Source organism: Delphinapterus leucas, unplaced genomic scaffold, assembly GCF_059928025.1.
Source record: "Delphinapterus leucas isolate spDelLeu-1000000601 "Yukka" unplaced genomic scaffold, BTC_Dleu_Yukka2 spDelLeu_asBTCV2_sq25, whole genome shotgun sequence".
Taxonomy (NCBI): domain Eukaryota; kingdom Metazoa; phylum Chordata; class Mammalia; order Artiodactyla; family Monodontidae; genus Delphinapterus; species Delphinapterus leucas.
Window position 1 is genome coordinate 9,503,354 of NW_028322234.1, and position 111,368 is coordinate 9,614,721.

Genomic DNA, 111,368 nt, shown 5'->3' on the forward strand with positions numbered 1-111,368 from the left:
GCTCAGGAGTCCTATAGGGGGCCCTCTGCTGGCCTCTGGGGGTCGGGAGAGGAATCACCCTGGTACCCTTTTCCCCTAGGAGCCCAGCCCTCACCTCATGGCCAAGGGCGCAGGTGACCATGCTGATGAAGGACCTGTCCCATCCCACCTCTACCCCTCCAGTGGGCTGACAGGGCTTTTGGGCAGTGGCTGCTGGTCCCCGCTGACCTCTATCCTTTTGCTCCTTTGCCTTCCAGAAAGATTTGCCCCTGCCCCGGAAAAGCAGCAGGTGAGCCCTGGGGAGAAACGCGCGGGGCTGGCCGCCCCTTCTCCGGCCCGGGTGGGGGCGCCAGGCGGGCGCGCGGGCGGGGCCAGGCGCGCTGGTGCACTGCAGCGCCCCCTCCTGGCTAGCGGCAGCCGCAGGCCTTCCCCTCCCCCGCCCTACCCTGCCCGCTGCGGCTCCAGCCTCCGCCCCGCGCGTTTGCTCCCCGCGCCGCCGCCGCTGCCGCACCTGCCACCATGTCGCCGCCGCCGGGTCATGTCTGACTCTCTCTGGACCGCGCTTTCCAATTTCTCGATGCCCTCCTTCCCTGGCGGCAGTATGTTCCGTCGCACCAAGAGGTAGACCCCCGATCCCTCAGACCCTGACCTGGCCCTTCCCCCAAAGCCGCCCTCCGGCTGCTGCTGCAGGGCGGGGCCCGGGATGCTGCACCCGGTCCAGCTGCGCCAGAGGTGCTCGCTCGCGCCTTCCTGCCAGGGATGGGGCTGAATGGGGGGCAGTGTGGGCTGAGGCTGGGGGGACTGCACGCTAGAAAGGACCGCCGCGGGGGGAGGGGGCTGCGCCTGGTGGGGGATTGAGGCGCCTTTGTCTGATGGCGCTGCGGGCTCCGGCAGCCCGGTGAGGGTAGGGGAAGAAGGGGAGGGTGGGGGGCTTAGCACCCTCAGAACAATAGCCGCAGCCTGGCCTCCCCCCACCCCCATGCCGCGTGCTCTGGCCGCGCGAATATGCTCAGTCACTGAGCCGGGGAGGGGGGTGTGTGCGAAGAGAATGGAGGGGCTGGAGGGTCCCTCTTTGGAAGCTGGGATCCTGAGGGGCAGAATGAAAGGGGGGGCTTTTATAATAGCACAACCGCCACCCAAAGAACACAGCCTCATACGAAAAATAGTGACACACAGCGTCACTCAGGACATGATGTCACACACACATACACACACAACAGCCCTAGTGTCCCAGATACACCCGGGAGCCGCCACGCGTACCCAGCCATATGGTGGCCATAGGTCAGAGGCACGCACAGACACACAAGGACACTCGCAGCAGCATCACACAGTCAAGTAAGCCCACAGGCACAGTGTAGTGTACACTCTGTAAGATGTCACATGCCTGGTGATCCACACCATCTGAAATGCACACAGACACATGTGTGGCAATGACATCCGTGCAATGGCACAATATACGATATCACCTAGGCATGTCATATGTTGTGCCACACGGATGATAGAATAACAGACACAGAATCTTGCAGAGTCGGAGACACACACAACATCACAGGTTTTCACTCATTTTCATCCATGTCACACACAGTGGTATGCTCAGACGTGCCCAGTGTCACAGGGTGTTAAACTCACACACAGTAGATGCCACACGGGAACACACATGGTGAATGTCACACTCAGACACAAGGACAGTATCTCATACAGACTCAGATTGCTACACAAAGACAGACACGTAGCAGAAATCATGCATCACGCACACTTTACAGCACACAGTGGCACATCTAGTCATGGACAAGTGGCGTTACACTGTGTCATATAGACACACAAAGCCACAGGTCATGTCACACAAGATAAACCCAAGGACTGTCACACATGATATCACACTAGGATGCTCCCAGTGCTGAATTCACACACGGGTGCCACACCTGGATACACACAGCGAATGTCACGCAAGGACCCAAAGACACACAGACACTCAGTATCTCCATTAGTATCACGTGGACATGACTATCACCCCCTGGCTGATACACTGTGCCATGCATGGTCACACATGATCCACACCAGGAGTCTTGCACATACACAACACATACGCATCACCTCCCATACACAGTCCTACCGAGGCCTCCACTGCCTCCTCCTCTGAGCAGTCCTTTGGGAGCACGTCCAAGCACACACAGTTGGGAGACAGGTGGGGATCTGAGATGGGAGGGCTGCGGGTTGGGTCCACAAACTCACTGGGCTACGGCCGGGTCCGGTCCCTTGCCTCGCCTTCCCCGCAGCTGCCGCACCAGTAACCGGAAAAGTCTCATCCTGACCAGCACTTCGCCCACGCTGCCGCGACCCCACTCCCCACTGCCTGGACACCTGGGTGAGACAGGTGGTGGGTTTGTGGGCCAGACTAGAGGAGGCGTGGTCACAGGCGAGGGGTGTGTCCATGCCACAGGAGTGGTGGTCCAGAGTCTAGACGGAGAGGACCGGGATTGGACAAGGGGCGGAGCCATCCTTGTGTTGGCTTGGCCGGTCCGCAGGGGGACGGGCATTTGTGGGCGGAGGCCCAGGAGGAGCTTGATTGGAAAGGGGATGGAGCAGAAAGGAGGAGCCATACCTAAGGGGCGGGGCCACCCCGAAAAAGACGGAATCGGCCTGGAGAGGGGCTGGGCTGACTCGGTAGCCAAAACATTTTGAGAGGCAGGGCCACAGCTAAGGGGAGCGGTCCACCCATACGTGGGTGGGATTAGACTAAAGAGGGGGACAAGCTGCTGTTTGGAACCCGCTTTGAGGATCAGGAGGTTTGATGGGATTGCCTTCTATCCCAAGCCTGAAGATCCCTCTCTTTCCGCCACAGGTAGCAGTCCCCTGGACAGTCCCCGTAACTTCTCCCCCAACACCCCCGCCCATTTCTCCTTCGCCTCCTCCCGAAGGTGAGTCCCTCTCCCCAGGGCCCCAGAACCCTGGCCATACCCTCCCTACCCACCGTCTGGGCCACCATCTGTTCCCCTTCTAATTGCACCTGAGTCAGGCCTGAGGGACCCGCAGAGTGCCCCAACGTCCTGGCGGGAACAGGCACCCAGTCTTAGGGGCGGGACCTATAAGAAGGCGGGGCCAACCACCAGTTCAGAACCACGGAAGGGGCGGGGCTTCCTTTGCCGCGGAGTGAAAGCGCTTGCGCTATGGGGCCTGGGTCTTAGTCTCCCAAGCCTCGCTCTCCAGGCCAGGCGTTTCCATAGCAACAGGACAGGGAAGCAGGGAGGAAGTGCGCAAGCGCAGACTGCTTGATGCCCATCGAAGGACTTGGTCCTTGACGTGGGGGAGGGCCCCTAGGGCTATTTCTCGAGGGCCCAAGAGGAGAAATCTCAGGTTTCCATCGGGGGTCTCTGTGGGTTTCTGGAGTGTCCCTAAGATGAATTTTCTGGGGGGCTTTGTCGAGATTGGGGGAGAAAGAGAGATTCTTTGAATTTTGAGGGGGAATCTTTGAGGAGTCACCAGGGTGTTTGGGTGGGTCTCTTTTTTTTTTGAACTTTATTCATTCTAAAAGCGTCTGAACAACTGCTGTGTTCTGGGACCTGGGATATGGGGTGAACCACATCCCTGCTCTCTCCTTGGAGTTGAGTTGGGGAGGCAACGCAGGTCACCGCAAAGGCTGGTGAAAGCTGTGGGGTGCGAGTCACAGGAGACTCTGGGGACACAGGACGGCTCCCTTGGAAGAGTGGGGATTCCCTTCGACCGTGGAATTCAGCTGAGGGCAATAGGGAGCCAGAAAAGGGCTCCAAGATTGGGCCGGATGTGGTTACCTACATGGAGGGTGAGCTGGGAAGCAGGTGAGCTGAGCAAGGTCACTGCCTGGAGAGAGGATTCCAGTGCATGGGAGTGTGTGTACACGTGAGTGTGCAATCTGTGTGCTGATGCGGATGTGTGTGTTTGTGAGGCTGTGAATATGGGAGGCAGCCCATGCCTGTCTTTGTATCCATGGGTGTGTATCAGCGTGTGAGAGTGAACGTGTGTGACTGTGTGCTTCTAGGGTTGTAAATGTGTGTGTGAAGAGCTGAGGAAACATGCACCTCCATGTGTGTCTCCATGTGAATACGTAATTTGTGTGGGAGTGTGAATGAGTGTGTGGCTCTCTGAGAGTCTGAATGTGTGACTGACTGCGTGAGGGTGTCTTCAATGTGTGTCACGTGAATGTGAAAGTCTAGAGTGTGTGGGGGAGTGTGTGTGTATGTCAGAGTGTATGAGTACCAGGTCTCTGGAAGTATATATGTCTATATGTGAGTGTACGTCTCTTTTTTCATGTATGATTGTGTGTTAGCCTGGAAACATGTGATATTTGGGTCCATGTATGGAACAGTGAATGCATGTGAGTGTCTGTGTTGAAGAGTCACGTGGTGTGAATGTGTGTGACTTTCAGTGTGTGAACTCAACCGTACTAGTAACAGTAATACTAATGGATGTAGCCGTGAGAGTGATTGTGTCTATGGGAGCATGCGTGTGTGTGTGTATGAGGAAGGAATATTTCTCTGAAAAGACCCAAGTGATCTTCCTCTGAGAATTTTCTCATGGGGGTCCTCTAGCGGTCATCTTTTGGGGTCCCTCTGGGATGACTTCCTTGAGTGGACTTTTCACTTTGGGGGCTTGTTTGGCATGAGGTTGACAGGAGAGGAGTATAAATGGGAAGGAGCAGAGAAGACTGATCTTTGCTCCAGGTCCCGGGTACTTGGCTGGAAGACTTCCTTTTTACCTCCTTGACTCTGAGGGACTTCAGGAATCTCAGAGTGCAGATATATTCCCCCACCTCCTGCTCTGGCCATGGCCAGTGGTTTCTCTCACACTCTGAGGAATGGGGCTGTCTGGTGGGGCCTGGCGGCCTCTGAGCATGTCGGCTGGGTTCCAGGGCGGACGGACGCCGTTGGTCTCTGGCTTCACTCCCTTCGTCTGGCTATGGCACCAACACGCCCAGCTCCACCGTCTCGGTGAGTGTGGCAGGCGGGGCCGGTGGGTGGGAGCCGCGGGGGGCCGGCTGGACTGGCCTAAATGAGAGCTTTGGGTTTCTCTTGTTCTCCAAGGGTGTCATCTGTCCATCTCTTAGTGAGTTCCAAGTCCCCTCCAAGGTCCTGTTCTCCATCTTCAACATATCTTCTTGGGGATCCTACTTACCTCGGACTTATTTTAATTATTTTACTTATTTACTTATTTTACTTACTTATTTTACTTACCTCGGATAATGACATTAAGGCTCATGTGTTAAGCCAACTGCCCAAGTGTCTGCAGCTGGCCAGGGCACACCCCTTTCACCCAGAGCCCATTTGCTCCCCCACTGCAGTACCCAAATTCTCTCTCTCCATCTGCCCTCTTTTCTACATGTCTCTCTGGTTCGCTCATCCATACATTGGTATGGTGTTCAGCAGACTTTTATCACATGACTGTCATGTGTGTGGGGCTCTACAAGCTGGGTCTGGGCCCAAGGATTCACAAAGCCCTCATGGGAGGAGACAGATCAGTAAGAAGGCATTTATAACTTGGGGTGCTGGGGTGGTCAGAGCTGTGATGGGGGTAGCATAAGGCAAGGGGATGATAGCAGAGGGGAGGCACCTGACTGAGCTGGAGGGAGGGTCAAAGAAGGTTTCCTGGAAGAGGTGGCATTGAAGCCAAGACAAAGGATCAGCAGGGGGTTGGCAGGTGGAAGAAGGCAGGGAAGGGTGTTTCAGCAAAGGGGAGCAGCATGTGCAAACTCCCAGAGGCAACAGAGAACTTTTCACATTTAGAAAGGTGAAAATAGCCTTGTGTGGCTGGAACTTTGGGTTGGAAGTGGAGGGATGGAGGTGAGGCAGGCAGCAACCCTCCTCATGCTGGGACTTCTTGGCCAGGATCGTGAGGTGGATTTTATTCTAAATGCAGTGGGAAGCCATAGAAAGGCTGTTTTGCTTTATATTAAATTAAATTAAAAATTCAGTCTGACCTACTGATTCTGTAGGTCATAGATTGTGTGCACTGAAAAGATTAATAGATAATGATGGGTTGGGGAGTTTTAAGCAAGAAAGTGAGTGATATCATGTTGAAAAAGATCATCCTGCCTGCAGAATCTGGTGGCTGTCCCTGTGTTTCTCCACTGATGTCTGTGGGTCTGTGTTTGCCCCAACTGCATGCCAGGCCCTGACTGGGGCCAAACAGAACCAAATCCCTGCCCTGGAGGAGCAGACAGCAGTAACAAATAAGTCATAAAGATGTACAGTAGTAAGTAATGAGATAAGAAGTCAGCAAGAAGAAACAAGTTGGGGCAAGGAGAGGGAATGATGCGTGTGGTCAGAGGAGGCCTCCCGAAGGGTGACTTTAAAGCAAAGACTTGAAGGAGAAGTGATCCATAGTAGATGTGTCACAGACAGAGGGAACAGTCAGTGCAAAGGCCCTGAGGCACTAGTGTGCCTGGTTTGTTCAAGGACCATCAAGGAGGCCTGTGCAGCTGAAGCAGAGCAGGTGAGGGGGAGAGTGGGAGGAGGTGATGGCAAGGAGACAGGATCAGATCTTGCAAGACCTTGTGGGCTGTGGGGAGGACTTAGGCATTCACCATGAGTACGGTGGGAGCCATGGAGAGTTCTGAACAGAGGAGGCATGAGACTTGACTCAGGTTTTCACAGGCTCCCTCGGGCCACATTCATGTCTGTGTCACTGTTCTCACCTGTGTCTGTCCCTGCCCCCCCGCCCCCCCTCTGTTGCCAGGAATCCCAAGCTGAGCCTTGGGATCCAAGGATCATAAGCCAGGTCCAGATTCTGGCCTTGCTCAGTGGCCCGCCAGCCGCGGTGGTCCCAGACCAGGGTCCCGAGCTGTGGGGGAACGTGGTGGCTCTGACCCCGGCCCCGCCCCTCCCCCCAGTCTTCCTGCTCCTCCCAGGAGCGCCTGCACCAGCTGCCCTACCAGCCCACCGTGGACGAGCTCCACTTCCTCTCCAAACACTTCGGCAGCACCGAGAGCATCACGGATGAGGATGGTGGCCGCCGCTCCCCTGCGGTGCGGCCTCGCTCGCGGAGCCTCAGGTGGGCCTGCATCCCCCTCCCCGTCCAAGCTGGTGGGTCTGGGGGCTCATGCCCTGCGAGACGCCTGTCTGCAGTTTTGGAGGAAGGTGGCTGGACGCGATGGGCTTCTCTCTCCGCAGCCCCGGGCGCTCCCCCTCCTCCTACGACAACGAGATCGTGATGATGAACCACGTCTACAAGGAGAGGTTCCCGAAGGTGAGGCGGGGCAGGGGGCGGCTGCAGGGAAGCGGGGCGGCCGGAGCCCTCGCTCGCTTTAGCTCCGCGCGCCCCCTGGCGGCCGGCGCCGCGCCGTGCAGGCTTTGGCAACCACTGCCTCTGGGCTGAGCCCCGCGCCGGCATCCCGGCCCCGCCTCCGTCCCTCCCGCAGGCCACCGCGCAGATGGAAGAGAAGCTGCGCGATTTCGCCCGCGCCTACGAACCTGACAGCGTGCTGCCGCTGGCCGACGGCGTGCTCAGCTTCATTCACCACCAGATCATCGAGCTGGCCCGGGACTGCCTGACCAAGTCCCGCGACGGCCTCATCACCACCGTATACTTCTACGAATTGCAGGAAAACCTGGAGAAGCTGCTGCAGGACGTGAGTGCACCAGGAGGCCTGCCACACCTCAGGCTCTGAACCCCCAAATCAGGCTCAATGGCCCCATACTTTCCTTCATCCCACATCCACTCAGGGGGCGCCTGCCACATGCCAAGGGGCTAGTGTGGATTGAAGGGTGGAGGAGAAAGACTAAAGCCCCGCTCTAGGTCTGATGGAGGAAGCAGGAATTTATATGTATACGTATATATTTCACAAAATGCACCTTTTGCCTTTATTTCATCAAAATCACTATATTGTTATAACCAAGATTTTCACATAATTTGGTGATATTGACAGTAATAATTTAAAAGTTTCTTTTATTTTTTTCACTGTTTTAATTAATTTTATTGGAGTATAGTTGATGTTCAACGTTGTGCTAGTTTCTGCTGTGCAGCACACCGGATCAGTTATACATATACGTATATCCACTCCGTTTTTAGATTCTATTCCCATATACGTCATTACAGAGTATTGAGTAGAGTTCCCTGTGCTATACAGTAGGTTCTTATTAGTTATCTATTTTATACATACAATAGTGTGTATATGTCAATCCCAATCTCCCAATTTATCCCTCCCAACCCCCCAAACAGGAAGCAGGAATTTAACGTCCTTCACCTCCTTCAGGTCTTTACTCAAATGCTACCTCCTCAGATGGCATCAGGACTGAGACTAGGATGAGGCAGGTGATTTTTTTCCCCCTTCAGAACATTAATTATTGAAAAAGTTGGGAAAAAAATTATGTTAAAACTTAACATTAAGTTTAAATATTTTATTTATAATTAAACCAAAATTTGTTATAATTTAACTTTCCTGGTTTTAATGGAAACGAACTAATCAGTAATACTGTTTTCATTAAAATCATTAATCATTTGAAAAACATAAAAACATGTAGAGATGGTCCCACACGTTTCCTTTTGATTCAAGCTCCAGTATGGTTTGGCCCAGCCCTCTGGGATCCTGTCCTTATTTAAATTTTTCTGGGAATTCCCTGGCGGTCCAGTGGTTAGGACTCGGTGCTTTCACTTCCAGGGCCCAGGTTCAATCCCTGGTCAATCCCTGGTCAGAGAACTAAGATCCCACAAGCCTCACGGCCAAAAAGTAAATAAATTTTGCTTATCATTTTTTTCTGCATTAATTTTGATTTTTCAAATAGTGCATTAAAATATTAGTTATCTTGAAGACTGAGGGTTTTTGTGTCCAAGGTGACTGCCTCATTTGCCTCACCATAGTCCTGACTTTGATAGGCATGATAGATAAATTAATATGTGGCCTGTTTGATAGAAAACAGGAATGGAGAGTAGAGTAATGGTGATTGAGAGTCCTACCAGGTAGTGGGGTGTGATTTTGGATTGGAGGGGTCAAGGCAGGCCTCCATGAGGAGTTGACAACTGAGCAAAGACCTAAAGGAGGAGAAGTAGGAAGCCATGCAAGGATCTGAGGAGAGAGCATGCCAGGCAGAGGGATTTTTAACTCTGCCTGGATTATAGAGCTGTTTTGAAGATGAATTGAGTGAGTGAAGGTTTTAGGACCATGTTTGCTATAACAATAATGATTATTTTTACCATGTGGCCTGGGCCTCAGTTTACTCATCTGTAAAATGGGAACACAGCAGCAGTATTGTCAGTTCCTGTGGGGATGGGAGAGAAGCCTGGCTCAGGAAAGGCACTTGTGAACCACACCCCCACTATGCCCCACACCCCAGGCCTATGAACGTTCCGAGAGCTTGGAGGTGGCCTTTGTCACTCAGCTGGTGAAGAAGCTGCTCATTATCATTTCACGCCCAGCGAGGCTGCTGGAGTGCCTGGTAAGGGGGCTGGGCATGGGCGGGGGACAGTTGGTGGGGGACTGGGGAGGGGTTGGCTGGGACACCTTGGAGTTCACCCTGAGCGCACCCTGCCTTGCCTCAGGAATTCAACCCCGAGGAGTTCTACCACTTGCTGGAGGCAGCCGAGGGCCATGCGAAGGAGGGCCACCTGGTCAAGACGGACATCCCCCGCTACATCATCCGCCAGCTGGGCCTCACCCGTGACCCCTTTCCAGGTGCTGGCTGCTGGGTGCAGGGGACTGTGGGTGAACCAGCTGGGACCCCAGTCTCCACTCACTCTCATTCCCTTCCTAGATGTGGTACACCTGGAGGAACAGGACAGTGGCGGCTCTAACACACCTGAGCAGGACGACCTCTCTGAGGTAAGGCCAGGTGGCCCAGCAGGCAACACTCTGGTCTGGCCCGACTGGTCGGGGCTCACCTCCTGGCTCTTTGTCCTCAGGCTGGGTGGGCCTCTTGGTCCCCACTCTGAGCCTCAGTTTCCCCAACTCTAAAATGGGTTAATAATAGCTCTTCCTCCGTAGGCTTTTTTCTTTTCATGGTAAAATACACATAACATTGTTATTGACTACATTCGCAATGTTGTGTCTGTCTAGTTCCTGAACATTTTCATCATCCCAAAAGGACACCTTGTGCCCATTACGCAGTTCCTCCCCGTCCTCCCTCCCCCACAGCCCCTGGCAACCACTGATCTGCTTTCTAGATCTTTCTGTCTCTATGGATTTGCTGAATCTGGATATTTCATATAAATGGAATCATTCACTCTGTGGCCTTTGGTGTCTGGCATAATGTTTTCAAGGCTTATCCCTGCTGTAGCATAAATCAGTACTTCATTCCTTTTCATGGCTGAATAAAATAGGCTACATTTGGTTTATCCATCATTCATCAATGGACATTTAGGTTGTTTCCATCTTTTAGCTATTGTGTGAATAGTGCTGCTATGAACATTTGTGTACAAGTATTTGTTGGAACAGCTGTTTCAGTTCTTTTAGGTACATACCTAGGAGTGGAATTGCTGGGTCACATGGTAATTCTATTTTTAATTTCTTGAGGAACACTGCATGGAGTTTTGAGTGGGTTGAGTGTCTCTGTGTGTTAACAGCTCAGCATAGTAAAAATTACTATAATTCCACCCCCCAGGCCAACCACACTTGGTAGATGTTCCACATATCTGGTGGAGATTGCCCACCATAATGGTCATGCATGTGTTTTCTCTGAGCTGCCTAGTGTTTTCAAAAATGTGAAACAAAATATAGAAATCAGAAGATTAAAATTAGAATCTGGGTTTGTGCCTTTTTGAAAAATTAGAAGTTCTGACAATACTGTGATGGAACCAGCTGACACTGAGTGGGGGCTGGCCTATGATATGGGGTATCCACACCCCAGCCACCCATGGCTCTCACCTGGTATGCCTGGCCCATGAAGGCATTTGGATTTGTGACTTTTGTTTCAAATTGTGTCTATGAATTCACACATACATACACACACATCTGTCATATATATATATATATGTATATATATATATGTATATATTTTTTGAATCTCATTATACATGCCATTTGTTTAATTTTTTGAATAGGTAATGGAATGACATCACTCAAAAGTCTAAAACTCTAAAAAGGTATTTATCTTTAATTGTTGTTTGTAGGATCCTATGTAATTCCATTCAATCAAACTTGTGAATTGAGTGATTCAAATCTTCCATCTTCCTATTCATCTTTTTTTTTGCCGGATTGATCTGATAGTTTCTGAGAGCCATGTGTTAAATTCTTGTTTTGAGTAATTTCTCTTCGTAATTCTGTCAATGTTTGTGCCAGACTCTTTTGGGCTACATTTTTAGGAGTGTAGAGTCCAATATTTTTATATCTCATAGATCTTTTTGTGAAATATTTATGTAATAAATCTCTTGTCCCTAAGAAAAATAAATATTATTTTTTAAAAAGACATACAGTGAAAAATCTTATACCCACTCTTGTCCCCCATATCCCTATTACCTCAAATATGATTATATTTTGTCCCCTTTTTTACACAAAAGCATACAGTAATATTGTTCCTTATCCCCCTCCCCATTTAACAAAATACTTTGGAGAACTTTCTAATAAGTGTACAGAGATAGTCCTCATTTTAAAAATGTACAAGACTTCCCTGGCAGTCCAGTGGTTAAGACTCCATGCTTCTACTGCAGGGGGCACGGGTTCGATCCCTGGTCGGGGAACTAAGATCCTGCATGCGGCGCAATGCAGCCAAAAACAAAACAAAACAGAACAAAACAATGGTACAATATTCCTTTAGATTATATCCCCTCATGTGTTTATTTAACCAATTTCCTGTGTATGGATTGTTTCCAGTCTTGCAATGAGCAGGATAGTACATAGGTCATTTTTCACATGTGCAAGCATATTTGTAGCATGAATTCAAAAGTGAAATTGCTGGATTAAAGGGAACATGCATTTGTAATTCTGATATACACCCAAGTACCTTTCATGGGGGCTGTACCAATTTATACTCCCAACAGCAAGGTATAAAAGTATCTGTTTCCCCACAGCTTTGCCTACAGAGTGTCAGCTTTTTGGATTTTTTTTTCTTTTTTTTGGCCAATCTTCTGAGTGCAAAATGGTGTCTTGGTGTAGTTTTAGTTTGCCTTTTTGTCGTTATATGTGAGGTTTAACATTTTTTCACATGGTTAAGAGCTCTAACTCTAATTCACATATCTTGCCTATTTTTTCTCTTCAATTGTTAGTTTATTTGTTGATGTCTGAGAGCTCTTTATATATTAGAGTGATTAGCCATTTTGTAGGTTTCTTTCCTAATGGAGAGAAGTTAGTTATCAATATATGGCTTCAGGGTCAGCCAGTCTTGGGTTCACGTCTTGACTTTGTTACTCCCTCACTGTGGCACTTGGATGAAGGACACACCCACCCCCTCTGTGCCTCAGTTTCCCCATGTGTTAGGTGGAATAACAAGAGTGCCAGTCTCATGATGATGATGGGGTGGTCTCCATCTTTCCCCTGCAGGGCCGAAGCAGCAAGGCTAAGAAACCACCTGGAGAGAATGACTTTGAGACCATCAAGCTCATAAGCAATGGTGCCTACGGGTGAGCCACCCGGGGCTCTGGCGGGGGGAGGGTGGCGGAGGCCGGGTGTCTCGGAGGTGATGGCCGGTCCTCGCTCTCTCCCCCTGCAGCGCCGTCTACCTGGTGCGGCACCGGGAAACGAGGCAGCGCTTCGCGATGAAGAAGATCAACAAGCAGAACCTGATCCTGCGCAACCAGATCCAGCAGGCCTTCGTGGAGCGCGACATCCTCACCTTCGCTGAGAACCCCTTTGTGGTCGGCATGTTCTGCTCCTTTGAGACCCGGCGCCACCTCTGCATGGTCATGGAATATGTGGAAGGTGTGGCTGCCTGCAGGGCTGCAGGGAAGATGAGGGGATGCTCGCTAGTCAGGGCTGCTGGGGGTGACCTGCCTGAGTCCCAGTCACCAAATTAACTACCCACCTGTATGTTTATCCAACCATTTATCCATCCAGTCACTGATCATCCATTCCATCTGTTTATTTATATCCAGCCATCTATTGACTTATCTTCATTTCTCTCAATATAGATACATCCATCCAATTATCCACCCTTCCTTCATTTCATCTATTCATTTGCTAATCCATCTGTTTTTCTATCCATATATCTATGTGCCATCTCTCCATCCATCCATCCATTTGATTATCCGTCTGTTTGTCCATCCATATTTCTGTTTATCCATTACATCGTTATTTATTTTATTCAAGTATAGTTGATTTACAATATTATATTACATCTTTTTTTTTTTTGCGGTACGTGGGCCTCTCACTGTTGTGGCCTCTCCCCTTGCGGAGCACAGGCCCCGGACGCGCAGGTCCAGCAGCCATGGCTCACGGGCCTAGCCGCTCCGCGGCATGTGGGATCCTCCCAGACCGGGGCACGAACCCGTGTCCCCTGCATCGGCAGGCGGACTGTCAACCACTGCTCCACCAGCGAAGCCCTACATCTATTTTTTAAAATTAATAGACTTCACTTTTTAGAGCAGTTTTAGGTTTATAGAAAAATTGATTGGAAAGTACTGAGAGTTCCCACATACTCGCTTCCCCCTCCCCCCAGTTTCCCGTGTTATTTACATCTTGTATTAGTATGATACATTGGTTACAATTGATGAACAAATATTGATACATAATTATTAACTAAAGTCCGTAATTTATATTAGGGTTCATTGCTTGTATTTTACATCTGTTTTCCATCAATCCATCTTTTTCTATATCTAGACATTCATTCATCTATCTATTTCTTCACCTAACTACTTACCATCCATCTCTCCACCAATACCTATTTACCTATTTATTAATCCATCGGCTATCCATCCCTCTTTCCATCCATCCATTTACTGTTCTTAGTTTTATTCATTCATCCAAACCTCCATTCTAGCAGCTATCTCATTTTATCTAGCAAGCTATTTAAATCCATCTATTCATCCACAATTCATCCATCAATTTATCTGTCCATTTACCATCCATCCAATCATCCAACCACCAATGTATAGGTTTTTCATCCAATATTAACCCATCTATCATCCAAACAGACATGTATTATGGTTATTAGGACACACACATGATCTCACAGGGATACAACTGTGCCACTTCCGAGCCTTAATTGAGCATTCAGTCACTCAACAGGTGTCCCCTCATCATCTCCCTCATTCCACATGCTGTGCTGGGTGCTGGTGGATACCCAGACAGACACACTTTTCCCTCATGTAGGTAACATTCAAGTCTGTATAAACATACAATAAACAAGAAAAATAAGCCAAAAAAGACAAGGTTGTTTCATATAGTGAGGTTGGCAACAAGGGATATAAGGCTCAAGAAGACCATGGCCACATGGGCACTTTATTCTCTGCATAAGTGTGTGTCAGGATTATCTGGTGCCCAAATTCAGATTCCCTGGCAGTCCAGTGGTTAGGACTCTGTGCTTCCACTGCAGAGGGCATGGCTTCAAGTCTGATTCATCAGTTTCTGACATAGATAAATCTGGCTCAAGAGAAAAAAAAGGAAAGAAAGAAATTTATTGACTTGTGATAGAAAAAATCCATGTCACCTTCAGGAATGGCTGTATCTAGGTGCTCAAATCATGTCATTAGTAATCGCTCCATATTTTGGCTCTGTGGACTTCCCTTTAAACAGGCCCTGATATAGTAAGGTTACTATCCAACAGATTCCGGTTTACATTCTATGGGCTTAGTAATCTTTGTGAAAAAATAGGGAAAAGTCATTGGCGCAACTTGGGTTACATGCTGACCCAGCTGTTAAACCTGGAAGGAAATCTGGCCCTTGTAAGAAAAACGGGAAATGGACACCGAAGGAGACTAAAATATGAATGCTGCTTGCAGTAAATCTGGTGGGGGCAAGTAATTTATATATTAAGGCCCCGGACCCTCAAGTTTCAGACTCCAGATCAAGGGCCTAAACTCAGTAGATAAGCAGGCAGCCTTGGCCCAAACCAAACCTTACCTCCACCATCAACTCCCTGCATGACCCAACATCTCTCTGAGTCTCAGTCCCCTCCTGGGTAAAATCAGCAGATTATACTGACATTGGAGGATGGCTAAGAGGACAAGAGAAGCCTGGTAGAGGGCAGTCCCTGTGCAAGCTGGGGAGAGGGAGACCCCTATCGAAGCCTCAGTTTTCCTTAGCTATAAAATTGGGGCAATGTGAGATGGGGACTCGGTACTACGGTGCATGTTGAGTGCTCAGCTCTGAGCCAGGGGTACCTCCCTCTTCACATGGGCCTATTCCTTCACCCCCAGGGGGAGACTGCGCCACCCTGCTGAAGAACATTGGGGCGCTACCTGTGGAGATGGCCCGCATGTACTTCGCTGAGACAGTGCTGGCGCTCGAGTACTTGCACAACTATGGCATCGTGCACCGCGACCTTAAGCCTGACAAGTGAGCCTTGACCTTTCCCATCACTCCTTCCCTGTCCCTCGGGAGGCCCTGGCATGGAAGGGCCAGGAGGGAAGTGGATGGTCCTCGCCTCTAAGACCTCAGTTTGTTTCTGCAGCCTCCTTATCACCTCCATGGGGCACATCAAGCTTACGGATTTTGGCCTCTCCAAGATGGGGCTTATGAGCCTAACCACCAACCTATATGAGGGCCACATTGAGAAGGACGCCCGGGAGTTCCTGGACAAACAGGTGTGTGTGCGGGAGTGGGGGTCACTTCGGGTGGAGTGACCCGGCAGGACTGTGGGGCCCAGGGCCTGGCGGGGGGCACTGCTCCCCCGGGAGGCCCCTCCTGTGGCCAGGGCGTGGGCTGACGTCCTGCCCCCAGGTGTGTGGGACCCCAGAGTACATCGCACCCGAGGTCATCCTGCGCCAGGGCTATGGCAAACCGGTGGACTGGTGGGCCATGGGCATCATTCTCTACGAGTTCCTGGTGGGCTGCGTGCCCTTCTTTGGAGACACACCTGAAGAGCTCTTTGGACAGGTCATCAGTGGTGCGTGCCTCCGCGGTGGGCAGGCAGGGGGCACGGAAACATGGGCTGGCCCAGGGCCTCATGGACTCCAAAAGCGAACCCCAGCCCTACACCTTGCTCTGCAGATGACATCCTGTGGCCCGAGGGGGACGAGGCCCTGCCCACGGATGCCCAGCACCTGATATCCAGCCTCCTGCAGACCAACCCCTTGGGCCGGCTAGGGGCAGGTAAGGGGTCACAGAGAATCTGAGCTGGGGGGTCTGTTGTCCGGGAGCAGGGCTCCCAGTGCTGTGTCCCTGGGCCAGAAAATGGGTGGGGAGCTGGGCTGCTTGGCTGGCCATAGCTGTCACAAGAATTCCCTCCCCTACACCCTACACCCCTTCCTCCCCAGGCGGTGCCTTTGAGGTGAAGCAGCACAGTTTCTTTCGAGACCTGGATTGGACAGGGCTGCTGAGGCAAAAGGCCGAGTTCATCCCCCACCTGGAGTCCGAGGATGACACCAGCTACTTTGACAGTGAGCGGGGACAGGGTGTGGGATCCCTTGAGGGGGCGCTTGCATATGGCCTGGGCTGGGACGCAGCTGGGTAGGAGACTAGCCCCTTAGACGAGAGGAGAGGGCTGAAGTTGTGTCGGGAGCGGGGCTTGGCATAGGGGCGGGGCTCAGTCTGAGAAGAAGGCAAGAAAGGAAGCTGGGGTAGGGGCGGGGCTTGGACAGGAGTAAGTTCTAAAACTGGGACTGGACCTAGGTTACGAGGCGGTGCTAGGGCGCGGCACGAGGCAAGAGCCTGGGCTGGCATAGGCGGAGCCAGGGTGGAGAGCGCCTTCGGTGCAATCTGGGGATGTGGCCTCTGTGGAGGCGGGGCTAGACGAAGCCTCAGAGAGTGGGACGGGGACCCAGCGAGGGGGAAGGACCTAAATCTGATCCGAGAAAGGGGCAGGGGCGTGGCCGCGCCTGCAGGACCCGAACCTGGCTCCGGTGGGGGTGTGATTTGAGGAGTGGACCCATGCCCGTGGTCACGACCCACACCTCCACTCCAGCCCGCTCAGACAGGTATCACCATGTGAACTCCTATGACGAGGATGACACGACGGAGGAGGAGCCCGTGGAGATCCGCCAGTTCTCCTCCTGCTCCCCGCGCTTCAGCAAGGTGAGGCCAGGTGGGGATAGGGGTGGGGTGAGACCGTCGGGAGGTGGGACCTGTGTTTAAGTACAGGATGGAGGTGGGCCTGAAGTGGCCAGGGGCTGAGGAGGCTATGGGGAGCAGGGTCCAGGCCCAAGGTCTCAGACTAGAGAAGTTACTGAGGCGGTGAGGATCGGGGAATGATGAGGCTTGGGCGGGGGCGGCGGGGGGACATCCTTGCTGGATGTCTTGGAACCGACCTCTGGCATCGAGTGGAATCTAACGGGAGCCTGGACAGTTGTGGAAATGAGGACCCACAGTGGGGCGGGGCTAGATCTGGAAGGGGCGGGGTCAGGGCCTGGGGATGGAGGGGACTGGGCCAGGCCTTGGCGAGGCTGGGCAACCTCTCGCTTTTAGGAACATCACGTGGGGGGGGGTGCAGGACCTGCCTTGGGCGAAGGCACACATAACTGGGCGGGGCCTGGAGAGGCGGGGCAGGAAGGAGAGCAGATTCTTTAGGGCTAGCAGGGTCTAGAATAGGTCGGAGCCTAATTTTGTGGGGTGGGGCCAGAACTGAAGAACTGTAGGTGGTCGGGATCGGCCCAGAATTGGGGGGCTGGGCCCCCGGCTTTACTGGGGCGGAGCGTAGTTTGGCCGGGTCCAGTAGCGGGAATTCGATTGGTTCGGGAGGGAAGGCGGGACCTGGGGGCTGGACTTGCCTCCATCACCACTCATCCGTCCTCGAAGGTGTATAGCAGTATGGAGCAGCTGGCGCAGCACGAGCCCAAGACCCCCGTGGCAGCAGCGGGGACCAACAAGCGGGAGCCGAGCGCCAAGGGCCCAGAGGAGAAGGTGGCCGGCAAGCGGGAAGGCCTAGGTGGCCTGACCCTGCGCGAGAAGACCTGGAGAGGGGGCTCCCCGGAGATGTGAGCAGGGGCAGGGTTGGGGGTTTGGGTCCTTTTGGACCCGAAGGGGAGTAACTCCTCTGACCACGCCCCCTTTGCGCAGCAAGCGCTTCTCGGCGTCCGAGGCCAGCTTCCTGGAGGGGGAGGCCAGTCCTCCGTTGGGCGCGCGCCGCCGTTTCTCGGCGCTGCTGGAGCCCAGCCGCTTCAGCGCCCCCCAAGAGGACGAGGATGAGGCCCGGCTGCGCAGGTCTGCTCGGCCCAGCTCCGACCCCCCAGGCTCGCTGGATGCGCGGGCCCCCAAGGAGGCAGCTCAAGGGGATGGCACCCCCAGCGCCGGGGACCCGGAGGCCAGTGAGTGCCCCTTCCTGCCGCCGTCCCCAATTCCTCAGGGGTCATATATGAGCGTTCAATGAGCCTGTACTGTTTATGCAAGTTCTCGTGTACTCTTCACACTCCAATCTGGGATTCTCATCAATATGAGGAAGACCCGTTTTCCATGGTCAGTCAACAAAAGTATTTGAGCACTCCTCTGAGTCAGGAGCTGTTCGTGACGCATGTTACCTGCTCCCATGAAATTCACAAATCCAGCAAGGGAGAGAAGTGGGAAGCGCATTCCAGGCAGAGGGAAGAGCGTGCAAGAAGTTTATAACCTTGGAGTGACCCCTAACCCATCTGCTCTGTTACAGCCGACCGCCCACGCCCAGGCGACCTCTGCCCATCCTCGAAGGATGGGGACCCATCAGGCCTGAGAGCCACCAATGACCTGGTTCTGCGCCGGGCGCGGCACCAGCAGCTGTCAGGAGACCCGGTGGTAGAGAAGCGGCCTTCTCGAACCGGGGGCAAAGTCATCAAGTCAGCCTCGGCCACTGCCTTGTCTGTCATGATCCCTGCAGGTGACACTGGGCCCCGCCTGGCAGGGGAGGGGCTGCCCCCATTTGTGCCGGGTGCATTTTCCTTGTCCACAGTGACTGGCTCTGGGATGGGCCAGTGAGAGCTCTGGGACTTTGACTTGGGAGGAGGGAGGAGCGGACACAGGGAGACCTGTGTCTGTTGGCTTTGACCTCTGACCATGGGTCTGTCTGCAGTGGACCCCCATGGAAGCTCACCCTTGGCCAGCCCCATGTCCCCACGATCTCTCTCCTCCAACCCGTCCTCACGGGACTCCTCACCGAGTCGGGACTACTCGCCAGCTGTCAGTGGGCTTCGCTCCCCCATCACCATCCAACGCTCGGGCAAGAAGTATGGCTTCACACTGCGTGCTATCCGCGTCTACATGGGTGACTCAGATGTCTACAGTGTACACCACATTGTCTGGGTGAGCACTAATGGGTGGAGCCTGTGTTCTACGGTGGGGGTGGGGAGAGAGACACCCCCCACCCTCCCCAGGGGTGAGGGACAGCTCAAACTCTGGAACCAGGCAACCTGGATGAGACTCCTCTGTGACCCTCCTCTGTAACTTTTCCTTTCTGACTCTCAGTTTCTTCATTTGTAAACTGGGGAGAATAACTGTTATTTCATAAACTGTTATGAAGATTACCGTGCCTGCAGAGCTAGGTGTCTGGCACATAAGCTTAGGGAGCTTTCCTTGTTACCAAGCCTGTTAATTCTGCTCCTGTGGGGCTCCCTATCCCCAGCACGTGGAGGAGGGGGGCCCAGCCCAGGAGGCAGGGCTCTGTGCCGGGGACCTCATCACCCACGTGAATGGGGAGCCTGTGCATGGCATGGTGCATCCTGAGGTCGTCGAGCTGATCCTTAAGGTGAGTCCATGGGAGAGCGCCAACTGTCTTGGGGCGAGGGTGGGGCGAAGGGTGGGGGAGATCCCGGGGAGTTGGAGTTGCCAGAGCAGCTTCCAGCAGAGAATTTTCCCCCTTTCTTCCCCCAGAGTGGCAACAAAGTAGCCGTGACCACCACGCCCTTCGAAAATACCTCCATCCGCATCGGCCCTGCGCGGCGCAGCAGCTACAAGGCCAAAATGGCTCGGAGGAACAAGCGGCCCTCTGCCAAGGAGGGCCAGGAGAGGTGGGTGGGGCCAAGTGCAGTGGGAGGGGCTATAAACAGCAGGTCCCTGGAACACTCCAGTTTAGGAGCGATGGCCAGGGCTTACGTGGGAGAGGCATAGGTGAGGACAGGAGAAGGGACATTCACAGGAAAGGTGGCCGGGGCCACCAAGTGAAGAGCAAAACCAAGACAACAGAGAAGGAGGGGCTGGGAAAGCGGGAGGAGTCAGGAAAGGAGGATGTACCAAGCTCCTAGGCTGAAGGAAAGGCACTGTGGGAGCAGAGCTGAGCCAGCAGATGTGGACTAAGAGGGTGCCGTCCAGGAGATGATTCTGCCTTGCCGGATGTATTATATTTAGGCGACTGAGAGGGGCCGGGAGAAGAGATTTCTATCTGGGATGAGTATGCCAGGCCAGTAGAAATAATTTCTTCCCTTATATGTAGGAGGAACTAGAAGAGGTGGGTGGAACCAGGAGAGTTTTCTGTTTTGATCAGTGGGTTTGACCTGGACAAGGAGTGAGTGGGGATTTGAGATAAGCCTGGCTGAGCCCAGTGAATTTCTTCCCACTCTGACAGGTGAGTTTAGTTGGAGAGGGAGGGGCTAGACAGGTGGGCGGGGCCAGAAAAGTTTGGTTCTGTTTTGATGGGTGTTTCCAGCTTGGACTGTGAGTGGTCAGAAAGGACTGGGTAGACCTGAGGTGGGAGGAGCCAAGTGGGACGGAGCTAAAGGAAGTTCTTTGGTCTGGAACTGTGTGGTAGCTGAAGAGGGAGGGGTCAGAAAGGGTGGGTGGTTCCAGGAGGTACCTTGAAGTCCTGAAGTGGGAGGAGCCGGGAGCTCTGGAGTCTGGTCTAGGGAAGGTGGTCCCCTCCTTGTCCTCCAGCAAGAAGCGTAGCTCCCTCTTCCGCAAGATAACGAAGCAGTCGAACCTGCTGCACACTAGCCGCTCTCTGTCGTCGTTGAACCGTTCGCTGTCGTCCAGTGACAGCCTCCCGGGCTCGCCCACGCACGGACTGCCGGCGCGCTCGCCCACCCACAGCTACCGCTCCACGCCTGACTCCGCCTACCTAGGTAGGCCCTGAGCCTGGGCGGGGGCCGAGCTGCGCGCTGTGGCGGGCCGGTGCCCTGGCGGCGCCCGCGGCGCTCATCGTCCTCTCTCGCCCGTCCACAGGCGCCTCGTCCCAGAGCAGCTCGCCGGCCTCGAGCACGCCCAACTCGCCAGCGTCGTCGGCCTCGCACCACATCCGGCCCAGCACGCTGCACGGCCTGTCGCCGAAGCTGCACCGCCAGTACCGCTCTGCGCGCTGCAAGTCGGCCGGCAACATCCCGCTGTCGCCGCTAGCTCACACGCCGTCCCCGACACAGGCGTCGCCGCCGCCGCTGCCGGGCCACACGGTGGGCAGCTCTCACACGACGCAGAGCTTTCCGGCCAAGCTGCACTCGTCGCCGCCAGTGGTGCGCCCGCGCCCTAAGAGTGCCGAGCCCCCGCGCTCGCCACTCCTCAAACGCGTGCAATCGGCGGAGAAGCTGGGAGCCTCGCTGGGCGCCGACAAGAAGGGCGCGCTGCGCAAACACAGCCTCGAGGTGGGTCACCCGGATTTCCGCAAGGACTTCCACGGCGAGCTAGCGCTGCATAGCCTCGCCGAGTCGGACGGCGAGACGCCCCCTGTCGAGGGTCCCGGCGCGACCCGGCAGGTCGCCGTCCGCCGCCTGGGCCGCCAGGAGTCGCCCCTGAGCCTGGGCGCGGACCCGCTGCTGCTGGTTTCGAGTAAGGAGAAAGAGTCCCCGGGTGGCGCCGAGGCCTGCACTCCGCCCCGCGCGACGACCCCCGGGGGCCGGACCCTGGAGCGGGACGCCAGCGGCACACGACACCAGAGCGTGCAGACAGAGGACGGCGCGGGCGGGGCGGCCAGGGCCGTGGCCAAGGCGGCGCTCAGCCCGGTGCAGGAACACGAGACGGGCCGGCGCAGCAGCTCCGGCGAAGCAGGCACGCCCCCGGTGCCCATTGTCGTAGAGCCTGTGCGGTCTGGGGCCAAGGCTGAGGTGCCACAATTCCCAAGTGTGGACTCCAAGGGGTTGCAGGAATCTGCACCCCTGGCACCTCCCGCACCTGAGGCCCCGCGGGGCCGGGAGCGCTGGGTGCTGGAGGTGGTGGAGGAGCGGACCACGCTGAGCGGGCCTCGTTCCAAATCTGCCTCTCCCAAGCTCTCCCCAGAGCCCCAGACCCCCTCCCAAGCCCTAACAAAGAATGTACCCAGCAGTGCAGGGCCCCCAGCCCCACCTGCTTCCCTCCTGGTCCCCACCACCAAGCCTGAGGTGGCGCTGACTTCCCGGTGCCCTGCTGAAGCTGTGCCCCCAGCAGCCCCGACCAAAAAAGGGGCGCCCTGCCCCATGCCTCCGGGGCCATAGCAAAGGGAGCCACTGGCCCCGCGCTGTACAGCCGCCTGTATACATATGTACACATATAAATAAAGTGCGTCCGTGCTGCGTGAGCTTTCTAGAGCTCGCCCCTCCTCCCCTAGCAAGGCAGGACATCATGTTTCCTCCCCCTTGCCTGTGTGCTTGTTGAGGGGTGGAACTCCAGTCCTGGTTACCATAAAGAGGGGAGGTGAGTCTTGGTTGGCCCTTCCTTGTGGTCCCACTTTGTGTCTCACCTATGTGCCAGCTGCCCCCAGACCCTCAGCAAACTGCAGTGCTGTTCTGAGTCCCACCTGAAGAAAAGACGAACAGCCTCATTTCCCAATTTCTTTTTATTCCTCAACAATCCTGAGTAAGGTGTTATGATTCCCATTTTGCAGATGAGTAGATTGAGTCACAGAGAGGTTAAGGCACATGATTAAGGCCAAACAGATAGGAAGAGACTAAATAGATTCAAACTGAAGTCCAAACTGGCCCCTGAGCCTTAGCCCTTATATGCTCTGCTGGGCTTCCTAGAGAGAAGGCCCTGCTCTACTTTCCACAGGGCTCCCATGCCTTCACCAGAGGCTGGAAGGCCTTCCAGAGGGCGGGCAGCTGGGCACACAGTGTGCCCCCACCCCGGTGCTCCTCTCTTTTGTTCCGATTCATGTCACCCACACAGGCCCAGGGCCTTTCTGGGGCTACACACCACTTGGAATGGTCTTCTGTGGCATTGAAGGTTGGCCCAGCTAGCCCAGGGAAGGCTGTCTGGGTCACATCCAGTACGTGCTGGACCCCAGAGCAGTTGGAGGGCAGGATGCCAGAAGATCTTTGCCAGAACTGGACCTGTAGGTCACTGCCAAGGGCTTCCACCAACCAGCCAGAGTACAGGTCTGCAGAAGATGGAAAGAGGACATGGACAGGGTCAGGATCACTGCTAGGGATTCCCTAGGCCACTTCCCATCTCTGAGCTGTTTCCTCAGTTATCAATTCCTGGCAATCTGGGGAATTACAACATTAAGACTAATAGCCCTTACTAAATGCTTTATATACATCAAGCCACTCAACAGCCCTTTAAAGTTGATACCATTATTCCCACTTTTCAAAAAGGTAAGTTGAGGCCCTGGTTAAATCGTGTATCACACAGCCAGAAACCAATATTTGAACACAGGTATATTGGTTGTTTACCTCTCATGTGATTATGACTCCAAGGTGTTCTAGTCCCTAACCATGACCTGCCCTCAGCCATGGACACACCAGACACCCCCTCTGCAGAAGAAGTTCTCCAACTGTCAACCTCAAGGCTCACCATCTCCAAACTTTCCAAATTTGGCAAAGCTCTGGAACACGTGTCCTTTGTTTGATGTGAGTGTTACACTGCTGTTCCATGGTCCCTGGCGAACGTGATGGCCCTTGATTACCTCCTCCAGGTGGGGGAATTTCTGGGCGAAGTCCCCTTCCAGCCTATGGTCATACACGAGGGGATAGGTGTAGGTCAGCTGTCTGCCTGGAGGGCAAGGGGAGAAGAAAACGAGGGACTGTTCCAAGATTCTAGCCTGGGAATTAGGGACTCACCCTGCCTCCCCGTCTCCACTCACTGATATCCAGGAACTGGGTGAGAGGAAAAGATACACAGATCAGGGTCTGCCCATAGTTCTGGGCACTAGGAGGCCAGCTGTACGCAGCAGAGGAGGCAGGTGGAGGGAAGTTCGGAACGCTGTGGATCAACCAGAAGCCCCCTTCTTGGTCCAGGAGCAGCACACCTGAACCAGAAATTGGAGATCAGGGGGACTGCTTGAGGCATCCCAGCAAGCACATGTGCAACCCAGGAACACTCAGTCTGTAGGGGGCCTGGACCACAGGACCAGTGGGCAGTGTCAGAACCACCGCTGAGCTCAGTTTCCACAGCCATCGATTCTCATAGTCCAGAGGAAGGACAGTGTTGATTTAAAATAAGGAAACAGATGGCTAGGGCCTGACAGAGCAGCCCACCCTCACCGCCCTGGCAACTCATGGGTTAGCTGGGGGAAATGCACAGGGAAACCAGAACTCTTCCCCAGTCCCCAGTCTGGCCTCACCCTTCGTGTGCCCACGGCTGGAAGAGTCCTGAGACCCGCTGGATTGAGGCGGTTGGTCATTGTAGAGTAGAAAGGCGAGCTGGGGATGATGGACAGGGGCAACTTGAAGGTTCCCCCAAGTCGGGCCCACCCTAGAGTCCCACCCCTGGTTCCGCCGGAGGCGCCTTCACCTGGCTGGTGGTGTTTCGGTACAGCGGCAGCAGGCTGCGGCCCACGGCCCCCGTGGAGCTGCTGATGAACCCCGCACCGTCGCGCCAGCCCCCTGAGTCTTCGTCTAAGTACTTGTACCGCAGCCCCCTCTGCGCCGCATCTCCGGGCCCGCTGTGGGCCGGCAGCTTGTAGACGACGAACCTGGAGGTTAGGAAATGGACAGAATAGCGGGAGAAGAGAAGGAACCCCAGTCTTCACCTAGGAACGCAGCAATCCCCAATGCGGCCCTGGAGGGATGGTCGGCTCCCGCGCACTCACCAGTCCACAGGCTGCCCCGAGTCCCCGTAGCAGGTCAGGGTCCCTACAGGGACCCAGAGCAGCGCGGCCAATAGCAGCAAACTCAGGGCGTCCATGAGCTCAGAGCTCTAGCTGGGCTCTAGAGCTCTAGCTGGGCTCTAGAAATCTGTGTCGGGACCGCAAGGCGCAGGGTCACGAGCTGGGCCAGACCCGGCCTCTGGTGAATTTCACTTCCCCAAACCCGCCTGGGAACCCAGGCCCAGGCATCACGAGGATGGAGACTCCGCCCGCGAGGTGAGAAGCAGAGGTTTGAATAGGTAGTCAAGGATCCTCTAGAGGGCTCGGCTTTCTTCCGGGCAGTCACTCCCTGCAGGCTCCGCCCCCGACCCGGCCAGCCTGGGGCCTCCTCCTGCTTCCGGCAGACTAGTCCCTGATAGGCTCCACGCTCTGGCTGGGCCCAGACACGGCCTCTCATGGCCAGGTGGTTTCCAGTGTCCGGCCTCCGGCTCTACTCCTGGCCAATCACAGCCCACGCCCTTCCAGCAGGCCCCGCCTCCGTCTCTTTCAATTCTGGCTAATCCCAGTCTACACTCTTCCGCTGAACCTCGCTCCTCCCCTGGCTTCTCCGTCAGAGGTAAATTTGGATTTTTTTTTTCCTTTCCTGCCTTACAGCCTGAGGTCCAACTCTTGTGATTTTTGCTCCCTTAAAGGGCGCTTGCCCTCCTGGTCCTCCCCCTTTTCATTCCGCACGTTCCCCCCACCCCCCGCCACCGTCGCTGAGCTAGCCAAGGGGTCACTTTGGATGATGACAGGGTGAAGGATGACGGGGCTCTGGGACCCGGCTGAGGATTTTTTTTTTTTTTTTGCCTGCGTTGGGTTTTCGTTGCTGCGCGTGGGCTTTACTCTAGTTGCGGTGAGCGGGGGCTACTCTTCGTTGCCGAGCGCGGGCTTCTCTTTGCGATGGCTTTTCGTTGCGGGGCACCTGCTCTAGGCGTGCGGGCTTCAATAGTGCAGCACGCAGGCTCGGTAGTTGTGGCTCGCGGGCTCTAAAGCGCAGGCTCAGTAGTTGTGGCCCTTGGGCTTAGTTGCTACGCGGCATGTGGGATCTTCCCCCACCAGGGCTCGAACCCGTGTCCCCTGCATTGGCAGGTGGATTCTTAATCACTGTGCCACTAGGGAAGCCCCCGGGCTGAGGATTGTTAAGTGGAGGAAGGTGGTCCCTGTGAATGTCCCTGGGTTTCGAGGCAGGAGGCAGGGACAATGTAGCCTGACCTTGGGGTGGGGGAAGGACCGGCTGCAAGTACCTGAGGAGGGTTGCCCAGTTTTAGGAGAGGAGGATGTAGTGTGTGTATGGCTCCCCAATATCACCTCTGGGGTTAAGCTTCTTCCCAACTTCCACACCCAAAACCCACAAATTCAGACCAACACTGAAGCTTTATCTGGGAGGAGCATTTTTACGAGACCCGTAACCATTCACAGCAATGCCAGCCGCTATGTGGAGCTTCAGGAGTCACAGTGTGAAGCCTTCTTCTAGAACAAGGGTCTCTGGGAAGCCTCACCGCACAATGCCTCCGTTGTCTAGGGCCACCTGTGAGCTGGTCTGATGGTCCAGCTCTCTGAGGGTCTGTCTCTTTGTCAGAAGTATCTAAGTATCCACCTGAGTTCGTTTATTTGGAGGTCTATCTCGCTCGGTCTACATGACCGTGTGTGACTGTGGCTCCCTTTAGCCAAGGACATGTGGGAACTTCTGCTGGAGGCTCCCCCAGGTCTGTCTATGGGCCAGTCCTTGGTGGATCTGTGGGCCCAAGAGTCCAGACGAGGGTTCATCCGAGGGAAAACCACCGTGCCTGGATCTGTTCTTGTTCTAACCCCTGTCCCCAGAAAAGGTCCAAGTGCCGGGGCGGGGCTCAGAGATGACGTTTCATGTGCAAGGCCAGATGATCCGAGCGCGAAAAAGCACGCGAACAGAGCTGGCAGCGGAAGGGACGCTGACCGGTGTGCTTTCGGTAGTGACGGGTCAGCTCGTCGGAGCGCGCGAACCTCCAGCCACAGCCATCCCACGTGCAGGCGTATGGCTTCTCCCCTGGGGGCACGAGGAAGCCTTGAAAGCCACTGTCCCCCACACCTGGTCCCAGAGTTCTCCCTCCTAGCCTTGGCCGAGACTAGGGTGAGGCAAGTGAGGCGCCTAGGTCGTGACATTTAAGGAGGCACTCACTCTCGGGGAGGGTCTGAATCTGTACCCAGGACCAGCCTCTGCTACCCCGACCCTTCTTCTTCTGTGCCTGCTGGCGCCAGGCCCCTTTTCACTTCCTGGTCACAAGTCGCGCCCTCTACACTACTAGCCTTACTTCCTGTGCCCGGTACCCTGCCCCTGCGTCCTAATGCCGCCACAATCTTCGTCCTTTGGCACAGCCTCTATGTCCCAGCCCCTCCTTTGCACCAGGGGACCCTCAAGCTGCTGCCCAATCCTGTCCCTGGCCTTGGCCCTTGAGCCCCGAAATCCACCTGGTGTTCTAGGCCCTGTCCCTAGTGATTATGCTCTCCCCCCTGCTAGACGTGGCCCCTCCTCCCTGCGTTCCTGGACGGGTCTGTACACGTGGCCCCATCCTCTGAGCGGACCCCTATGCATAGGCCTCATTCCTCCTCCTCCCCGCCTCTGTTCCACGTCCCCTCCCCTGTCTTTGGCTCCTCGGGACCCGGCTTCTCCTCCTATGCCTACCCTCCTGTATTTCCCAGCCATTTCCCTTTGCTCTCCAGGATCTGCCTCTGCGTCCGGGCCCCTGAAACTAACTCTCCTGAGCTCCAGCACGCCCCCTACAGTCTAACCAAGCAACCCACTCTGTAAAGTCCTGGCTACCACCCCAGAACACCTAACTCCGCTCCCGCTTGCCCCAAAACTGAACCCTGGGTCTTTGGCTCCGCCCCTGGTATTTCGAGCTGTCCTCTCCCCACAGTCCCTCCTCTAGCCCCGGCCCCTACACAGCTTGCCTGGCTTTCTGCTCTTCGGCCCGTCCCTGGCCCAGGTCTTAGCCCTCGGTTCCTTGAAATGCTTCCCAGGTCCTCCATGTCCTCTCTCCGTCCCCACATGCCTCCCGCACTACTTCCCATCCGGCTCCTGATGTTCCAGACTCGTCCCCAGCTCCTTCTGCCCAGCCTCTTGCTCCGAGATTTTGCTTTAGCCCCGCCCCTTGCTCCCGGTTTCCAGCTCCTCTGCAGCTCTAGGCTCCCAAGGTCCCACCCAGCCCCGCCCCTGCACCGGGCCCTGCCCCCTCACCTGTGTGCGTGCGTAGATGCGCCTTCAGGTGAGAGCTCTTGGTGTAGCTCTTGCCGCAGCCCGGGTGCGTGCACGTGTGCGCAGCCTGCCTCTTGCGCGCCCACGATCGTCTGCTGCGCTTGGATGGCGCGGCCTCCGCGGTCCCTCCTGGGTCTCCTGTGGTCCCCCCGAGTCCTGCACCCGTCGTCCCGGGCCCTAGACAACTCAGGAAGGAGTGGGGCGTGGCGGGACCGGGCGCCGGAGCCTGGAGCCCGCGGAAGAGCTGGAAGTGCCCTTGGTACTGCGGCATCGGGTACAGCGCAGGGTACCCGGACAGCAGCCCGTAGGGGGCTCCCGGCGCTGCAGGCACTGAAAGCCCCGTCCGGGGGAAATAGCTGCTGGAGGAACCCGCACCCGGTCCCGGGTACATCGGCTGCAGCGACAGCGCCTTGGACTCGGGGGCTGGAATCAGGGCTGGGCCCACGAAGGCATCGGGAGCCGGGGTTCGTGGGGTCGGGCGCGCCCAGCCCGGGTGCTCCTCGGGACCCAAGAGCCCAGCCACCAGCCCCGGGCCGCCCGCGTACGCGCCCAGAGTCTCGGGCGGCAGTGGGAATTGCACCCCGGAACCTTCGCCAGGCGCCAGAGCGCAAGTCTGGGGGACGCAGGTCTGGGGCGCGCTGCCCGGCTCTGGGCACGGAAAGTTGGTGAGGAGGAGATCCAGGTCCCAAGGAGTAGCCGCGTCCCTCTCATCGTCTTCGTCCTCCCCGGGCGTGTCCTCCAACTCAGGCCTTATGTGAAGGGGTGGCCCTGTGGGGTCGGGGGGGCCTGGGCCCAAGTCCTGCACCTCTTCAGAGCGCCACCACTGTGGGAGGGATACGGTAGCACGAAGCTTCAGTGGACACCAGGGTATCCTGCCCGGAGACGGTGGGGGCCGGATGCCCTGATGGGGGCAGACTGGCTAGAGGCTCAGTAAAGGGGTCTTGTTTGCTTGTCTGTCATGTCAGTCTGTCCCTCACATTGTCCTTCCCCCCCTCCCCCCACCACCTCAGCTCCAGAGACAGAGGTCTATCGGTCAGGCTGGAGACAGGAGATAAGGCTTACATTATCTGGAGCCACACTCAGGCAAGGGGGAAGGGGTGGCAGAGTCAAGAATGGAAGGCTGGGGGAGGCTCAGCCTCGCCTCAGTTTCCCCCAAGAATCTTCCTCTTCTTCCCTGTCCCCCAGCAAGATTAATTCCAAGATTAATTCCTGGATGTCCCCTAGACACATTTGCCATTTCCCTCTGATATCTGGGGGTGTCTCACTGAGCCTAGATCCCTGAGTTGTTCAGTTCCCAGCCTCAGTTTTCTATGACAGAAATAGGCCCTTAGACCAAGTTCAGAGCCCTGGCCTGCACTGAGGACACCCAGTGCTGACCAGGTCTCTGAATTCCAAGGCAAGATTCAGACCTGATCCCCCAGCTCTGTGGCCTGGGCCCGGAACCCCTGGCAGCCCATCTAGACCCCGCTGGCCCCACCTTGAGGAAGTCTTCCTGTGTGTCCAAGAAGGGGCCCAGGGTGGTCAGCGTGCTGATGGAGGGCAAGGCGGTCCCCGCTGCAGCCATGGCTGGCTGGTGCCCACCCTGGGGCTCAGGCCTCCTCTCCTTTGGCGGCCTCGTGGGCTCTGAGGCTCTGATGGCCCCTTGGAGGGCTCCTCTCTGCCCTCAGCTGATTGGCTGCAGCCCCTGATAAGGGGCAGGCAAAGGCGGGGGTCACCGTTTCTGGGGGAACAGACTTCGCCTAGGCCTGTTTGGGGCTGAGCCTTAAAGACTGATCCTGTATCCAAAGCCAATCAGATGTTCAGGGGCTGGGGGTTCAGGGGCTGGGGGTTCAGGGGCTGGGGGTTCAGGGGTTGGGCAAAGTGAGGCACTGGGTTCCCAAAGAAGGAGAAACTTGGAGCCTGTTCTCAGTTACCTTCCTGGAGAAGGGGTGACAGGCAGAATGGGGATTCTGGGAAGGAGCTTCAAGACCCCCTTGCCCCTGACCAGGACCTTGCAGCTCTCCCCTTCCCCGTAAACAGCAGCAACCGTGCTGATGGCGGGACTTGGCATGAACTCCCTGCCAAGCCAAGCATTATCAGACTCCCCAGATGTTGGAGGCTGCTATCAGGTGGGGACCCAGAACAGCCAAGGCTCTGTCCCTGGTGAGTGGGAGGGCTGGGGGCTGGGGATTAACTTGGTTTTAAATTTCCTGGGTAGTGAGCTCCCAGGTCTGAGCCCAGTGGCAGGAGAGGCCCCTGCCAATCAGCCGTCACTGTCTACCATGGACACCCCCCAACCCAGGCGGCATTGCAGGGAGTGTAGCTGCATGGAGGCTGAGGCTGGTGCAACTAGAGCTGCTCCCGCGTGATGGGGGCTGGGAAGGAGGAGGTGACTCCCTCTCCTGCGTGGCATGGGAAGGTTGGATCGGGCCATAGGAAATACCTGACCTGCAGGAGACCTGGCTGCTTCTTGATTTCTACCCCACATGGGGGAGGGAATCTGAGGTTCTGCACCAGAGACCGTGGTACCAAGGGAGTCCAGGTGGGTGACACAGACACACATCACAGACACATAGTTCATAGTCACACACACACACACACACACACACTCACTATGCAATTACATAATGACACAAATCCCCTGGTCCCTAAGTCACACACCCCATATAGTCCCTGCACAAATACTTGTGTGTCTGTGTGTCACATAGACCATGCACAGACATACAATTCTCAGGCACAAAAACAACCATCCACTACGTTGGTTACATGATGTTACAGCCACACAATCCCTCAGACATAGAATTCATAATCAGGCACTGACAGTCATACACAGTTACCCAAATCACACACAGTCACACACACGATTTAGTCACAACCAAACAGGCACATGGAGAGTCCTGGATATATCGTCACAGAACTATAGAAGATGCAGTCACACAATCCCAGCAAACACAGACGAAGCCTGAGACACAAAAGTGTAAAACACATCCACACAACCATTCACAAACACACTTTTGATGTAGTCAGGCACACAGTTATACATCAGACACAGACATGATCACACGCTACAACCTTACATAGTCACAGCCGCCTGTCTCTGATACTGTGTATAATTATTTAGTCACACAACTGAACTACTAATGCACAACCACAGGGGGCGCACCCAAACACAACCACACTAACATGAAATCAGACACCCTGGTAGTGAAAGGCATACAACCTCACCCAGATGGAGGCACATCACCAGAGTTGGTGCACCATAAATGCATCACACAAAAAGACAAAAAATTATCATGTGCAACAAGGGCGGGGGGAGCAAAAAAGTCATGTAAAAATCAGCTCGACAGGGCTTCCCTGGTGGCGCAGTGGTTGAGAGTCCGCCTGCCGATGCAGGGGACACGGGTTCGTGCCCTGGTCCGGGAAGACCCCACATGCCGTGGAGCGGCTGGGCCCGTGAGCCATGGCCGCTGAGCCTGCGCGTCCGGAGCCTGTGCTCCGCAACGGGAAGGGCCACAACAGTGAGAGGCCCGCGTACCGCAAGGAAAAAAAAAAAAATCAGCTCGACAAACTTACTAGGATGGCTATTAACAACAACAAAAAAAGAAAATAACAAGTGTTGGTGAGGATGCAGAGAAATTGGAACCATCGTACGCTGCTGGTGGGAATGCAAAGTGGTGCGGCTACTGTGGAAAACAGTTTGATGATTCTTCAATTAGTTAAACATAGAGTTACCATATGACCCAGCAATTTCACTCCTAGGTATATACCTAAGGGAACTGAAAACATGTACTGGATCAAGTATGTGTACACTAATGTTCACGGTAGCATTAGTTTCAGTCGCCAAAAGGTGGAAACAACCCAAATGTCCATTAACGGATGGATAAACAAAATGTGGTCCATCTATAGAAAGGAATATTATTCAGCTATAAAAAGTAATGAAGTTCTAATACATGTTACAACATGGATGAACCTCAAAAACATGCTATGTAAAAGAATCCAGTTACAAAATGTCACATATTATATGATTCCACTTATATGAAATATCCAGGATAGGCAAATCCACAGAGACAGAAAGATTAGTGGTTGCCAGGGGCTGGGGGGGGGAGGCGGAAATGGGGAGTGACTGCTTAATGGGTGTAAGGTCTCCTTTCAGGGGTGATGGAAGTGTTCTGGAACTAGATAGAGGTGGTGGTTGCAAAACATTGTGAATATAATAAAAGCCACTGAACTGTACACTTTAAATGGTTCATTTTAGGGAGTTTCCTGGCTGTCCAGTGGTTAGGACTCAGCACTTTCACTGCTGTGGCTGGGGTTCAGTCCCTGGTCGGGGAGCCAAGATCCTGCAAGCCACACGGCACAGCCAAAAAAATAAAAGTTCATTTTATGTTATGTGAATTTCACTTCAATCAAACAAAAATGTTTGAAATTAGAGTGGTTTCCTGGAGAAGAAAGCAGAGTGTCTCTTGGGGAGACATCTCCTTGATTTAGGATAAAGCACTAACAGGCATGTTTGGCTCTGAAAGGTGAGGCAAGAGGTTGAGGGTCAGGGGGGAGGGGTGGGCATCTGGCTGGGAGATAAGGCCTCTGGGAGCAGGTAGCCAGTACGGATGACAGACTTCCCTGGGTGGCAAGGCCTGAGCCTTAATTTGGGTTTCCTAATGCGTATGCTGTCAGCACCCTGTACACCCCCCTACAGAGAACTCCAATATCCACAACAACTCCAGGGCAGGGAGCTTTGGTGAAAGGAAGGGATGGAAGGAGGGAGGCCATTGGTTCCTGGTGGAGGGAGGTGTCCAGAAGAATAAGAGTTATGTAGAATCCCAGACAATTCAGGGTGGTGATGGACTCCCTACTGAGTGAAGAGAGTTCAAATCATTTTATTTGGATATTAAGGGCAGGAGGGGCCCAGAAAGTGGAAGAGTCTGGACACACCCAGGCCCCAGGCACTTGGGGATATGCAGGCTAGTGATCACCTTCAGACACAATCTCACAGTTACTCCCATCATACTCAGTCAACAGACAATGTGTGAGACAGAGCATTCTACACACACAACTCCCCAGACTGTCTATGTGGGAAGAGGTGTTCCTGGGTGAGCAGGGAGGGGTCTGTCCTGGGAAGCAGGAGGCCTGGTCCATTGTGACCTTGAGCAAGACCACTCTGCTTTCTGAGCCTTCCTTTCCCCAACTGGGAAATGGACACGGTCATGGTAGATGAGTGACTTTCAGATACAGAGATGGTCAAGCATGATGCATCCAGATTCGAAAGCACACCACACAAGTGCTCACAAAAGTGATCTAGGTGAGCATAGCCACTCACTCAGCTATGTACTCAAGCTCACAACCACACACAACACATAGACCAAATCACACTGACACATATAGTTATATACAATCGCCCAGACATACACAAAAATATCTAGTCATCTTCTCACAAAGATAACAGCCGCATCTACAGAGAAAGCCATCAAAACAGAGTCATGGGGCTTCTCTGGTGGCGCAGTGGTTAAGAATCTGCCTGCCAATGCAGGGGACACGGCTTCGAGCCCTGGTCCGGGAAGATCCCACACGCGGAGCAACTAAGCCCGTGCACCACAACTACTGAGCCTGTGCTCTAGAGCCCGTGAGCCACAACTACTGAGCCTGCGTGCCACAACTACCGAAGCCCACGCGCCTAGAGCCTGCGCTCTGCGACAAGAGAAGCCACCGCAATGAGAGAACCGCGCACCACAAGGAAGAGTAGCCCCCTCTCGCCGCAACCAGAGAAAAGCCCTCACACAGCAATGAAGACCCAACACAGCCAAAAATAAATAAATAAATATAAAATAAAATAAAATAAAACAAAAAATTAAAAAAAAATCAGTAGCCCTGAAAAAATTATTTAAAAAAGAGTCATGCACACAGTACCACAAAAACACACGATCACACAGAATACCATTACACGAGCTTACAATTAGACAAGAAACCACAAAGACATTCAGCCACACAGACAGTCACAGTTACACAGGCACACAACCACCCATGATCAACAGCCCCACAACGTCACAGAAATAGTCAGCCCCATTCACATATAGATACAGTCACTCAATCAACCGCACAGAATCAGAAAGCATAGGGAATCACACCAAGTCACAGTCACATGTGGCTAGCAAGCTTCCTGTTCCTGGGACAGACTGGCAGACAGCTTGGGCTGAGATCGCCCACCAGAGCCCACCTCCTCCTCCCACACAGAGTACCCCATTAAAGGAGACCTTGAGGTCTGGTCTCCTGGGTACTAGGACTCATATTTCTCGTGCCTCAGTTGCCTACTTTAACTCCAGACTCTGCCCTCGCCCCCTACCACCAGGAGTGGGCCGAGCTCCCTCCCAGGGCCAATCAGGGCAGGGATATAGCTGGCCAATCGAGTTGGCGCACTCGCCTTCCGCCCCTTTCCTCTTCCGCCCCTTAAAGGGATTAAGGTGCCTCGGCTTGGGCGCGCCTGCTTACGCCTGCAAGGCTGCCGTGGCCCCTTTAAAAGGCAGAACCTTGAAAGAGCGGAGTCCTAGGACGAACCAATGACAAGCCCCATTTGGCCTCTTCCCAGCCCGCCCCCTCCGGAGGTCAAAAGCCTTGGTCAGTAGCCCTGTGGCCTGTGCGGTGAGCCCGGGGTCTCCAGGTAAGGACTGGCTATAGGGGCGAAGGGCGCAAAGGGCCAGGAGAGCCAGTCCGCTCAGACGCCTCCATTCCTCCAGGTCGGCCTTGGTTGTTCCGCTCGCCAGCTCGCTGCCCACATGGCCCTGAGAGGCGTCTATGGGTGGCTACTGAGCCGCGGACCCAGCCTGCGAGTCCTTCGTTCATGGAGCTCGGCGGCGACGCAGACCGGTCAGTGCCGGACCTGGGGTGGGATGGGGAGGGAGAAACTTGAGGCTTGGGGACTTTCCCGGGGTGATTTTCCCGTCCTGTGTTTGCAGAAAAAGGCGGGAAGACCCAGAGCCGATCTGCCAAGTGTAAGGACCCCTTGTCGCGCCGTGCGTCTGCGGCCCTTGTCCAACTGTCTGTCTGTCCCGGATGGGCTCTGCCCCGGAATCCGAGGGCTGCCCAGGCGGGGAGGCAGGGCCGCTGAGGCAGTGAGTTTCCCCGAGAAAGGCCACTTTGTCAGTCCTGTTTGCAACCCACATTTGTTGGGAGCGAAATGGGGGTTGAGGGATGGGGCTGATGATTCTGGGGGAGGGAGGGTGTAGTGATCGGGTGGACAGGGATGAGCCCCACCTCCTCCAACTCTGCCCAGCTTCGCGGCCCGAGTTTGACTGGAGGGACCCACTATTGCTGGAGGAGCAGCTGACAGCAGATGAGGTCCTCATCAGGGACACCTTCCGCACCTACTGCCAGGAGCGCCTCATGCCCCGCATCCTGCTGGCCAATCGCAACGAAGGTGCCCAGGCAGGCGGGTGGGCACCCTGGAGCTCCCGCTGCCACCTGAACCACACTCTCCACCATTCACACCAGCTCTGCCTGCTCTAGCTGGGCCTTAGGGCACCTCTGGCCCTGGGTTGGGGCTCCAGTGGGCCAAGGCTGAAGTTGGGCATCTGTCCCTTTGCAGTTTTTCACCGGGAGATCATCTCAGAGATGGGGGAGCTGGGTGTGCTGGGCCCCACCATCAAAGGTAGGGACAAATTTCTGTCCACACTTTGCAGCCCCCACTGTGTCCTGAAAAGCCCCTTCCTTTCCTTGAGCCTAGTTTCCCAGTCTGTACAGAGACGCTGTTAATCCCTCTGTCTGAAGTGGCTGTGGGGATGAAACCCTCAAGTAAGGGCCAGCTTGGTACCCTCTCCTTGGGTGCCCCTATGTAGCTCTGTCTCTTGGGCCCCAGGAGTCACTGATCTCATCTGGGCAGGGCTTTGTCCCCCATTGCCCTATTTCTCCCCTCCCCCTCCCCACCCACCAGGGTATGGCTGTGCTGGAGTCTCATCTGTGGCCTATGGGCTCCTGGCCCGAGAGCTGGAGCGAGTGGACAGCGGCTACAGGTCAGCGATGAGTGTCCAGTCCTCCCTTGTCATGCACCCCATCTACGCGTACGGCAGCGAGGAGCAGCAACAGAAGTACCTGCCCCGGCTGGGTGAGCAGCTGCCTGTGGAGCTTGGTGGAAGGAGGGCAGTCCCAATGGTCTGAAGCTCAGGGGCAGGGCTATCCCCAGGCCTGCCTTCTGTCCTCACCCCAAGGATATTACCAGTGGCCACTCAGGCCCCCTGCCAGACCCTGGGCTTCACCCCCACATCTGATTCTCCTAAGTCTTTTTTTTTTTTCCCTAGGTCTCTCTTAACTCTGCCCCTTCCTCACCACCATCATAGCCCCCGTGATTTGCTTTCTGTACTCCCCATTCCAGTCCAAAGTTTAAAGTCTTAACTTCCTAACCGGGTCCACAAAACCCCACGTGAGCAGGCCTCTGCTGATCTTTCCACCTTGTCTCTGGCCACTCCCTTGATTGCTCCTTCCCAGCCACACTCAACTACTTGGAATTCTCAGTTGTACCACTAGGCCTTTGCACATCCTGGTCCCTCTACCAGGACTGCTCTTCACACCTTTTCCTGCTTAACTCCTTTTCACTGCCCTTCAAGACAGTTTAGCCCACCCTTTCCTGACTCGTATTGGGCCTCACCCCATCATGGCATTGTGACTATGGCCTGGGTGAGACCTGTCCCCCCATCACCTGGGAGTGCTGTGAGGGCAGGGCTGGATCTGCCTTGGCCTGGCTCAGCGGAGAGGCTGACAATTTTCAGTAGAGGAAATGAATGGGGGAGAGGCAGCCTCGTGACCTGTCTCATGCCTGCAGCCAAGGGGGAGCTTCTGGGCTGCTTTGGGCTCACAGAGCCTAACCATGGGAGTGACCCCGGCAGCATGGAGACCAGAGCCCGCCAGAACCCGTCCGGCAGGAGCTACACCCTCAATGGGGCCAAGACCTGGTGAGGGGCCTGGGCGCCTCAGGCAGGTGGGCAAGGGCAGTGGGTGACGGCCAGACGCCTCACTGCCTGTCCTGCCTCCAGGATCACCAACTCACCTGTGGCCGACCTGTTCGTAGTGTGGGCTCGGTGCGAAGATAGTTGCATTCGGGGCTTCCTGTTGGAGAAGGGGATGCGGGGCCTCTCGGCCCCCAAGATTGAGGGAAAGTTCTCTCTGCGGGCCTCGGCCACGGGTATGATTATCATGGACGATGTGGAAGTGCCAGAGGAGAATGTGCTGCCCAAGGCGTCTGGTCTGGCGGTAAGCAGCAGCCACCTTGGGAACTGGCATCAGGTCACCTGCTGGTTCTCTTTTCTTGGGCAGGTACCATGCTAGAGACCCAGCTGGGGAACAGACACACATGGAGTTCACACAGTAGTGATTTGGAGAGGCTCTGCCTGGCTCACTGATGTGCAGAAGCTGCCCCATTTTGGTGACCATCTCACTCATGCTGGCTCTGCCCAGTACTTATAGGCCTGAACGAGCTTAATCCTTCGATGCATGTGCATCTTCCTGTCTCCTTACATCAACCCCAGGTCTGAGTATCCAATCCAGACCCTGGGCTGGGTAGGACTGTATGCAAACCAAGAATGAGCCGGCAGTGAGCAAGACCTTATGTGCATGAGCTTTGGTGTCAGGGCCACGTGTGACTTAAACAGTTGCCCTGAGTCCCCCTTGTTTACACTGACTGCATGTCTTGGGTATCTGGGGAGGGGGCCTCCCCCCAACTACTTAAAATTTAGTTCTGCGCAGGCCTCTCATCTCCTCTTGGTGGGGCTGAGGCCCCCTCTGAACCCTGCAGGGTCCCTTTGGCTGCCTAAACAATGCCCGCTATGGCATCACCTGGGGTGTGCTTGGAGCTGCTGAGTTCTGTTTGCACACGGCCCGGCAGTACACCCTGGACAGGTGTGTAGGGGCTGCCATGAGAACTCCTGGGGGTTGCGTGGGAGATTGGGTTCTGTCTCTTACCCCCCCACCCCTGGCCCCCACCCACGAGACCTAAGTTCCTTGCTCTGTGAAATGGCCGAGGAAGTCCTTCTGAGCAGTGAGGGGCTCAGTCAACAATAGGGCCAGAGTGAGCTGCATGGGGGCTGAGGCAGCATGGGAAGGCCCTGGGACAGGACTGGGGAGTGGGCCCTCCTTGTACTTACCCTGACCCTGACCACATAGGATCCAGTTTGGTGTCCCACTGGCCAAGAACCAACTGATTCAGAAGAAGCTGGCGGACATGCTCACCGAGATCACGCTGGGCCTTCATGCCTGCCTGCAGCTCGGCCGCTTGAAGGATCAAGACAAGTAGGGGCTGTGTGTTTGGGGAGGAAGCGGGAGGCAGCTGTGGTGGGAGGACCCAGTGCCCCTTCTGGGCATGGTGGCAGCTGGCCCTGGAGAGAGAGGTCCTTCCTGCCTGGTGGCCCCTTGGGACCCATCCCTTCCTGCCTCTCCCTCATTAGGAGCTGTGTCTGTTGCTGTGACGGTAACCCTCCTCCCCAGCTGGGTTTGTCCAGGGTGTAGGGATGCCTGGATGCCCAAAGCAGGGTCAGTTCTTTATAATCCAATGCTCGTTACACGTCTGTGCTGTTCCCAGGGCCACCCCGGAAATGATCTCCCTACTGAAGAGGAATAACTGTGGGAAGGCCCTGGACATTGCCCGCCAGGCCCGAGACATGCTGGGAGGGAATGGGATTTCTGATGAGTATCACGTGATCCGGCATGCCATGAACCTGGAGGCCGTGAACACCTATGAAGGTGGGGGCCGGATCCCTGGGGTGGGGTTCACAGTGGCCTCACGTCTGGGGAAGAGGACATCAGACCCAAGTCCTACTCCCAGCTGTCACCAGTCGGCAGCATGACCTGGGGCAAGTCCCACCCTGTGTCCCTCATCTGGAGTGGCCCATACTGGGACCGTGGAAGTAAACCCTCCCAGTCCTTTCCTCCATTATGCTCCAGGGGAGGGATGTTCCCAAGCCTGCTTATGGCTTCCACAGGCATTCCCAGAGCGGGGCGTTAATGCCCAGGGAGCTGGTGGATGCAAGGGAGTGAGAGTGCAGCTACACACAGGAATCACCACTCCATTTTATGTGAGAAAAAAAGAGAAAAGGTAAATCATTTGCAGGCTATGGTGTTTGCACCTGACAACTAGTTGTGACTCACATGGGGCCCAGAACCCCTTGCCTCATGGGAAGACAGACATAGAAAAAGATAATTAAAAAGAAAAGAGATGTGGGGAGTTCCCTGGCGGTCCAGTGGTTAGGACTTGGCCTTTTCACTGCGATGGCCTGGGTTCAATCCCTGGTTGGGGAACTAAAACCCCACAAGCCGTGGTGCGGCCAAAAAAAAAAAAAGAAAAGAGGTGTACAATTCCAGTGTGAGTCACACAGAACTAGAGGGAGCTGTAACAGGCACTCAATCTCTTAGAGAGAAAGTGGGACCATGTTAAGCCTTGAGGGAGGTGTAGGAGCTCCCTGGGCAGAGATGGTGAAATAGTATCCATGTGGTATTCTGGATGGGACATTCCAGAAACAGCAAGAAGGAGGGCTGGGGGTGGGGGGTTTCTACAGGCATGACAATGACCCAGAGGACAAGCAGAGGGCACCTTCAGATAGTTTTACGCAGGGGAGGGACAGGGTCAGATTTGCACTTTAGGAAGAAAATAGAATTATTTTGCTCCATAAAAGGGAGGCCATAATCTCTGCCTTCCACCTCTGGAAGCTGAGGAAGAGCAAATGAGAACACTGAGGGCTGTAAAGTATTACTTAGACATGTGGATGTGGGATGGGATGTGGAATGTGGGGCGTGGGGCGTGGGGCGGTGGCTCTAGGATGGGGGATCATCTGGGACAGGCAACTAACTGTCTGATGTTTGCTTTCCCATTCCTCCTGTGAGTGAGAAAGGGCCTGATCCATTTCTGCAGAGCTCATCAGCTCTTTCCACCTCTGTGGGAAGAAAGCATGGCTGGGTTGAAAATCAAATGTTTAATCAACCGTGTGGGGTTGGGGTCGGGTGAATCAGGGAGCACCAAAGCTTGGCCCATGGTGGGGGCTGGACTCGCTGCAGTTTTGGGCCTGGCACAAGGAGCTTTGGGTTGGTTGGTCAGTCGGTTTTTGCCAAGATGCATTACAGAACTCTGAAAAACAATTTTCTCAGCATGGCTAGAATGGTGGCCTCTGAGCCTTCCCTTGGTGGCTGTCACTAAGGGGGCTCTCCTGGCAGCTGTCAGCATTCGCTGTCTTTGTGGGTCTGTTCTTCTTCCAAAGTAGTAGCCTGTGGGGAGACATGAAGATTGACTTTAAAGGGAAGTTGTAAGCTGTTAAGACTCCAAACCAACTCTGCATTTATCTTGCCCAGGCACTCATGACATCCATGCTCTGATCCTCGGAAGGGCAATCACAGGGATCCAGGCGTTCACAGCCAGCAAGTGAACCCACTTCACCTGGGAGCCCGGATGGTACCAAACCCCTTCCCAGGGAGATACTGCGCTCTGAGCTCAGTCAGGGAGGTGGCAGATGGAGCCATTTCTTCTGGTGGGAAGTGAGAGACGCTGATTTTTAAATATCAAAATTTCCCTTTTGAAGTCATTCAAATGTGTTCCTTAAAAAGAAGATGGGACTGTCTGTACTGAGTTTCTCAATCCAGTTTTAACTGTGGATGGGAACAGACTCCACTCACCTTGGAACAGAAGCTCCCTTTGACAGGGGAGCAGGGAGAGGGAAGGAGAGTGACATGGAAGCAACTTGTGAGACCCACCTGGTGTCTGACTACGCAAACTAGCCCCTCCACACAGCAAGAGTTTACTCTGTGCCCTCTGACCCTCCCATCTTAGGGTAAGTGCCTTATGCTGGACGTTGGAGCAGAGTGAGGGGGAAAGAGAGAATAATAAAGAGTCTGCGTGTCTGAGCCCACAGTGTTGGACCACAGTTACTTGTAACCACCCGAGAAGTTATTTCAGTCACAGGAGAAAGGAACATGTGTCGGGGCTGTGAAGCGCGCTGGGACCTGGTGGGGATTTCCCCCGCCCCAGAGTGACCCACGCCTGAGCTTTGGGCTCGGCTGTAATAAATAAACCCGGTTAGGCACTGCCAGGGCTCAGGGCTCAGGGCAGAGGGGACTTTGTCCTTTCTGTCCTTTCTGTCACCACAAAGCTGACGCACAGTGTGGGAAATAACGGTCCAGCTTCTCAGTTCGGACTCCCCACATTACAGGGGAGCACGGCGCCACAAGTGGAATGGCAAGAGCCCCAGGGCTTTTGCAGTAATAGTGGCCCCTGTGGGGTTTAGGGCCCGGTGGTGCTAATGTCCTTGTTCTCTGTTGACATTTACTTTCACCTTAGCTGCTACAACTCTCGTTCCTCTGGCGGCACCCATGTGCATGCGTGAGTTCAGTCCTACCTCAGGCTGGCTGCACAGGTCTTTGTACATGGTCTCCACGCTGTGGCACACTTCTTTGAGTTCTGTTTCCAGGTGACTGATCTTTGCCATTTTTTGGGTGAACTCTTGGAGCTTTTCCTGAATGATCTTGTTGTGGTGATTATAAATCTGATACATCCTCTCCTCTAGCTTCTCTGTCAGGTCTGAAACCTTTGAAAGAATAAGATGTTCTTGGAAAGTCAAACAAGAGGCATCACAAGACATTTGTTCTAGCTGGCTCTTTAAGATTTCTGCAATTTATCTTATAAAAGTGGTAAAAACAACTCCTGTGACTGGAGGTGAAATTGCCTATATGTTAAGTTTTTCTTTTTAAAAAGCAAGGTGCGAGAATTCCCCGGTGGTCCAGTGGTAAAGAATCCGCCTTCCAGTGCAGGGGACGCGGGCTCAATCCCTGGTCGGGGAACTAAGATCCCACATGCCGTGCGGCAACTAAGCCCGCGTGCCACAACTATTGAGCTCCCACACCTCAACTAGAGAGCCTGTGTGCCGCAGAGCCCACACACCACAACTAGAGAGAGGAAAACCCTCACGCCACAGCTAGAGAGAAGACTGCGCGCCACAACTAGAGAGAAACCTGAGCAGACCGCGTGCTGTAAGGAAAAAGATCCCGCATGCCTCAGCAAAGATCCCGTGTGCCGTGACTAAGACCCAACGCAGCCAAAACAAAAAAAGGAAAATAAATAAATAAAATAAAATAAATATTAAAAAAAAACAAGTTGCAAAATTATGTATATAGTATAAGCTCAACCAGGTTAGGAGGAAAGTACATAGAACAGAGACTGGAAGAAAACATGCAACAAAGTGGCTTCTGGGTGGTGGTATCAGGGTGTTTTTATATTTTTTCTGCTATGTTATATTTTTCTCTACTCTCTAAATTTTCTGTGTACAAGGTAGGTAGGGATGGTGGGGGGCAGGGAAAAAAGTCAGCCTGTCATTGAGAGATGACATGTGGAATCCACAAGCTGTCCAGCTCACAGGACCCATTACGCATTCTGAAGAAGCATCGGCGGGGACAACCATTAACACCAGACCTGAACATAACATCATGCTTTGTTAGACATAAGCCCCAGCCATGTCCAGGGACCTCCACTCTCCTGTCACAAATCATTCAACTTCTGGAGGACAGATGGGTGTGACAATGCAGGTTATGCCTCAATGCCCTCCTGCCACAGCCATTAGTCCTGGCATGAAGTAAGGGCCTGGGCTGTGGGTGCAGATGAACCTTGGCTTCTTATCCTGGTTCTCTCACTTAGGCAAATTATTTCTAAACCTTACTTTTCCCATCTACAGAATGGGTCCAATCTCTTTGCAGGATTGTTGTAAGGGTGAAATGAGGTACTGCATGCAAATTGCCTAGCACCATGCTGGGAACATAACTGCGGTTCATTCCCTCCCCTTTCACTTTTTACATAAAGAACCCCCTCCCCTTTCACTGGGGCTTGGCAGTATGTAGGGGGAAATCCGTCACCTTGATCCTGAGGCTGTCTCTGAAGTTGGTCATGAGGGCATGGTCCTTCTGCCTGCTCTCGTTGATGTTTTCGATCAGCTCCTGGGCCCTCTTCTTCAGGATGTCGATGCTCGAGTCCAGAGAGGAGAAGTAGGGTCCTGACTTCCCTTCCAGCATCATCAGCTGGCGGTTGGCACTGGAGGTGGCACTAGACGGGCTAGAAACCTGACTTCTGAAAGTATAGGAAACTGAGATCAGCGCCAAACTCTGTTGACAGTGGCTGATCTGAATTAGCTCTGTGGTGGGAGGAGGACCTGTGTTGTGTGTCTCTCGTGGGTGACACTTCTTATTTCATTCACACATACACCCCCACCCCCACCCCTGAGAGGCAGGGATGGCATCCCATCTTATAACTGTGAAAACAGACCCAGGAGCACAAACAAAATCTGCCCAAGGTTCCCGAACAAGAAGATCTGCCTGACTGCAAAGCCCACAGTCGTTTTATTACACCAACTTGCTGCTTTGAAATGAGCATCAATAATAATAAAAATAGTTTAGATGCTTTCTTAGATGATCTTCCTGTCACCAGCCTGCTGAATCCCTTTCCATCCCTTGCTAAACCTACTTAGTCATGCTCATAGCAGCATGCAGACCACCTGGGGCTAGTGTACCTGCGTGTCTCTGCTCCCATCAGGTAAGGTGGCCTGTCAAGAGGTAGTTACGGGGGGCTTCCCTGGTGGCGCAGTGGTTAAGAATCCGCCTGCCAATGCAGGGGACACGGGTTCGAGCCCTGGTGGGGGAAGGTCTCACATGCCGCGGAGCAACTAAGCCCGTGTGCCACAATTACTGAGCCTGTGCTCTAGAGCCCGTGAGCCACAACTACTGAGCCTGCGTGCCACAACTACTGAAGCCCGCACGCCTAGAGCCCGTGCTCCGCAATGAGAAGCCACCGCAATGAGAAGCCTGTGCACTGCAACGAAGAGTAGCCCCCACTCGCCGCAACTAGAGAAAGCCTGCGCGCAGTAGCGAAGACCCAACACAGCCAAAAATAAATAAATAAAGTTTAAAAAAAGAGGTAGTTATGTTAAAAAATAAAAATTAAAAAAATACCCCTCCAAAGAGTTAGTTATGTTTGTCCCACACTGTACACGGCTATAATTATGCAATTCATTAAATATCGTGTTAGCTAGTGACATGTGAAAAAGGGACAGGTGTCTAATAAAGCTAAATGGAATGAATAAAGGTGACCCTAATAAAACGTAACTATTAAATCAAGTGTGGGGGAGACAGCTATATATTGGGACCAAGAACATAAAAATCTAGGATTCTGCATACAGATCGCTTTGTCAAGGCCTGTAAGTTTTTGCTCTGCTATAAAAACACAAAAGTGGAAATTGTGGGTAATGCATTATGAATGAGGTTTATGCAGAAAAAAGAAAAATGTTGCAATCTGATCAGCAGACCCATTGGTGTTTTAAATTAAGCTAAAATGTTTAAGGTAAGTTGCTTTTTTTTTTTGGCCATTTCTTTGCTTTATCTGCCATGCACCATGCTAAACTACATGCCTTATCTTGCTGCATCCTCACAGCCATGCTTTGGGGTCTATCCCCATCATCTTTACCTCATAGCTGAGGACACAGGCTCAGCGTGGTTGTATCACTTTCTCAGGATCACCAGCCAGTCTGTGCAGAGCCGGGTGTGGTGCCCAGTTGGCCTGACCCCCAGCCTGTGTCCTGCTTCCCCCAAAGTTCTGTTTCCTCCTCGTCCCCTGAGGTGCTTCCAGCTCTGAATGGCTGACTCGGAGGTGCCAACACAGCAGTTCCTCAACACACCAGTTCACACACAACCATAAAGTCAGCCATGACTGCAAGGCAGGCACAGCTACTTAGAAAAACACGTCTTGATTTTTGGATGCTTCCTCCATACGACTATTTTTTTGACTTCTCCCCGACTGCCTGAGCTCTTCATTTTGGCCCAGGATGCAAGCACAGTGAAACCTGGGTGCATGAGAGCCAGGCTCTCACTGACACAAAAGTCCTCAGGCCCGAGACGCTGGCTGTGTCCTTGTCCTCCTGTATTCCTTACCAGAAGTTTCCTTGCCCCTGGGCCTTTGCATTTGCTCTCTGACTGTGAGACTTAGCCCAGACCACGGCATCTCAAAGCCACCTATGACCTATGCTTGTCACTGTTCACACCCTTATCTCCCCATTTATCTCTGCATTCCCAGCATCCAGCACATAGTAAGTCCTCCACTGTTTGCTGAATGAGTGAAGGATACTGATCTAGTCCTCCCTCCTCTGGCTTCACACAAAGCATGCAAGTTCATCTGCCTCCAAAGCCAGACACTTGTGTTCAGTGCATTTGTCAAGATGAGAAAGCGTGCCTCTGATTAAGGCAGACATTTTATAGCAAAGCCTCATATCAGCTAGAAAACAACAGACCAACTAAAGTCTCCCTGGGCATTCTTGTTAAAAATGTTTTGCTGTCCCCAGTACCTACCTCTCATGGGAAGAATAATAAAAGTGCATCAAATAAAAGAATGAATGACTAGCAAGTGTTTTCATTACCATCCATGCTTTCATGTCTCCCAAACTTCTTCTTTTTTAAAAAAATATATTTATTTATTTTATTTATTTTATTTTTGGCTGTGTTGGGTCTTCTTTGCTGCACGTGGGCTTTCTCTAATTGCGGTAAGCGGGGGCTAATCTTCGTTGCATTGCGCAGGCTTCTCGTTGTGGTGGCTTCTCTTGTTGCGGAGCACAGGCTCTAGATGCATGGGCTTCAGTAGTTCTGGCACGCCGGCTTCAGTAGTTGTGGCTCGCGGGCTGTAGAGCGCAGGGTCAGTAGTTGTGGCACACGGGCTTAATTGCTCTGCGGCATGTGGGATCTTCCGGACCAGGGCTCGAACCCGTGTCCCCTGCATTGGCAGGTGGATTCTTAACCACTGCGCCACCAGGGAAGCCTTCTCCCAAACTTCTGAGCTCCCAACAAGGTACCTGACTATCCCCAGGCCCATTCCACTTGGCTGTCCCAGAGGCATTTCAAACTCCTCTAAATTTGCACACCAGGGACTTCCCTGGCGGTCCAGTGGTTAAGACTTCATGCTTCCAGGACTTCCCTGGTGGTGCAGTGGTTAAGAATCCGCCTGCCAATGCAGGGGACATGGGTTCGAGCCCTGGTATGGGAAGATCCCACATGCCATGGAGCAACTAAGATCATGCGCCACAACTACTGAAGCCCGCGCACCTAGAGCCTGTGTTCCGCAACAAGAGAAGCCACCACAGTGAGAAGCCCACGCACTGCAACGAAGAGTATCTCCTGCTCGCCGCAACTAGAGAAAGCCCAATGCAGCCATAAATAAATTAATTAATTTAAAAAAAAAAAAGACTCCACGCTTCCAATGCAGGGGATCCCTGATCGAGGAACTAAGATCCCACATGCAGGGTAGTGCGGCCAAAAAAAAACAACAGCAAAAAAAACTGCACACCAGCCCAATGTTGTCCTCCCTCCTCATTTCATTGAATGACACCAAAAGCCACCTGGTTCCCAAGCCAGAAACTTAGCAGTCAGCCTGGAGCCTGGCTTCTCTCTGTCCTTCCAAATCCTGTCACAAAATCCTTTCATTTCCACCTCCTTAATTTCTCCCAAATCTATCCTCTCCTCGCCACCCAACCATTCACAACCCCACGCCTATCATTCTCACCTGGGCCCTAGTGACCTTATAACCGCAATCTGATGTCCCACTTCTGCTCCACAGCCTACAAGAGCCCCTATCAGCTGCAGAAGCAAGTAAATTCCCTAGCACAGCACACAAGGCTTTCCAGGGCCCTGGCCTCCACCTTCTCTTTTCAGACTCCACTCCCAGCAACTTGAAACTTTCCACAATTTCACCAAACTCATCAGCCTTTGCCTGAAATGATTTTTCCTTTCTGTCAACTTCACGAGGCAACATTTGGAGCATCCTTACCTCACCTTTGCTTTCTAATCGCAACACTGCCAGTTTGTACACTAGATTCCCCCCAGGCGCCATGCACACTCTGGGCAGGGGCTGCATTGCCTTCATTCCAAAGGCATCACAACTATTTGCCGAATACCTAAATGAATGAACTGCTGCTGGAGCCAGAGCCAGATGTAACGTTCTTGCTCTTAAGCCACTTTGCACCCAAAGTTGCTTTGTTGTCCCAACAGTATAGGATTCTGAAATTAAAATCAATGATAGAACCAGGTGCTTCTTTTTGTGTAATTGCTCACAACCTGCTTGAGCTGCTAACTGTTCAGAGTTGCTCCTTTTTCAAGCTCAAGGGATAAAGCTGGAACTGGTCTTCGTGGCAGCTACACAAATGGTGAAAAATCAGTGGAATTCGGCTCACTCAAATTTCGTTATGGGACAAAGGCCTGCATCAGATGTCTGCAGAGAGCTTCTTGATTTTTCCCAACCTCTCCTTTGGGGATTTATTCCTTTCCATTTCATTTTTCTAATACTCAGCAGCTGCGTATAATCAGGATGCTAATGAATCATATGCTTCCCTGGGCCTGCATTCACCAATTAACTTTAATAAACAAAATGCACCATGTCCTCTCCACCGGCTTCCCCCCATTCCCGGGCCTGCCTCTGTGGCCCAACCCTGGATGGAGGCCAGGGAATGGAAGTCAGCTCAACACAGTAGGCCGCGTGTGCACGGGGTAGGGCAGTGGGGGGTCGGGATGGGGTCTGTGAACACATCCCTCCGCTCATCTATGACGGTCTGTCCTTCTAAGGAGTACCTAATTCGGCTTTGAGGATTAGGACCTAGTTCCCGAGAAGAGCTCAGGCTGGCAGGGGGCCCGGGAACTGCGGAGGAAATGGGTTTAAGCGAAGAGACCATCTGTTCGCTCCAGGTAAAGCTGTGATTGGCAGGCGTGTGAGCCAGAGCCACCCGCTGGTGGGGCCCTCCCTCCCTCCATGGCCTCTAACAGATATACAAGTAAACAATCCGCCAGCCACTTATGACCACCGCAGGCGGCAGTCCCAGGAGGGGAGGAAAGCTAGTCAAACATTCAAGGAGGAACACAACAGAATCTTTGGCGCTTGGGCAAAACGATGTTTTGCTGAAGTACAGCCAGGAAGGGGGAAGGTTTGAATCGAAGCTGCGGAGCCCATTCCTTTCACCCTCTGCTCTTCTCGCCTGAAACGTGCTCACATTTTAATCATGTCACTGAGAGTCTGCTGCTGGATCTATTAACTGGTCCTTGCACTGGTCCTAATCCATCTGCTTCTCAGCCCAAAGCTCTTTTGGAACTCCTCGAAGTCTCTCAATGATTCGCAATTGTCTGTGTCTCCTCACCACTTAGATCCCAGTCTAAACATACTATTTGCAGGAAGGTGTTATCAAACTACTTCAGTTATTCTTTTTTTTTCTGGTCTCCAATTGACTGCACACACCTGGAAACCATTCCGCCCTGCGGTCTGGTTTACAACTGAGGAATCTGGGAGGCAAGAGTAAGCTGGCTTCGTGCGTGGTGCAGTCCTCAGGCGCCCTGTCCTGAGCCTCATTCTATCCCCAGGTGAGCTCCTTCACTGAAGCAGCACCATCTCCAGCCCCTGCCCCCACCCCCCCCAATTCTGCATCAGAAAGTCCAACCCCTATCTTGGACGCATTCATGTGTATTTCTCTGGTCACCTCAGACTCAACAAGGGCAAAATACAACTTGTGCTTCTGCCAGCTGGAAACTGCCCCAAGCCAGAAAGCAGGGAGCAGGAGTGGCAGGGGAAGCCTTGATTTGTAGTGTTTGCCAATTTCCATGGTGCAGAGACTCCCACTATAGCCAATTTCAAGCTACTAACATGAAGTTGCTAAATGCCAGGTTGGGAAGTGATGTGTAGAACCGGCTCTTGCGGGCAGGAGCTGGCTCCAGCACACTGCAGCTGGGAGACATCCTCAGCTCATCACCTTCCTCATGCCTCACTAAATGACCCCCCTCATCCACTCTCCATCTGCCCTGCTAGATGCCACCCCTGAAGAAGCCTCCCACCTATCTCCCAGGTCCACTCATGCCCCCTCCCACCTATTCTTCACAGAGCAGCCGGTGTCTTTTTATAACAGGAACCTGAGCATGTTACTTCTATGATCCAGCCATTCCCCACCTAGGTATCTACCCAAGAGAAATGAAAACTTGTACATGGGTGTCCATAGCAGCATTACTCACAAGAGCCAAAGAGCAGAAACAACCCAAATTTCCATCAGCTGACGAATGGATAAATAAAACGTGGTACATCCATAATATAGAATATTATTCAGCCACACAGAGGAATGAAGTTCTGATACATGTTACAACAACATGGATGAACCCTGAACACATTATGCTCAGTGAAAGAAGCCAGTCACAAAGGACCACATAATTGTATGATTCTACTTATATGAAATATCCAGCAGAGGCAAATCTGTAGAGACAGAAAGTAGAGTTGTGGTTGCCAGGGACTGGGAAGGACGCAGGGACTGGGAGGTGATGGCTAAGGGGTCAAAGGATTATTTCAGGGCAATGAAAATGTTAAAAAGTTGACTGTGGTAATGGTTGCAGAGCTCTGTGAATGTACTAAAAACAATTGAATTGTACATTTTAAGTAAGTGAAATGTATGGTATATGAATTATATCTCAATAAAGCTGTTACCAAAAAAAAAAAAAATCCTTAGGATCAAGTCCACAGCCGACAAAATGCCCTGCAACCTAGCCTGTGCTGAGTCCCCCTCTGGCACTCACTCCCCTGCCCACAAGGGAAACATTTTCCTAGCTACCTGAGCTCCTCCATGTCAGTACTTGTTCAGTATATGCCTTTCCTGTCAGATGGAAGCACTGGGAGTGTATGAGCATGTCTGTCAGTGTACCCTGGGTGTCACTGCTGCCAATCACAATGACTGACATGCTGGCCTTCCCACTATTTTGCGAACACACCAGGCCTGCTCCTGCCTCAGGGACTTGCTACTTGCAGCTCCCTCTGCCTGGAATGTTTGGAGTCCTGGGCACCTCCTGGCTGGCTCCTCCTCATGTGACCTCCTTAGCGATCTCCAGCTACTCTAAACTCCCTGTCACTCTAGTTGCTCCTTCTCTGTTTTGTTTCTTCACCAAGTGAAATCACATTTTAAAAAAAATTATCTACCTTTTAGAAAGGCAGCTTGGCAATAGACCCAGGATAGCCAACACAATATTAAAGAAGAATGAAGTTGGAAGACTGACGCTACTTGATTTCAAGACTTACTATAAAGCTGCAGCGATCCAGATAGTGTGGTACCAATGAAAGAATAGAAAATAGGTCAATGGAACAGAATAGAGAGCCCAGAAATAGACCCACACATATATAGTCAACTTATCTTTGACAAAGGAACAAAGAAAATTCAATGGAGAAAGGAGAGTCTTTTCAACAAATGGTGTTGGAACAACTGGACATCCACATACAAAAAAAGTGAAGTTGGACACAGACCTTGTACATTTCACAAAATTTTTCTCAAAACAGATATCCCTAAATTAAAACACAAAACTATAAAACTCCTAGAAGATATCATAGGAGAAAATCTAGATGGCTTTGGGTTTGGTGGTGACTTCTTACATACAATATCAAAAGAAAAAATTGGTTAGTTGGACTTTATTAAAATTTAAAACTTCTACTCTGCAAAAGACACCATTAAGAGAATGAAAAGACAGGTCGCAGATTGGGGGCAAATCTTTACAAAACACAAATCAGATAAAGGACTGACACCCAAAATATATAAAAAACTCTTGAAACTCAGCAATAAGAAAACAAAAAATCCAATTTAAAAATAAGCAAAAGATCTGAAAAGATACCTCACCAAAAAAGATATACAGATGTCAAACAAGCATATGAAAAGATGTTCAACTTCATACTTCGTAAAGAAGCTGCAAATCAACACAACGATACCACTACTGCCTGTTAGAATGGGGAAAATCCAAGACACTGACAACACAAAATGCTGGTGAGGATGTGGAGAAACAGGAGCTCTCATTCATTGAAGACAGGGATGTAAAATGGTTCAGCCACTTCGGAAGACATTTTGGTAGTTTCTTACGAAACTAAAAATACTCTTACCATATGATCTAACAATTGTGCTCCTTGGTATTTACCCAAAGGAGCTGAAAATTTACATCCACACAAAACCTGCATATGAATGTTTATAGCAACTTTATTCATAATTCTAAAACTTGGAAGCAACCAAGATGTCCTTCAATAGGCGAGCAGATAAATAAACTGGGGTACATTGTGTAAATTACTAAGTGTGTATTACTAAGTGAAAGAAAGTCAACTCCAAGAGAGCAGGAATTCTGATTTGTTCACTATTGTATCCCCAGCATCTAAAACAGTGTTTGGGTAAAGAAGACCCTTGATAAATACTTGGTGAATAAATGTGCAAGACAACAATGTCTTTTTAAAGTCATCCATGACACTACTCTTTCTCTCACTCCAACATCGAATCCCCTAGCAGTTTATGTTAGTTCTATCTTCTTAAATCTATCCAGAATCTGACCACTTCTCATCACCTACATGGATCCACCCTGGGTCAAGTTAGGGTCATCTTGCACATAAATTATTCCAATTGCCTAATCACTGGCCTCCCTGCTTCCAATCCCGCCCTCAATAATCTATTCTCTACACAGCAGCTAGAGGGAGCCTTTTAGTCCAGAGGACTACAAACTTCTATAAAGGGCCAGATAGGAAGTCTTCTGCTTTGCAGGCCATATGGTCTCAGGTGCAACAATTCACCTCTTTAAAAAAAGTCGAAATGCCTGAGGAGTGGGTTTGAACCCTTCAGTCCTCAGGGAGAAGCTCCAGGGTCTGAGTTCCCTCCTGCTTGTGGGACACTGCACTAGGGTAGGGTATATGGTGAGATTGTTTCCTAGCCTTTCCTACCCACTTTGATGTGATTTTCTTCTCATTTGCCTAATGTGTAGTTATTACTCAGCCAGCCTTTAGGGTTTTTTTGTTTTGTTTTGTTTTTTTTGCGGTATGCGGGCCTCTCACTGTTGTGGCCTCTCCCGTTGCGGAGCACAGGCTCCGGACGCGCAGGCTCAGCGGCCATGGCTCACGGACCCAGCCGCTCCGCGGCATGTGGGATCTTCCCGGACCGGGGCGCGAACCCGTGTCCCCTGCATCGGCAGGCGGACTCTCAACCACTGCGCCACCAGGGAAGCCCAGCCTTTAGGTTTTTATAAGAGGAAATTTTTCCATATGTAGCTGTAGACTCTTGGGAGGAGGGGAGTTCACAGGCATCATACTGGGTTGGCCCAAAAGTTCGTTCGGGTTTTTTCTGACCATTTTATGGAACACTCGAACAAACTTTTTGGCCACCCCAATACACAGCTTTTTTGAACAGGAACTGCTATATGATGTTCTTAAGCCATTTTTTCTTCATTTTCAAATTAACTCCAGGTATCTAAGGGCCTCTTCAAAGCAGTACTTGGCTGGATTAATTTAGACTGGCTAATGCATATATATAAAAGTTGTTTCCTAGTTGTTAAAAGCTTATTTTATAATTTAGACTTAGCTGATTTAGACTGGCTTTGCATCAGAATAAACAAAATGTATTTTATCAACTTAAAAATAAATAAATAAATAAACTGGTCACCTGTCACTCCCTCCCTATTTTTTTCCTCAGAGCACTTAGCATCCCCTGACTACTGCATATTCCCAAGTTTATAGACGTTCTCCTAGAACGTCACATCACTGCTGTGTCCCCAGCACTTCCATCCCACGCACATGGGAGATGCTGGACGAGTATGTGCAACAAATGCGACAAGAGCAGACACTGGTAGGGTCTTGCGGAAGAAAAGGGTGAATGAGAGGGACTCAGGGGTCTGTTTGGACTCGATGGGCCGGGTTCTTCCTCACCTAGCTGGCCCTCGACCAGCCTCCTCTTCGCGGCTCTCCTCGCCTTGCTGCTGCTCCTGGCTCTCTCCCAACAGCTGTGGCTCCTGGTCCTTGCACTCTATCTGGGGCATGTCCACCTGTGAGCACGGCCAGCGCTTGAGAGGTCGAGGGAGGGCGAGAAGTAGTCAGATCCCCCTGCTCCCGCCCCGTCAACCCTGGGCACCTCTGTCTGCCGATGCGGCATGTTGGGGACCCGCAGAAGAGACGGGGGGTGCTGCGACGGGCACCACGAGGACCGCGGGGATCCTGTGCCTGGAGCACAGGAGGACTGAGGTGGGGAGACCTGAAGGGGCCGGGGTGAGGACAGGTGCTCCGGATGGGGTGCTGGGGGGCCTGGGCTAACTGGTGTGCGAGTCGGCTCAAGGCCTTCAAGGAGGGAAAGAGGTAGGAGAAAAAGAAGAAGAAAAACGGGTGAGGCGCGTGGATGTCTGGGTCTCTCTCTACCCTACTCCTGCCACTCGCCATGCGTGGAAGTCGGTCCTGCCTGGGCTGTCAGTGCGTCAGTCACACAATCAGTCGGTTAGTCAGGGCCCGGTAGGTCAGTCAGGAAATCGGAGCCCAGTCGGGCGAGGAGGGGCCGCGATGGCAGGAGACAAACGGCAGGGCTCTGGTTCGTCGGGGAAGCCCAAGATCGCTGCCATTCCCTGCCCGTCCGCCCGCCGCCCGCCGCCCGCCGCCCGCGCGAAGGAAACAAGCGCAGCGTACTCCCTGCCGCTCCATTCCGTCTTTTCCCGCCTTCTTGTTCGCGCCCTCTGCGCACGCGCCTCCCCCGCCCCCGGAATGCCCCGCCCCCAAGATGGGCAGCGGTGCGCACTCCTGGCCCCGCCTCTTTCTGGGAACTTGCGCGCGCAGCGGGGCGGGGGCGGCCGTTAAGTGGCGGTTGGGCTGTCTAGGGGCTGCGCGCGCAGCCGTCACCGCCGGGAGGAGCCTGTGGTCTCTGAGCGCGCGTGTGCGCAAGTGTGAGGTTCCAGGGCCCAAGGTCAGTAGGGGAATGGTGAGAACCGTTCATCTGCTCTGCCCGGAGGTCTTTCCAACAAAAAATTCTGACCTTTGCTGTCCCTTGATTACGACCTATTGCCCTCAGTGAGAAGGTTTATGCAGTTACCACCTTGAATCAGTTACCTGCACTCCAAAACCAGAAGCTCCTTGAAAGCATGGGGGCCTGGCCCTTAAGGGTTGGGCCCATACCCCTTAATAATAAGAGTAGTAATAACAGTAATGAATTAATAGTGACAACAGTAATAGTAATTGGCACACAAGGAGCCACAGACTGAGAGAAAGTATTTAACTTGTATCCAGTATCTACAAAGACCTCTTGCAACTCAGTGAGACAGAAAAACCCCAGTTAAAAAATGGGCAAAGGGGTTTTCCGTGGTGGTGCAGTGGCTGAGAGTCCGCCTGCCGATGCAGGGGACACAGGTTCGTGTCCCGGTCCGGGAAGATCCCACATGCCGTGGAGCAGCTGGGTCCGTGAGCCATGGCCGCTGAGCCTGCGCATCCGGAGCCTGTGCTCCGCAACGGGAGAGGCCACCAACAGTGAGAGGCCCGCGTACCGGAAAAAAAAAAAAAAAAAAAAGGCAAAGGATTTGAAATGGTTGGCCAAAGGCTCTGAGGTCTGAGCAAGCTCAGTGCCTTTGAGGGGTATCCAGGCCTGGTGGCGCGAGCAGGGCTGGGGGGAAACAGTGGGTGAAGGATGAAGGGTTGGGACTTCGTCCCAACTGACTGGGAAGGAGATGGAGCTCCTTTTCGGGACACCTGTCACATTGCTCACAAAAGGGAGACAGTGGGAATCTGCTCACATCGCTCAGCCCTTCTGTGCAGGGCTCTGTCCCTGGCCACACACTAGAGCACACACCTTAACACCTACGTTCTGGAGGACTGGGTTTCAATCTGGGCTCTTACCAGTGGGGGTGATCATTAAACTGCCACTCACTCTCAAAACCCATCTTTGTCCAATAGCAAGGTGATAAAATCTAAAACATGAGACTATTATAAGGGTTTCAGGGATAAACATTTGGAACACATTAAGAGTTTAATAAAGAGTGGCTAACAGTATCGTGTGGCAAAGCTACAAGTTACGTGAGATGCATCTTCCTGCAGCATCAGATTTAAAGATTTGAGGATTATCTACTGGGAAAAATCTCACTTTTTTTTTTTTTTGGTACGCAGGCCTCTCACTGCTGTGGCCTTTCCCGTTGCGGAGCACAGTCTCCGGACGCGCAGGCTCAGCGGCCACGGCTCACGGGCCCAGCCGCTCCGCGGCATGTGGGATCTTCCCGGACCGGGGCATGAACCCGTGTCCCCTGCATCGGCAGGCGGACTCTCAACCACTGCGCCACCAGGGAAGCCCCTCAGACTTACTTTTAAGCATGCATACACAAACACACTGGCACCAAACCAAAACAAAGGCAACACAGAAGATGCAGGATGATTTTTATGGTGCACAGTCTGTGTAACATTTGAAAACATGCAAATTGAAACTGCGTCTTGTTAAAGTGACACATGTTAAGTAGCAACAGTTTAAAAGCACATGAGAATAATAAATACCAAATTCAGGAGGCGGCAACCTTAGTGGGCTGGGGGCAAAAGAAACTAGGACAAGCTCACAGGGTCTTCAAACCATTAGTCGCACAGATCTAAAAAGTGAAAGATCCAAAGCAAATATAATCTATGCTCAGATTCGAATGAACTAGGGGTGGATTCTTGGGTGTTTACTGAATTATGCTTCATATTATACATGCTTCACCCTCACCAGCCTTTACTTTTTACATGGCTTCTACCCCTCCCCCATTTCTTTATCTGTTCATCCTCTCATGCCTCCCCAGGTCCCTCCCCACCCCCACCCCACGTCAGCTCCTGAAGGCAGGGACCTGAGCCAGCTTTGCCCACTGCTGGGTCTTCAGCTCATGAACACTGCTGGCACTTAAGAGATGCACGTTTCAAACTATTACATTTAGAACAAATGGACAACAAGGTCCTAATGTATAGCACAGGAAGCTATATTGAATATCCTGTGATAAACCATACTGGAAAAGAATAAAAATAAAAAAAGAGGGCTTCCCTGGTGGCGCAGTGGTTGAGAGTCCGCCTGCCGATGCAGGGAACACGGGTTCGTGCCCCGGTCCGGGAAGATCCCACATGCCGCGAAGCGGCTGGGCCCGTGAGCCATGGCCGCTGAGCCTGCGCATCCAGAGCCTGTGCTCCGCAACGGGAGGGGCCGCAACAGTGAGAGGCCCGCGTACGGCAAAAAAAAAAAAAGAAAAAAAAATACTAAAAAAGAATGTCTGTATGTGTATAACTGGGTCACTTCACTGTACAGCAGAGATTGGCACAGCATTGCAAATCAACCATACCTCAATAAAAAAAACTAAAAACATAAAGGTGTACATTTATTGAATGAAGGAATATTTTTCTGTATTCCTGGATTATTTACTTATAAATAAAGAAAAGATTTGAGTGAGGAGCCCTTGGAAGATTGGTGCCCCCAGGCCCTGGGACCAGCAAAACCCATGGTCTCAGCTGACTGCCAACTGCCCTGGGTATAAAAGTGGCCTCATGGTTACATAAAAAATTGTCTATGTTTCCAAAAGCGTGCTGCCCCTGAAGATCTGGGCTGAGCGACGTGGTGACTTGGATTGGCTTTGAAATATTCCCATAGAAACAGGTGTGAGATGCTGCTCACTGTTCAGTGTGAGTGGTGGGTTCATGGAGCTTTATCCTACTCATTCATCTCTATTCTGGGCTCATTTGAAATCCTTGAGAGTTTTTTTTTTTAAGAGTAGTATTTTAGGGGGAGGAGAAAGGGATGAATGTGTGGAGCACAGAGGACTTTCAGAGCAGTGAAAATACTCTCTATGATACCATAATAATGAATGAATACACGACATCATACGTTTGTCCAAACCTACATACAATACAGGGAATCAACTGTAATGTAAACTATGGACTTTGGGTCATTATGATGTGTCAAGGCAGGGGGTTTATAGGAAATCCCTTTACCTTCCACTCAATTTTGCTATGAACCTAAAACTGCTCTTAAAAAAACAAAAAGGGCAGCTTTAAAGGCTTAGCTTGCTATACGCCCCACCCCACCAATGCTGGCTCCCAGTTGGTGGGAATGCTGGCTCCTGGGGCCCCGACGCCCGCCTTGGCCTCCCCTTCCCAAATGCCCCTTCCGCAGGGGTAGGGGGTTCTGTTCCCTTCACCTAGAAGAGACCTGGCACCAGGAGGTATATCAGTAAATGCCTGATGGAGCTAGTCTTCCCTGGTGGGATCTGGCTCAGGCTGGCCAGGGGATCCAAGACCTCCAACCCACCACGCCTCACACCCGGGGCTCCAGCACCCCTCCACCCCTAAGGAAAGGCACCAGATGAGGGCAAGTGCCCACTTTATTAGCCAGCAGCTGGTCTGCAGGGCTCCCCAAGGCCCACCCTCACAGGTGGACAACAGAATGAATCTGCTACCCGCTCCCCTGTCCCTGGGACCCTGGGGCCAGTGGGGAAGAGGAGATACCAGGGGCAGGGGGACTGGCCTCACAGAGGCCTCGTAAGTACAAGGGGGTCACTGGCAGGGATGCAAAGGGCAGCAGGGTCTTGGGGAAGGCGGCCTATCCAGGGCAGTTCGTGTCATGCGGCCTCCTGTGTCGACGGGGGCCCCCGTTCGGCATCTAGGCGGCACAGGGGACTGTCGTACACCATCTGCAGGTTCACCTTGTGGCCCACCAGCTCCCGGATATTGTTGATGCCGTATTTGATCATTGTCGGGCTTGGGAGGGGGGACATGACATGGTTTAACACGAGGTCAGGTCATGCTCTCTTCTGATCAGAACCTCTCTTATCACCTTCCTTGAGTAAAAGCCCAAGTCCTTCCTAGGGCTCAAAAGGCCCTGCTCAATCTGTCCTGTCACCTCCCCACCCTCATCTCCTCCCATTCTCCACCTTCACTCACTCATTCCCTCCAACCACACTGGCCTTCTTAGTGTTCTCCAAACACAGCAGGCCCGCTCCAGCCTCAGGGCCTTTGCACTGGCTATTCCCTCTGCCTGGAACGCCATTCTCCAGATATCCTCACGGCTTACCAATTCACCCACCTTCAGTCTTTGCTCAGATGCCACCTCCTCTGAGAGGCCTTCCCTGACATCTCCTTAGCCCTCCCTGCTGTGTTTTCTCTATAACACTGCTTTTAGACATACTTTAAGCTTTACTTGTTGAGTTATTTATCTCACTAATTATCATCCTCTGTGTTCCACTAGCACCCCTGGCTTCATGGAAGTAGAGATGTGTATGTCATAATCACAGCACAGGACTCAGTACACAGCAGGTGCTCACTAAGGGTTTCTCAAATGAATGAACGAATGAATGGGGCTGAAAGTCTGCAGGCCCCCACGCCTGGCAAGCCACCTGAGTAAGGCAGCCAATACCCTAAGTGGTTTGGGTACTCACCGCTCAAGGGAGAGGCCCCAGGCAATGACTGACACATTCTCAGGGAGCCCCATGGGCAGCAGCATCTCGGGGCGGAAGATCCCAGAGTTTCCAACCTCCACCCACTTCTTCAGGCCTGTGAAGGCAAGAGAACGATGGGGCGGCTTGTGTGGGTGATACTGGGCCTGGCAGTTAGCTTGGGAGGTGGGGTGTGGGCTTGGCAGTGACGGGGACCTGGGCTGAGCCATGGGCAGCCTGAGACCTCCCTCCCTGTCCCAGTACTGGGTTCCACCCTGACCTTGGTGGTAGCTGAACACTTCCATGCTGGGCTCGGTGTAAGGGTTGTAGGTCGGCTTGAAACGCAGCTGGGTGATACCTGGGTGGGGAGGCAGCCAAACAGAGTGGGGGTGGGGGTGGGGCAAAGGGGGAGGAGAGGGGCAAAGGGGGAGGGTCAGGCTGACGACCAAGGCATCCTCCTGCTTGCCCACCCCAGCCCGCCTGCTCACCCAGCTTGGTGAAGAACTCCCGCAGGACACCCATGAGGTGGCCTAGCGTGAGGCCGTGGTCAGCCACGACGCCCTCGATCTGGTGGAACTCGGCCAGGTGCGTGGCATCTAGGGTCTCATTCCGGAACACACGATCAATGGAGAAGTATTTGGCCGCTGTGAAGGGCTTCTGGAGATGAGAGGCAGGCCAAGCCCGGGCATGGGTGAGAAGGTCAGCATGTCAGCCCTGGCCCCTCCAACGCTGCCCAAGCCCTGCCACACCTTCTGGGCCAGGCGGTAGAGGGCGCGGGCGCTGGCAGACGTGGTGTGGGTGCGCAGTAGGTTTTTCCGAGCCTCGTCCAGTTTCCAGTTGTATTTGTACCTTCAGAGGGACATACAGGAAGTCCATGATGCAGCTCACGGCCCCCAACCTCTTTCCCCCGACACCCCTGGGTGTCCTGCCCAGGACCCAAAGTCCTGGGTCCTGCCTTACCCCTGTGAGCCGTAGCCGCCTTGAGAGTGGGTCCGCTTGACGCGATGGACGTAGTCCATTGGGAGCTGCTGGGCCTGGGCTGGATCTGGGCAGGACAGAGCAACATCTGGTCAGTCAAGGAGCATTTCGCAAATAGCCACCGCCCGGAAAACAGATAGTGGCACAGGCAGCTCCCTCCCCCGCCCTCCACAGCTGCCAGAGGGTACCTGGGAACACCTGAGTCAGTCACAACTCTCCTCTGCCCAGAACCTTCCATGGTCCCATTTCCTCTTTTTTATTTTTGGCCATCCTGCACAGGACTTAGCTCCCCGACCAGGGATTGAACCTGTGCCCTAGGCAGTGAAAGCGCAGAGTCCTAACCACTGGACTGCTGGGGAATTCTCTCCTCCCACTCCTAACTGATCAGTTCCTCCAGCCACAGGGCTTCCCTGCTGATCTGTGAGCACACCAGGCATGTGCCAGCCTCAGGGCCTTTGCACTGGCCATTCCCTTTGCCTGGAACTTTCCTTCCCCAGGCATAGCTCCCACCCTGACCTCCTTCCATCTTTGCTTAAGCAGCCTTCATTTTTAAAAATATTTTATTGGGGCTTCCCTGGTGACGCAGTGGTTGAGAGTCCGCCTGCCGATGCAGGGGACATGGGTTCGTGCCCCGGTCCGGGAAGATCCCACATGCCACGGAGTGGCTGGGCCCGTGAGCCATGGCCGCTGAGCCTGCGCGTCCGGAGCCTGTGCTCCACAACGGGAGAGGCCACGACAGTGAGAGGCCCGCGTACCGCAAAAAAAAAAAAAAAAAAAAAAAAAAATTATTTATCTTATTTGGTTGCATCGGGTCTTGGTTGCAGCAGGCATGCTCCTTAGTTGCGGCAGGTGTGCCCCTTAGTTGTGGCTCACCAACTCCTTAGTTGCAGCATGCGAGCTCTTAGTTGCAGCATGCACGTGGGATCTAGTTCCCTCACCAGGGACCGAACCCGGGCCCGCTGCATTGGGAGCACGGAGACTTTTTTTTAAAAATTAATTTATTTTTGGCTGCGTTGCATCTTCATTGCTGTGCGTGGGCTTTCTCTAGCTGCGGTGAGCGGGGGCTACTCTTCGTTGCGGTGCACGGGCTTCTCATTGCGGTGGTTTCTCTTGTTGCAGAGCACGGGCTCTAGACGCACGGGCTTCAGTAGTTGTGGCATGCAGGCTCAGTAGTTGTGGCTTGCAAGCTCTAGAGTGCAGGCTCAGTAGTTGTGGCACACGGGCTTAGTTGCTCAGCGGCATGTGGGATCTTCCCGGACCAGGCATTGAACCCGTGTCCCCTGCGTTGGCAGGCGGAATCTTAACCACTGCGCCGCCAGGGAAGTCCCAAGCAGCCTTTATTTAATTAATTTAAAATAAATTTATTTATTTAATTTATTTTTGGCTGCATTGGGTCTTATTGCTGTGTGCAGGCTTCCTCTAGTTGCGGCGAGCGGGGGCTACTCTTCGTTGTAGTGCGCGGGCTTCTCATTGCGGTGGCTTCTCTTGTTGTGGAGCACAGGCTCTGGGCACGTGGGCTTCAGTAGTTGTGGCTCGTGGGCTCTAGAGCACAGGTTTAGTAGTCGTGGCGCACGGGCTTAGTAGCTCCGCGGCATGCGGGATCTTCCTGCACCAGGGCTTGAACCCGTGTCCCCTGCATTGGCAGGCGGATTCTTAACCACTGTGCCACCAGGGAAGCCCGCGGCCTTTAATTTAAATTGACAGCGTGCTCCCCCACCAACATAACGTCAATTCCCCCATCACATTTACTGCCATCTTTCATTGCCGTGTTTACAGCTTACTTAGAATTAAATGCATACCTCACCCAACCAGGATATGCGGGTCTCATCAGGGCAAGGATTTCTGTCTCATTCATGGCTGTGACCCAGGTGTTTCACAGAGACTTTGGCACACAGGAGCTCAGTCATAGGTGCAGACTCTATGCTGCACGAATGTGCAAGTTCTTATGACTCCCTTCCAGAGACACAATTTTAGTGCATCTTAAAAGCCTGACATCAAATCCCAGCCCCACCGCGCCTATAAGCTGTGACCCTGGGCAAGTGATGTCCCCTCTCTGAGACCTAATTTCCTCATTTGCAAAACAGGGCTAACAGTCTACTTCCTATAGTTGGTGGAAAGATTAGGACAGTGACAGCTCAGTAAGTTATATATATATATATTTTTTTTCTTTCTTTTTTTTGGCCACACTACATGGCATGTGGAACTTCCCTGACAAGGGATCAAACCTGCGGCCCCCTGCAGCGGAAGCGGAGAGCCCTAACCACTGGACCACCAGGGAAGTCCCACGGCTCAGCAAGTTTTGGATGCTGAAATGATGACAATGGCGCTGTTGCTCCTGGCCAGGTAACAGGCACCCAACAGCCTCATCTGCCCTGCTGGTGGGGGAAACAACAACCATTTTGGAAAGTCATTCAATTTCAGAGAGTACTAAGGACTGTGGAAGAAAGAAAGAACTGGGAAGCAATGTTGAAGACTAGCAATGAGGAGCTTTCAGAACTTGGGGGGACAAGGGCATGTCAGGGTGGGCTCTCTGAGGTGATATGTGAACAGAAGCTTCATGCCAGAGCCTGCCATGAAGATCTGGGAGAAGACAGTTCTCGGCAGAAGCCACAGCACGGGCAAAGGCCCTGAGGTGGGCAGGAGGGGAGGTGGAAGAAGATAACAGAAGTTGATGATAGCAGCTCACACAGGTTTGTTGGCCACACTGAGGAGGATGGAGTTTATCCTGTAAAACGGTATGCCACCCCAAAAGGCTCTGTCCAGTCCTGGCACCTCTGATGGCGCAGTGGGGCCCACCCACCTCGCAGGAAGAAGGTGTCATGCTGGTCCCGTGCTGGGTGCTGCTGGGGCTGGAAGAGTGCGTCAAAGTTCCAGAAGGAGCTCTCAATGTAATTGTCGGTCGGCATCTCGGTGAACCTGGTGGGAGACACAGCCTGACTGCCCTGCCTGTGCCAAGCAGGTGGGCTAGCCCCACCCCTGGCCCCATGCTTACCCCATCTCCAGGAAGATCTGCCGGAACTGGGTGCGGACCTTGAGCAGGGGGTGCAGGTGGCCGCTGTCAGGGAGGACGCCATGGGCCGAGAAATTGTAGGGCTTGAAGGGCCGATCCCGCCAAGAGCCACTATGGGGGGATGCAGGGTACATGGGTCTGGTGGGGGCTGCCTACCACACCCCCATCGGCCCCCAACTCTGGGGCTACCCCCTACCTGGAGATCATCTCTGGGCTCAGCTCTGTTTCCTGCTTGGAGATGCTGGTGCTAAAGGCACTGCCTTTGCTCACCCAGTAGGTCTTCAGGTTCCTGAGGCCAGAGGACAACGCTGTTACCTCCTCCAAGTGGTTTCCCTTGACCTCCCATCTGATGCTGACCCCAAAGTCACCCACCAAGTCATTCTGCTGTATTTCCTTCCTGACACTTACCATCTCCGGAATCCTCTTAGCTGGCCCCGACCTACATCCCTATGTTCATGCAGTTACTCATTCAACAAACATTTACTGTGAACCTAATGTGTACCAGGGTCTGTTCAAAGCACTAGGCATATAGCTGGGAGTGATAATAATAGGTCAAGTTTAGAGAGTTTACTCCACACTAGGCTCTGCTCCATAAAATCACCCCATAATCCTGTGTGAAAAGGAGCCATTTTACACATGCATAAACAGAAGCTTGGACAGATCAGGCGACTTGGTCAAGGGCACACAGCTAGCATATGACAGAGCTGGGACTTGAATCAGGCAGCCCCGTTCCAGTCTTTTTTGTTTTTCTTTTGGCCACACCATGCAGCACATGGGATATTAGTTCCCCAACCAGGGATCGAACCCGGGCCTCCTGCGGTGGAAGCTCAGAGTCCTAACCACTGGACCACCAGGGAATTCCCAGTTTGCGTTCTTATAACGGCTAGGCCACTGCTACGTCTGCTCAAAGGAGTCGTCAGCTCTGTGAGGGCAGAGCCCCCAGCCTGTCCAGGTCCCAGCAGTCATAAACTTTCAGACAGTGCTTAGGACTGTAAAGGAAGTCAACAGGGCACAAGGGATGGAAGCCAGGAGTGAGGAACTTTTATGCAATTTGAAGGGAGGAAAGGGTGTCAGGGTGGCCTCTCTAAGGTGACACATGAGCAGAGGTTTGATGTCAGAACTTGCTTTGAAGAAGAGCAGGAAGCTCTTTCTCAGCAGAAGGCACAACAGCGGCAAAGGCCCTGACACGGCATGAGCCTGGCATGTGTGCTCGACAACCACAGTGTGAAGGGAGGCTGGGAGGAGACTGATAGCACCCTGGCCCAGTGTGGGCAGAATGGCTCCCCTTCTGCTCCAGGGCCATGCAGGTGACACAGGTGTGAGCCTGGGGGGCGGCACCCACTCACACTTCAGTCAGCAGCTTCCTCTTCCTGAGCTCGCTCCTCTCCTTCTCTCCCAGCTTCTCGGCCTGTCCACCCTGGACCAGCTGGAGCCGCCGCTGCACCTCATCCTCCACGCTATCCACCTGCCACAGTGATGGGCGTGAGGGGCCGTGAGGGCAGGGGGCCCAACTGTCCGACTACCTGTCCAACCACCGCCCGGCAGGGACTCACCACTCTGAACACCCGGGGCCCGTCGGCAGCACTCTTGTCCACTCGGATCCACTTGTTGGACATGGCCTTGCTGAAGCCCACCTTGCCACTGGGCAGTCGCTGTGGGAGCAAGGCTGCAGTGAGGGGGACACAAGGGTCGCCCTCATCCCAACACCTCCCTAGGCCCTGCCCACTCAGACTCCTACCATGAGCTCGCTCTGGGGCAGGCCCTCTGGGGGGACGCTGCGAAACACCCGGGCCTCATGGCTGCCTTCCCGGGCAATCTCCTCGCCCTCAGTGGTAAGCTCCCAGCGCTTGGTGGAACGCAGCTCAGCCTCGATTATCTGTAGGAAAACAGGGGGACACGGGCAGGGACAGGATTCAGATCCAGGCACCCCCTTGCCGCAGCACTGGGGACGCGGGTCAAAGAACAGCCTGTGATGCCAGCTTTGCCTCTCAGCTGTACCACTTCCCAGCAGAGTGATCTCGCCTCGTTGAGCCTCAGTAGATCTTTTGTGACACGGGAAAAAATGACAAAAATGATTCACACCTCCCAGGGTGAGGTCAAGTACTGAGGGTATTACCTGCCTGGCAAAGAACAAATCCTATCTCTTTTGAACCTGGGAAAGATTTTTTTTAAAGTCTCGGGTGAAATGATTTATTTCCACACTTACATGCATCTCAGTGTAGCCAGATGTCAGAGAAGAACCCAGGCTGCCCACATTACACACAGGAACCCTAGGCTCCCCTTTCGTTCTAATTCCTAGCTCTGCTCCTCTCTTGCTGTGTGACCTTGGGAAAGTTGCTTAACGTCCCTGAGCAAATTTTCTTATCCATGAGAGAAGGGTGTGGTGGGCTCTACCTCAGAGAGTTGTTTTGAGTAACTAAATTAATACACAGAAAGGATGCAGAGCACTTAGTATGCAGCAAATGCTGCATAAATATAACTACTACTACATTAATATCATCGTCATCATCCTTACAATGAACCACATTAAACTGCCAACACTTAACCCTCAGTAGCCTACACAAATGTCACTCACATCAATCAAGGTACTGTCATCCCATACACCATAGCTTCAATCCCTTTCTGCACTGACGACCTCAGGCTTCAAATCCAGGTTTGCCTGTTCCTTCTAGTGACAATGATCAAGATTCTGACCAGTGCTTAGAAGTTGTCACATCTGCAATATGGTGATAATTAACAGTGCCATCAACTGAAGGTCACATCAAAGATTGGATGAGGAATAAATCTGAGGCCAGAGCAGGGCACATCATGTAAGTTTGATGTTTTCAGCTATGTTTTTTGAGTCCTAGCCTCATGGATCCAGCCTGCTGGGTGACCCACGGGTCGGTCAGCATCCTCCCCCTCTGGCTCCATCACCCTTCCCTTGTCCAAGTCAGAAGGCTGGGCTTCATCCGAGCTACCCCTACATTTCCATGAACCTTATTTCATTCCTTCACCTGAATCCCTTCTCCATTCCAGTTGCCTCCCTACAGCCAGGGACCATACCCTGTAGTTTGGGGATGTGCCAGCCTCTGCCACTGTCCCCTTGCCTCCAGTCCTGCCCGCACCGATCCTTTCCAAGAGTGATGTAGGCAGTACACACATCTCATTGGCTCTAGCTCCTGCCATGGCCCCCCAGTACCCCTGTGAGATAAAGACCTACAAGGCCTCGCAAAATCTGGCTCTGCTGGGTCTCTCTCACCACTTGTGCCACCTCCCTACCCCACTGATCCTTAAAGTGCCATGGCTTTTCTACTCAATGCAGAAACCCGACTCAGCTGTCATCTCCTTTGGGATACTCTCCCTGATCCTCAAGGCTGGGTCTGCTAACACCTCTGAGTTCCCCGTGCTTCCTCCATCACTCCGGTCACTTGAGTATATCCATTATACCGCAGCCTGCGTGAAGGCGGCGACTGCGTCTTTCTGGTCCACCATTCTCCTCTCCACCCCCTCAACGCTGATCATGCCTCAATGGACGTTTACTGCAAGAGGAACATCCGTACCCCGGGGCCCTCACTCGTTCCTGACTCCCCGCCTGCGCACCCTGGGCGGGACACATACAATTACTCCTAACCAGGCCTGAGATAATCTGGCCTGGAGGCAGAGCCCTCCTGGTAAGGGAACCGCAGGTGCAAAAGCGAGGAGGTCCGGCATCACCGGCCCAGCTCACCTCACCCAGCGCCTGCAGGCTCTTCACGGCGCCCACCACGGTCTGATGCTCTACGCCCAGCTCGGCCGCCAGTTCAGCGCTGTCCAAGCCGCCATCGGCCGCCTCCAGCCGCTGCAGCAGCACCTCCGCCACCGGACCATCTGCCATGACTGCTCCCAGGGCGCTCGGCGTGTGCCTGCCGGCGGTCAGAACAACCGGAACCGGAACCGGAACCGGCGCCGGGGGGCGTACACCGTCATCTTGAGTGTGGCAGACTATGCTGCAGGGCTCGGGTGCCGCCATCTTGAGCGTGTCACTTGAACTTAAGAGGGGGTTAGGGACCCAGTACTGGCTGGACTGGTGGTTTCTTGTTGACCAGAGAGGTCAAATTAATACCATCAAAGACAGACTCACAGCATTGTTTTATGCTTCACCCAGCCTCACCAGCAGGGGCTGTGTGACCTTGGACTTCCCCCTCTCTGGGCCTCAGACCAGTCCTCCCTTGGGGATTCTTTCTTACCCCCACAGGAGGGCTGTGGGTGGTGGACTCCAGATATAGTCATCCTGCTGATGTCAACTACTTTTATTTTTTCTATTATTATTTTAAAATCTATTTATTTATTTGGTTGCACTGGGTCTTAAGTTGCAGCTCTCCAGCTCCTTGGTTGCAGCACATGGGCTCCTTAGTTGTGGCTCCAGGGCTCCTTGGTTGCGGCATGCATGTGGGATCTAGTTCCCTGGCCAGGGATCGAACCCAGGCCCCCTGCATTGGGAGCACGGAGTCCTAACCATTGCACCACCAGGGAAGTCCCTGATGTCAACTACTTTTAAATTTTAAAAGGGAGTCTGGGTAGGGACCAACCCTATTTATAGAGGGGAGAAGGACTCAATAATAGTATATTATTGAATAATATATTCAAGGTTGCAGCTAACCTGTATGGACGTTCTCCCCTGTGCCCAGCCCAGTGCTAAGTGCTTCAGGTGTCTTACTTCCTTTTCCCCCAAACTGTATGATGTAGATACTGATATAATATACATTTCACAGATGTGAAAACTGAGGCTTGGAGGGTGGTATGCCTTGCCCAAGGTTCTGCAAGGAGCTGGTGGACAGTGTCAGAAATTATAAACACTCCAGAACCTGCCCCCTCCTCCCCATACCCCTGCTCTGAGAAGACCAATGTCAGGAAAATAATTTGTAGTATAGATCAGTGCTGTCCTATAGAAATATAATTCAAGATACTGGGAATTCCCTGGTGGTCCAGTGGTTAGGACTCCACTATTCCACTGCAGGGGACACGGGTTTGATCCCTGGTCAGCATGCTGCAGCTTGGCCAAGACAAAACAAAACAAGAAATATATTTAGAGATAGGAATGTAATTTTACACATTTTAGTAGCAACGTTAAAAACAAAAGGGGTGAAATTAATTTGAAGAATTTATAGAACCTAAAATGTCCACATTATCATTTCAACACTTAATATAAAACTACTAGTGAAATATTTTACATTATTTATTCACACTAAGTCTTCAAATTCTGATGTATATTTTCCACTTACAGCTTACTTCACAGCCGCTGCATTTCAAAAGGCAATAATCACATGTGGCCAGTGGAGACTACATTAGACAGCACAAGTAGATTCTAATCCCAGATCTGCCATTTTTGTCCCTCAGCCAAATCACTTAATCTTTCTGTGCCTCAGTTTCCTCGCTTGGATGGAAATGATATGAGCCCAGGTTACTGTGAGAATTAAGTGAAATAGTACCCACACACACATGCAATACTTGCTGGTACTAAATTGAGTGTGGACTCTGTGTTAGGTGCTGTTCTAAGCACCTACTCATTTAGCCATCACAACTGTTATTTGAGCGTGGTAAATGGGGTTACTAATATCCCCCAATGCTGCACCTACAGTGAGGTCCTGATAAAAATTCAGAATGCATCCCTCAAAGTCTCTTCTTAGCTTCAAAGCACTTTCCCCATTTTTGCTTATTTAATTCCAGCAAGAGTCCTTCTTTCCTTGCTTCTGTCACACGTCAAGTAGGTTTTAAGCCTGTTCTGTGCCTGGTGCTGCAGGAGACACTGTGGGGTGCGGGGGGGAATGGTGAGGTGAACAAGACAGGCATAGTGTCTACCCTCTGGCAGGCAGCACCTAGCCCATGTGTCCCTGACACATGGTGGAAGGGCGGGAAGATGGGGGGAAGGTCAGTGGAAGGCCTAGAGTGGTCATCCCAAACTTGGGGGGTCCTCGTTGGGGAGGACCAGGTTGGGCAATACTGGATACTGTCTTGGGGAAGGGGCAGAACCCCAACTTCTCCAAGACTCCTAATTCCTCTCTTTTCTGAGTCCCCACCACTAGAGGGGAAGCACCCCCTCCCCACCCTTTTGCCAGGATCCCCCCCTTCAGCAGTTTACTTCCACTTCCCAGGTCCAGAGCCAATTTGCTCAGAGTTTGGGAAAGCCCCACCTCTCCTTCCTCCTTCCTGCAGCCTAGGGGCAGGGAGCTGGTGTGTTACTTTCAGTCATGTGCCTCTGCCTTCCTAAGAAGGCTCTAGTGTCAGGGGTCCTGGCCACCTCCCTTAGACCTTATCTTCCCCACCATCTGTCCCATTTTCTCCCTCCCCAACGGAACCCCCTGCCCTCTCATCTTTAGCCGTTTAATTGCAAAAGCAGGCCGTTTGTGGGAGACCACAAGACTGTGACCCCTTTCATTTACCGGCTGAGGAGGGGATGGGGGGTAAAGGACAGGCTGCAATAAGGCGAACAACCGTAGGAGACCCAGCCTATAGTCACAACTTCGAGCCGTTCAGGGCTTCCTTCCCTCTGTCCCAGACATCCCTAAAAGCTTTGAAAGCATTTCTGCCGGCCAGCAGCTGGCCGGGGTCGCTCCTCTTGGCCTTTCAGGAGCTCCTGTGCCTTCAAAGAGGCTAAATGCCTTGCCCCAGCTCACACAGCAGCAGTCTGACAGGCTGCCAGGGAACTAGGGGCCGTACGGAGGAGAGAGCCGGCACTCCCCCCGCAGGGCTGCACGGCTCTGGCGCTGGGGTGAAGTGAAGCCCTAGGGCTCGATGCCCTCTGCCCCATCCTGGCGGGGCGGGGGGCGGGGGTTAAGAGAGAGAGAGAGAGAGAAAGAGATGGAGAGAGAGAGGGTCGGAGTGGTGGGGTTCCCCAAATTCAGGGTAGAAAAGGTTAGGAAAACCTTGCCTACCCATCCCTGTAGAGGGGATAAGTGGAGTCGATGCTGGAGCAGGGCCCTAGCTCTAAGCACCTGCACCTGCTCTCGCGCGGATTCTTTAAACGCCTAGATCTCTAGCGCTGCTAGCGGGCGAGGGCGGGGTTGGGCCGAGGTCTGGTCACATGACCTGGCCTGAGGGGCTTGAGGCCCCCACTCCACCGGTGGGCGTCCACCACAACGCGTGGTCGACCTTCATTGGCCAGCGGTGCGGCCAATAGAAATCGGCCATCTGGGAACCCAGCGTTCCGAGGCACAGACTAACTTGCTGAGCCCACAAGGGTCCAATGGAAAGGCAGAGCTGTGGCCACAGACCAATGATAAAGTGGGAGAGGAGGGCCAAGAGGCCGGACCAGGTTGGTTTGAGAGGCGGCCGGTTATAAAATCGCACGGCTGGCGGCACCGTCTGTCCCTACTGCAGAGCTATTGCTGGTACAGTGACTTAAAGGGCCCGCGCGCCGCCGCCCCCTCGGCCCGCCATGCTGCTACCCGTGCTGGCGCTGCTCGGCCTTCTTGGCCTGGGCGCCGCTGAACCCGCCGTTTACTTCAAGGAGCAGTTTCTGGACGGAGGTAACGGCTAGTCCCGCCTTGAGGCCGTCCTAACGACGCGGCTGGCCCCCTAGCCCATATCTGCGTGTCGCCTGTAACTACTGCTCAGAGGACCAACACAGTGGCCTTCAGGGGCTAGAGCCGCAGGCGATCTTTCCTTCTGCGTCCCTGGGGAGCGGGGAGGGCGCGGCGGCCTTCCGCGGCGGGAGTTAGGGTTCGCCCGAGGATCTTTTAAGCCACCAGAGATGTCAAGCTAGAGGTTGGGGTGGGGACAGTCGGGAGGAGGGGGAATCTCCTTCCTTGCCCCCAGCAGTTTGTAGCTCCTGGTAGATGTTTGGTGGGGGGTGATCAGCACCGCTACTCTGACCTGCCCCTTTGGTCTCCTAGACGGATGGACCGAGCGCTGGATCGAATCCAAACACAAACCAGATTTTGGCAAATTCGTTCTCAGTTCCGGCAAGTTCTACGGTGACCAGGAGAAAGATAAAGGTAAGAGCCTAGGGGTGGGTGCTCGGATCCAGGAGGACTTCCTGGAGGAAGCCCTAGTCACCACACAGTTTGGGTATCCCTAGAAGTAGAACAGGTGGAGGAAGGGAGAGTCGTCTGTATTTCCCATCCTAAGGGTCTCCCGGGGGTTGTTGCTGAGCCGTGATCTGACTACCGTTCCTTGATAGGGCTGCAGACAAGCCAGGATGCCCGGTTTTACGCTCTGTCGGCCAGATTCGAGCCCTTCTCCAATAAGGGTCATACACTGGTGGTGCAGTTCACCGTGAAACACGAACAGAACATCGACTGTGGGGGCGGCTACGTGAAGCTATTTCCAGATGGTCTGGACCAGACAGACATGCATGGAGACTCTGAATACAACATCATGTTTGGTGAGCGGGCCCCACCCTGATGCTGACCTCTGATTAGTGAGAGGGAGTTTGAAACCCCATGAGTTCTTTATAGCCCATGAAAAGTGGTCTTAAGATCATAGAAAACACTTAAATGGTTAAACATTTCTTTGGAGGAGAAGCTGAGAAAATAGTTACAGTTAGTAGCAACTTTCTATATTGTTGTCGTTGATTTAAGACTGCTAATTTGCGCGATTTTATAAGGTAGGCATTTACTAATTCTGCAAGTAAAGATACTGACTTCTAGAGCACTGATTTTTTTTTTCTTTAAATCCCTAATCACGGTCCCTTAGAGATATCTGAATTTTGTCTTTTCACCTTGACAGACCTGAGTTTAAGAACCAAGTTTTCTTTTTATAAATGGGTGGGGAGGGGTTCATAATGGTGGACAATCTCTAGTTCTGACTGGATCTGCTTCTCATCAAGGCCCGGACATCTGTGGTCCTGGCACCAAGAAGGTTCATGTCATCTTCAACTACAAGGGCAAGAACGTGCTGATCAACAAGGATATCCGTTGCAAGGTGTGCTCTGGGGGTGGTGACAAATGGCTGTAAGGGAAGGCTCAGAGGCCAGCCTGGTGGGCGGGGCACTGATCTCCCACTCCCTTCAGGACGATGAATTCACACACCTGTACACGCTGATTGTGCGGCCTGATAATACCTATGAGGTAAAGATCGACAACAGCCAGGTGGAGTCAGGCTCCCTGGAGGACGATTGGGATTTCTTGCCTCCCAAGAAGATAAAGGATCCTGATGCTGCAAAGCCTGAAGACTGGGACGAGCGAGCCAAGGTTGATGACCCTACGGACTCCAAGCCTGAGGTTCGTTCTTGGGCAGGGGCTCCCCACCATGGAGGGTGTGGAGGACAACTGGGCCAACTCTGACCTCCTAATGTACCTGCAGGACTGGGACAAGCCTGAGCACATTCCTGACCCCGATGCTAAGAAGCCCGAGGACTGGGATGAAGAGATGGACGGAGAGTGGGAACCACCAGTGATTCAGAACCCAGAGTACAAGGTGAGCCTGGGGCTCTGAGTAGGGCGGTACACAGTGGGGAACGCACTGATCTCCACTCACCCACCAGTTCACTTCTTCTGCAGGGTGAGTGGAAGCCCCGACAGATTGACAACCCAGATTACAAGGGCATTTGGATCCACCCAGAGATCGACAACCCTGAGTATTCCCCTGATAGCAACATCTACGCCTATGAAAACTTTGCTGTACTGGGCTTGGATCTATGGCAGGTGAGACACGGAGGGAAGAGAAGGATCCCAGGACCTCAAGTGCACAGGGTCAACCCAGGAGGAAAGGGACAAAGGAGGTCTGACTCCAAAATGGTGCTTTTTCTTTTTTTAAAGAAATTCCTGGTTTGTCCTTATGGCATTCTTACAGCACCCACTCTGAAGTTGTACTTACTAACTTCTTGGTACTTTTTCAAGTACCTACGGGAACCAACTCATTTTATTGCCCCCAACAACCTAGAAGGTGGTTAGATAGTACCATTAGAAAATTAGGTTCACAGGGACTGAATTTTTGTCTGTTCTGTGCACTGATGTACCTTCTGCACCTAGAATGGTGCCTGGCACGTAGTAGGTACTAGAGAAATATTTAAAGAAGGGAGTGAGACCCCTTTTTACAGATGAAGAAACTGAGGTGCAGAGAGGTGAAGTCACCAGCCTGAGGTCATGTAGGCAGGAAATGGCAGAGCTGGTGTTGGAACCCAGGCAGCCTGTGTTTTTTTGTGTTTTTTTTTTTTTTTTTGCGGTATGCGGGCCCCTCACCGCTGTGGCCTCTTCCATCGCGGAGCACAGGCTCCGGACGCGCAGGCTTAGCGGCCATGGCTCACGGGCCCAGCTGCTCCGCGGCATGTGGGATCTTCCCGGACCGGGGCACGAACCCGTGTCCCCTGCATCGGCAAGCGGACTCTCAACCACTGCGCCACCAGGGAAGCTCAGGCAGCCTGTTTTTTAACTGCAGCATTAAACTGTAGCATTGTGTAGTGGTTATGGGAATATGGGCGGGAGACCTTTTTGAGGCCAAGGCCAACAGGTATATCCCCTCTGACCATCCTTCCGACCACCGCTCTACTCCCTGGCCCCATACAGGTCAAGTCTGGCACCATCTTTGACAACTTCCTCATCACGAACGACGAAGCATACGCTGAGGAGTTTGGCAACGAGACATGGGGTGTTACGAAGGTGGGACCAGGGTCCAATCTTGGGCTTTGGGGTGGGCAGGGCTGCCAAGGGAGTCCGGGCCCTGAGGTGTGTGGTTTGCACACAGGCAGCAGAAAAACAAATGAAGGACAAGCAAGACGAAGAGCAGAGGCTAAAGGAGGAGGAGGAGGAGAAGAAGCGCAAGGAAGAGGAGGAGGCAGACAAGGAAGAGGAGGAGGACAAGGAGGAGGATGAGGAGGATGAGGACGAGAAAGAGGAAGAGGACGAGGAAGACGCTGCCGCTGGCCAGGCCAAGGATGAGCTGTAGGGGCCACGCCGCCGCCGCCTCCAGGGCTGGACTGAGGCCTGAGTGCTCCTGCCGCAGAGCCGGCCGCGCCAAATAATGTCTCTGTGAGACTGGAGAACTTTCATTTTTTTCCAGGCGGGTTCCAATTTGGGGTGGATTTTGTTTTTGTTCTCCCCCTCCCTTTTTTTTTTTTTAAAGTTTTTTTTTTTTTAACAGGTGTTTTGTCTCTGATCCTCCTTCACCCCTCACCCCTGGCCTTCATCTTTCTTGATTTGACATCTTTGCTTTCTGCTGTCCCCTTATCTCCCCAGATCCCTTAGCTCCCCTCCAACTTGGGGACTCAGGGTGGGGTGTGGCGTGGAGGAGAAGCCCCAGGCCCAAGATTCCATCTGCTCTCCTTCCTGGATCCCACAGGGGGGTGGTAGGAGAAGAGGGTGGCATCACCAGCCTCCCAGTACTGAGGAAGAATGGGGCTCTTAAGCCCTGAGCTCTGACCTCCCTCTCTCCTTTCTCCCCTGCCCCCAGGACTGGGCCAGTTCCGAGTGGGGCAGCGGGTTCTAGCTCGGCTCATACTGAGAATGTAAGAACTACAAATGAAATTTCTATTAAATTAAGTTTTGTGTCTTCCTCCTGTGTTTCCTTTTGGGGTAGGTGACTCTTAAGTGAGGCTCATTTTGCAGCCACTACAAGTGTTGGTTGAATGTCCCATAAGGTTACAGGGGCCCTTGTTTATCCGGAGAACCCCAAACAGGTGGGAAAGAGTAACTATTCTAAGTGCCATTACAAATACTCCACTTATTAACTCATTGAGTCGTTGCATCAAACTGGTGAGTTTTGGTTCTAGTACCAGTTGTGTCTGATGAGAGGAGACTGAGATTTAGTAAAAGGTGGGGTTTGAACCCACACCTTAGCCACCAACTTGTACCAACCGTTTTACACTGCGCTGCATATGTACGTCTTACCTATTAAGGAGCAAGACTACACAGAGCTATTGGACAGTTTTAAACACATTTTCTTAATATTAGCCAGTGTCAAAAGCTATTAATTCTCTTTATAGTCAAGGAGAAATAGGTTCAGAAATGGTATCTAGCTTGTCCAGTGGTCTTCAGTGGCCAAGTCAGGATTTGAACCTCTTGAAGGGAAGGAGGTGGCACCAAGTGATGGTGTAAAAGTGGCAGAGGAGAGTGTGGGCCCCTAAGGTTGGCCTAGGCCCACCTCTGTTGGGGTCCTGAAGGCTGCCACTTAATGTCCAGTGGGTGGTTGGGAACTGATGTCCCTTGTTGCCAGAGGTTAAGAATCCCTCAGCCAAGTCTGGCCTATTCTTGTGGAAGCTTCTTAGCTCAGGGCATGCAGTGAAGGGAGAAGCAGTAGGACCTGGTAACAGTTGGGTAATGAGTCAGGTGGCAGGCGACTGCCTGGTGTCCTACTTGAATGGGAATGTTGAGAAGAGCAGTTTAGGAGGCAGGTAATGGTCAGTTCAGGATTGCGGGGGAGAGTCCACCCATTAACTGGAAGATAAGACCATCACCTCCATCCTGTCTGCCAAAGCACCCTCTTCAGCTTTGGCCAATCAACTCTTCAATTCCTTGTTCCTTGGATGGGCCTCCTTTGAGCTTCCTGTGTCCTGTGGCCTAGCGCCACCCTTCTGGGAAGCCTCCAGGATTGGCATATCCAGGGAAAGTTTAAGGAGAGAATTTTGTATTCGGTGTAGGGAAGCCTTGAAAGTTACATCTTCCTTAAAAACTTTGGGGTCAGACTGGGGGTAGCTGGGTGAACAAAGTGATCAGGGAAGGAGCAGCAGAGACGTGGGGAGACCCAGGAGCTAGAACAGATTCATTCCAAAAATCCAGCTCTTCCCTCAGGAATGGATGGGACCACAAAATGGCCTCGTGTCCCCAGTTCCTTGGCCAAACGTGTTGACAGAGTTTTCGTTTAATTGTTGGTGACTTTTCAAGTATCCTTTAGTTCTTTCAGGGCTTGACAGGCTTCCTGTCAGGGTAGCCAGACCAGAATAAAACTCATTTGGAATGAGCAAAAAAACACGAACATTTTATGGAAGAAATAAAAGTATAACAAGTACATGAAGAGTTCAACGTCAACAAATAAATGAAACTCGTAGGCTTGACAATGGGGACGTCGGAGCCATTTTGTGGCCGCATGACGTCACCGCTAACGGGCATGGCGTCACTCGCAGGAAGCCACGTGACAGTTGAGCGAGAAGCCCCCCCCACCCCCTGAGCAGAGTTTAGTCTGCGCATGCCTGGCTCGAGGCCGCTCTCTTGTGCATGCTCACGAAGGCAAAGGGGGCGCGCTCAGGACACGTGCTGCGGTGGTCGGCGCGCGCACCGCCTGCCCCGGAAGCGGTCGGCTTACGGCGCGGCTGGGCGCTAAGATGGCGGCGGCGTGAGTTGCATGTTGTGTGAGGATCCCGGGGCCGCCGCGTCGCTCGGGCCCCACCATGGCCGTCACGATCACGCTCAAAACGCTGCAGCAGCAGACCTTCAAGATCCGCATGGAGCCTGATGAGACGGTGCGAGCCAGGCCGGAGCCCGGGAGCGGGAGCGACGGGTGCCGGGCATGGGGTGGGGGCGGGGAGGCCGGGATCCTGACAAGAGAGGCGGGGAAGACGGCGCGGCGCCGGGCAGTGCACATTCTCCCAACGGGCCTGACTTTCCCAGATACCCTGATGGTCCCCGGCTCAGCCCCTGGTGGCTCGGGCGGAGCTCTTGGATCTCTCTCCAGGCGAGGCTCCACCCCCGGGGCGCCCGCCAGGCCCCGGGTCCAATGTCAGTGTCTTCGCGGGGCGCGGGAGCCGCGGGTTCGGATTCCCGGCCGGCCTGCTCTGGGATGGGTCCTCCGAGTTCCCAGCTTTGTAGGCTTCTCCTCGGGACATTGGTGGCCGAATCTGGGAGTAGTGACCAGGAGATGCCGGGTGATGACAGCAACGACGATAATAATAAACGGTCTTGAGTTTCAGTGGTCCGTGTTTGTTCTTCACCAGTCGCTGAGCGTTTTTATGTTATCTTACTAAATCTGCGAAGTAGGCTTGTCATTTGGGGACTCTGAGTCTCCTCACTTCACAGATGCGGAAACTTGGATTAAAGAACTTCGGTATAGTTGCATATGCACAAAGCAAGTCATGGCAGAGCGGTTTCAATTCGGAGTTGCCTCAAGTGAGAGCCCACGGTCTAAACATGATGCTGTCCTTTTAGCTGAAAAGAGACTTAGGACCTAACAAACATATGTACTTGTCACTTTTTGCACAATTTCCCCCACGAGGGAGACATTGAAGTTCACTTTTTGTAGAAAAGGAAACAGACTCAGATTTTTTGACCAGCCTAACTTTTTGATTTGGGGCAAGTTGGTTAATCTGTCTGTACTTCTGTTTTTCTCAAATATAAAATGAGGCTAATGGTAACTGTTTCACTCAGTTAATATGAGGCTTTAATAAACTTGTGACCCGTGTACGTTTACAATAGAGATGTCAACTTAGGATTCTCTTAGTAAAGGTCACTCAGCAGCATGGAGTGAGGAATGGTCCTATCTCCCGTTTATTTTGATTTGCGTTTCATCATGTTTACATCATCTGAAATATGTGTTTTTTCTTCCCTCAAATAAATGTCATCTCTATGAGAACAGGGACTTGTATTGAGTTTTGTTCTCTGCTGTATCGTCAGTGTCTAAAACTGCACCTGGCACATATCAGGTGTTCAGCAAATATTCTGTTTAATGGTGGAATGGTCTAGTATGCTTGATTATGAAGCTTAGCTTCTCAGCCATCAGGGCATGCAGCCTCCCCCCTGCCCCCAAACTAGAAGGGAAGAGAGAATCTCGGGGTTTGCAGTGACTGTCTACCCCTTCCTCCAGGTGAAGGTGCTGAAGGAGAAGATAGAAGCTGAGAAGGGTCGTGATGCTTTCCCCGTGGCTGGACAGAAACTCATCTATGCTGGCAAGATCCTGAGCGATGATGTCCCCATCAAGGACTATCACATCGATGAGAAGAACTTCGTGGTCGTCATGGTGACCAAGGTGGGTGATGTATGCTGGTTGGGAGGATGGGTGGATTAGCTGGGGAGCTGGCAAAGAGCATGTGTGCCCAAGAGAGATTAGCCATGAACAGGGTGGGGCTGAGATGTGGAAGGATGTTGGGGCTAGATAGAGTTACTGATGCCTGCTCCCTTTTTCTGGGTGTCACAGGCCAAAACTAGCCCAGGCACCTCAGTACCCCCAGAGGCTTCACCCACTGCTGCCCCGGAGTCTTCCACATCTTTCCCATCGGCCCCTGCCTCAGGCATGTCCAATCCCCCACCTACCGCCAGAGAGGACAAGAGCCCATCGGAGGAATCAGCCCCCACGACCTCCCCGGAGTCTGTGTCCGGGTAAGGCAGGGAGCAGCAGCCCCAGATTGGGCCCTGTCTTTCCGGCACATTTCAGCGCCCACGTTTGTGGTTCCACACACCTTGGGGGAGGGCAAGCCACCAGAAGCCAGGGTCCGATTTCTCTCTCTTGAATTTGCAGCTCTGTTCCCTCTTCAGGTAGCAGCGGGCGAGAGGAAGACGCGGCCTCCACGCTAGGTGGGTGGGTGGTCCCCAGAGCGAAAATGACTGGGTGCCCCAGTCATCAGCTGGGCCTTGTGGGGGTGTGGGAGGGCCTGGGAGCTGTCCTTCCCTCTCCTTGGTGACCCACCTTTTGCCACTTCCTCCACAGTGACTGGCTCTGAGTACGAGACGATGCTGACGGAGATCATGTCCATGGGCTACGAGCGGGAGCGGGTCGTGGCTGCCCTGAGGGCCAGCTATAACAATCCCCACCGGGCCGTGGAATATCTACTCACGGTGAGGTGGGGCTGCTGCTGCCTGGGGAGTCCTCAAGGGAGCATGCAGGCTTCGGTGCCCTGATGGCTGGTCAAAATCTGCCCCCAAAAGCCTTTGGGTTATGGTTCTAGCCAGGAAAGACCTCCTGCAGGAGCCTGGACATGAGCGATGGGGTGGACCTGTGGAGGGCAGAGCAGAGGCTTCACGTGTCTCCCGCCAGGGCTGAGTATGCAGGAAGGAGGCAGTGGGCAGTCTGTGCTTTGAACTAAATAGGACCCCTGACAGGGAATTCCTGGGAGCCCCGAGCCGGAACACGGTTCTGTCCAGGAGAGCCAAGTACCCGAGCAGCCAGCCACAGAAGCAGGTGAGTGGATTGGGAGGTGTGCATGTGGGGTGTCTGCTGTCAAGGCACCTGACTCATCCCAACCCCCCATACTTCAGGGAGCCCAGGGTGGTATCTGACCACACCCTTTCCTCCTGCCAGCAGGAGAGAACCCCTTGGAATTCCTGCGGGATCAGCCCCAGTTCCAGAACATGCGGCAGGTGATTCAGCAGAACCCGGCGCTGCTGCCAGCCCTGCTTCAGCAGCTGGGCCAGGAGAACCCCCAGCTTTTACAGGTACAGGCCTGGGGGCAGAGGGAGTCAGTGCAGGTACCATCTCCCTTCTCCTGTGGGTACCACAGCCCCAGAGAGTGAGCCTGGCCCAGCGTGGTATGTAGGCGTCTCTATGCTTGGAAAGCAGGACTAACGACAGTCTTCTGCTGTTCTGTGCGACCTAATGACCTACGTGGTTTCATGTAATGCTCTCAACCACTCTGTAAGGTGTGGGTGCTACTGTCATCTCCACTCCATGGAGGAAGATGTCAGAGGCTTGGAGCAGCCTGGCAACTGGTGGTGTGTCTGCCTCCAGTCTCTGGATCCTGTGCTCTGGCTCCACTCTGCGTTTAGCTGTTGCTTTCTGAATGTTCATAGGGTTGTATGGCAGCACCCAGGACTGCTGTGTGTGCCCTAGTTGGTTTTGGGACCACCGTGCTCAGCAAGGCTCCATCCTGTCCTTGAAGGTTCCTAGGCGGAGGGGCAGTGGCCCCTGGGTGTGACAGGGTCTCCTGGGTCCTCTGTGAAAACCTGCCTCTCCTGGTTCAGGCATCTGCTGCTTCTACCGCCGACTTTTCAGTCTCCTGTGCTGACTCCCGCTCACCTCCAGATGTTGGAGGGCCAGGGCTGCGCATCTCCATTTATCTGCAGTCAATCCTGAGGCTTTCAGTCTGTGGCGACCCTTAAATCCATATGACCAGTCTGGACCCTCTGGATGCCATGCTCTCCCGTGACTGACTTGATACCTCCATGAAAATGCTTTCTAGATATCCAAGACCAGAACAGATCCTCCCAGCCCTCCGTAACCCCGCAAGGACCTGGGGTTGCTTGAGCCCCAGGCACTGGGGGCCTGCTGGGGTTGTCTCTCACCTGTCCTCTTTGCTCTACTTCCAGAACATCTCACTCAGCCCAGCCCTGCACTCCACCTCTGTGGCTGCCACCTAATCTTCTCCCAGGTCCCCTGGCAGCCACCACCCAGTTCTCTGCATCTGCACAGCCCCCACGGTCCATTCTCCACTAGGAGCCAGATTCCTGAAAAAGCACTTTTTCCTTTGATGTGTAAATTTTCAGATGTACATAAAAATAGAGAGTGGCATATTAGAACCCCCAGATATGCAACACCCAGATGAGTTAATCTTTTTAAAAGGTACACAGATGTCTTTCCCTATTTAATCCTCACCACTGTGGTGTCCCGTCACACTAGAAGAAAGCATATCTGGTCCCTTCCTCTCTGATCTGATCTTCTGCTTCCTCCTTCCCTTCCTGGTTTACTGTTTTGCCACATGGATCTTTTGCTTTTGGAATTTTCCAAATGGACCCCATCCCTGGGCCTTTGCACTTGATTTTTGCTCCACGTGGAGGGAAACTTCCTTCCCCATCCAATAGTTGACAGGGCCCTCGCTCCTGGCCTAAAGTGTCTTTCCCAGCCCAAGATCTACCCTAATGTATGTTATGCCCAGTATTTACATTGTAAGTTGCTGTCAACTTGCTTGCTTGTTTACGGCCTGCCTCTCCACCCTGGAACATCAGCTCCTCTAGGACAGGGCCCATGTCCACGTGTGGCTCTTTGGCCAGAATAGACACCCTCTAAATATTTGCTGAGTGAATGAAAGAAAAAGCAAGGGCTGTGACAGGGACCTGGGGAAGCGGGGGACAAGGGCTGTGGGTCACCACCACTTTCTCTGTCTCCCACAGCAAATCAGCCGGCACCAGGAGCAATTCATCCAGATGTTGAACGAGCCCCCTGGGGAGCTGGCAGACATCTCGGATGTGGAGGGTGAGGTGGGCGCGATAGGCGAGGAGGCCCCACAGATGAACTACATCCAGGTGACACCGCAGGAAAAAGAGGCTATAGAGAGGGTAAGAGATCTAGCTGAGAGGGGTGACCTCATGGGTGGGCAGGGCCCCTACCTCTTGCTCATACCTGCCCATCTTCCCGCAGTTGAAGGCCCTGGGCTTCCCAGAGAGCCTGGTGATCCAGGCCTACTTCGCTTGTGAAAAAAACGAGAACTTGGCTGCCAACTTCCTCCTGAGTCAGAACTTTGATGACGAGTGATGCCGGGAGGCCAGGCCGCCCACCGCTCCCTCCTCCCCACCCCCAACTCCACAAAAGTTTTATAAAAGAAAAAAATATATATATATTCATGTTTATTTAAGAAGTGGAAAAAAAAATCAAAAACTTAATAAAAACCAAAACACTCCACCCCAACTTCCCACTCTCCTAAAGTGGCCCCGCATTCCCATCTTGGCCTGAGAAGACCTGGGCCAGACAGCTGTCCTCCCATCCCCCACCCGAGCCCAGCCTGCTCCAAGGAGCTGGCAGGACTGGAGGTGACAGATGGGCCCCTCTTGGCCTCTGTCCCAGCTCCCTGCAGCCAGATGGAGAGGCGGCTGCTTGCTTCCCCATCCCCCCAAAGAGCCCCTGAGAGCTCCCCCGCCCTCCTGCAGGGTGAGGGGTAGCTGGAGCTCCAAACTTTGATTCTCCATTGGAGTGGCCCAAATCTTTCCATCTAGGGTGAGCACTCAGAGGCCCAAGACCCCTCCATGGTGTGGCCTTGGCCTCCATCCTGCATCCTTTTGCTGGGGAGGAGGAGGTCTGGTTTGTCTTGCCTGGGGAAGGGGAAACATCAGAGTCATTCTGGAGGTCAAGGCCACCCCCCACCCCAGAACAGAACCGTGTCTCTGATAAAAGATTTTGAAGTGAATAAAGTTTTAAAAGCCAGTCCTGTGGTTTGTGCCTGCTGGGGCTTCTCACTCCAGCTTGTATGGGTCTGGGGCTAGTTGGACACAGGAGATGCGGGAATGCCATGAAGGGGCAGAGGGGTCTGTCAACCTCTGCAGATTGTGGCTCCCAGTGTCTTCACTCCCCCTCCCCCAAGCTGTCTCACTCCCAGGCAATGAGCCCCAGCCCTGGCTCAGCCTTGGAAGGGCTGCTTCTCCCTGCCCCCCACCATCATCACCACAGTCTGTTTTGGCTACACTTCCCCCCTGGTAATTGGCTAATTACTGGAGATTAATGTTGGTAAACAGAAGCCCTCTTCTCCTCTGCCATCTGCTCCTCCATTATTTCCCCATTGCATCCCCCTTTCACTCCCCCTGAAGCCCCAGAGTTAGTCGGCATGGCCTAGAGTCCCTAAGTGAGCAGAGTCAGGGAAGGGTGGGGATTCCCTGGCTCCAGGTGCTGGGGAAAGAACCAGGGTGCCCAGGGAGGGGTGTGATAAGAGGATGCAGAGCTCTTCAGGGGTGGGGCTATCAGGCAGCAGGTTTTATTGGGAAAGAACACAACTCAGGAGCTGGGTGTTGCAGAGTCTGCTGGGTCTTGGGCTGCAGCAGCGGCCATCGCAGCAGCTCGTGCCTCCTTCTTCTTTCTTTGTTTCTCCTCTTTGAGGCGCTTGCGATGCTGCTTCTCCAAGTCCTGCAGCAGCTCCTGGAAGCGGGCACTCCTCGGGTCCACGTGGTATCCCAGGCGCTCCTGGGCCTCAGCCTGCAGCCGAGCCCTCCGCTCCTTGTCTGCTTGCTCCTTCTCCCTGCGCTCCTGCTGCTGCCGCTGCCAGTTCTCAATCATCTGTGGCATCTTGGCCATGCGCTCTTCAATGAGCTGCTCCCTGCAGGGGAAAGAGAGTGGTCAGTGAGGGCAGCCAGAGCAGTACCCATCCACCCCACCCCCACCCCCAAGCCTTTGCCCACATCCTGCCTCTCCCAACGCCCCCACATCTCCAGATGAAAGACCGGGAAGACTTATGGTGACCATTAAAACTGTGAAGAAAAATTCTTGACAAGTGAAGAGAGGCGGGGAAGAGAAACCAACATGTGTAGCCTTGAGCATGAGAGAACCAAGCCCCGGTAATTCCTAGGAGCAGACCCCAAGTCAACGCAACGTCTCCCTGAGCTGTCTACTGAATGTCGCATGTTATGCTGCGTGTTATGCCAGCTATTCCCACAGCTCACGCCTCCGTCCTACAGACATCACTGAGCAACCACTGTATGGCAGGCCTACTTCGAGGGACAGAAGTGAAGGCAAGAAATGGATTGGACCTTTCCCTCCAATCCTGTGAGTTTGTAGGCGTGAGTCACTGTCCCATTTTAAGAATTAGAAACATGAAGCTGAAAGCCCCCTGGCAGGGTCAACTAGCTGGGATAACTGAGGTTATCAGAGAGGTGTCCACATCCTAACTCCACCGTTCACTACCTAAGTGACTGGACAAGTGACTTCACCTTCCTAGGCCTCAGTGTCCTATCTCTGAAATAAGGGTGGCTCCCTCTTCCTCTTAGAGCTGCTGTGAGGACAAGAACAATAAACACCGGGAACACACCTGCCTGCCTTTGGCTGCCCCCTCCCTTCGGTTAAGTGGCACAATCAGTGTCCCTGGTCTTGCTTCCATTCTACTCCCAATCCTTCAGACCTGCCTCCAAGGCTGACCTCTGCCCTTGATTCCATGCCCAATCACCTCCCACTCTTCCCCAGCTACACTAATGTCCAGGCTGTTCCTTAAAACACATTCCTACCTCAGGGCCTTTGCACCAGCTGTTCCCGCTACTGAGAACGCTCTGCCTACGATCTTCCTTTGACTACCACTCATCATTCAGGTTTCTGCTTAAACATTTAAACGTCAAATTCTCAGGCCTGAGGCTTACCAAACCGAAGTCTCCCTCAGGCATGCATTCTCCACCCAATTTTATTTTCCTAATGGCTCTCTGTCGACACCTGAAATTATCTTTGTTTTGTTCCCTGCTGTGTCCTCAGTAGGGGGGGCAAGGCCTTGCGCACAGTAGGCGCTCAGTAAAGATTTGTTGATGAATGACTAAATGAACTGTTATTCAGAAGTCTGTTTTGTATCTAGGTGAAGATTCACGTAAATACTTCATGCAAACCCCGCGATAAATTGCCCGATGGACTAAGTACTGCTATTGGGACACAGTTCACCCACGGCCCGCAGCCCCGCGCCTGCCCGACCGCACGCACGCACCTGGCTTGTAGCTTCTGCTCCTCGGCCAGCTGCTGCACCCGCAGCGACTCCTGCATGGCCGCCAGGCTCGGGTACCATTCGCGCTCCTCAGCCTCCAGCTCGTGCAGCTGTTTCCGCGAAGGCCACAGAGAACCGGCGGCCACCCCGGAGGCGGCGCCATGCCGCCCGAACTGCTTAGCTGCATAGCGCGGCCCCAGCTGCCAGGGCGGGGTCAGTGGGTCATCCGGGTCGGGCCACCAGGGCCCCCTTGAGCGGCGCGGGGGCGGAGGCGCTCGGTAGCCGCGGGAGCCCGGGCCTAGGGTCGTCACCAACCCGAGCAGGCTGCGCGCCTGCCGTACGGGCGCAGCCATATTGGCCGTATGGGGTCCTCGCGAGCTGGCCGGGCTGGCCAAGGCGCTGCCTGCGCGTGAGGTTTGCTGAAGCCCCGGAGGAGGCCAGTAGCTTCCCTACTGCCTCTGTTCCAGGCAGGGAGGAGAAGAGGGGAGTAATATATTTTTTTACACATCTTCAAGTGTAATTTTAAATTTTATTGTAGCAGTTAATTTATTAAAGTCGTATTTAAATTTTAATTCTATATATTAAAAATTGCACTTATGGGCTTCCCTGGTGGCGCAGTGGTTGAGAGTCCGCCTGCCGATGCGGGGGACACGGGTTCGTGCCCCGGTCCGGGAAGATCCCGGCAAAAAAAAAAAAAAAAAAAAAGCAATTACTTTCTATGTTAAAATTTAAATGTTAAAATTTAAAATCATTTAAATATTTAAACATTCAAATGTCATTTCAATTTTAAGTTCAATCTACGTGGTACTTTATATTTTAATTTAAATATTTTAAATCTATTCGAAATATTTAAATTTTATAAACACTTATTTAAATATTGTTCATAACATTATTTATTTTATGCTTTTTAATTTGATCTTAGTATCTTTATTAAAATTTTAATTTTCAATAATTATTTAAAGCTTTACTTAACATTTTAAATATTTACATTTCTGTTTAAAACATTTAAATTTGAATGTAGCTATTGTTTAAGATATTTATGTAGAAATTTTATTTTAAATTCTATTGTAAATAGTTACTTTATACCTTTTAATTTAATTTTTTATATTTTAAAACGTTTGATCGTGGTGTAGAAATTAAATACTTTTTTTTTTTTTTTTTTTTGCGGCACGCGGGCCTCTTACTGTTGTGGCCTCTTCCGTTGTGGAGCACAGGCTCCGCACGCGCAGGCTCAGTGGCTATGGCTCACGGGCCTAGCCGCTCCGCGGCATGTGGGATCTTTCCGGACCGGGGCACGAACCCGTGTCCCCTGCATCAGCAAGCGGACTCTCAACCACTGCGCCACCAGGGTAGCCCTAAATACTATTTTTAAAAAGGATTTCCACCTTGAAAAGGAAGGAAATTCTGACCCATGGTACAGCATGGATGAACTTGGGAGACATAATACTGAGAGAAATAAAGCAGTCAGAAAAGGATATAGATTGTATAATTCCACTTATATGAGGTGCATAGAGTAGTAGAATTCACAGAGACAGAAAGTAGAATGGTGGTTGGGAGGGGCAGGGAGATTGGGAATGGGAGTTATTGCTTAATAGGTATAGAGTTTCTGTTTGGGATGATGAAAAAGTTCTGGAGATGGATGGTGATGATGGTTGCACAACACTGTGAATGTGCTTAATGCCACTGAACAGTACGCTTAAAAATGCTTTAAAAAGGGACCTCCCCGGTGGCGCAGTGGTTAAGAATCTGCCTGCCAATGCAGGGGACACGGGTTCAATCCCTGGTCTGGTAGGATTTCACATGCCGCGGAGCAACTAAGCCTGTGCGCCACAACTACTGAGCCTGCACTCTAGAGCCCGCAAGCCACAACTACTGAGCCCGCGTGCCACAACTACTGAAGCCTGCATGTGCAGAGCCTGTGCTCTGCAACAAGAAAAGCCACCGCAATGAGAAGCCCGCGCACCGCAAGGAAGAGTAGGTCCTGCTCGCCGCAACTAGGTCTTCACAGCAACGAAGACCCCACGCAGCCAAAAAAAAAAAAAAAAAAAAAATGCAGTTTGCTCAGTGAGCAAAGAAGCCTGGACAAGAGTGTTCATAGTTCATAGCAATAACATATATCTCATATATATCAGTCTCAAGCGGAAACAATCCACACCTGAGTCCATCTGCAGTAGACTGGATACCTAAATTGTGATGTTTTAGCCAACAGAATACTGCACAGGAATGCAGGAGCATTCACAGCTGCTCACAGCAATGTGGATGATTCTCACCGACATTTTATGCAACAAAGGAAGCAGGACCCAAATGATTCCTTTTCATAAAGGAATGTTTTTCATTGTGGAAAGTTTACACAAATTGTCCTTTTTTTATAAAGTTGAACAATCCTAGTGTCACTGTGGATGCACACCTTAAGGGGTAAAAGATAAAGAAAAGCCAAGCAGTGATCATTCTGGAAGTCAGGATGGGTTGCCGGGCTGTGGAGGCAGCTGGGTGGTGGTCACGTGGCAGCAGGTGGGCGGGGTTTGCTTTGTAACAGGTCATTGAGCTGGGCGTTCCCATTCTGTTTGCTTTTCTCTAAGTGGACTTTATTCAATGTTATTTCTTGATCTGGGCTTCAGTGATGCCTGAGTTATAATTATTCTTTCAGTTGTATATAACTATATGTGTGGGCTGCCCACTTTCTTGTAGCTTTATTATATTTCACAATTTAAAAAATGAAAATACAAGCAACATAAAGGGTTTCAGTGAGAAGTCTTATCCCCACCCATCTCCCATCCTCTGCTTCTGTGTCTGAGCCCCTCCACCCCCACTTGTGTTAGTTTCTTACGTATCCTAGAGTTGCTTATACATTCTTATTAACAGTGTTAATGGATTATTTCACAGGGACAGAAGAGTACGGTCATTGTGTCATCACCCAGGTTTAACAACTATTCACTTTGGCTCGATTGCTTCATATATATTTTTTTAATTCCTTTTAATATAACTTGAGCCCTATTATGAAAGTCTCCAATGACAGTAAGGCCTCTGCCTACAGATGCTCCCCCCTCCCCGCCCCCCCCCATTTCTCAGGAGTAACAGTTACTTTGAAATTGGCCTATTCTTCCAGGACCAGTCTTTATGCCTTTGCTACTTATCTGGAGTCTGTGGAAACAGTATCAATATATATTTTAAACAGTTTACATAAATGGTATCCTGAATGTATTAGTTTGCAACTTTTCTCCCTCAGCTTCTTGGTTTCCAGATATCTCCAGGTGGATCCATGTAGATTTTTTCTTTTAAATAAATTTATTTATTTACTTATTTTTGGCTGCGTTGGGTCTTCATTGCTGTGCGTGGGCTTTCTCTAGCTGCGGCGAGCAGGGACCACTCTTCGTTGCGGTGCGCGGGCTTCTCACTGTGGGGGCCTCTCCTGTTGCAGAGCACGGGCTCTAGGCGGGTGGGCTTCAGTAGTTGTGGCACGTGGGCTCAGTAGTTGTGGCTTGCGGGCTCTAGAGTGCAGGCTCAGTAGTTGTGGCGCACAGGCTTAGCTGCTCCAGCAGCATGTGGGATCCTCTCAGACCAGGGCTCGAACCCATGTCCCCTGCATCGGCAGGCGGACTCTTAAGCACTGAACCACCAGGGAAGTCCTGGATCCATGTAGATATATTGCACATACTGTGTAGCTGTGTTTTTCACAGTGTGGGTGACAGGGCCGTTACTGATTCAGGAAGTCAGTGAAGTGGGTTCCAACCAGCATTTATTTATTTATTTCCAGGTTTACAATTAAGGGAAGGATGATTCATAGAAATCATTTTTTTTAATTTAAAAATTATTTACTCTTAGGGCTTCCCTGGTGGCGCAGCAGTTAAGAATCCACCTGCCAATGCAGGGGACACGGGTTCGATCTCTGGTCCGGGAAGATCCCACATGCTGCAGAGCAGCTAAGTCTGTGCGCCACAACTACTGAAGCCTGCTCCTAGAGCCTGTGCTCCGCAACAAGAGAAGCCACCACAATGACAAGCCCACGCACTGCAACTAGAGAAAGCCCGTGCACAGCAACAAAGACCCAATGCAGCCAAAATAAAGAAATAAAGGTGTCTACTCTTAAAAACAAACAAACAGAAGGGGACATCTGTCCCCATTAAACCCTAACTCCCCATTCTCCCCTCCCCTAGCCCCTGGTAATCAACAATTCTAGTTTCTGTCTCTGTGAATTTGACTACTCTTGGGACCTCGTACAAGTCGAATCATACAGTATTTGTCCTTTTGTGATTGGCTTATTTCACTTAGCATAATGTCCTCAAAGTTCATCCACATTGTAGCATGGGTCAGAATTTACTTCCTTTTTAAGGCTGAATAATATTCCATCATAAGTATTTACCACATTTTGTTTATCCATTCAACCACTGATGGACATTTGGGCTGCATCCACCTTTTGGCTACTGTGAATAATGCTCCTGTGAACATAGGTGTATAGCAGTTATTATTAATGAAAAAAATAGAATAAAATTAAAATGTCAGGTTGTATCACGTGTAGTAAGGGTAAGTATTGTTTGGTAAAGCTTTTATTTCTGTCACAGGTACGTGTATGTATATACTGGTGGTACAATTGTGATTGACCTAACAAACCTTCTCCAAACAACCATTTTATTATGCTCATTGTGTAGATGAGGAATTTGGGCAGGGCACGGTGGGCATGGCTTGTCTCTGCTCCATGCTATCTGCAGCCCCAGTGGGAAGAATTGAAAGTTGAGTGACTTTATACCCTGTGGCTAGAATCATCAGAAAGCATCTTTATTTATTCATGTTTTATGGTTCATTCTGGCTGGATACTCAGCTGGGCTATTGGCTGGAACAGCTACACAGTGGTCTCTCTGCATGGGCCAGTTTGAGCTTTCTCACATCGTGGCAGCTGGATCCCAAGTGAACAAGACTGAAGTGCATGGCATTTTTATGACTGAATCTCAGAAGTCACATGACTCATTTCTGCTGTATTCTATTGGTCAAGCCAGCCACAAAGGTTGTCTAGGTTCAAGGGGAGGGGTCAGAGACCTTGTCACTAAATCAAAGGATTGTCAAAGTCACACTGTCACAGTCGCATACAAAGGATTGTATGTAGAGCATATATGATAGGACATATTGTTGAGGCCTCTTTGGAGAGTACAATCTGCTACCCCTGGTTTACAGTGTAAAATGTATTTCTTACTGCATTTAGCAGTTAAAAAAAAAGTTGGAAAAAATATTTGCTCAGTATTATCTGTAGTATGAATAAACTATAATTATTCTGTCAGGCTGTCTTGATGGATGTTTGTTTCCAATTTTTCTTTTTTTTAAAAAATTGATTAATTTTTTGGCTGCGTTGGGTCTTCGTTGCTGTGCGCGGGCTTTCTCTAGTTGCGGCAAGTGGGGGCTACTCTTTGTTGCAGTGTGCGGGCTTCTTATTGCGGTGGCTTCTCTTTTTGTTGCGGAGCACAGGCTCTAGGCACCCGGGCTCAGTAGTTGTGGCGCATGGGTTGGGTTTATTTGCTCCGTGGCATGTGGGATCTTCCCGGACCAGGGATCGAACCTGTGTCCCCTGCATTGGCAGGCACATTCTTAACCACTGCACCACCAGGGAAGTCCCTCCAATTTTTCTTGATTGCAGAAATGATGCTGCAGTAAGCCTCCCTGTCTGTGTCCCCATGTGCCCACGGGGAAATTTCCCTGAGGTGCTCAACAAGTCTGTCCCCAGGGTTTGCTGAGGGACAGATAGCCAGCGTGGTTGAGGTCCAGTGAATGAGGAGGATTGAAGGGGGAGGTAAAATGAATAGTGTTAGGCAGGGGCCAACCATTCAGGAATTATAGGGCATGGTGAGGGGTTCTGGTTTTATTCCAAGGGCAATGGGGAGCCATGGGAGGTTTCTGAGCAGAGCAGTAATGGATATGACTTACAATTCTCTTCTGGGCGCTGAGCAGAAAAGATGTTGAGTGGGGCAACATGTAGAAGCAGGAAGACCCATTAAGAGGCAGAAGGGACCACATGGTCCCTGACCTGCACCGACCTCAGAGCCTTTTCATTACTTTTGCTGTTATCATGCCTAGAACTGTCTCCAGGACCTAGACATGGTGGGCTCTTTCTTGTCATTCAGGTTTAACTCAGTGGACACCTCCCTGGCTCCTTGGACCTTTGAAGAGATGGGAAATGAAGTAGAGACAGTCCCTGACCTCAAACAGCTCACAGTCTTGTGGGTGAGAAAAACAAATAATTATAGTGGAGGCAAAGGAGTAGGCAGCCAGGTGTGGGACATCTGAGCTACAGTTTCCTACCAGACCAGGAAATGTGGGAACCACTCTGAGTTTTAAGCTGGGAACCACAGCTTAGAGGTTAAAAGTAGGCACTCTGATGTCAAACCAGCTTGGGTTGAATTTCAGCTGCTGGCTGGAGTTCTCTGCACCCAGCAGGCACCAAATGGTCATGGGGAAGTGGCTTCTGAGGGCAGGCCTTAAACTCAGGTAACAGTCACACGACATAAAATTAATCGTTGTAAAGTGAACGATTCAGTGGCATTTCGTCTACTCACAATGTTATACAACCACCATCTCTCTTTAACCTCTTGCACATTTCTATCACCTGTACCCATTAAGCAGTCACTCTCTAGTCCCCCTCCCCACCCAGCCTCTGGCAACCACTAGTTTACTTTCTGTCCCTATGGATTTGCCCATTGTGGACATTTCATGTAAATGGAATCATACACGATGTGACTACTTCCTTAGTTGGTTTTATTTATTTATTTATGTATTTATTTATTTGGCTGTGCCAAATAAATCTAAGTGTGAATCTTAGTTCCCTGACCAGGGATCGAACCCATGCCCCCTGCACCGGGAGCGCAGAGTCTTAACAACTGGGCCACCAGGGAGGTCTCTCTTAGCATGTTTTTGAGGTTCATCCATACTGTAACATGTATCAGTACTTGTTATGGACTGAGTTGTGTCCCCCCAAGATTCATATATTAAAGTGCTAACATTCAGTACGTGACCATATGTAAAAAAAGTGTCAAGTTAAAATGAGGTCATTAGGGTGGGCCCCAATCCAGCATGACTGGTATTTTTATAAAAGAGGAAATTTGGACACAGACACACACAGAGGAAAGACCGTGTAAAGACACAGGGAGAAGATGGCCATCTACAAGCTAAGGAGAGAGGCCTCAGAAGAAACCAACTGTGGTGACGCCTTGATCTCAGACTTCTAGCCTCCAGAACTGTAAGAAAGTAAATTTCTGTTGGTTAAGACCCCCAGTCTGTGGTACTTTGTAATGGCAGCCCTAGCATATTAATATAATACTTCATTCCTTTTTATAGCTGAATGATATTCTGTTGTAGGCAATTAAATTTTTTAAATTGAAATATAGTTGACTTACAATGGGCAATTTTTTTTGTAGTAATGAAAGATGAAAAATACCCAAATGTCTGAGAATAGAGGACTTGTCAAAGAAATTACTGACTATCCATACAGTGAGATACTATGCAGATGTTAAAAAAGAATAAAGGCGTTCTCTGTGTCATGGTTCTCAAAGTGTGGTCCTCAGGCCAGTGGCAGCATCACCTGGGAACTTATTAGAAATGCAGGTTCTCAGGCTCCATCCCAGAATCAGATCTGTGCGAGAGCCTTCCAGGTGATGCTGATGTGGGGCTCAAACTTGAGATCTACTGCTGTATATAACGACGCAGCCCATGGGTTCACAGCAGCCCTGAGGTGCTTTTTTTTTAAAACACCACTGCCTGGGTCCCATCCCCAGAGATTCCAATGTAGTAATTGATTTGCAGCAGATTCTGGGCATCGATTCCTCATTTACAAGTGACTCTAATGTGCAGCCACGAATGTGAACCACTGATAAGGAGCAAACTCTCACAGATAGAGTAAGTGCAAAAACCTAGGTGGAAAAAAGCTACGTTCCAGAATATTCTTTGCAGGATTGTTTGTGATGGTTAAAAAATTGGATAATGGGGCTTCCCTGGTGGCGCAGTGGTTGAGGGTACGCCTGCCGATGCGGGGGACGCGAGTTCGTGCCCCGGTCCGGGAAGATCCTGCATGCCGCGGAGCAGCTGGGCCCGTGAGCCGTGGCCACTGGGACTGTGCGTTCGGAGCCTGTGCTCCGCGGCGGGAGAGGCCGCAGCAGTGAAAGGTCCGTGTACCGCAAAAAAAAAAAAAAAAATTGGATAATGGAGAAAAAAATTGGGGTGTATATATGTGCAGTGAAATACTGAAGGGCAGGACAGATGAAAGTTAAAAGGATATATACATTCAGATACCGTGTATATTGTTTTAAACAAAACAATTTTATGTATCTTTTCTGAATGGACACATATACGGTAAAACTATGAATACAGGCCTGAGGATTATAATTGGCAAATTCAGGGATTAGGGACAAGTATAGAGTCAGTTTCTCTCATATCTGTGATCTTTTATTTCTTAACTGTGGTAATGAGTACAGAGGTGTTTGTTATATTTTTATCTCTCTATATTATATATTTATATTACTTATATATATATTACTATATACTTATCCATACCTATTATATATTTTATCTATTTTTATCTATACTTACTTGAATGCCCCAAATCACTTAAAAAACAAGGGGCAGAACAAAGGTATTGATTGCTTTCATTTGTGCTTTTTTCTTAAGGTTTTTTTTTTTGCATTGAATTTTTAAATTCTAAAGGGACACCGCCCCCTCCGCCCCCCCAATCTCATCTGCCTATTTAAATGTCCCTCCCCAACGGGAGAATCCTGCTGCTCTTTTCAGTGTGCAAACATAATTAAATTGTACCTGTAGGGGCTTCCCTGGTGGCGCAGTGGTTAAGAACCCACCTGCAAACGCAGGAGACACGGGTTCGAGCCCTGGTCCGGAAGATCCCACATGCTGCAGAGCAACTAAGCCCGTGCGCCACAGCTACTGAGCCTGCGCTCTAGAGCCCGTGAGCCACAACTACTGAGCCCGTGAGCCACAACTACTGAAGCCCGCCCGCCTAGAGCACGTGCTCCCAACAAAAGAATCCACCACAATGAGAAGCCCTCGCACTGCAACTAGAGAAAAAAGCACGTACGAAGACCCAATGCAGCCAAAAATAAATAGATAAATAAATTTTTAAAAATTGTACCTGTAAATTCTTATCCCTCTTCCCCAAAACGTCAGCACCTTCTTGTGCAATTTTTTAAACTTCATTTTTCTTATCTATATTTTCCATGTTGAAACTTCAAGAGTGCCGCAGCCCCGAACAACTGTGTGGGATTATGGGATTATGCCTGGGTGAGTCTACGGAAGAGAGAAGAAGTCCGCGTGGCTGGAGGGAGTGAGAAAACGGGGGAGAGAGTGCGGAGAGACGAGGGTGGGGTGGTGATGGGAGCAAACAGGGTGGGGCCTGCTGGGCTTCAGGAAGAATTTTGGCTGTTAATCTCAGTGAGGTGGTTCCCGGCGGAGCCCTCTGGGTGCTGTCGGAGGAATAGACTTTGAGGGAGGGAGGAGGCGGGAGCTGGGTACCAGGGTGGAGGGACTGCACTGGTTCAGGTGGGAGATAATGAGGATTATGTCCAGGTTGGTGACCGAAGAGGGAGTGAGAAATGGGCGGATTCTGGGTGGATTCTGAAGTGGAAGGGACTTGCAGTCATATCAAATTGGGGAGGGGGGGGAGTCAGAGAAAGAGGGGGCTTAAAGATGCTGCCAAGTTTGGAGCCTCAGCACCTGGCTGGACAGCGCTGCCATTAGCTGGGTCTAGAGGACAGCGGAAGGGCAGGTTGGGGGACGCTCAGGGGCTCGGATGTAGTGGGGTCAGTGGGAGTTGCCCGCGCACCTCTAGGTGAGACGTCCGGGAGGCAGTTGTTCAGGGCACGGTCGCCGTGCAATCCCGAGAGTTGCCGCCAGAGGGCAAGCGCACCCCATCGCACTCGCAGCTCCGGGGGGCACGGGAAGGACCGGCTCTGCAGCATCTCAGGGCCCCGGGGCCTACAGCTCCTCACCTGGGTGTGAGGTGGGGGCCGCGCAGGTGCCAGGGCCAGGACTGGAACCCCCAGGCGCCTCCAGGGCCCCAAATCCTGGGACGGGGCTGTTTATGTGCTTCCAGCACTCCAACCAGCACTCCCCACGGGGCTGTTCCCACAACACCTAGGGTCTCTGCAAAAATGTCACTTCCACAGAAAGACCTTCCCCGACCACCCTGGGGTCAGAAACCCCCCCCCGATTCCTCTAAGGCACATCCCATTTTATTTTATTTATTTATTTTTTGTGGTACGCGGGCCTCTCACTGTTGTGGCCTCTCCCGTTGCGGAGCACAGGCCCCGGACGCGCAGGCTCAGCGGCTATGGCTCACGCGCCCAGCCGCTCCGCGGCATGTGGGATCTTCCCGGACCGGGGCACGAACCCGTGTCCCCTGCATCGGCAGGCGGACTCTCAACCACTGCGCCACCAGGGAATCCCAGGCACATCCCATTTTAGTATCTTCGTAACACTTAAGACTCTGAAATCATCTTATCTTGTGTTGTCTGTTTTCTACAATGTAGAAAACATTGTCTGTGGCAGCGAGGACCCATTTTCTGTGTTGTCCTCCTGTATCCCCAGGGCTCAGAATTATTCCTGGCCTCTAATGCATGCCAAAGAAAAAAACAACAGCAATAGTGTTAATCATAGCTTATTCATGGTGCTACTGTGTACCAACCTCTATTTGAAGCTCCTTACATAAATCATCTCCAGTCTTCAGAACAACCCTACCAAGCAGAGACTGGCTTTTCTGTTTTATTTTTTGTTTTTTTTTTTGGTGGTGCCTCTTGGCTTGCAGGATCTTAGTTCCCTAACCAGGGGTAGAACCTAGCCCTGGCAGTGAAAGCACCGAGTCCTAACCACTGGACCACCAGGGAATTCCCCCAAGTAGGGACTGTTGTTATCCCCATATTACAGAAGAGGAAACTGAGGCCCAGAGAGGTTTAGGGACTTGAGATTGCATAACCAGGAAGTTTCAGTGTTGAGTTTGAAGCCTGAGAAGCATAACTGCAAAGTCTGAGTTTGCTAAATGGAAGAATGGGGCCCTGATGGGAAAGGAGCCCCTTAGGGCATTCAGCATTGTGCCCCTAAGCCCCTGCCTCTCCACCTTTCCTTCCTGGTCTCCGCAGCCGACAAACTTGCAAGCCCAGCCCCCAGATCCCGTGCCAGGCTAGGGGGAGGGGTGGGAACCCAGCAGGTAAGGGGTTTACTCTCCTCCCCATTGTGGGTTTGCAGAGGTGCCTCCCAGGCTACCCAGGTTGGGGGCAAGCCATTAAAGGTGGATCTGGGGACTTCCCTGGTGGGCCAGTGGTTAAGATTCCACGCTCCCAATGCAGGGGCCAGGGTTTGATCCCCGGTCAGGGAACTAGGTCCCGCATGTCACAACTAAGATCTTGAATGCTGCAACTAAGACCCGGCACAGCAAAATACATAAATAAATAAACATTAAGAACAAAACAAAGCAAACAACAACAAAAAAGGTGGATCTGGAGGGAGTTCCCTGGTGCCCTTAGTGGCTAGGACTCAGCGCCTTCACTGCCTAGGACCCAGTTCAATCTCTGGTCAGGGAACTAAGATCCTGCAAGCCACGCAGCTCAGCCAAAAAAAAAAAAAGGGGGGGGGCGGGATCTAGAGAGCACAGATTCCACCTACCAGACAGCAGGGTTAGCTGCCCAGGACCCTGAGCCCAGTCCCAGACTGACCAACACACAGAAAGACAGACAAACAGATGATCCTCAGCCAGCTGACCACTCTCTTGAGCCTGCTCAGTGGGGCCTGGCTGCCCACAGGCTCAGGGAGGCCTGGACCCCGAGGCCTCCCAGCTCAGCCCCAGGCTGCTGCCAATGAGACCCAGTCTCTGGGTCAAGGGGCCCCAGCTTTCCCGGTGCCATCCTCTGCCCTTGGCAGCTGGAAGGCCTTCCTGGGCCTGCAGAAAACTGGGCAGCTGGGGACCGGCAGGATGCAGCACGGGCAGGATGTGGCCATCACTGTCTCTGCCACTGGACCCACAGGAAGTGGCCCAGGAGATGTGCAAAGCTGTGCCCTTCACTCAAGTAGGGGAAGGAGAGGGCTGGGTTTCAGTGTTGATAGAGCACAGGCTGTGGCACCAGACAGATTTGGGGTCAGCCCTGCATCCTTCACCTAAATGTGTCTGATCTTCAGTTTTCTCCCTTGTAAGATGGGGCATAAGCATCTCCCACCTGGGCCAATGCGAGTGCTGCCATCTTGGTCTCCCAGCTTCTGCTGTGGCCACCCTGTCTCCTGAGTCTAGTTTTCCATCTAGTGGCCAGAGGGCCTCTGGGAACACCTGAGTCTGATCACCTCCCTCCTCTGTTCAGAACCCTCCATGGCTCCCACTTCACTCAGAGTGAACGTCCAAGTCCTTCCTGTGGCCTACAAGGCCCTGCACAAAATGCCTGTCATCTCCTGCCCTTACCTCCTCCCACTCTCCCCCTCACCCACTTTCCTCCCGCCGCACCAGCCATCTTACTTTTCTCCAGACACACCAATATTATGTGTACCTCAGGTCCTTTGCACTGGCTGTTCCCTTTGCCTCTAGCACTCCCCACCCCCAACATTCTATGGTTCCTTCTCTCACCTCCTCCAGGTTTTTACTCAGATGTTGTTTTAAAATGTTCCCCCTTTCTGCTTTATTTCTTGCTGTAGTTCACATCATCACCTAACAAATGAAATTGATTTTGTAGTTGCATTTACCATCTATCTCCCTCACTAGAATGTTTGCTCCACCAGGGCAGAGATTTTTTTTTTTTTTTGCGGTACGCAGGCCTCTCACTGTTGTGGCCTCTCCTGTTGCGGAGCACAGGCTCCGGACGCGCAGGCTCAGCGGCCATGGCTCACGGGCCCAGCCGCTCCGCGGCATGTGGGATCTTCCCGGACCGGGGCACGAACCCGTGTCCCCTGCATCGGCAGGCGGACTCTCAACCACTGCGCCACCAGGGAAGCCCGGGCAGAGATTTTTATGTCTTGTTCACTTCTGTATCCCCATCCCTGCTCTAGAGCAGAGGCAGACACAGTGGGCACTAAGTACTTGTTAAATGAATGAATGAATGAATGAATAATAGTAGTACTTGCCTCCTAAGGGCTATTGGGCAGCCTGAATGAGAGGGGTAAGGGAAGCACTCGTACAGCTGCATTCAGTTGGCGCTCCATAAAGGTTTTTTTTTTTTTTTTTTTTTTTTTTGCGGTATGCAGGCCTCTCACTGTTGTGGCTTCTTCCGTTGCGGAGCACAGGCTCCGGATGCGCAGGCTCAGCGGCCTATGGCTCACGGGCCCAGCCGCTCCGCGGCATGTGGGATCTTCCCGGACCGGGGCACGAACCCGTGTCCCCTGCATCGGCAGGCGGACTCTCAACCACTACGCCACCAGGGAAGCCCCTCCATAAAGGCTTTGATAATTCATACCATGTGTTGTTTATGGCCCAGGTTTTGGAGCTAGGCGTACCTAAGTTCAACTTCTGCCTCAGCTGCTGATTTCTGTGTGACACAGGGCAAGTGGCTTTCCTTCTTTATGCCTCAAGTCCCACCTTTGCAAAAGGGAGTTAATAATAGTTGAGAACTCATGCAAAGTGTTTGACACCATGCTTACCAGGGTGTCAGTTCCCAAGACCCCTTGGCTTGTTATCCATTCAGCAAACCTTCATTGAATCCAGACAACTCGGTGGTATTGCACAGCCCTGGACCAGCTGCCTCAGTTGCCCCATACAGCCGTGCACACTGCACACAGCAGAGGGGACCCCTGACCTGGGATCCAGAGCTGCAACTGTCCCAGGGCGGCACAAGGATGCTCTAAGGGCTAGCAGGCCCCTCGGCAGCTGCGTAGTCTTAGGCAAGCAAGGGACTTCTTTGAGCCTCAGTTTCCTCATCTGTAAATGGGGATATTAATGGTTCCAGCCTTGCAGCATTGTGGGGAGGAGGGAGTTCCTCAAAGGTGAGCAGCATGGGCCCGGCAGGGTGTTAGGGTTTGGCAAGTGTTAGCTTTTGTAATGATTCTTGGGGTTATAGCCATAAACAAGACGGAAAGAGTCCCTGCCTTCAGGTAGTGAATGTTCTGGGAGAGAGAGGAACATTAACAACCCCCCAAAGAGACATAACGATAAATTGCTATGAGACCCTGGAGAAAGAGATGAGGATGCTAGGAGAAAGACTACCAGGACAGTGAAATTTGTCTTGGGGGTGCTTCTGAGGAAGGAAGGATGAGTTGGAATGAGCTCTGGGAAGGGTGGATGGAAGAGAAGTCCAGGTGGAGGGCGCAGCAGGTGCAACGTCCCGGAGGCAGAGGCACAAGTTTGGTGCATTGAAAGAACAGCGAGGAATAGAGCTACCACATGATCCAGCAATCCCGCATGTCCAGGGCATATACCTGGACAAAACTAGTATTCAAAAAGATACATGTGGGCTTCCCTGGTGGCGCAGTGGTTGAGAGTCCGCCTGCCGATGCAGGGGACACAGGTTCGTGCCCCGGTCCGGGAAGATCCCACATGCCGCGGAGCAACTGGGCCCATGAGCCACAACTACTGAGCCTGCGCATCTGGAGCCTGTGCTCTGCAGCAAGGGAGGCCGCGACAGTGAGAGGCCCACGCACCGCGATGAAGAGTGGTCCCCGCTTGCCACAACTAGAGAAAGCCCTCGCACAGAAACCAAGACCCAACACAGCCATAAATAAATAAATAAATAAATAAATTTATTTAAAAAAAAAAAAGATACATGCACCCCTATGTTCATAGCAGCACTATTCACAATAGCCAAGACATGGAAACAAAATAAATGTCTATCAACAGATGAATGGATAAAGAAGATGTGTACATATATACAATGGAATATTACTCAGCCATAAAAAGAATGAAATAATACCATTTACAGCCACAAGGATGCAACTAGAGATTATCAGACTAAGTACAGTCAGAAAGAGAAAGACAAATACCATATGATCTCACTTATATGTGGAATCTAAACTATGGCACAGATGAACCCATCTACAAAACAGAAACAGACTCACAGACATAGAGAACAGACTTGTGGTTGCTGAGGGGGACGCGGGTGGGGGAAGGATGGAGTGGGAATTTGGGGTTGGTAGATGCAAACTAGTACATTTAGAATGGATAAACAACAAGGTCCTACTGTATAGCACAGAGAACTATACCCAATCTCCTGGGATAAACCATAACGGAGAAGAATATAAAAAAAGAATACATATATATATATATATATATATGTGTGTGTGTGTGTGTGTGTGTGTGTAACTGAGTCACTTTGCCGTACAGCAGAAATTAGTACAACATTGTAATCAATTATACTTCAATTAAAAAAAAAAAGAAAGAATAGGGACTTCCCTGGCGGTCCAGTGGTTAAGACTCCGTGCTTCCAATGCAGGGGGCTCGGGTTTGATCCCTAGTTGGGGAGTTAAGATCCCACATGCTGCATGGTGCGGCCAAATAATTAAAAAAGGAGGACTTCCCCGGCAGTCCTGTGGTTAAGACTTCTCTTTCCAATGCAGGGGGTGCGGGTATGATCCCTGGTCAAGGAGCTAAGATCCCACATGCCTCGGGGCCAAAAAACCAAAACATAAAACAGAAGTAATATTGTAACAAATTCAATAAAGACTTTAAAAATGGTCCACATCCAGGAATAAAGACACAGACGTAGAGAATGGGCTTGAGGACACAGGGAGGGGACGAAGTGAGAGAGTGGCATGGACATATATACACTACCAAATGTAAAATAGATAGCTAGTGGGAAGCAGCCACATAGCACAGGGAGACCAGCTCGGTGCTCTGTGACCACCTAGAGGGGTGGGATAGGGAGGGTGGGAGCGAGATGCAAGAGGGAGGAGATGTGGGGATATATGTATACATACAGCTGATTCACTTTGTTATAAAGCAGAAACTAGCACACCATTGTAAAGCAATTATACTCCAATAAAGATGTTTAAAAAAAAAGTCCACATCAAAAAATAAATAAATAGAAAGAAAGAGAGAAATAACATCGAGGAGACCAGGGTGGCTGGGCCAGTGATGGGGGGAAGGGCAGGGAGATGTGCAGGCGGGAGGGCGGATGGGGGGTGCAGGGTTTAAACAGAGAAGGGCCATGATCTGGGAGCAAGTTGATAGATCCACTTAGGTGGAGGGGATCATAGGAAGAACTAGCATTTACTGAGTGCCAACTGTGTGCCAGGCAGTGAGCTAAGGGTTTTCTTTTTAATCCCCCCCAGGGATCCTGGAATACCACCCTTCCTATTGTCCCTCACCCTAGAATGGTTTTCTTTTTTTTCCTGGTTGAACTTTGATGATTTTACAGGTGAGAAAACTGATGCCCAGAGAGGCTGAGTAAGCTGCCCCAAGGCACACAGCCAGCAGATGGCAGAGTCAGAATTTGAACCCAGGCATCCATGCCTCTCTAGGTAGGATGAAGTCTCTGGCTCCAGATTCCACTGCCTTTGACTCATCTCCCTGCCTCTGGCCGCAGGTGCTCTCCCGGCTGGGCTGCATGGCTGTCTACCTCCTCAATCACCTCTGCTTTGGCCACTGCTCCTCTTTCTACATCCCCGTTCATCCTCTGCAACAGCTGTGTGCCCGCTCGCATGCGCTGGGCACCTGTGGTCCTCTGGTGTTGGGCGGGCAGCCCAGCCTCCCATCGCCAGGTGAAGGATGTCCACTGTGCGGGTTGAGGGGTGTCAGTGCGGACCAAAGGCATGAGCTGAGCATCACGAATGGACACACAGATGCATGCACCTTGGAGAGACGGGGGAAGACAGGCTGAGAAAGACGCCAACCTGGACCATGCACACTGGGTCCAGCAACCAGGGACGCAGGACAGTCAGACAGGTCTCCAGAGTCCTCACCCTGCTCCTAGGGATACCAGGCACAGCCCCACCCATGGGGGTGGACCACTCATAGTCAAAGTGCATATTTATTGAGTACTCACTGTTTGCCACGCCCTGCTCTAAGTCTTTGATAAGTACTAACTCATGTCATCCTCAGAGCAGTCCCATGACATAGGGGTTAGTAGCATCACATTTTACGGAAAAGGAAACCTAAGTCCCAAGAGGCAAAGTCACTCACTCAGAGTCACACAGCAGTGCATGGCAGAGGTGGCATTTGAACCCAAGGCATGGTGGTTTCTGTTTTTAACCACCAAGCTGGACCTCTTCTCCCAGAATGAGTCGAAGACTCTCCCAGCTGCAAGGAAGATAGATGGCCCCACCCAGGCTAGGAGACACAGTGATGACATCGTCTTAGCGATCCTGAGAAACCAAGGCCGGGAGGCAGACGGAGCTGCTGGGGGAAACCTGGGCTCCCCGAGTCAGAGGCAGGACACACGTGCCCCCAGCTGCCCCTCCTGTCCCTCCACCTCCCCCAAGTCTCCACACAGCACCATGCCCCGTGTGGCATTTACAGGAACCATAAAGGTTGGCCAAGTTTAGTTGTGTGTGTGTGTATGTGTGTGTGTGTGTGTGTGTATTTCTCCAATTGGGGTTTCCTGGGAGTGGGTGGCCCTGTGCTGGAGCGTGGGCATCAGGGGTGCTCCTTCCTCAGCTGGGCTCAGGGTCTGCAGTGGACGAGGGCAGCCTGGCTTTGGGCGGCTGGAACCAGGGCCCTAGCAGATGGGCCCGTCTGGCACAGACGCGGGGACATGTGGCGCTGTCAGGGTTGCCTCCAAATGCCCCCCGGAGCGCAGGGCGGGGGCTGGCCAGGCCCCCCTCAGCCTTCTTCCTGCCTCAGGAAGGAAGGCCCCAGGTGAGGGGAGCAGGAGGCGGGGACCCGAGGAAACAGATGGGCCAGCGGGGCGTGGGAGCCTGTGACCTCTGACCCCACAGGCCTGCACAGAGGGGTGGGAACAGGCCAGGCAGGCAGCTCCCAAGCCCCTGCTCCAAGGGCCCTGAAGTGGGGGGTGATCACCAGGGGCCCACAGAGTCGGGGGCATACTCTCCCTCCTCCCTCCAGGGTTCTGTGCCAACCCCAAGCAGTGTCCGAGTGGGCAGCTCAGCCCTGGCACCGCGAGCACCCCTGTCTCTGGCAGGCATGAGGCGCCTGCTTTCCCCCCCTTCAGCTGTGCCCACCTCCTGCCAGCCGGGGAGCCAGCTGGGAACCTTGGTGCCAGGGGGGCCCCCAGAGTCCCTGCCCCCTCCCGGGCAATGCCAGCCGGCCCCCACCCCCGCCCCCCAGGCCCAGTAATGGGTGGGTAATGAGTGCTGGGGGAGCGGGGGAGGGGCGGGGAATGCAGGTGCCACAGGCGCTGGCACAGGGGCCGATAATCAGGTTTGCCAACGCCATCTGTCACCGCGCGAGCATCTGGGGCTCAAGGTGACCCTGTCACCCTCAGTTACAATTACGAGTTTGGCATCTGTATTAAAGCCCGCCAGCCGGCCAGGCGGGGTGGGGGGGCTGGGGTGGGCATGAGGGTGTGCGGTGAGTCCCATCCCGGGGGTCCCGTTCCCAGGGGCTGCGTGGCTGCCAAGGCACGGGGCTTCTCTGTGCCTGGGAGAGTTCGTGTGTGTATGTGTGTGTGTGTGTGCGCGCCAGCCTCCACAATTCTGTGAGTGAGCGTATCTGTGTGCAGGGCTGGGAGTCATGGGTTTTTGTGTGTCTCTGGGCATGGTGGTTGTGTGTCTGAGCTTGGGGATGGCCAGGGCTGGGGGGCAGCTCTGAGATCATGTGGGTACACAGATGGGCATGTGTTCATGTGCTGGGAGAGGAGCGTATGGCAGTTCCAGGTGTCTTTGGGTGACGGTGTGTCTGGGTGAATGCATGATGGTGTGTGTGTGTGTGTGTGTGTGTGTGTGTGTCTGTGGGATTGTGCATGTGTAGCTGAGGGTGTGTGGTGCTGTACACCTGATGGTCACAGGCTGTATGTTTGGGTGTGTGGGTCTGTGTATAAGATCCCATCAAAGTGTGTATGTGTGTGTGTGTGAATGCACAGGGGCAGCAGCTGGGAGAGGCTCTGTGTGGTCACTGCAGGGCTCCTCTCCTGCCCCTTCAGTTTGTTCCTGTCCTCAGCAACCCCTGCCGGCAGGGCTCTAATGTCGGGGACTTGGGGAAGGCAGGGAGCTGGCTCTGAGGAGGGCTCTGGGTTCTTGATTCTACTTTTTTTTTTTTTTTGGCCACGTCACGTGGCCTGTGGGATTTTTTTTTAGTTCCCTGACCAGAGATTGAACCCGGGCCCTGGCAGTGCCAGCGCCGAGTCCTAACCACTGGACTGCCGAGGAATTCCTGCTGGGTCCTTGATTCTAGATTCTGGAGGATAGGATCTAGATGTTTGGATTGTGGATGGTGGACGCTTGGACCTGGATTTTAGATTCCGGGTTCGGATTCTAGATCTTGGTATCTGGGATCTAGATTCCGATTCTAGATCTTGGTATCTGGGATCTAGATTCGGGTTCTAGATCTTGGTATCTGGGATCTAGATTCCGATTCTGGATTCTGAGATCTGGTTTTGGATTCCAGGCTCTGAATTCTGGGTCTGGGTCCTTGCTGCTGGACCTTGGCTTCCCGTCTCTGGGTTCTGTGTGTTGGCTTTGGCCTGTCCTCTCTGCCCTTCTATTCAGGCAGGGCCACTGGGCTGCCCACCATCCCCTGCACACACCCCCCACCCCCTAACCTGATGGGTGCAGATAACATGAATGGCCACCAGGGGACACCCTTGGTTCAGATTTGGGCCAAGCTGACCTAGACACGGAGGAGTTAGGGGACCACCCTAGCCCGGATTGACACGGCTCTTCGAGGGGGGACGGGGACAGGACTTCATTTCCCTCCCCACCCCTCCCAGTGTCGGCCGGTGACTGACGTCTGTCAAACATGGAGAACTGGACCCAGCATCCCCATAGATACCAATCTGGATCAAGGGACAGGGTGCCCAGTCAGTGGGGCAGATTGCGCAGAAGGCACGTGTATGTCTGTGAAGGTGTCAATGAATGTAGGGAAACATCTGTGCATGTGTGAGAGTGCACTGTGTGTCTGGAGTGGCCACATATAACAGCGTTCCCATGGAGCGTGAGCCCGTGTGGTGGTGTGTGGCCATGTGTTACCGGGACTAGGTGTCTGGCAGGATCCTCATCTCATGTGACGGCACATCGAGGGGCCGTATCTATAACTGTGAGTGCCACTCTGGTGTGGGGCACTAATCCCTGTCATATGGGTGTGTCTGGCTATGACCATGACTGGGTCACTGGGTGGCTGTGGGTGTATTTGTGGGTGTCACTGTGCTCATGAGGGTGTCTTGGAGTGTCTGGGGGAGGGTTCCCGAAGACTGGGACCCTGTGTCAATGATGTCTCGTCAGTTGGGGTGTGAAGATGTGTAGGATGTCTTGTCAGTTGGGGTGTGAAGATGTGTAGGAAAGAGGTGTGCCTTCTGAGAGTGTCGAACCAGGGAAGGCGTGTGTTCCAAAAGGGGGTCGAGAAGGGACCGAGGTGGGTGGGACCAGAGGCGCTCACAGCATTTCCTTCATTTCTTCCCTAGGTATGTCTGACCCTCGTTCTCACTGGGTTTCTCTACGGCAGCGTCTCTTCCCACCTCTCAGCATCTCTGACTTTGTCTGTGGGTCCTGGTCCTCTGCCTCATCCTGTTGCCAGGCACAGTGTGCTCTGTGGGTATTGGCTGGCTGGTCCTGTCTCCCACTCCAGCCCTTCATCTTCCATCTCGATCTCCGACTCTGCCTCCCTTTGGCCCTTTCCCTCTGTCCTTCCTTATTTGTGCGTTTCTCTTGCAGGTCTCTCCCATCTCTCTTTCTCCATCTCTGTCTCTCTCTCGGCTTCTAAGTGTCTTTGCCCATCTACAGCTCTGTCTCTCTCCATCTCTTGTCTATCCCCGTCTCTATCTCTCCCAGTCTCTGCCGGCTCGAGTGGGTCCGGGCGGGTCCGGGACAGCCCGGCCCGGGCGCCGCTGCGAACAATGCCCCATTCACGCGGCCAGCCAGCGCCATGGCAACGCGCCCGCCCCGCCCGCCCCGCGTGCGGGCCGCTCGTGCCAAGAGGATGCCATGGTTACGTCAGGCGCGTGCCCGCCCCGCGCGCTCGTGAAGGGGCCGGGCCAGCAGGGGGCGCTCGGCGGTACCCTCTGCCTGGAGTCAGGGCTCCTTCAAGGGGCCTTCAGCCACTCATTGCCTCAGTGTCCCCTTCTGTAAAACATCGGGGATGGGTAGAGTGAGATTCTGTGTACTTCTGTGTGTGTGTGTGTTTTCATGCCTGTGTGTGATGGTGAGTGTGTAGTTTGGGTGTGATGGTGTATCTGTGTTTGTGGTCTTTTGACTGTGTGCCCTTGTGTTTGTATGCCTGGGGTGTGTGTGTGTGTGTGTGTGTGTGTGTGTGTGTGTGTCGGTGGTTTGGGGGTGATTATGTGCTTGTGAATTCATGTGACTGTGTGTCCGTGTTTGCACGCCTGAGGGGTGGGTGTGAGAGAGACAGAGAGAGATGGTGGCTGTCTGTGGTTTGGGTGTGATTATGTGTTTGTGATTATGGGTTCGTGTGATAGTGTGTGTGCCTGTGTTTGCATGCCGTGTGTGTGTGTGTGTGTGTGTGAGATGGTGGATGGCCCCGTCGTTGGGTGTGGTTGTGAGTTTGTGTGACGGTTGTTTGTGGGTCTGGGGGTCCGTGTTCACAAACTCATATGTGCCTATGTGTGTACTGGGTATAGGTTCCAAGGACTGCCAGGGCTTGACTGAGCGTCCCCTCACCTGAGGGCCTCCTGGCGCAGAAGGGGGTGCCCAGCTGCCTGGGACCTCCCACTCCCCACAGGTTCAGGAGAGCCCCAGCTGATGAATATTCATGAGGCAGAGGCACCCACCGCCTACAGCTGCGCGTCTATTAGCCCCCCTGCTCTCCAGGCACCAACTGCAGTGGGGAGAGGGGGTAGCAGCGTGGGCCTCTCCGCGTCTCCATGACTTGGGGGGCTGGAGGGCTTCCTAGTGACTACTGTGGGGGTCACGTCAGTGTGCCTCGCTGCTTGTTGGGATGGCTAAGGGACTGTCTCAACGTTGTGACAGGCATTGGGGAGAGTGACTGTTGTGTGACAGGATGTCCTTGTCACTGTGGTGTGGCTGTCCCCCACTGTTTCTTTGTAGCTCTGTCCGGGGACTCTGGGCAGTGCGAGATGTGTACCTGTCACCTGCAACAGTGAGATGCTGAGTGCCCGTCATCAGAATGTCTGTGAGCAGTTCTGCAGTGGCCTGTACCTGCTGGCTACCTGCTCTGTGACAACCAGGGTGTGTTGTCGCGTTACTGGAGCAACTGGCTGGGTTCAAACATTGCTCGAGGGGCAGCTGTGCACCACACCCTGGGAATGAAGTGCTCAGATCTGCTTCCCCTCCTTGTGACCTAGTGGGGCAGTGACTCCGTGTGGCCACGTGGCTAACACAGCTGAAGGGGCACCCGGACCGGGTATGTGAGTGTGCCCCTGCTGGTCAGACACTGAATACAGTGTGAGGGTCAGCGTGCCAGGGTAAGTGTGAGGATGTGTGAGACAGTGTGGTTGAAGGCATGTGTGACCAGAATCCTTGAGGCTGTGATGGTACTTCTGTGTGTCACAGGGCGGCTGGGGGTGTGACAGGCAGGGTTTCTGGTTGAAGGTGTGACAATGTGACTCTGTGTGTGGTTGAAGGTGTGACAGCATATGTGACAGTGTGGTGGTGTGTGACAGTGTGACTGAAGATGAGACAGTGTGGCTGTGTGTGGCTGTGTGATTGAAGGTGCGATGGTGACACTATGTGTGTGACAGTGAGTGTGTGATGACATGAGCCAAGGGGCTATGACTGCCCCACCCCCACCCCAAGGCTGCACAGGGAGCCCGGCTACACTGTCACACACAGCTACACTGTCACATCGTCAGCAATGCTGTCACATCCAGCCGTGGTGTCTTACCTTTGTGCTGGATCGAGAGGCCTTGTGACATGGGACTGGCAGCTGCTCAGCCTGAGGACACACGTGGGCCTGAGACGGGGGATACCTGGAGATCCAGTGCCAGCCGGGGCTCTGCCTTGCTACTGTGTCTTCCCTCTGCAGGCTGGGCTGGGGAGTGGCCTCCAGATGCGGTGGGGATGGGGGTGAGGGGGGCTCCTCTGGTCTGGGGGACTCCAGCTTGGGCCCTGGTATGTGGCTGGGTGGCCCCTGGTGCTCAGCCAGGGACACAGTGCGGCCGGCCTCACCCCCCTTGATGCCCACACCCTGGTCGGCTGGGTGGTGGCAGCACACAGAGGCCCCATTCAGGAGCCAGGGCCAGGTTTCCAGGACGGGTGGGGTGGGTCTCCAGCGGGCTGCAAATGAAATGTTTCCCCAGCTCCTTCCCTTGCCTCCAGATGAGTGTTAGCCACAGGAAGCCCTGCCGCCTGCCTGTCCTTGGCGCTAGCCATGCTGCGCTGCTGGGGCACGTGTGAGTGTGTGTCTGTGCCACCTTGTGCACAGCTGCGGGCTGGCCTGAGTATCCCCATTTGTGATTTGGGGATGCCCGTGTGTGTTTTTGGGTGTCAGTGTGTGATCAGTTGTGACCGTGGATGATCCTGTGTGTCTGTGTGTCTGTACACCTTTGTGGCACCCTGCGTGTGCCACGTCTATGGATGATTTTGAGGACATCTGTGTACGTGACTCAAAAGGTCTGTAAAACTTTGTGTAATTGTGTGACTTTGTGTGTATCTGCGTAACTGGACTCAGCGTATGATTCTGGGAGTCTGTATAACTGGGTTTGTCTTTGTGAGTCAGTGTAAATCTGAGTCTCTGTGGGGGAGGTCTATGTGATGGTGAAGGTCTTTGTGTGTGACTGGAGTGTTATTGGTGTCACTCTGTAGGGGAGATCTGTGTGGGATTCTCTCTGCAGCTGTGTGCTTGTGTGTCTGTGCACTAAGGGTGTGCGACAGCATTTCTGGGTGATCCTGTGTCTGTGTGTGATTATGCCATTTTACATGACCGCCCAGAGGAGGAGGAGGGTCTGTATCTTTGTGTGTCTGAGCATGCCTGTGTGTGTCTTTGTGATTCTGTGTGCACGTGACTGTAGGAGTCTGGTGTGTGTGTGTGTGTGTGTGTGTGTGTGTGTGTGTCATGGACGCAGGTGCCTTGACAGTGGGGCTGTAACTCTTCACTCCCCACTACAGGTTCCCGGCCCAGGGAGGGGGCAGCGAGCACAAGGCTAGGACCCCAGCCTGGGCACAGACCATGTCCTCCAGGCTAGGCAGGAGAGGCATAAGGCCCTCTTGGGGAGTGGGGATCCCCAGTCCTGCCAGGAGGGCCTAGAGCACCCCTCCCCGACCCTGGCAGCACCCTCAGCCTGGCTCTTGACTTATCTTGTGTACCAGATGTTCATCCTCCTCTGAGGAGAGGCCTGCCCACCTGCCCCGGAGCCCAACACTGCCTGGCCCCACCTTTGGTGGCCCAGGACTTGGCTGCTGGAGCCCAGATGTTTTGGTACCGCCTCCTACTGCCCCCAGCATCCTGGCTGGGTAATGCCATGGGCCTGGTGCCCACTCCTCCCTCCTCCTCCCCCGGCACACCTGCATTGTAAGAACACACCTGCTGCCAGCCGCAGCCAGGTGGGCAGCCCCGGCAGGGAGGAATGTGGGAGATTCCAGCTGTGGCATCCCAGCTGTACACAGCCCCCCGGCAACACCCTTCTCCCCTGTGATTTCTTGAAGGCCAGGTGTGGTCCTAAGACCTGGGCTGGTGGGGGGAGGGGGGGGCCCGGGTGTCTTCCAGAGCAACCCCTCAGCCTCTCTGTAAAAATCCTCCCAGCTGGCAGCTGTGGAGGGGGGAGCAGAGTGGATGTGGATGTGTGTGCATGGTGTGGGGGGGTGTTTGTTGTGGGTATGGGGGTGGTCTGAGCAACGTGGAGAGAATTCTGAGTGCGGATATGCTCATGAATATGGGGGAAATGTTTTGTTTGTGGGAACATGGATGGATGTGCCCGTGTGTAAGGAAGAGAGAGGGTGTGTGTGTGCACACAGGGAGGGTGTTGTGGTGTGAGGGTGTGTGAATGGAAGGATGGGTGTTGTGTGTGTGTGGATGAATGGAATGCGTGTGTGAAGTGGGTATGGGATGCTGGTTCAAGCAGAGCCCAGGCTTGGCGCCAGAGGCGGACTGGGAGGGTGAGGGGGGAGTGGGCAGACCCCAGCCCTAGGGCCTGGCACGGATGGTGGAACAGGGCTGGGAGGACAGGTCGGCAGGTGGGGAGAGGACTGGGCCAAAGTTGATGGGGCTTCTGAGGGGTTACCCCTTCATGGCTGTTTGCAGAGGGGCAAGGAGGGTCCACCTGTCTCTCGAGGTCTCCCCAATTCCCCAGTTACATGAAAGATCCCAGACACCCCAAACCCTTCAACCATTCCTCCCCCCTCCCCAAACCTTTCCTATTGCCTTCCCCTCCAGCCCCCCACAGGCCCACACTGCTCCAATGTCCCCTTCACCCAGGCCCCATAACCCCCCAGATTTATCCTCTGCTCCTTCCCTCAGCCATCCAAGCCCCACCTTGGCACCCCAAACCTCTCCTGGGCTTACATATCCCCAGTTCCTTCTCCCAGACATTCCAGCCTCTCTTGGGCCTCCTCAAAGGCCCCCAGACCCATCCCTGTCCCCCCCCAACTTCCTGCTCCCCTCTCCTCCCTATCTCCCTCCCCCTTGACCTATCCCTAACATCCCTTTCCTGAGCCATCCAAGCCCCCAGCCCCTTGATCCCCAAATCCCCTTCCTGTCCCTCCCCTCAGTCCCACATATCCTCCAGTGCCCTCCTGCAGCCCCTCCTCCATCCCCCCCATGTAGCCCCGCCCCTTCTCCTCGGCACCCGCCCCCCCCCCCCTCCGGTGCCTCCTCCCGCAAGCCCTCCGACTGCAGCGGTGGAGGCTGTGGCCGGGAGGCAGCAGCGGCGGCCCTGAAACTTTAAACGGTGTTAAAAGTTTCTGTTTACGAGAAGCCCTTGAATTTTTAAGGACGTATCGATTCCCTCTGCCACGGCCTTGCATCGGCAGCGGCTGCGATGCAGAGGGGGAAGGCTGGGTCGGATAGGCGGGATCCCAGGATACAGCCCCCCAAGTACGGCAATGACAGACACACATGTACCCAGGCACATCCTCAGGCACACAGAGACCTCCCTCCCTGACACACATGCGCACACACACACCTAGTCACACACATCAACACAGCCCGATACACAGACCCACATCTCTGAAAAGACACAGAACCCCGCTCCCTGACACACACAGTCACCTGTGTACACATACTCTGGTACACACAGATCTTCATCACTGAACCAGACTCACAAGGACCCAACAGAGAGAAACACATTCCTAGTGACACCCATTAACACTTTCAGCCACACAGACCCTGATTACAGACAGACCCCCTGGGTCACACACACTCTGGGGCGCGTAGAGAGACCCACATCCCTGCCACACATACACAGGCTTGTTATGTACACTGACACTTTCTGACAGAAAGAGCCTCACAGCTGATGTACGCACTGTGGTCAGCTCAATACACACACACATATTCACCTAGGCACCCTGACCGCCAGCACTTCCTGTCAAAGACCAGACACTGCCAAGGTGACCTCTATACCTAACTCCCACTAGAAAGTCAGCGCCCCCCAGCACAGGGTCTTTTGTCTTGTTCCCTACTATGTCCCCAGTGCTAGGCACAGAGCCTGGCAGACACTCACCCTCTGACTCACAGACACCCCAGGTACACAGCCAGACCCGCATCACTGCTACACCACACTGGCCCATTCAAAGAGACTCCTAGACGGACATACACTGACCTGCACCTCCTTTCCCCCAGAGGACACCCGGACCCACCCAGACTCCCAAGAACACAACTCTGGCCACCCTGCCTCAAAGACGCAATGTGACCAGGAACACATACCCTCAGGCATATTTTCACATGGACATACACACACACCTGGGCATCGACACCCCTCCAACAGACAATGCATAGCTGAGAACTGCCACAGCTTCTTGCTCCAGGAGGGTGAGAAAGGGCTGGCTGCACCTGGCAGCAGGAGGAAGCTTTGCCTCGGCAGGAGCTGCCTGGGGGCTGCAGGCACCACCTCCCCGCCCACCCTGGGGGGTCACTTAAGGGCTCCTCTTGGCCCCATGCCAGGGTCCTCAGCACAAACCTTTCCCCCCATTCCTCTTTGCTCTGGAAATGGGGGACCAGGGGCCTGCATGAGAGGAATGGAGCCTCACCGGGGGTGTGAATACATGTACCTGAGGCCTCAATGCCCATTTCTGTCCCTGATGGTTGGGCTGTGTGGTCCTTGTTAGATTTGTGTGTGTGTCCATGATCAGGGCCAAGTACAAGTGTGTGTGTGTGTGTGTGTGTGTGTTGGGAGTGGGGCGTGGAAGGGGCCTGGGTGTATGTGTGTGATACCTGTGTACAGCTGGGCATCAGGTGTGTGATATGTGTTCCTGTGTGCTGTTGTCTCTGCCAGTGTCACTTTGTATCAGGGTCAGTGCTTTCCCTGTGTCTGGCATGTATGTCCTGGTGTCTGGTGGTTTGTGTTTGTGTGACAGTGCATTAGTGCATCTGTTTTGGTGCAGCTCTGTGCGTGTGTTGTGTGTGCATTCGGGTGTCTATGTATAGGAGTTGTGTGCCTGGAGTGTGTGAGGATGTGGTTGTGTGATCATGCCAGTGTCAGTGTGTCAGCATGAATCTGTATATGTCAGCATGCACTGGTGTGTGTGTCTTGGTGTGTATCAGTGTGTGTCTGTGTGAGGCCCATATTGGAGTGTGTCCACCTGTATCTGGGAGTCTAAACATGGTTTGTTGTTGAAATGCATATGTGTGGGTATCGTGATGGTGGGCCCTGTGTGCATGTCAGTGTGTGGGTTGTGGGTTGCTTTCCTAGTCTTGGGGGGGGTGTCGGTGCATGTGTGTGGGTTGTGTGCCTATGCTGTGTGCGC

General features: G+C 52.8%; 10 protein-coding genes across 14 annotated transcripts; 5 read left to right on the forward strand and 5 right to left on the reverse strand.

Annotated features, from left to right (window-relative positions):
- The first annotated feature begins 466 nt into the window (after positions 1 to 466).
- MAST1 (microtubule associated serine/threonine kinase 1) lies at positions 467 to 23,946 on the forward strand. The gene is made up of 26 exons (XM_022558342.2): positions 467 to 600; positions 2,256 to 2,344; positions 2,822 to 2,897; positions 4,865 to 4,943; positions 6,842 to 7,002; positions 7,122 to 7,197; positions 7,370 to 7,579; positions 9,282 to 9,383; positions 9,487 to 9,619; positions 9,699 to 9,766; positions 12,419 to 12,498; positions 12,588 to 12,796; positions 15,232 to 15,370; positions 15,486 to 15,618; positions 15,755 to 15,920; positions 16,025 to 16,126; positions 16,291 to 16,413; positions 16,938 to 17,047; positions 17,768 to 17,946; positions 18,029 to 18,276; positions 18,612 to 18,818; positions 19,011 to 19,240; positions 19,560 to 19,682; positions 19,808 to 19,944; positions 20,804 to 20,991; positions 21,092 to 23,946. Exons 1-26 carry the CDS (start codon positions 518 to 520, stop codon positions 22,327 to 22,329), a joined length of 4,689 nt encoding a protein of 1,562 aa, XP_022414050.1. The 5' UTR covers positions 467 to 517; the 3' UTR covers positions 22,330 to 23,946.
- Positions 22,652 to 25,186, reverse strand: DNASE2 (deoxyribonuclease 2, lysosomal). The gene is made up of 6 exons (XM_022558353.3): positions 24,864 to 25,186; positions 24,566 to 24,746; positions 24,396 to 24,474; positions 23,916 to 24,080; positions 23,627 to 23,824; positions 22,652 to 23,210 (listed from the first exon to the last, which is right to left on the reverse strand). The coding sequence occupies exons 1-6, from the start codon at positions 24,956 to 24,958 to the stop codon at positions 22,870 to 22,872; spliced, it is 1,059 nt and encodes a 352-aa protein (XP_022414061.1). The 5' UTR covers positions 24,959 to 25,186; the 3' UTR covers positions 22,652 to 22,869.
- A 405-nt stretch (positions 25,187 to 25,591) lies between these two features.
- Positions 25,592 to 29,734, reverse strand: KLF1 (KLF transcription factor 1). Its single transcript, XM_022558352.3, has 3 exons — positions 29,612 to 29,734; positions 28,117 to 28,957; positions 25,592 to 26,925 (listed from the first exon to the last, which is right to left on the reverse strand). The coding sequence occupies exons 1-3, from the start codon at positions 29,696 to 29,698 to the stop codon at positions 26,750 to 26,752; spliced, it is 1,104 nt and encodes a 367-aa protein (XP_022414060.1). The 5' UTR covers positions 29,699 to 29,734; the 3' UTR covers positions 25,592 to 26,749.
- A 250-nt stretch (positions 29,735 to 29,984) lies between these two features.
- On the forward strand, positions 29,985 to 45,275 carry GCDH (glutaryl-CoA dehydrogenase). 4 transcript variants are annotated; one of them, XR_002642646.2, is made up of 13 exons: positions 29,985 to 34,765; positions 34,842 to 34,971; positions 35,061 to 35,096; positions 35,378 to 35,521; positions 35,690 to 35,752; positions 36,035 to 36,205; positions 36,920 to 37,049; positions 37,131 to 37,347; positions 37,889 to 37,992; positions 38,257 to 38,382; positions 38,672 to 38,832; positions 39,072 to 39,184; positions 40,432 to 45,275. XR_002642646.2 is itself a non-coding variant. In XM_022558347.2 (12 exons), exons 2-12 carry the CDS (start codon positions 34,881 to 34,883, stop codon positions 40,503 to 40,505), a joined length of 1,317 nt encoding a protein of 438 aa, XP_022414055.2. In that variant the 5' UTR covers positions 29,988 to 34,765; positions 34,842 to 34,880; the 3' UTR covers positions 40,506 to 45,271. The 4 variants fall into 4 exon arrangements, 3 of the variants coding, with proteins under 3 accessions (XP_022414058.2, XP_022414055.2, XP_022414059.1); XM_022558347.2 differs by lacking the exon at positions 39,072 to 39,184 and having other exon boundaries at positions 29,988 to 34,765; positions 40,432 to 45,271; XM_022558350.2 differs by lacking the exons at positions 38,672 to 38,832; positions 39,072 to 39,184 and having other exon boundaries at positions 29,986 to 34,765.
- SYCE2 (synaptonemal complex central element protein 2) lies at positions 40,039 to 53,608 on the reverse strand. The gene is made up of 5 exons (XM_030762323.2): positions 53,579 to 53,608; positions 52,835 to 52,950; positions 42,979 to 43,189; positions 41,472 to 41,660; positions 40,039 to 40,347 (listed from the first exon to the last, which is right to left on the reverse strand). Exons 1-5 carry the CDS (start codon positions 53,591 to 53,593, stop codon positions 40,300 to 40,302), a joined length of 579 nt encoding a protein of 192 aa, XP_030618183.2. The 5' UTR covers positions 53,594 to 53,608; the 3' UTR covers positions 40,039 to 40,299.
- Positions 53,609 to 55,282: 1,674 nt separating this feature from the next.
- Positions 55,283 to 66,192, reverse strand: FARSA (phenylalanyl-tRNA synthetase subunit alpha). The gene is made up of 13 exons (XM_022558602.2): positions 66,009 to 66,192; positions 64,038 to 64,175; positions 63,853 to 63,951; positions 63,646 to 63,764; positions 62,496 to 62,588; positions 62,282 to 62,410; positions 62,090 to 62,205; positions 59,272 to 59,356; positions 59,061 to 59,160; positions 58,800 to 58,968; positions 58,592 to 58,669; positions 58,315 to 58,429; positions 55,283 to 57,637 (listed from the first exon to the last, which is right to left on the reverse strand). The coding sequence occupies exons 1-13, from the start codon at positions 66,153 to 66,155 to the stop codon at positions 57,499 to 57,501; spliced, it is 1,527 nt and encodes a 508-aa protein (XP_022414310.1). The 5' UTR covers positions 66,156 to 66,192; the 3' UTR covers positions 55,283 to 57,498.
- Positions 66,193 to 69,618: 3,426 nt separating this feature from the next.
- On the forward strand, positions 69,619 to 73,750 carry CALR (calreticulin). The gene is made up of 9 exons (XM_022558620.2): positions 69,619 to 69,786; positions 70,153 to 70,254; positions 70,440 to 70,643; positions 71,088 to 71,182; positions 71,272 to 71,481; positions 71,564 to 71,677; positions 71,761 to 71,904; positions 72,766 to 72,858; positions 72,944 to 73,750. Exons 1-9 carry the CDS (start codon positions 69,696 to 69,698, stop codon positions 73,142 to 73,144), a joined length of 1,254 nt encoding a protein of 417 aa, XP_022414328.1. The 5' UTR covers positions 69,619 to 69,695; the 3' UTR covers positions 73,145 to 73,750.
- Positions 73,751 to 75,431: 1,681 nt separating this feature from the next.
- Positions 75,432 to 80,712, forward strand: RAD23A (RAD23 nucleotide excision repair protein A). 2 transcript variants are annotated; one of them, XM_022558589.3, is made up of 9 exons: positions 75,432 to 75,653; positions 76,991 to 77,152; positions 77,321 to 77,502; positions 77,642 to 77,697; positions 77,831 to 77,958; positions 78,223 to 78,301; positions 78,422 to 78,555; positions 80,227 to 80,391; positions 80,474 to 80,712. In XM_022558589.3, the coding sequence occupies exons 1-9, from the start codon at positions 75,582 to 75,584 to the stop codon at positions 80,585 to 80,587; spliced, it is 1,092 nt and encodes a 363-aa protein (XP_022414297.1). In that variant the 5' UTR covers positions 75,432 to 75,581; the 3' UTR covers positions 80,588 to 80,712. The 2 variants fall into 2 exon arrangements, with proteins under 2 accessions (XP_022414297.1, XP_022414298.1); XM_022558590.3 differs by having other exon boundaries at positions 75,434 to 75,653; positions 78,425 to 78,555.
- A 1,063-nt stretch (positions 80,713 to 81,775) lies between these two features.
- On the reverse strand, positions 81,776 to 83,877 carry GADD45GIP1 (GADD45G interacting protein 1). Its single transcript, XM_022558592.2, has 2 exons — positions 83,499 to 83,877; positions 81,776 to 82,136 (listed from the first exon to the last, which is right to left on the reverse strand). Exons 1-2 carry the CDS (start codon positions 83,846 to 83,848, stop codon positions 81,818 to 81,820), a joined length of 669 nt encoding a protein of 222 aa, XP_022414300.1. The 5' UTR covers positions 83,849 to 83,877; the 3' UTR covers positions 81,776 to 81,817.
- An 11,267-nt stretch (positions 83,878 to 95,144) lies between these two features.
- DAND5 (DAN domain BMP antagonist family member 5) lies at positions 95,145 to 100,269 on the forward strand. The gene is given in 5 exon segments (XM_022558266.2): positions 95,145 to 95,468; positions 95,470 to 95,539; positions 99,968 to 100,044; positions 100,046 to 100,148; positions 100,150 to 100,269. Coding segments are annotated over 5 exon segments (552 nt in total). The 5' UTR covers positions 95,145 to 95,214; the 3' UTR covers positions 100,198 to 100,269.
- The last annotated feature ends 11,099 nt before the right edge of the window (positions 100,270 to 111,368 follow it).

What these genes read in the sequence shown, in the direction of transcription:
- MAST1 (XM_022558342.2), top strand. Translation starts at nt 518, where the DNA reads ATGTCTGACTCTCTCTGGACCGCGCTTTCCAATTTCTCGATGCCCTCC. An exon ending in CACCCGTGACCCCTTTCCAG is followed by an intron (nt 9,620 to 9,698) that starts GTGCTGGCTGCT and finishes TTCCCTTCCTAG; the next exon opens with ATGTGGTACACCTGGAGGAA. An exon ending in TGACACCAGCTACTTTGACA is followed by an intron (nt 16,414 to 16,937) that starts GTGAGCGGGGAC and finishes CCTCCACTCCAG; the next exon opens with CCCGCTCAGACAGGTATCAC.
- DNASE2 (XM_022558353.3), bottom strand. Translation starts at nt 24,958, where the DNA reads ATGGACGCCCTGAGTTTGCTGCTATTGGCCGCGCTGCTCTGGGTCCCT. An exon ending in TCGGGGCAGCCTGTGGACTG is followed by an intron (nt 24,747 to 24,863) that starts GTGAGTGCGCGG and finishes CCTAACCTCCAG; the next exon opens with GTTCGTCGTCTACAAGCTGC. An exon ending in CACCCAGTTCCTGGATATCA is followed by an intron (nt 23,825 to 23,915) that starts GTGAGTGGAGAC and finishes CTTGCCCTCCAG; the next exon opens with GCAGACAGCTGACCTACACC.
- KLF1 (XM_022558352.3), bottom strand. Translation starts at nt 29,698, where the DNA reads ATGGCTGCAGCGGGGACCGCCTTGCCCTCCATCAGCACGCTGACCACC. An exon ending in CACAGGAAGACTTCCTCAAG is followed by an intron (nt 28,958 to 29,611) that starts GTGGGGCCAGCG and finishes TCCCTCCCACAG; the next exon opens with TGGTGGCGCTCTGAAGAGGT. An exon ending in GCATCTACGCACGCACACAG is followed by an intron (nt 26,926 to 28,116) that starts GTGAGGGGGCAG and finishes TCGTGCCCCCAG; the next exon opens with GGGAGAAGCCATACGCCTGC.
- GCDH (XM_022558347.2), top strand. Translation starts at nt 34,881, where the DNA reads ATGGCCCTGAGAGGCGTCTATGGGTGGCTACTGAGCCGCGGACCCAGC. An exon ending in CTCGGCGGCGACGCAGACCG is followed by an intron (nt 34,972 to 35,060) that starts GTCAGTGCCGGA and finishes CTGTGTTTGCAG; the next exon opens with AAAAAGGCGGGAAGACCCAG. An exon ending in CTCAATGGGGCCAAGACCTG is followed by an intron (nt 37,050 to 37,130) that starts GTGAGGGGCCTG and finishes TCCTGCCTCCAG; the next exon opens with GATCACCAACTCACCTGTGG.
- SYCE2 (XM_030762323.2), bottom strand. An exon ending in GAGACAGCCTCAGGATCAAG is followed by an intron (nt 41,661 to 42,978) that starts GTGACGGATTTC and finishes ATTCTTTCAAAG; the next exon opens with GTTTCAGACCTGACAGAGAA. An exon ending in ACCTGTGCAGCCAGCCTGAG is followed by an intron (nt 40,348 to 41,471) that starts GTAGGACTGAAC and finishes GTCTCCCCACAG; the next exon opens with GCTACTACTTTGGAAGAAGA.
- FARSA (XM_022558602.2), bottom strand. Translation starts at nt 66,155, where the DNA reads ATGGCAGATGGTCCGGTGGCGGAGGTGCTGCTGCAGCGGCTGGAGGCG. An exon ending in GCCTGCAGGCGCTGGGTGAG is followed by an intron (nt 64,176 to 66,008) that starts GTGAGCTGGGCC and finishes GTTTTCCTACAG; the next exon opens with ATAATCGAGGCTGAGCTGCG. An exon ending in TGCCCCAGAGCGAGCTCATG is followed by an intron (nt 63,952 to 64,037) that starts GTAGGAGTCTGA and finishes TTGCTCCCACAG; the next exon opens with CGACTGCCCAGTGGCAAGGT.
- CALR (XM_022558620.2), top strand. Translation starts at nt 69,696, where the DNA reads ATGCTGCTACCCGTGCTGGCGCTGCTCGGCCTTCTTGGCCTGGGCGCC. An exon ending in TGACCAGGAGAAAGATAAAG is followed by an intron (nt 70,255 to 70,439) that starts GTAAGAGCCTAG and finishes GTTCCTTGATAG; the next exon opens with GGCTGCAGACAAGCCAGGAT. An exon ending in ACAAGGATATCCGTTGCAAG is followed by an intron (nt 71,183 to 71,271) that starts GTGTGCTCTGGG and finishes CACTCCCTTCAG; the next exon opens with GACGATGAATTCACACACCT.
- RAD23A (XM_022558589.3), top strand. Translation starts at nt 75,582, where the DNA reads ATGGCCGTCACGATCACGCTCAAAACGCTGCAGCAGCAGACCTTCAAG. An exon ending in TGGTCGTCATGGTGACCAAG is followed by an intron (nt 77,153 to 77,320) that starts GTGGGTGATGTA and finishes TGGGTGTCACAG; the next exon opens with GCCAAAACTAGCCCAGGCAC. An exon ending in AGACGCGGCCTCCACGCTAG is followed by an intron (nt 77,698 to 77,830) that starts GTGGGTGGGTGG and finishes CTTCCTCCACAG; the next exon opens with TGACTGGCTCTGAGTACGAG.
- GADD45GIP1 (XM_022558592.2), bottom strand. Translation starts at nt 83,848, where the DNA reads ATGGCTGCGCCCGTACGGCAGGCGCGCAGCCTGCTCGGGTTGGTGACG. An exon ending in GAGCAGAAGCTACAAGCCAG is followed by an intron (nt 82,137 to 83,498) that starts GTGCGTGCGTGC and finishes TTTCCCCTGCAG; the next exon opens with GGAGCAGCTCATTGAAGAGC.